The sequence below is a fragment of the Lithobates pipiens genome, unplaced genomic scaffold (assembly GCF_037356315.1).
Source record: "Lithobates pipiens isolate NorthernLeopardFrog02 unplaced genomic scaffold, aLitPip1_a1.2 Scaffold_8, whole genome shotgun sequence".
In the NCBI taxonomy this organism is placed as follows: Eukaryota; Metazoa; Chordata; class Amphibia; order Anura; family Ranidae; genus Lithobates; species Lithobates pipiens.
Genome location: NW_027507903.1, coordinates 298,651,694 through 298,795,872, shown reverse-complemented (window position 1 = coordinate 298,795,872; position 144,179 = coordinate 298,651,694). Strand labels below are relative to the sequence as shown.

Sequence of the window (144,179 nt, the reverse complement as noted above, 5' to 3'; positions counted from 1 at the left end):
AAGTCCCGGACCAATTTTCAGCCAAAGGACAAGGCCCCTTTTTGCAATTCGGCACTGCGTCACTTTAACTGACAATTGCACGGTGCGACGTGGCTCCCAAGCATCTGCAGGAGTTAGTGAGTGTTGTGTGCCTCCAGCAAAGCAGAGTATACATCTGTATCCCCCCTTTAATTGTTGGTGTTCTATAATAAAGGCATCTGCAGGAGTTAGTAGGTGTTGTGTGCCTCCAGCACAGCACAGTATACACCTGTATTTACCCTTTATTGCTGGTGTTCTATAATAAAGGCATCTGCAGGAGTTAGTGGGTGTTGTGTGCCTCCAGCAAAGCAGAGTATACACCTGTATCTCCCCTTTAATTGTTGGTGTTCTATAATAAAGGCATCTGCAGGAGTTAGTGGGTGTTGTGTGCCTCCAGCACATCAAAGTACACACCTGTATCTACCCTTTAATTGCTGGAGTTCTATAATAAAGGCATCTGCAGGAGTTAATGGGTGTTGTGTGCCTCCAGCACAGCACAGTGTACACCTGTGTCTACCCTTTATTGCTGGTGTTCTCTCATACAGGCATCTGCAGTAGTTAGTGGGTGTTGTGTGCCTCCAGCACAGTATACACCTGCATCTACCCTTTATTGCTGGTGTTCTATCATACTGGCATCTGCAGGAGGTAGTGGGTGTTGTGTGCCCCCAGCACAATATACACTACCCAATTGCTGGTTTTCCCATCTCCCTGCAGGCCATTACTAGGGATGAGCTTCGTGTTCGAGTCGAACATACGTTCGACTCGAACATTGGCTTTTCGTCCGTTCGGCGAAGTCCGAACATTTTGGTCCGTTCGCGCCAAATTCGTGTGGCGCTCACAGCCCACAATGCACTGCGATAGCGCAGTGCATTGCTGGCTCATGATTGGCCAAGCATGCACTGTGACCCCGCATGCTTGGCCAGTCGCAGCGCCAGCAGCGAGGAGAGCCATGATTGGCCACAGGCAGGATGCCTGTGGCCAATCATAGCTCAGGCTGTGTAGTGCATGCCCCACACTATATAAGGCCGCCAGCGCGGCGGCCTTGTGTAGTGTGTTGGCGTCTGAAGCAGTGGGTGTTCTGTGTACCTTCAACACAGTACACACCGATCGTTTTCGGCCGATTTTCGATCTTGCTGTTGTGTAGTGGTTGTTGTCTGCATGCCCTGACCGCAGTATACACCGCTATATTCACCTCACCTATATAGCTAGTGATCTATCTTTTATAATAGAGCTTGCAGTCAGTAGTGTTAGGAGATAGTGCGTGCTGTCTGCGTGCTCTGTACCCAGTACATACCGCTATATCCACCTACATAGCTGTTCTCTATTTGAGCCCACTTGCCATCTGCAGGAGTTATTGGAAGTTGTGTGTGCCTCCAGCACAGCACAGTATACATCTGTATATACCCCTTTATCTCTGGTGTTCTATAATAAAGGCATCTGCAGGAGTTAGTGGGTGTTCTGTGTACCTTCAACACAGTACACACCGATCGTTTTCAGACCATTTTCGATCTTGCTGTTGTGTAGTGGTTGTTGTCTGCGTGCCCTGACCGCAGTATACACCGCTATATTCACCTCACCTATATAGCTAGTGAACTATCTTTTATAATAGAGCTTGCAGTCAGTAGTGTTAGGAGCTAGTGCGTGCTGTCTGCATGCTCTGTACCCAGTACATACCGCTATATCCACCTACATAGCTCTTCTCTATTTGAGACCACTTGCCATCTGCAGGAGTTATTGGAAGTTGTGTGTGCCTCCAGCACAGCACAGTATACATCTGTATATACCCCTTTATCTCTGGTGTTCTATAATAAAGGCATCTGCAGGAGTTAGTGGGTGTTGTGTGCCTCTAGCACAATATACACTACCCAACTGCTTTTTTACCCAACTCCCTTCAGGCCATTACCATGTCTGGAAGGCCAGCAAGGAGAGGCAGACAGGCGCGAGCCGATAAAAGAGGGCAAGCAGGCTCTGTGTCTAGAGACAACAGTGCTGGTCGTGGACGCGGTGCATTGTCATCAGCACGTGGCCATGGGACACGCTTGTCCTTCTTTTCGGCAGCTGGACATGTTGAACCGCAACATGCCAACGACTTGGTAGAGTGGATGACCAAGCCCTCTTCATCCTCCTCATCCTCTCTCCCCCAGTCTCAGGGTACTAGCAAAGCAGCTGCCAACGCATCGTCTTCCCTCCTCTCAATGTCATCATCAGTGACTCCTTCCCTAGACCCACCACGTCCTCCTGAGGAGTCTCCTGAACTCTTTGAGCACAGTATTGGGTACATGCTCCAGGAGGATGCCCAGTGTTTTGTGGGCTCTGATGATGATGCTCAGCTAGAGGAAGGCAGTAGCGTGAGCGCAGAGAGAGGGGATGCTCAAGAAGGACAGCAATCTGGCAGTCATGTTCCACAAGCTGCAGCATACTGCCAGGTTTGCTACAGCGATGAAGAGGGAGGGGATGATGAGGGTGCCTGGAAGGAGAGAGGAGGAGGAGGAGGAGGAGGAGGAGGAGGCACATGTCCAACGAGGCAGGATACCCTCCGGGGGCCAGCTTAGGGGCAGCACACCGACTGAATCACACCGCAGAGCTCCGCCTGTGCAGAGCGCTGCCTCTGTGCGTTATTCTAAAAGTTCTTTGGTGTGGGCCTTTTTTTGAGACGAGTGCATCAGATCGCACCGCTGCTATTTACAACATATGTCTCAAGAGTATCTCACGTGGCCAAAACATCAGCCGCTTGGGCACCACATGCTTGACCAGACATATGTTGACCTGCCATGCAGCTCGTTGGCAAGCGTACCTCAAAGACCCACACCAAAGAACAAAGCGGACCTCTCCTTGCTCCTCATCAGCTGGCATCTCCAACCCCACTAGACCTTCAGTCCTCTCTGAAACCTGCTCTGAGAGGAATGAAGGTGTAGAATTAGGTGTGTCACAGCCAAGTGCTTCCGGGAACTCTGCTAGCGGTACACCCACGTCCGATTATAGCAGGCAAATGTCCCTGCCCCAGCTGCTGGACCGGCGAAAGAAGTTCACTCCCAGCCATCCACATGCCCAGCGGTTGAATGCTAGCTTGGCTAAATTGCTAGCACTTCAACTGCTGCCTTTTCAGTTGGTAGACTCGGCCCCCTTCCGTGAGTTTGTACAATGTGCGGTTCCTCAGTGGCAGGTCCCCAAACGCCACTTTTTCTCACGGAAGGCGATTCCGGCTCTCTACCGGCATGTGGAAGGCAATGTCCTTGCCTCGCTGGACAGGGCGGTCAGCGGTAAGGTGCATATTACCGCTGACTCATGGTCCAGCAGGCATGGACAGGGACGTTACCTGTCTTTCACGGCCCATTGGGTCACTCTTCTGGCAGCTGGGAAGGATGCAGGACAAGGTGCAGTAGTGTTGGAGGTTGTTCCGCCACCACGCCTCCAAAATGCTACTATTGGTTGTGACACACCTCTCTCCTCCACACCCTCCTCTTCTTCTTCCTCCATGGCCTCTTCCAGTGCTCTGTCCTCAGAACCAGCGGTGCTCCGTAGGCGTTCCAGGGGCTACGCAAGTACGCAGGCAAAACGATGCCATGCCGTGCTTGCGCTGGTTTGTTTGGGGGACAGGAGCCACACTGGGGCGGATGTTTTGTCAGCTCTGCAGGGGCAGGCCGAGAGGTGGTTGACGCCACGCCAGCTTAAGCCAGGGATGGTGGTTTGCGACAATGGCACCAACCTCCTCTCCGCCCTCCGACAGGGACAACTGACCCATGTGCCCTGTGTAGCTCACGTCCTTAACCTGGTGGTGCAGCGGTTCTTGGGCAGGTACCCCGGCTTACAGGATGTCCTGAAGCAGGCCAGGAAAGTCTGTGTGCATTTCCGCCGATCATTTAATGCCTGTGCTCGGCTGGCTGAGCTCCAAAAGGAGTGGAACCTGCCCAAGAACCGCCTTATATGTGACATGCCCACCAGATGGAACTCAACATTGGCCATGCTGCAGCGGCTGCACATGCAGCAGAGGGCCATCAATGAGTACCTGTGCGACTACGGCACCAGGACAGGGTCAGGGGAGCTCGGTTTTTTCTCACCACGCCAGTGGGGCATGATCAGGGATGCATGCACTGTCCTGTCACCGTTTGAGGAGGCCACAAGGATGGTGAGCAGTGACAGTGCATGCATCAGTGACACTGTACCTCTTGTCCACCTCTTGGAGCATACGCTGCGTGGAATAATGGACAGGGCACTTGAGGCAGAACAGAGGCAGGAAGAGGAGGACTTCCTTGCCTCTCAAGGCCCCCTTTATCCAGACAGTGTTCCTGCTGTGCCACCCATCACACAGGAAGAGGATGAGGAGGAGGAAGAGGAGGAGGAGGATGATTGTGTCAGCATGGAGGTGGAGGCTGGCACTCAGCATCAGCAGCAGCAGCAGCAGCAGTCTTGTAGGGATGATTTACAGTCCCAAGAAACACGTGGACTTGTACGTGGCTGGGAGGAGGTAGCTGCGGATCATGTTGTCCTTAGTGACCCAGAGGACTCCGGACCGAATGCCTCAGCTAACCTACGCTGCATGGCCTCCCTGATCTTGCAAAGCCTGCGGAAGGATCCTCGTATTCTTCGGATCAAGGAGAGGGACCATTACTGGCTGGCCACTCTCCTTGATCCACGGTACAAGGGTAAGGTTGCTGACCTTATCTTGCCATCGCAGAGGGAGCAGAGGATGAGACATCTCCGGGAGGCCTTGCAGAAAGGTCTGTGCAACGTGTTCCCAGAGACTGGGAGGTTACAAACTTCTGGTCCTGGACAACGTGTTGCTGAGGCATCGGTCAGAAGGAGCGGTGGAGAAGGTGGCCATCTGACCGATACTTTCAGACAATTTTTTAGTCCGCAGCCCCAAGGTATGATCGGTTCCAGCACCCATCGCCAGCGTCTGATTTACATGGTGCAGGAATACCTAGGGGCAAGGTCAGACTTGGACACCTTTCCCACCGAAAATCCTCTGGCTTACTGGGTCTTGAGGATGGATCACTGGCCAGAGCTTGCACAGTATGCAATTGAGCTACTGGCCTGTTCTGCATCCAGCGTTCTTTCGGAACGCACCTTCAGTGCTGCTGGTGGCTTTGTTACAGATCACAGGGTGCGCCTGTCCACCGAATCAGTTGATCGACTGACCTTCATCAAGATGAATCAGTCTTGGATCACCCACAGCTACCAAGCACCTGAAGCTAATGTAACAGAATAATTTTTTTTGGAAATATCACATCCCTTCAAGACTGCCTATGCTTGTGTTCTCTGCCCACTCTCTTTTGGGGCTCCTGTGGGTTGTTCCCGTGCCGCCGGGGGGGCAGCGGGTTGGGGATTGCCGAGCTCCTTTGCCGTTGGTCTCCAGTGAGGTGGAATGGGTCTCCTTAAGGTCACGTCCCTGAATGTGCGGGGCCTCAACACCCCGGAGAAGCGCTCGCAGCTGTTGACGAGCCTGCGCAAGGGTGGGTCGCAGGTAGCATTTTTGCAGGAGACGCACTTTTGCGCGGGTTGCACACCCAAATTTACCAATGGGGCCTTCCCCTGGGCCTACCACAGCGTTTCTCCGATCTCCAAATCAAAGGGGGTGAGTATCTTGATAGCCAGATCTGTTCCATGGTGTATCGAGGCGCAGCGGGCGGACACACAGGGCCGTTTTATCTTTCTGAAGGGGACGGTGTTTGGTAGGCAGGTTACCTTTGCCAACGTGTATTTTCCGAACACTGACCAGGTGCAGTTCATGCAGACTCTTATCTCTGAGTTGCTGGAGTTTGCAGACGGGCTGCTGGTTTTTGGCGGGGACCTTAACTTTGCCATGGACCCGGCACTTGATGTATCTAGATGGGCTTCCCACTTATCTTATGCGCGCTTAAAACGACTGAAAACGGAGCTCCAGGCGCTGCGCCTGGTCGACCCGTGGCGGTTGCTGCACGCACAAACCAGAGATTACACCTTTTTCTCGCAGGTCCACCATACGTACTCCCGGTTGGACTACCTATTGGTGTCGCATAGGGATCTGCCTGCGGTGGTATCCGCCTCCATTGACGTTATCTCGTTCTCTGATCATGCGCCCGTCCACTTAACCCTTCAGTTGGGGTTGGTATCACGTCCCCCGCCATCCTGGAAACTTAACGAGGCCTTGCTCCAGTCTGGGGATGTTTGTCTGGAGGTCCAGACATCGTTGCGGGAGTACTTCTCTATTAATAGGGCCTCGGTGGCTAACCCCCTTACTGTATGGGAGGCGCATAAGGTGGTGATTAGGGGCGTGCTGATGAAAATAGGGGCTCGTCTTAAGCGGGAGAGGATGAAGCGCACGGACGAACTCCTAGCCACGATCCGGAGGCTGGAGACCCAACATAAGGCGCACTTGGCACGGGCGGTTTTTCAGGATCTCCTTAAAGCTTGTGAAGAACTGCGCTCCCTTTTGTTCCAGAAGACTAAACAAAAGCTGGCTTGGGCCCGTCGGACTATGTTTGAGTACTCTAACAAACCGGGGTCCTTGCTGGCGAGGGCCTTGAGGGGCCCGCGAACCCAGACCTACATTCCCCATATTAAATCGGCATCCGGTCAGAAGCTGAGCAGGTCAGAGGACATAGTGGCCGAATTTCAGGCCTACTATGAAGGCCTCTACAATCTGAGGGGGCCCCCTGCGCCTGACCCCCTTGGGGCGGAGGGCACGAATCCTCGGTCGTATTTGGCTGCCTCGGGTATGCCCTCCCTCCCGGGGGAGGTACGAGCTGAGCTGGAGGGACCCATTTCGGTTGAGGAGCTGGGGGTGGCTCTGGCGGAGTCTAAGCCTAGAAAGGCTCCGGGCCCCGACGGTTTCACACCAGCGTATTACAAGACCTTCTTTGGGATACTGGGGACGCCCCTGGTCACTGCCCTCAACTCTCTTGCCGAGGGCACTTCCTTTCCGGTGGACTCCCTCAGAGCCCATATCTCCCTCATTCCGAAGGAGGGAAAGGATCTACTGTGCTGCGGCAACTACCGTCCAATCGCTCTGTTAAATTCGGACCTGAAGCTCTTTGCCAGAATTCTGGCGAACAGGCTGCTCCCGCACATCCCTAGCCTCATTCATAGGGACCAGGCCGTATTTGTCCCGGGGCGTGAACCCCGGGACAACACCATTAGAGTTCTCAACTTGGTCCACGCGGCCAGAACCTCCAAGCGAGCCCTCCTCCTGCTGTCCACTGACGCAGAGAAGGCTTTTGACCGCGTGGACTGGTCATTTATCGGAGCTACCCTGGAACATATAGGACTGCGCCACTCCATGCTCCATTGGGTTTTGTCCCTTTATTCGAGCCCTACTGCGGCGGTTAAGGTTAACGAAACGAGGTCTCCCTATTTTTCTATCAAGAACGGCACCCGACAGGGTTGTCCCCTGTCCCCGTTGATTTTTATTTTGGCTCTCGAACCCTTTCTGTGCCATATTCGGTCAAATACAGCCATTGCTGGTTATGCAAAGGCGTCGGGTACCCACAAGGTGGCCGCATTTGCTGATGACCTAATTTTCTTTTTAACAGATCCCCTTACGTCTTTGCCTATCCTGCTGTCCTCCTTGGCGGAGTACGGTTCTCACTCCCTTTTCCAAATTAATCTAGCTAAATCCTCCATCCTTAACATTACCGTTGGGGATGAGGTGGCACGGCACTTACGGGGGGCCTATCCGCTGAAGTGGGCTACCAGTCATATCCGTTATCTCGGTGTTGAGGTTACCCCTGACCCGGCGTCTCTCTATGCAGCCAATTTTGTACCTCTGGTGGACCGCCTGAAGGCTGATCTCTTGCACTGGCATTCACTAACGCTGACGTGGTTCGGTCGGTGCAGTGCGCTTAAGATGACTTTGTTGCCGAAAATTTTGTATCTGTTGCAGGCATTGCCAATTTACCTTCCTTCCACCTTTTTCAAGCGGATAGACTCCATGTTCCGTGCGTTTATCTGGTCGCACCGGAGACCACGTCTTAGATTGCAGCTTCTGCATCTGCCTAAGCACTGGGGTGGAGTTGGTCTTCCGGACGTGAAGACATACTACAGGGCAGTCCACTTGTCCAGGCTGGTGGACTGGCATTGTCATGAGGGGGCGAAGCTTTGGGTGGCCATGGAGAGGGAGGACTCGGGGGACACGATCGGGAGCAGGCCCTGGTCATCAGCGCCTTTGCCAAGGGCTATACTGGATCATCCCACATTGGGTGGCACCCTGCGGGTGACGAGGGAGGCCTTTCGGAACTCGTCGGTGTCCCCGGTCCCCTCCCCCATGGTGCCAGTTCTGGGAAACCCGGACTTTATACCGGGCTTTCAGAACCCCTGCTTTCATCGTCTGCAGATGGGTGATAGGCGGCGGCTGTGTGACTTTATCGGCCCGGATGGTCGACTCGCCCCGGAGGCAGGGCAGAGGGCAGTGGACCCCCCACTGGACTTTTGGAGCGGTCTGCAATTGAGGAATTTCTTACGTAATTGTTTGCGGACGCCGGGCATCTCTCGCCCCCTCACGGAGTTAGAGCGTATCTGTCACCGGGGGGAACCGGTGCGGCACTGCCTCTCGCTCCTTTACTCTGCCCTGATTCGTCCGGCTGAGGGGTATGTCCCCCCGTATGTGGCGAAGTGGGAGGCAGAGCTCGGCACCCACTTTACTCCAGATCAACAGCAGAAAATTCTCCATTTTGCACAGAAATCCTCTATGGCCACACGGGTTCAGGAGACGTGCTACAAGATCACAACTCGGTGGTATAGAGTCCCATCCGTTCTCCACCGCATCTTCCCCCAGGTGTCGGCATGTTGCTGGCGTTGTGGGGAGGCAGAGGGAACGATGCTGCACGTTTTCTGGGCCTGTCCCAAGCTGGTACCCTTCTGGCACGGGGTGACCGACACGATCAGTCGTCTGACTGGTGTTTCTCTGGAGGGGAACCCTGCGGCCTGCCTGCTGCACTTGTCGGACCGTTCCATTAAAAAGTACAGGAACTCGTTGACTATTCAGCTGCTTAACGCGGCGAAGGCCTGTATCCCTCTGTGCTGGAGATCGGAGAACCCACCGGCTATGGCTCTATGGTTCTCTAAAGTGAATGAATTAAGAGATATGGCAGACCTCACAGCGACGCTTCATAATAGGGAGGAGGCCTTTCGTGAGACTTGGAGGCCTTGGAATCATTTCACCTACACTGAGGCTTACCTTCGGGTGGTAGCTTTAAATGCCCGTTGAGAGAGGGTCTCTGTCGGCTGGCTTTGCTCCCCCCCCCCCCCCCCCCGCGGTCCGGTGGTACTCACGGTCCCTGTTTCGCTCTTTTCTGTTTGCCTTCCTCGCTTTCGCTCGCCTGGAGCCTTCTCTGTGTTTCTTCTACGTGGTCTGTCTCTCTGTTCTGATACCCCTTCCTTCTCCCTGGCTCCCCTTTCTCTCTGTTTCCCCCTGTAGTCTCTTCCTTCCGTACCCCCCTTTCCCCTTACCGTTTTGCTTTCTCAGCCTTTATTTTTCATGCTTAGATCCTGCCGGTTAGCCCTGGCGGACAGTAGTGGGTTGTGGGCTTCCCTGGGACTGACCGGTTTTCAACGAGTGTTTGTTCTGTCCGCCTGGGGCCCGGCTCATCGCCCATCTCCCTCCTTTTCCCTTTCTTTATAACACAAAAAATTTGTCCATCTCACTGTAATACATGGCCATGCGATGATTGCTGCTCACCTAGGTGGGATTGGTTTGCTAATTGATGTTGGAGGTCTGGAGAAGGACTCTAGCCCCCGGTCTGGGAATGTTTTTCTTGTTTCGTTTTAAGCCTGTGTTGGGGGTGGTCTCTATATATGTCCCACCTGAGTGATACTGTAAGCTCTATGTTTGAAATTCTGTATGTTTTATTATGATTGTCCATGTGCCTGTTATTTCTTCCGCATTAAATAAATAAAAGAATTACAAAAAGACTGCCTATGCTGATGCTGAGTGACTGTCCTGTTATGTTGATTGTCTATCCTCTTCCTCCTCCGCTGATATGTTGGAAGAACATTTCTGGTTCTGGTTGATGCCATCAGCCCAATTTTTCTGCCCCTGTTTAACAGGGGCGTTTAAGTACAATTTTTAAAGCAATGCTTTGCAGCAGGGCTAATTCCTGCAATCAAACAAGAGTATATGGGAGAGGTTGCAGTGTGGTGGCACCAGCACCAGTGCCTAAGGCCCAATTTTTCTGCCCCTGTTTAACAGGGGCGTTTAATTACAATTTTTGATGCAATGCTTTGCAGCAGGGCTAATTCCTGCAATAAAACTAGAGTATATGGCAGAGGTTGCAGTGTGGTGGCACCAGCACTAGTGATGGCCGAACGGTTCGCCCGGCGGTCGTTTCGCGGCGAATTTCCGACTTTCGCCGTCCGCGGGTTCGAACGCCTTTTTCCGTCGTTCGCCCCGGCGGACTTACGTGTTTAATGTATACAAGAACTTTAACCTTTCGTGACACGTTTATCATGTGTTACAGGACAACCAATTGAGACATGACAGCTCATGGACACTTGGACATTCCCCCTAACCTATAAATACACCCGATCCGGTGGCCATTTTACATTCTTTCTTCTGTCACTGTAGGGAAAGGATCCTGTGTGGAGTAGGGACAGAGAAAACGCTAGCTATTTGGTACACAAAAGTTCTTTTCAGGACTGGTATAGGTGTTAGGTCAGCAGCCTGAGTTTCTTTTGTCAGTTTAGATAAAGGGACAGAGCGCTGTATGCTGCTATTTTAGGGACAGCTCAGCCAGATTAGTCTTTCTTCATCATCATCATCATCATCATCATTAGCTGTTACTATCAGGTCCACAAAAGAGCTGTTCCAGCTAATCGTTCCAGCCTACTCTTTTTTGCCAATTTGTATAGGGACAGGCAGGAAGCAGTGTGTCAGGCAGTGAGGATAATTTTAAAGACTTGCTGTTACTATTAGTTCCACAAAGGTTCTTTTCAGGACTGGTATCAGTGGTACGGTAATAGGCTTGTACACGTATAATATTCTTTCTTCCAAATATAGAAAGAATATTATACTTGACTGCTGCCCTTCTGCTGCAGTCTGCTAATCATTCACAACTCACTTGTTCCACAAAAGTTCTTATAAGGACTGGTAACTTGGTCTGTCTAGGGTGCTACGGTACATAGGCTTGGGTGCGGTACAGTCTGCTGTTCTGTAAGGACCGCTATCGGTCCACAATAGATAGGGTTGCCGTGCACTACTGCTGACCGCTGCCCTATACTGCAGCAGTCCTTCAGCGGTATAGGGACTGACGCACAGTCTGCTAAACACTAATACACAACCTGCTTGGTCCACAAAAGTTCTTATAAGGACTGGTAACTTGGTATAGGGTGCTACGGTACATAGGCCTGAGTGCGTTACAGTCTGCTGTTCTGTAAGGACCGCTATCGGTCCACAATACATAGGGTTGACGTGCACTACTGCTGACCGCTGCCCTATACTGCAGCAGTCCTTCAGCGGTATAGGGACTGACGCACAGTCTGCTAAACACTAACACACAACCTGCTTGGTCCACAAAAGTTCTTATAAGGACTGGTAACTTGGTATAGGGTGCTACGGTACATAGGCCTGAGTGCAGTACAGTCTGCTGTTCTGTAAGGACTGCTATCGGTCCACAATACATAGGGTTGCCGTGCACTACTGCTGACCGCTGCCCTATACTGCAGCAGTCCTTCAGCGGTATAGGGACTGACGCACAGTCTGCTAAACACTAATACACAACCTGCTTGGTCCACAAAAGTTCTTATAAGGACTGGTAACTTGGTATAGGGTGCTACGGTACATAGGCCTGAGTGCGTTACAGTCTGCTGTTCTGTAAGGACCGCTATCGGTCCACAATACATAGGGTTGCCGTGCACTACTGCTGACCGCTGCCCTATACTGCAGCAGTCCTTCATTGGTATAGGGACTGACGTACAGTCTGCTAATCACTAACACACAACCTGCTTGGTCCACAAAAGTTCTTATAAGGACTGGTAACTTGGTATAGGGTGCTACGGTACATAGGCCTGAGTGCGTTACAGTCTGCTGTTCTGTAAGGACCGCTATCGGTCCACAATACATAGGGTTGCCGTGCACTACTGCTGACCGCTGCCCTATACTGCAGCAGTCCTTCATTGGTATAGGGACTGACGTACAGTCTGCTAATCACTAACACACAACCTGCTTGGTCCACAAAAGTTCTTATAAGGACTGGTAACTTGGTATAGGGTGCTACGGTACATAGGCCTGAGTGCGTTACAGTCTGCTGTTCTGTAAGGACCGCTATCGGTCCACAATACATAGGGTTGCCGTGCACTACTGCTGACCGCTGCCCTATACTGCAGCAGTCCTTCATTGGTATAGGGACTGACGTACAGTCTGCTAATCACTAACACACAACCTGCTTGGTCCACAAAAGTTCTTATAAGGACTGGTAACTTGGTATAGGGTGCTACGGTACATAGGCCTGAGTGCGTTACAGTCTGCTGTTCTGTAAGGACCGCTATCGGTCCACAATACATAGGGTTGCCGTGCACTACTGCTGACCGCTGCCCTATACTGCAGCAGTCCTTCAGCGGTATAGGGACTGACGCACAGTCTGCTAAACACTAACACACAACCTGCTTGGTCCACAAAAGTTCTTATAAGGACTGGTAACTTGGTATAGGGTGCTACGGTACATAGGCCTGAGTGCAGTACAGTCTGCTGTTCTGTAAGGACCGCTATCGGTCCACAATACATAGGGTTGCCGTGCACTACTGCTGACCGCTGCCCTATACTGCAGCAGTCCTTCATTGGTATAGGGACTGACGTACAGTCTGCTAATCACTAACACACAACCTGCTTGGTCCACAAAAGTTCTTATAAGGACTGGTAACTTGGTATAGGGTGCTACGGTACATAGGCCTGAGTGCGTTACAGTCTGCTGTTCTGTAAGGACCGCTATCGGTCCACAATACATAGGGTTGACGTGCACTACTGCTGACCGCTGCCCTATACTGCAGCAGTCCTTCATTGGTATAGGGACTGACGTACAGTCTGCTAATCACTAACACACAACCTGCTTGGTCCACAAAAGTTCTTATAAGGACTGGTAACTTGGTATAGGGTGCTACGGTACATAGGCCTGAGTGCAGTACAGTCTGCTGTTCTGTAAGGACCGCTATCGGTCCACAATACATAGGGTTGACGTGCACTACTGCTGACCGCTGCCCTATACTGCAGCAGTCCTTCAGCGGTATAGGGACTAAGAGTTTTGTCACAGGGTGATTTAAAAAATGACAGGCAGAGGAAGAGGCAGGCCCTTCCGCAGGGGTGGTAGGGGTAGGGCAGGAGCAACAGCCTTGAGCCAAAGTGGGAAGTTGCAGAAGGTGCGTTCAATTACTTTAAAGGACGCACCAGACTTGGTTGAGTGGCTCACTCAGCCTTATTCTTCTGCACCCTCCTCATCCTCTCGATCTGCACCCTCTTCTTCACTCTCTGCTATGTGCACCCCCAAAGACACTACCACCAACAACACCACCACCACCACATACCTTCCGCTTGAGTGCAAATGGGGGCCTTCATGCTCCAGTGTTTTAATAGGGACCCCCGTATAAAAAGCATGAGGGTCAAGGACCAGTACTGGGTGGCAACGTACTTAGATCCCCGGTACAAACACAAAATGGCGGAAATGTTACCGCCGTCGCAGAGGGCTGTCAGAATGCAGCACTTCCAGGCCTTGCTTCGAGAAATGCTGCATTCTGCTTTTGCGTGCGCTGGCAGAGGAGCAATTCCCACTCCCAGAGAAGGATTTGCGGGTACCAATCCAACAGCGCCTGCAAGAAGAGGCCGGTTTGAAGATGTGTTGGTGACTTCGGATATGAGGTCATTCTTTCAGCCGACCCATCGACAGGTGTCATCCGGATCCAGCATCAGGGAACGCCTAGACCGTCAGGTGTCCGACTACATTGGGTTAACGGCCGATGTGGACGCTCTGAGGAGTGATGAACCCCTAGACTACTGGGTGGGCAGGCTTGACCTCTGGCCAGAGCTTGCCCAATTTGCAATCGAACTGTTGGCTTGCCCCTCATCCAGTGTCCTGTCCGAAAGGACGTTCAGCGCAGCAGGGGGGATTGTGACCGATAAGCGTACTCGCCTAGCTCACGACAGTGTTAACTACCTCACATTTCTAAAAATGAATGAGGCATGGATCTCGGAGGAATTCAACACATGTGATCAGTAGACCATGTATATGTCTATAAACAATTTTTGGAATCAAGCACACAGACCTTCTTAATTCATTTGGCTCACTTCCCTGACCCAAAAAAGCACACCGTACTATATGCCCCTACCCTCCTCTTTGAAGAGGTTGAGCGGTGTCATATTTCTACTGGGGCTGCTTATTATGAGGGGTTCCCACCATCCCTGTGCTGTGCTGACTTCCTCCTGGGTGTTCTTATTATGAGGGGCTCCCACCATCCCTGTGCTGTGCTGACTTCCTCCTGGGGGTTCTTATTATGAGGGGCTCCCACCATCCCTGTGCTGTGCTGACTTCCTCCTGGGGGTTCTTATTATGAGGGGATCACACCATCCCTGTGCTGTGCTGACTTCCTCCTGGGGCTGCTTACGGTGCTGCTGTCAGCGCTGTATGTCACGGAGCTGCTGTCAGCGCTGTATGTCACGGAGCTGCTGTCAGCGCTGTATGTCACGGAGCTGCTGTCAGCGCTGTATGTCACGGAGCTGCTGTCAGCGCTGTATGTCACGGAGCTGCTGTCAGCGCTGTATGTCACGGAGCTGCTGTCAGCGCTGTATGTCACGGAGCTGCTGTCAGCGCTGTATGTCACGGTGCTGCTGTCAGCGCTGTATGTCACGGAGCTGCTGTCAGCGCTGTATGTCACGGAGCTGCTGTCAGCGCTGTATGTCACGGAGCTGCTGTCAGCGCTGTATGTCACGGAGCTGCTGTCAGCGCTGTATGTCACGGAGCTGCTGTCAGCGCTGTATGTCACGGTGCTGCTGTCAGCGCTGTATGTCACGGAGCTGCTGTCAGCGCTGTATGTCACGGAGCTGCTGTCAGTGCTGTATGTCACGGAGCTGCTGTCAGCGCTGTATGTCACGGAGCTGCTGTCAGCGCTGTATGTCACGGAGCTGCTGTCAGCGCTGTATGTCACGGTGCTGCTGTCAGCGCTGTATGTCACGGAGCTGCTGTCAGCGCTGTATGTCACGGAGCTGCTGTCAGCGCTGTATGTCACGGAGCTGCTGTCAGCGCTGTATGTCACGGAGCTGCTGTCAGCGCTGTATGTCACGGAGCTGCTGTCAGCACTGTATGTCACGGTGCTGATGTCAGTGCTCTGTATTACGGTGCTGCTGTCAGTGCTCTGTATCTCCTGCACCCTCTTGTTTGCCTACCCTGGTCCCTGACCTTCCCTCTCCTCCATTGCCTTCATTAGCTCCATAGTCCTGAATTGTCAGAACAATTTCCCAAATAAAAAAAAAATGCTTGTAGTTATCGATCCCAAATTCACCTCATACATGTATTATGCTATTGTCCAGGTGGTGGGACTACGTGCTACCCCCTAATAATTACCCCGTGGCCGCAAATTCGACCTAAAGGTTTGCGAAATTCGCCTCCCATTGAAGTCAATGGAGCCCGCGGCGAACGGTCGTTTTCGCGAACGTTTGTGCCCGTTCGCGTTTCGCGTTCGCGAAACGTCCCGTCGGAAGTTCGTCCATCACTAACCAGCACCAGTGCCTAAGGCCCAATTTTTCTTCCCCTGTTTAACAGGGGCGTTTAATTACAATTTTTGATGCAATGCTTTGCAGCAGGGCTAATTCCTGCAATAAAACTAGAGTATATGGCAGAGGTTGCAGTGTGGTGGCACCAGCACCAGTGCCTAAGGCCCAATTTTTCTGCCCCTGTTTAACAGGGGCGTTTAATTACAATTTTTGATGCAATGCTTTGCAGCAGGGCTAATTCCTGCAATAAAACTAGAGTATATGGCAGAGGTTGCAGTGTGGTGGCACCAGCACCAGTGCCTAAGGCCCAATTTTTCTGCCCCTGTTTAACAGGGGCGTTTAAGTACAATTTTTGATGCAATGCTTTGCAGCAGGGCTAATTCCTGCAATAAAACTAGAGTATATGGAAGAGGTTGCAGTGTGGTGGCACCAGCAGCAGTGCCTAAGGCCAAATTTTTCTGCCCCTGTTTAACAGGGACATGTAATTACAATTCTTGACATAATATTTCACAGGAGGGCCCTTTCCTGTCCCCACCCAGAGTAACGGTGAGGACTTATAGTGTTGTGGCACCAGCACCACAACCACCAAAGGTCAATTTTTCTACCACTGTTCAACAATGGCATGTAATTACAATTCTTGATATAATCGTTCACAGCAGGGCGCTCCAGCGCCCACCAAGAGTCACTTTGAGGGCTTACAATGTTGTGGCAAAACCAACACCTTGTTCCGCCATTTCTGCAGAGCATATAGGGCAGGCCCCTACTTTCAAACATCCAATTTACAAACATCTCCTACTTGCAAACGGAAGGAGACAACAGCAAGTGAGATGAAAAAAGATGGACGACAAAACAAATTATACAGGGGTGATAACCCTTCCCTATGTTTTCCCAAAAGCTTAAAAATCGTTTTTTTGACTGGAGCTACACTTTAAAAATGTACCAGTTGAAAATTACAAACAGATTCAACTTAACACAACAAACCTACACAGTCCCTGTCTTGTTTGCACCGCCTGTATACTGCTGTTCTGAGTATATAGGGCCTGGGGGCCACACGCATTTCCTTTTTTAAATATGGGTACAGGGTTCCCCTTAATATGCGTACAAGACCCAAATAGGCTGGTAATGGGCAGGGAGGGCTACCCATGCCATTTTTCTCAATGATTTTCAACCATATTGCAGGAACCAGATATAACATTTAAACCGCAAGCAGTTTTAAATGGTGTTATTTCCGTTTAATGTGATTTTGTGCAGGGACTGTTCTAAACACGGGAAACACGTGGCACTTCACAGGCATACTACAGACAACCCCCAGGCACCATATTTAAAGGAATATTTCACTTTTTTTTTTCACTTTAATCATCATTAAAATCAGTGCTCCCGCCAAAACGGCCATTTTTAAAAACATTTTAGGCATTGACCCATGTCCCCTGGGGCAGGAGCCAGGTCCCCAAACCCTTTTTAGGACAGTATCTTGCATATTAGCCGTTAAAATTAGCACTTTTCATTTCAAACGTTCGAGTCCCATAGACTTCAATGGGGTTCTAAAGTTCGTTCGAATTTGGGGTCCGTTCGAAAGTTCTGGTGCGAACCGAACCGGGGGGGTGTTCGGCTCATCCCTAGCCATTACCATGTCTGGAAGACCAACAAGGAGAGGCAGACAGGCACGAGCCAATACAAGAGGGCAAGCAGGCTCTGTGTTGAGAGACAACAGTGCTGGTCGTGGATGCAGTGCATCGTCATCAGCACATTGCCATGGGACACGCTTGTCCTTATTTTCGACAGCTGTTCTCTAATAGAGCCATCTGCAGGGCTTAGTGGGTGTTGTGTGCCTCCAGTACAGTATACCCCTTTATCTACCCTTTATTGCTGGTGTTCTACAATAAAGGCATCTGCAGGAGTTAGTGGGTGTTGTGTGCCTCCAGCACAATATACACCTGTATCTACCCTTTATTGCTGTTCTCTAATAGAGCCATCTGCAGGGCTTAGTGGGTGTTGTGTGCCTCCAGTACAGTATACCCCTTTATCTACCCTTTATTGCTGGTGTTCTATAATAAAGGCATCTGCAGGAGTTAGTGGGTGTTGTGTGCCTCCAGCACAATATACACTACCCAATTGCTGTTTTACCCAACTCCCTTCAGGCCATTACCATGTCTGGAAGGCCAGCAAGGAGAGGCAGACAGGCGCGAGCCGATAAAAGAGGGCAAGCAGGCTCTGTGTCTAGAGACAACAGTGCTGGTCGTGGACGCGGTGCATCGTCATCAGCACGTGGCCATGGGACACGCTTGTCCTTCTTTTCGGCAGCTGGACATGTTGAGGCGCAACATGCCAACGACTTGGTAGAGTGGATGACCAAGCCCTCTTCATCCTCCTCATCCTCTCTCACCCAGTCTCAGGGTACTAACAAAGCAGCTGCCAACGCATCGTCTTCCCTCGTCTCAATGTCATCATCAGTGACTCCTTCTCTAGACCCACCACGTCCTGAGGAGTCTCCTGAACTCTTTGAGCACAGTGTTGGGTACATGCTCCAGGAGGATGCCCAGTGTTTTGTAGGCTCTGATGATGACACTCAGCTAGAGGAAGGCAGTAGCGTGAGCGCAGAGAGAGGGGATGCTCAAGAAGGACAGCAATCTGGCAGTCATGTTCCACAAGCTGCAGCATACTGCCAGGTTTGCTACAGCGATGAAGAGGGAGGGGATAAGGAGGGCACTGACTCCACGTGGGTGCCTGGTAGGAGAGAGGAGGAGGAGGAGGAGGCACATGTCCAACGAGGCAGGATGCCCTCCGGGGGCCAGCTTAGGGGCAGCACACCGACTGAATCACACCGCAGAGCTCCGCCTGTGCAGGGCACTGCCTCTGCGCATTATTCTAAAAGTTCTTTGGTGTGGGCCTTTTTTGAGACGAGTGCATCAGATCGCACCGCTGCTATTTGCAACATATGTCTCAAGCGTATCTCACGTGGCCAAAACATCAGCCGCTTGGGCACCACATGCTTGACCAGACATATGTTGACCTGCCATGCAGCTCGTTGGCAAGCGTACCTCAAAGACCCACACCAAAGAACAAAGCGGACCTCTCCTTGCTCCTCATCAGCTGGCATCTCCAACCCCACTAGACCTTCAGTCCTCTCTGAAACCTGCTCTGAGAGGAATGAAGGTGTAGAATTAGGTGTGTCACAGCCAAGTGCTTCCGGGCACTCTGCTAGCAGTACACCCACGTCCGATTGTAGCAGGCAAATTTCCCTGCCCCAGCTGCTGGACTGTAGAAAGAAGTTCACTCCCAGCCATCCACATGCCCAGCGGTTGAATGCTAGCTTGGCTAAATTGCTAGCACTTCAACTGCTGCCTTTTCAGTTGGTAGACTCGGCCCCCTTCCATGAATTTGTGCAATGTGCGGTTCCTCAGTGGCAGGTCCCCAAACGCCACTTTTTCTCATGGAAGGCGATTCCGGCTCTCTACCGGCATGTGGAAGGCAATGTCCTTGCCTCACTGGACAGAGCGGTCAGTGGTAAGGTGCATATTACCGCTGACTCATGGTCCAGCAGGCATGGACAGGGACGTTACCTATCTTTCACGGCCCAGTGGGTCACTCTTCTGGCAGCTAGGAAGGATGCAGGACAAGGTGCAGTAGTGTTGGAGGTTGTTCCCCCACCACGCCTCCAAAATGCTACTACTGGTTGTGACACACCTCTCTCCTCCACCCCCTCCTCTTCTTCTTCCTCCACGGCCTCTTCCAGTGCTCTGTCCTCAGAACCAGTGGTGCTCTATAGGTGTTCAAGGGGCTACGCAAGTAGGAAGGCAAAAATATGCCATGCCGTGCTTGCGCTGGTTTGTTTGGGGGACAGGAGCCACACTGGGGCAGATATTTTGTCAGCTCTGCAGGGGCAGGCCGAGAGGTTGTTGACGCCATGCCAGCTTAAGCCAGGAATGGTGGTTTGCGACAATGGCACTAACCTCCTCTCTGCCCTCCGACAGGGGCAACTGACCCATGTGCCCTGTGTGGCTCACATCCTTAACCTGGTGGTGCAGCGGTTCTTGGGCAGGTACCCGGGCTTACAGGATGTCCTGAAGCAGGTCAGGAAAAACTGTGTGCATTTCCGCCGATCATTTAATGCCAGTGTTTGGCTGGCTGAGCTCCAAAAGGAGTTGAACCTGCCCAAGAACCGCCTTATATGTGACATGCCCACCAGTGGAACTCAACGTTGGCCTTGCTGCAGCGGCTGCACACTCAGCAGAGGGCCATCAATGAGTACCTGTGCGACTACGGCACCAGGAAAGGGTCAGGGGAGCTCGGTTTTTTCTCACCACGCCAGTAGGGCATGATCAGGGATGCATGCACTGTCCTGTCGCCGTTTGAGGAGGCCACAAGGATGGTGAGCAGTGACAGTGCAGGGCTGGGACAGTGATAATAATGGGGGATTTTAACTACCCAGTAATTGACTGGAGTAATGGCACTGCTGGGACAGTTAAAGGGCAAAAAATGATAAACCTATTACAGGACAATTTTATGGTCCAGTTTATTGAGGCCCCAACTAGGAATGAAGCTCTGTTGAACCTGGTAATCTCAAACCATGCAGAGCTTATTACTAATGTCCAGATAAAGGAACACCTGGGTAGCAGTGATCATAACATGATTTCCTTTGATGTTAGCGCTAAACAAGAAATACATACGGGTAAGATAAAAACACTTAACTTCAAGAGAGCAAATTTTCCAAGGATGAGGGCTGCTCTCCAGGACTTAGACTGGGAGAGAATATTTGCTTCAATGGGCACAGAACAGAAATGGGAATTCTTCAAAAAGACTGTTTGGGACCTCACTGCAAAGTATATTCCCATGGGCAATAAGTTTAAAAGGCTAAAAACAAAACCTATGTGGCTCACAGCCAAAGCAAAAAAAGCTATAAACTATAAGAGAAGAGCTTTTAAAAAATATAAAAATGAAGGATCACTAGTGTCATTTAAATGTTACAAAGAATTTAACAGAATATGTAAAAAGGAAATCAAGGATGCAAAAATTCAAAACGAACGACAGATTGCAAAAGATAGTAGGACAAACCCCAAAAAATTCTTCAAATATATTAATAGTAAAAAGGTCAAGTCTGAGCATGTAGGCCCTTTATGGGTGACTGGGGACAAAGAAAAGGCTAATTTATTAAATACTTTCTTCAGCTCTGTGTACACAAAAGAGCATGGGGGAGCACATGTCCATAAGGGGGTGATAGTGACACAGCCCCAAATGATCCACAATGGCTCAAAAGTGATATGGTCCAGAAATATTTGGACAGAATAAAGGTGGATAAAGCACCTGGCCCTGATGGCATCCACCCACGGATCCTAAATGAATTGAGCTCTGTAATTTCAGAGCCATTGTATCTAATTTTTAGGGACTCATTAATGACGGGAATAGTCCCACTGGATTGGCGCAGGGCGAACGTGGTGCCTATATTTAAAAAGGGATCAAAGTCTTTACCAAGTCTTTACCAAGTAACTATAGACCTGTTAGCTTAACTTCTATAGCTGGGAAGATACTGGAGCGTTTAATAAAAGACCACATCGACGAGTTCTTGCTGAACAAAAACACTTTAAGCAACAGACAACATGGATTCATGAAAGACAGAAGTTGTCAGACAAATCTGATTTCTTTCTATGAGGAGGTAAGTAAAACCTTGGACAGAGGCTGTGGACGTGGTATACTTGGATTTTGCAAAAGCGTTTGATACAGTTTCCCACACACGGCTCATGTGTAAGGTAAAGTCTACAGGTTTGGAAATATCAGTTTGTAAATGGATAGAAAATTGGCTAAAAGACAGAATTCAGAGAGTCGTGGTTAATGATTCTTACTCTGAATGGTCTAAGGTTATCAGTGGTGTACTCCAAGGTTCAGTGCTGGGACCCTTACTTTTTAACATCTTTATAAATGATATTGGGTCTGGGATCAAAAGTAACATTTCTGTCTTTGCAGATGACACCAAGATATGCAGTGGAATAACATCCTTACAGGATGTCTCCAATTTACAAGCCGACCTCAATAGTGATGGACGAACTTCCGACGGGACGTTTCGCGAACGCGAAACGCGAACGGGCACAAACGTTCGCGAAAACGACCGTTCGCCGCGGGCTCCATTGACTTCAATGGGAGGCGAATTTCGCAAACCTTTAGGTCGAATTTGCGGCCACGGGGTAATTATTAGGGGGTAGCACGTAGTCCCACCACCTGGACAATAGCATAATACATGTATGAGGTGAATTTGGGATCGATAACTACAAGCATTTTTTTTTTATTTGGGAAATTGTTCTGACAATTCAGGACTATGGAGCTAATGAAGGCAATGGAGGAGAGGGAAGGTCAGGGACCAGGGTAGGCAAACAAGAGGGTGCAGGAGATACAGAGCACTGACAGCAGCACCGTAATACAGAGCACTGACATCAGCACCGTGACATACAGCGCTGACAGCAGCTCCGTGACATACAGCGCTGACAGCAGCTCCGTGACATACAGCGCTGACAGCAGCTCCGTGACATACAGCGCTGACAGCAGCTCCGTGACATACAGCGCTGACAGCAGCTCCGTGACATACAGCGCTGACAGCAGCACCGTGACATACAGCGCTGACAGCAGCTCCGTGACATACAGCGCTGACAGCAGCTCCGTGACATACAGCGCTGACAGCAGCTCCGTGACATACAGCGCTGACAGCAGCTCCGTGACATACAGCGCTGACAGCAGCTCCGTGACATACAGCGCTGACAGCAGCACCGTGACATACAGCGCTGACAGCAGCTCCGTGACATACAGCGCTGACAGCAGCTCCGTGACATACAGCGCTGACAGCAGCTCCGTGACATACAGCGCTGACAGCAGCTCCGTGACATACAGCGCTGACAGCAGCTCCGTGACATACAGCGCTGACAGCAGCTCCGTGACATACAGCGCTGACAGCAGCTCCGTGACATACAGCGCTGACAGCAGCTCCGTGACATACAGCGCTGACAGCAGCTCCGTGACATACAGCGCTGACAGCAGCTCCGTGACATACAGCGCTGACAGCAGCTCCGTGACATACAGCGCTGACAGCAGCACCGTGACATACAGCGCTGACAGCAGCTCCGTGACATACAGCGCTGACAGCAGCTCCGTGACATACAGCGCTGACAGCAGCTCCGTGACATACAGCGCTGACAGCAGCTCCGTGACATACAGCGCTGACAGCAGCTCCGTGACATACAGCGCTGACAGCAGCTCCGTGACATACAGCGCTGACAGCAGCTCCGTGACATACAGCGCTGACAGCAGCTCCGTGACATACAGCGCTGACAGCAGCTCCGTGACATACAGCGCTGACAGCAGCTCCGTGACATACAGCGCTGACAGCAGCACCGTGACATACAGCGCTGACAGCAGCTCCGTGACATACAGCGCTGACAGCAGCTCCGTGACATACAGCGCTGACAGCAGCTCCGTGACATACAGCGCTGACAGCAGCTCCGTGACATACAGCGCTGACAGCAGCTCCGTGACATACAGCGCTGACAGCAGCTCCGTGACATACAGCGCTGACAGCAGCACCGTAAGCAGCCCCAGGAGGAAGTCAGCACAGCACAGGGATGGTGTGATCCCCTCATAATAAGAACCCCCAGGAGGAAGTCAGCACAGCACAGGGATGGTGGGAGCCCCTCATAATAAGAACACCCAGGAGGAAGTCAGCACAGCACAGGGATGGTGGGAACCCCTCATAATAAGCAGCCCCAGTAGAAATATGACACCGCTCAACCTCTTCAAAGAGGAGGGTAGGGGCATATAGTACGGTGTGCTTTTTTGGGTCAGGGAAGTGAGCCAAATGAATTAAGAAGGTCTGTGTGCTTGATTCCAAAAATTGTTTATAGACATATACATGGTCTACTGATCACATGTGTTGAATTCCTCCGAGATCCATGCCTCATTCATTTTTAGAAATGTGAGGTAGTTAACACTGTGGTGAGCTAGGCGAGTACGCTTATCGGTCACAATCCCCCTGCTGCGCTGAACGTCCTTTCGGACAGGACACTGGATGAGGGGCAAGCCAACAGTTCGATTGCAAATTGGGCAAGCTCTGGCCAGAGGTCAAGCCTGCCCACCCAGTAGTCTAGGGGTTCATCACTCCTCAGAGCGTCCACATCGGCCGTTAACCCAATGTAGTCGGACACCTGACGGTCTAGGCGTTCCCTGATGCTGGATCCGGATGACACCTGTCGATGGGTCGGCTGAAAGAATGACCTCATATCCGAAGTCACCAACACATCTTCAAACCGGCCTCTTCTTGCAGGCGCTGTTGGATTGGTACCCGCAAATCCTTCTCTGGGAGTGGGAATTGCTCCTCTGCCAGCGCACGCAAAAGCAGAATGCAGCATTTCTCGAAGCAAGGCCTGGAAGTGCTGCATTCTGACAGCCCTCTGCGACGGCGGTAACATTTCCGCCATTTTGTGTTTGTACCGGGGGTCTAAGTACGTTGCCACCCAGTACTGGTCCTTGACCCTCATGCTTTTTATACGGGGGTCCCTATTAAAACACTGGAGCATGAAGGCCCCCATTTGCACTAAAGTGGAAGCGGTGTGGTGGCCTGGCTCCTGCTCATCATCCAGGATAATGTCGTCCTCTTCATTCTCCTCTCCCCATCCTCGCACAACAGGGATCCCAGAAAGGTTTAAAGCATGCTCTTCTTGCTCCTGCTCATCCGCCCCGGCACCATCCTCCTCTGACTCCTCATCAGACTCCTGTTGTTGACTTGTCTCAGATAGAGTAGCCCCCCCTGGGAATTCATCCAGCATTGCGACTTCCTCATCTTCCCGCTCCTGCTCCTCCACAGCCTGATCAATGACACGACGCAATGCACGCTCCAGAAAGAAGGCATAAGGTACCATGTCACTGATGGCGCCATGGCTGCGACTGACCAGTTTGGTGATCTCCTCAAATGGCCGCAGAAGTCTGCATGTGTCGCGCATGAGCAGCCACTGGCGCGGTGAAAAAAAACCCAGCTCCCCAGAACCGTTTCTTTCGCAGAGTTCATACAGGTAGACGTTAACTGCACGTTTCTGCTGGAGCAGCCTATCAAGCATATAGAAGGTTGAGTTCCATCGCGTCGGGCAATCGCAAATAAGACGTCTGACCGGCAGATGGTGTCGCCGCTGAATGTCAGCAAGGCGAGCCATGGCCGTGTAAGATCTTCTGAAATGGGCCGAGATTTTCCTTGCCTGCCGCAAGATGTCCTGGACCCCAGGGTATTTGACAAGGAATCGCTGCACGACCAAGTTTAAGACGTGTGCCATGCACGGCACGTGCGTGATTTTGCCCTGTTTCAATGCGCTAAGCAGATTGGCACCGTTGTCACACACCACTTTACCAACTGTCAAATTGAGCGGTGTTAGCCACTCATCTGCCTGTGAACGCAAAGCTGAAAGGAGTGCCGGGCCAGTGTGGCTCTTTGCTTCCAGGCACAACAGACGCAGCACGGCATGGCAACGTCTCACCTGGCATGTGGAATAGGTTCTGGGGAGCTTGGGCGGTGCAGTGGAAGAGACGCTAGCAGCGGAAAAGGAGGAGGCAGCTGAGGAGGAGAGGGAGGAGGATGGAGTAGGAGGAGGAGAAGAAGAGTCAGGCCTGCATGCAATCCGTGGCGGTAAAACCAAATCTACACGGGTGCCACGGGTTACATGCTTGACGGCCGTCAGAAGGTTCACCCAGTGGGCAGTAAAACTGATATACCTTCCCTGCCCGTGTTTGCTAGACCACGTGTCTGTGGTCAGATGTATCTTGGCACCGACACTGTGTGCCAGAGATACATTCACTTGCCGCTGAACATGGCCATATAGCTCTGGGATGCCCTTCTCTGAGAAATACTTCCTTCCTGGGACCTTCCATTGTGGTGTTCCAATGGCCACAAATTTGCGAAAGGCCTCCGAGTCCACCAGTTTATATGGCAGTAGTTGGCGGGCTATGAGTTCTGACAAGCCAGCCGCCAACCGTTGGGCAAGAGGGTTATCCGGCGTCATCATTTTTTTACGCTCAAACATTAGGCCCACGGAAGCCTGCCTTTTTGCAGAAAAATGTGAGCTTGGCGTGATGGAAGGTGGAGTGGAGGACAATTGTGAGGAGAGAGGAGAAGGAGAAGTAGAAGACGAGGCTGGACGGTGAGAGCCTGCAGTGTGGCTTTGTGTGTTCCGTTGCTCCCACTGGGCTCGGTGATGGCTGCTCATGTGCCTTCTTAAGGCGGTCGTCCCTAGGTGAGTATTGGGCTTACCGCGACTAACGCGTTGACTGCAAAGATTGCAGATGGCAACGCTATTGTCAGCAGCGGACACGTTAAAAAAAGCCCACACTGCGGAGCCATGTGCCGGTGTCCTGGGAGCGCCAGATGTGACCGTACATGGTCGATGACTCGCTCCTGATACATTTGCAGTCTGCTTTGTCCCTGCTGTGCAATGTAAGTCATTGCTGCTTCTCCTCCCTATCTGCTGGTCCATATCTCCCTCTGAACTCCCCTCCTCTTCCTCTCTTGTGGGCACCCACGTGACATCACTAGACACGTCATCATCAACGTCACCTTCCCCACCGCTATAAGTAGAGTAGGCAGCAACACCGGGGACCAACCTCCTCCTTGGGCTGATCTGGGTACTGGCGTCAGACTGCTGAGTAGCGCTTGTTGCTACCTCCTCTTCCTGATCCAATACCAAGAGTGGCTGCGCATCAGAAATGTCCTCTTGATATGGATCGGAAAATAATTCCAGTGACTCAAGCGGAAGGTATGTGGTGGTGGTGGTGGTGGTCGTGTTGTTGGTGGTAGTGTCTTTGGGGGTGCACATAGCAGAGAGTGAAGAAGAGGGTGCAGATCGAGAGGATGAGGAGGGTGCAGAAGAGTAAGGCTGAGCGAGCCACTCAACCAAGTCTGGTGCATCCTTTAAAGTAATTGAACGCACCTTCTGCAACTTCCCACTTTGGCTCAAGCCTGTTGCTCCTGCCCTACCCCTACCACCCCTGCGGAAGGGCCTGCCTCTTCCTCTGCATGTCATTTTTTAAATGACCCTGTGACAAAACTCTTAGTCCCTATACCGCTGAAGGACTGCTGCAGTATAGGTGAGCGGTCAGCAGTGGTGCACGTCAACCCTATCTATTGTGGACCTATAGCGGTCCTTACAGAACAGCAGACTGTACCGCACTCAAGCCTATGTACCGTAGCACCCTATACCAAGTTACCAGTCCTTATAAGAACTTTTGTGGACCAAGCAGGTTGTGTATTAGTGTTTAGCAGACTGTACGTCAGTCCCTATACCGCTGAAGGACTGCTGCAGTATAGGGCAGCGGTCAGCAGTGGTGCACGTCAACCCTATCTATTGTGGACCTATAGCGGTCCTTACAGAACAGCAGACTGTACCGCACTCAAGCCTATGTACCGTAGCACCCTATACCAAGTTACCAGTCCTTATAAGAACTTTTGTGGACCAAGCAGGTTGTGTATTAGTGTTTAGCAGACTGTACGTCAGTCCCTATACCGCTGAAGGACTGCTGCAGTATAGGGCAGCGGTCAGCAGTGGTGCACGTCAACCCTATCTATTGTGGACCGATAGCGGTCCTTACAGAACAGCAGACTGTACCGCACTCAAGCCTATGTACCGTAGCACCCTATACCAAGTTACCAGTCCTTATAAGAACTTTTGTGGAACAAGCAGGTTGTGTGTTAGTGATTAGCAGACTGTACGTCAGTCCCTATACCAATGAAGGACTGCTGCAGTATAGGGCAGCGGTCAGCAGTAGTGCACGGCAACCCTATGTATTGTGGACCGATAGCGGTCCTTACAGAACAGCAGACTGTAACGCACTCAGGCCTATGTACCGTAGCACCCTATACCAAGTTACCAGTCCTTATAAGAACTTTTGTGGACCAAGCAGGTTGTGTGTTAGTGATTAGCAGACTGTACGTCAGTCCCTATACCAATGAAGGACTGCTGCAGTATAGGGCAGCGGTCAGCAGTAGTGCACGGCAACCCTATGTATTGTGGACCGATAGCGGTCCTTACAGAACAGCAGACTGTAACGCACTCAGGCCTATGTACCGTAGCACCCTATACCAAGTTACCAGTCCTTATAAGAACTTTTGTGGACCAAGCAGGTTGTGTGTTAGTGATTAGCAGACTGTACGTCAGTCCCTATACCAATGAAGGACTGCTGCAGTATAGGGCAGCGGTCAGCAGTAGTGCACGGCAACCCTATGTATTGTGGACCGATAGCGGTCCTTACAGAACAGCAGACTGTAACGCACTCAGGCCTATGTACCGTAGCACCCTATACCAAGTTACCAGTCCTTATAAGAACTTTTGTGGACCAAGCAGGTTGTGTGTTAGTGATTAGCAGACTGTACGTCAGTCCCTATACCAATGAAGGACTGCTGCAGTATAGGGCAGCGGTCAGCAGTAGTGCACGGCAACCCTATGTATTGTGGACCGATAGCGGTCCTTACAGAACAGCAGACTGTACTGCACTCAGGCCTATGTACCGTAGCACCCTATACCAAGTTACCAGTCCTTATAAAAACTTTTGTGGACCAAGCAGGTTGTGTGTTAGTGTTTAGCAGACTGTGCGTCAGTCCCTATACCGCTGAAGGACTGCTGCAGTATAGGGCAGCGGTCAGCAGTAGTGCACGGCAACCCTATGTATTGTGGACCGATAGCGGTCCTTACAGAACAGCAGACTGTAACGCACTCAGGCCTATGTACCGTAGCACCCTATACCAAGTTACCAGTCCTTATAAGAACTTTTGTGGACCAAGCAGGTTGTGTGTTAGTGATTAGCAGACTGTACGTCAGTCCCTATACCAATGAAGGACTGCTGCAGTATAGGGCAGCGGTCAGCAGTAGTGCACGGCAACCCTATGTATTGTGGACCGATAGCGGTCCTTACAGAACAGCAGACTGTAACGCACTCAGGCCTATGTACCGTAGCACCCTATACCAAGTTACCAGTCCTTATAAGAACTTTTGTGGACCAAGCAGGTTGTGTGTTAGTGATTAGCAGACTGTACGTCAGTCCCTATACCAATGAAGGACTGCTGCAGTATAGGGCAGCGGTCAGCAGTAGTGCACGGCAACCCTATGTATTGTGGACCGATAGCGGTCCTTACAGAACAGCAGACTGTAACGCACTCAGGCCTATGTACCGTAGCACCCTATACCAAGTTACCAGTCCTTATAAGAACTTTTGTGGACCAAGCAGGTTGTGTGTTAGTGATTAGCAGACTGTACGTCAGTCCCTATACCAATGAAGGACTGCTGCAGTATAGGGCAGCGGTCAGCAGTAGTGCACGGCAACCCTATGTATTGTGGACCGATAGCGGTCCTTACAGAACAGCAGACTGTACTGCACTCAGGCCTATGTACCGTAGCACCCTATACCAAGTTACCAGTCCTTATAAAAACTTTTGTGGACCAAGCAGGTTGTGTGTTAGTGTTTAGCAGACTGTGCGTCAGTCCCTATACCGCTGAAGGACTGCTGCAGTATAGGGCAGCGGTCAGCAGTAGTGCACGGCAACCCTATGTATTGTGGACCGATAGCGGTCCTTACAGAACAGCAGACTGTAACGCACTCAGGCCTATGTACCGTAGCACCCTATACCAAGTTACCAGTCCTTATAAGAACTTTTGTGGACCAAGCAGGTTGTGTGTTAGTGATTAGCAGACTGTACGTCAGTCCCTATACCAATGAAGGACTGCTGCAGTATAGGGCAGCGGTCAGCAGTAGTGCACGGCAACCCTATGTATTGTGGACCGATAGCGGTCCTTACAGAACAGCAGACTGTAACGCACTCAGGCCTATGTACCGTAGCACCCTATACCAAGTTACCAGTCCTTATAAGAACTTTTGTGGACCAAGCAGGTTGTGTGTTAGTGATTAGCAGACTGTACGTCAGTCCCTATACCAATGAAGGACTGCTGCAGTATAGGGCAGCGGTCAGCAGTAGTGCACGGCAACCCTATGTATTGTGGACCGATAGCGGTCCTTACAGAACAGCAGACTGTAACGCACTCAGGCCTATGTACCGTAGCACCCTATACCAAGTTACCAGTCCTTATAAGAACTTTTGTGGACCAAGCAGGTTGTGTGTTAGTGATTAGCAGACTGTACGTCAGTCCCTATACCAATGAAGGACTGCTGCAGTATAGGGCAGCGGTCAGCAGTAGTGCACGGCAACCCTATGTATTGTGGACCGATAGCGGTCCTTACAGAACAGCAGACTGTACTGCACTCAGGCCTATGTACCGTAGCACCCTATACCAAGTTACCAGTCCTTATAAAAACTTTTGTGGACCAAGCAGGTTGTGTGTTAGTGTTTAGCAGACTGTGCGTCAGTCCCTATACCGCTGAAGGACTGCTGCAGTATAGGGCAGCGGTCAGCAGTAGTGCACGGCAACCCTATGTATTGTGGACCGATAGCGGTCCTTACAGAACAGCAGACTGTAACGCACTCAGGCCTATGTACCGTAGCACCCTATACCAAGTTACCAGTCCTTATAAGAACTTTTGTGGACCAAGCAGGTTGTGTGTTAGTGATTAGCAGACTGTACGTCAGTCCCTATACCAATGAAGGACTGCTGCAGTATAGGGCAGCGGTCAGCAGTAGTGCACGGCAACCCTATGTATTGTGGACCGATAGCGGTCCTTACAGAACAGCAGACTGTAACGCACTCAGGCCTATGTACCGTAGCACCCTATACCAAGTTACCAGTCCTTATAAGAACTTTTGTGGACCAAGCAGGTTGTGTGTTAGTGATTAGCAGACTGTACGTCAGTCCCTATACCAATGAAGGACTGCTGCAGTATAGGGCAGCGGTCAGCAGTAGTGCACGGCAACCCTATGTATTGTGGACCGATAGCGGTCCTTACAGAACAGCAGACTGTACCGCACCCAAGCCTATGTACCGTAGCACCCTAGACAGACCAAGTTACCAGTCCTGATAAAGAGCTTTGTGGAACAAGTGAGTTGTGAATGATTAGCAGACTGCAGCAGAAGGGCAGCAGTCAAGTATAATATTCTTTCTATATTTGGAAGAAAGAATATTATACGTGTACAAGCCTATTACCGTACCACTGATACCAGTCCTGAAAAGAACCTTTGTGGAACTAATAGTAACAGCAAGTCTTTAAAATTATCCTCACTGCCTGACACACTGCTTCCTGCCTGTCCCTATACAAATTGGCAAAAAAGAGTAGGCTGGAACGATTAGCTGGAACAGCTCTTTTGTGGACCTGATAGTAACAGCTAATGATGATGATGATGATGATGATGAAGAAAGACTAATCTGGCTGAGCTGTCCCTAAAATAGCAGCATACAGCGCTCTGTCCCTTTATCTAAACTGACAAAAGAAACTCAGGCTGCTGACCTAACACCTATACCAGTCCTGAAAAGAACTTTTGTGTACCAAATAGCTAGCGTTTTCTCTGTCCCTACTCCACACAGGATCCTTTCCCTACAGTGACAGAAGAAAGAATGTAAAATGGCCACCGGATCGGGTGTATTTATAGGTTAGGGGGAATGTCCAAGTGTCCATGAGCTGTCATGTCTCAATTGGTTGTCCTGTAACACATGATAAACGTGTCACGAAAGGTTAAAGTTCTTGTATACATTAAACACGTAAGTCCGCCGGGGCGAACGACGGAAAAAGGCGTTCGAACCCGCGGACGGCGAAAGTCGGAAATTCGCCGCGAAACGACCGCCGGGCGAACCGTTCGGCCATCACTAGACCTCAATACACTGTCTAATTGGGCGACTATGTGGCAGATGAGGTTTAATGTTGATAAATGTAAAGTTATGCACTTGGGGGCTAAGAATATGCATGCATCATACATGCTAGGGGGAGTACAACTGGGGGGATCCATAGTGGAGAAGGATCTGGGGGTTTTGGTAGATCATAAGCTCAATAATAGCATGCAATGCCAAGCTGCTGTTTCCAAAGCGAGCAAAGTCTTGTCTTGTATTAAGAGAGGTATGGACTCCAGAGAGAGAGATATCATTTTGCCCCTGTTCAAATCATTAGTAAGACCTCACCTGGAATATGCAGTTCAGTTTTGGGCACCAGTTCTCAAAAAGGATATCGGGGAACTGGAGAAAGTGCAGAGAAGGGCAACCAAACTGATAAGAGGCATGAAGGAACTCAGCTATGAGGAAAGATTAGAGGAACTGAATTTATTCACTCTTGAGAAGAGGAGAATAAGGGGGGATATGATCAACATGTTCAAATATATTAGGGGTCCATATAGTGAACTTGGTGTTGAGTTGTTCTCTGTACGGTCAACCCAGAGGACAAGGGGGCACTCTTTACGTCTAGAGGAAAAGAGATTTCATCTTCAAGTACGGAAAGGTTTCTTCACAGTTAGAGCTGTGAAAATGTGGAATAGACTCCCGCCAGAGGTGGTTCTGGCCAGCTCAGTAGATTGCTTTAACCACTTGCTTACTGGGCACTTAAACCCCCCTCAGTCCCAGACCAATTTTCAGCTTTCAGTGCTGATGCACTTTGAATGACAATTGCGCAGCCATACAACACTGTACCCAAATGACATTTTTATCATTTTTTTCCCACAAATAGAGCTTTCTTTTGGTGGTATTTAATTACAGCTCAGAGTTTTATTTTTTGCTAAACAAACAAAAAAAGATGCAAAAAAAAATCATGTTTAATAGTTTGTTATAAAATTTTGCAAACAGGTCATTTTTCTCCTTCATTGAAGTGTGCTGATGAGGCAGCACTGATAGGCTGCACTGGTGGGCACTGATGGGCTGCACTGGTGGGCACTGATGGGCTGCACTGGTGGGCCCTGATGGGCTGCACTGGTGGGCACTGATGGGCTGCACTGGTGGGCACTGATGGGCTGCACTGGTGGGCACTGATGGGCTGCATTGGTGGGCACTGATGGGCTGCATTGGTGGGCACTGATAGGCTGCACTGGTGGGCACTGATAGGCATAGTTAAGGCGGCACTAATAGGCACAGATAAGGCGGCACTGATGGGCAAAGATGGGCACAGATAAGATGACACGGATGGGTGGCACAGATGGGTGGCACGGATGGGTGGCACGGATGGGCACTGATAGGTACCACTGATAGATGGGCACTGATAGGTGGCTCTGATAGGTGGCACTGCTGGGCAGCACTGCTGGGCACTGATGGGCACTGGTAGATGACACTGATGGGCACGGCTATGTGGCACTGGGGTGCAGCACCCTTGTTGAGGCAGATTGTGGGCACTGCTGGGTGGCACTGCTGGGTGGCACTGTGGGCACTGCTGGGTGGCACTGTGGGCACTGCTGGGTGGCACTGACAGGGGGCACTTATTTTTTTATTATGTTTAGTTATGAGGAGGCAGGTGGGCACTGGCAGGGGGCAGGTGGGCACTGGCAGGGCTGGCCGTGATCGGGACTGATGTCCTGATCACGGCCGCCAGTGATCAGCCTTTTTTTTTTCTTCTCGCGCTGTCAGCACGAGGAGGAATAATAGTCGATTACCGGCTCCGTTATATCACATGATCAGCTGTCATTGGCTGACAGCGGATCACATGATAAGGGGTCGGGATCGACCCCTTGCACGGATCGGTGATCAGGCGAGTCTCATAGACTCGCCGATCACAGAGCGTGCCGCGCGCGCCCCTCAGGGGGCGCGCAGGCCGCTCGTGCACGGGACGACGTCAATAGATGTAGTCCCGGCAAAGGAGATCCGCGCTGTAGCCGTCATTCGGCTATAGCGCGGGTCTCAAGTGGTTAAGAAAGGCCTGGATACTTTCCTGAATGTACATAATATAACTGGGTACTAACATAGGTAAAGTTGATCCAGGGAAAATCCGATTGCCTCTTGGGGGATCAGGAAGGAATTGTTTTCCCCTGCTGTAGCAAATTGGAGCATGCTCTGCTGGGTTTTTTTTCCGCCTTCCTCTGGATCAATTGTGGGCATAAAATTGGGTATTTGGATTGTACGATTATTTTTTATTTTATTTATTTGTTTTTAAGGTTGAACTGGATGGACTTGTGTCTTTTTTCAACCTGACTAACTATGTAACTATGTAACTATGTAACTGTACCCCTTGTCCACCTGTTGGAGCATATGCTGAATGGAATAATGGACAGGACACTTGAAGCAGAACAGAGGCAGGAAGAGGAGGACTTCCTTGCCTCTCAAGGCCCCCTTTATCCAGACAGTTTTCCTGCTGTCCCACCCATCACACAGGACGAGGAGGAGGAGGAGGAGGAAGATGATTGTGTCAGCATGGAGGTGGAGCCTGGCACTCAGCATCAGCAGCAGCAGTCTTGTAGGGATGATTTACAGTCCCAAGAAACCTGTGGACTTCTACGTGGCTGGGAGGAGGTGGCTGTGGATCATGTTGTCCTTAGTGACCCAGAAGACTCCGGACCGAATGCCTCAGCTAACCTACGCTGCATGGCCTCCCTGATCCTGCAAAGCCTGCAGAAGGATCCTCGTATTCTTCGGATCAAGGAGAGGGATGGCTGGCCACTCTCCTTGATCCACGGTACAAGGGTAAGGTTGTCGACCTTATCGTGCTGTCGCAGAGGGAGCAGAGGATGAGACATCTCTGGGAAGCCTTGCAGAAAGGTCTGTGCAACATGTTCCCAGAGACTGGGAGGTTACAATCTCCTGGTCCTGGACAATGTGTTGCTGAGGCTCGGTCAGAAGGAATGGTGGAGCAGGTGGCCATCTGACCGATGCGTTCAGACAGTTTTTTAGTCCGCAGCCCCAAGGTATGATTGGTTCCGGCAACCATCGCCAGCGTCTGATTTACATGGTGCAGGAATACCTAGGGGCAAGGTCAGACTTGGACACCTTTCCCACCGAAAATCCTCTGACTTACTGGGTCTTGAGCATGGATCACTGGCCAGAGCTTGCACAGTATGCAGTTGAGCTACTTTCTTTCGGAACGCACCTTCAGTGCTGCTGGTGGCTTTGTAACCGATCACAGGGTGTGCCTGTCCACCGACTCGGTTGATTGACTGACCTTCATAAAGATGAATCAGTCTTGGATCACTACCAGCTACCAAGCACCTGTAGCTGATGTAACAGAATATTTTCTTTTTGAAATATCACCTCCCTTCAAGACTTCCTATGCTGATGCTGAGTGACTGTCTTGTTATGTTGACTGTCTATCCTCTTCCTCCTCCGCTGATAAGTTGGAAGAACATTTTTGGTTCTGGGTGATGCCACCAGCCCAATTTTTCAGCCCCTGTTTAACAGGGGCGTGTAATTACAATTTTTGATGCCATGCTTTGCAGCAGGGCTCATTCCAGCACTCCAAATAGAGTATATGGGAGAGGTTGCAGTGTCGTGGCACCAGCACCAGTGCCTAAGGCCCAATTTTTAAGCCCCTGTATAACAGGGGCGTGTAATTACAATTTTTGATGCAATGCTTTGCAGTAGGGCTCATTCCTGCACTCCAAATAGAGTATATGGGAGAGGTTGCAGTGTCGTGGAACCAGCACCAGTGCCTAAGGCTCAATTTTTCAGCCCCTGTTTAACAGGGGCATGTAATTACAATTTTTGATGCAATGCTTTGCAGTAGGGCTCATTCCTGCACTCCAAATAGAGTATATGGGAGAGGTTGCAGTGTCGGGGCACCAGCACCAGTGCCTAAGGCCCAATTTTTCAGCCCCTGTTTAACAGGGGTGTGTAATTACAATTTTTGATGCAATGCTTTGCAGCAGGGCTCACTCCTGCACTCCAAATAGAGTATATGGGAGAGGTTGCAGTGTCGTGGCACCAGCACCAGTGCCTAAGGCTCGATTTTTCAGCCCCTGTTTAACAAGGGCATGTAATTACAATTTTTGATGCAATGCTTTGCAGTAGGGCTCATTCCTGCACTCCAAATAGAGTATATGGGAGAGGTTGCAGTGTCGGGGCACCAGTGCCTAAGGCCCAATTTTTCAGCCCCTGTTTAACAGGGGCATGTAATTAAATTTTTTGATGCAATGCTTTGCAGCAGGGCTCATTCCTGCACTCCAACTAGAGTATCTGGGAGAGGTTGCAGTGTTGTGTCACCAGCAGGCAGGACCTAGGGCCCAATTTTTCAGCCCCTGTTTAACAGGGGCATGTAATTACAATTCTTGATATAATATTTTACAGCAGGGCCCGTTCCTGTGCCCACCGAGAGTAACTGTGAGGACTGATAGTGTTGTGGCACCAGCACCACCACCACAACCACCAAAAGCCCATTTTTTCTACCACTGTTCAACAATGGCATGTAATTACAATTCTTGATATAATCGTTGACTGGAGTCATACTTTAAAAATGTACCAGTTCAAAATTACAAACAGATTCTACTTAACACAACAAACCTACACAGTCCCTGTCTTATTTGCACCGCCTGTATACTCCTGTTCTGAGTATATAGGGCCTGGGGGCCCCATGCCTTTCCTTTTTTAATATGGGTACGGGGTTCCCCTTAATATCCGTACAAGACCCAAAGGGGCTGGTAATGGGCAGGGGGGGCTACCTATGCCATTTTTCTCAATGATTTTCATCCGGAATCAGATATTATTTTGTGCAGGGACTGTTCTAAACACGGCAAACACGTGCCACTTCACAGGCATACTATAGACACCCCCCAGGCACAATATTTAAAGGCATATTTCACTTTTTTTCAATTTAATCATCATTAACCACTTGACAACTGGGCACTTAAACACCCCTCGTGACCAAACCAATTTTCAGCTTTCGGTGCTCTCACACTTTGAATGACAATTACTCATGTAACACTGTACCCAAATAAATTTTTTGTCATTTTTTCCCACAAATAGAGCTTTCTTTTGGTGGTATTTGATCACCTCTGGGTTTTTGATTTTTTGCACTATAAATTAAAAAAGACCGAATATTTTGAAAAAAACATAATTTTTCTTTTTTTCTGTGATAACATTTTGCAAATTATTCATTTTTTCATGAATTTTGGCCACAATTTATACTGCTACATATCTTTGGTAAAAATAACCCAAATTAGTGGATATTATTTGGTCTTTGTGAAAGTTAGAGAGTCTACAAGCTATGGTGCAAATCATACAAAATTGAACACATCTGATGTACTGGTGGCCTATCTCATTTCTTGCGACCCGAACAAGCCAGTAAAGTACAAATACCCCCCAAATGACCCATTTTTTTTAAAGTAGACATTCCAAGGTATTTAGTAAGAGGCACGGTGAGCTTTTTGGTGTTGTCATTTTTTTTCCACAATTCTTTGCAAAATGAAGATTTTTTTTTTCCACAAAATTGTCATTGTAATAGGCTATTTCTCTCACATGGCATTGTATACCACAGATGACACCCCAAAATAAATTCTGCTACTCCTCCTGAGTATTATGATACCACATGTGTGGGACTTTTCCACAGTCTGGCCACTTAGAGAGGGTCAACATGCAGGGAGCGCCATCACATGTTCTAGGAGCATAAATTACACATCTAACTTGTTGACTAACTATTACACTTTTGAAGGCCCTGGCGCACCAGGACAATGACACGTGACACTAACGTGGCACTGATGACACATGGCACTGATACGTGGCACTGATGACATGTGGCACTGATGTGGCACTGATGAGAAAGGCCACTAATACGTGGCACTGATGACACGTGACACTCATGACAGATGGCACTAATATGTGGCACTGATGACATGTGGCACTAATACGTGGCACTGACAGATTGCACTAATACGTGGCACTGATGACAGATGGCACTAATACGTGGCACTGACACATGACATTGATGACAGATGGCACTGATATGTGGCATTGATGACACCTGACACTGATAACAGATGGCACGTGACACTGACAGGTGGCACTGATGACAGATGGCACTGTGTGGTACTGATGACACGTGGCACTGATCACAGATGGCATTATATATGGCACTGATGACAGATGGCACTTATACGTGGCACTGGGGACAGATGGCACTGACAGGTGGCATTGGGGCAAACTGCACTGACAGGTGGCACTGGGGAAAATGGAACTGGGGACAGATGGCACTGGGGACAGATGGCACTGACAGGTGGCACACTGGGGACAGATGGCACACTGGGGACAGATTTATTAGCACACTGGGGACAGATGGCACACTGGGGACAGATGGCACACTATTACTTACAGCCGCTGCAGCCGCTAATTTCTCCCTCTTCACACACTGTCTGCGTGAGGAGGGAGAGCCAGCGATTGGCGTCTGCTCTGCAGCCGTCTTTTGGCTATAGAGCGGAAGCCTAGTGGTTAAAATCAGTGCTCCCGAAAAAACGGCTGTTTTTAAAAACAGTTTAAGCATTGACCCATGTCCCCTGGGGCAGGAGCCAGGTTCTCAAACCCTTTTTAGGACAATATCTTGCATATTAGCCATTAAAATTATCACTTTTTATTTCAAACATTCGAGTCCCATAGACGTCAATGGAGTTCTAAAGTTTGCACGAATTTTCGGTCCGTTCGAAAGTTCTGGTGCAAACCGAACCGGGGGGTGTTCGGCTCATCCCTACACAGGAGGTTATGATTAGGCATGCGCCGTAGACAGCTGTGACTGTCTTTTAGTAAATATCTCCTAAACCGTGTAGGTTTAGGAGATATTTCTTGGACCTACAGGTAAGCCTTAATCTAGGCTTACCTGTAGATCAAAGTGGTTTGTAAGGGTTTACAACCACTTTCAGTGTAGTGTAGTGTGGCTGTGTCAGTAATCTTTATATTAGTGTATAGCTAGAGTGGGGACAGTTCAGATAGCATCAGTGTAGTGACGGTTTAACACTGTTTACTTGATTGCGTTACTGCCAGTTTAACACCATTTACTTCTGTATGCATTACTGCCAATTTAAGGCCATTTACTTCTGTGTGTGTAAGGCCGCGTACACACGCGCGGACTGTTGGCCCAACTTTGTCCGTCCAACAGTTTGAGCGAACAGTCCACTCAAACTTAGCATGGACGGACATGGCCACACACGACGGACGAACAGTTTGCTGAAACCGTGCGCGATGAGGTGAACGGCACGTACGACGGGACGAAAAATACGACGTCCTATACACTGCAATGCAACCTTCCGACGTGGAAATCCTTTCTGAGCATGCGCGAGACTTAGTTGGCCGAACAAGCCTACACACGAGCGAACAGTCCGCTGAAACCTTGTTTCAGCGGACAGTTTTTCGGAATTTCCGTAAGACCTTGTTCGGCCAACTGTCCGCTGAAACTGTCCGCTGAAGCCCCACACACGAGCGGACTGTCCGCCCAAACACTGTTCAGCGGACAAGGTTGGGCGAACAGTCCGCGCGTGTGTACGCGGCCTTACTGCCAGTTTAATGCCATTTACTTCTGTGTGCGTTACTGCCAGTTTAACACCATATCATATTGTGTGTGTTACTGGCAGTTTAACGCCATATAGTTCTGTGTGCATTTCTGGCAGTTTAACGCCATTCACTTCTGTGCGTTACTGGCAGTTTAATGCCATATAGTTTTGTGTGTGTTATTGACAGTTTAACACCATATAGTTCTGTGTGCGTTACTGCCAGTTTAACGTCATTTACTTCTGTGTGCGTTACTGCCAGTTTAACGCCATATCGTATTGTGTGCACTACTGCCAGTTTAACACCATATCGTTCTGTGTGTTTTACTGGCAGTTTAACGCCATATAGTTCTGTGTGCGTTACTGCCAGTTTAACGCCATTTACTTCTGTGCATTACTATCAGTTTAAAGCCATATCGTTTTGTGTGCATTACTGACAGTTTAATGCCATATAGATCTCTGTGCGTTACTGCCAGTTTAATGCCCATATCACAAATCCATAGTGCATTAAATAAAGTCCAAAAAAATGAAGGATAATATGAGGAACATCCAAAAAAGGTGTATCCAAAAAATTCACCACTGTGCTGATACCATCACCATAAAGAGTACAGGCTTACCAGACATTAATGACCCGATTAAACATACGTTCAAGGGGTTACAAATCGCTTATTGCTCCAAGTTCTGGGGCACTGGTTTGGCGATCTCCGGTCTACTGGGTCTCGCTACAGAAGTAGCCCTTTCTCCAATGCTTGAGCATGTGTGGTTACAATATTTGAAGAGACATCAACCAAAATTAACATGTAATGGAAGTATAAAGCCAGAATAGCATAATACCGTTTTAAATAAAAATGTAATAAAAATAAAGTAATGGACTCACATTTAAGTAGTCATTAAGAAGGATATCAATAAAAGTAGGCAGTGGTAGGGTCTTCCCGACGCGTTTCGTCCGCTAGGACATCATCTGGGGTATACTGCTACCACTGCTGTACTGCCTTATATAGAATACATACCATGATACAATAAAAATCAATCAGAATCACCCCCTCTATGTCACAGGTGTTCACTTCCGGTTTGTAAAAGTTGGCCGCTGGGCGTGCGTTCCACGCCTCTATTCCACATAATGGTGATGCGTTCCACCCATTCTCCCCATTGATCTACTGCCCGTGCACTATACAACTGATTATAGGCCCATTATAAAAACCCATAGCCTCACATTATAGAGATTACGACAAATTGGTTGTGCTTTGTTGCCTCTTATATTCATCCTTCCTATTTGCGGATTATCCCATTGTTAGGTGTATTGGGAACCATTTCATTTTTATATATTATATATTTTCTATATATTTTTTATTATTAATGTTTTCCCCCCTTCCTTGGCCCCCTCTGCTCCACTTAAGGCATAAGGAAAAGGGAATTGCTTTCATTGTTGTTCCTTTTTGCTTTGTCCGGAATCTGTGAGGAGTGTGAGGTTGTTGTTGTTGTAAAGATGGGATACTCAGGCCTCATTCTCGTGCTTCCGGAAGTGATGTTTGTTTACTTCCGCTCACACAATTTTAATCCATGTCTAAATCGAGGCTTGGAGCGCATGCTTGGTTTGCATTTGTGCTCCCCTGCGTGTCCCCGGATGTGACGTTGTTTGTTTGGGGATGCGTCTCTGGAAATATCCGGAGACACGGCGGAGCTCCGGAGGTTGGTCTCGAGGATTGCGGCACCGCCCCTTTCAAGCAGTGTTATGTGCTGGTGCTATCTCGGAAGTGGTTTAGTCGCCGACATCTGACACTTTGCCTGGCAGTTAGAAATGTAATCATTTAAAATTCGCTCAATGTTCTATGATATCGCTATCATTTTGAGGCTATGGGTTTTTATAATGGGCCTATAATCAGTTGTAAAGTGCACGGGCGGTAGATCAATGGGGAGAATGGGTGGAACGCATCACCATTATATGGAATAGAGGCGTGGAACGCACGCCCAGCGGCCATCTTTTACAAACTGGAAGTGAACACCTGTGACACAGAGGGGTTGATTCTGATTGATTCTGATTGCATCATGGTATGTATTCTATATAAGGCAGTGCAGCAGTGGTAGCAGTATACCCCAGATGATGTCCTAGCGGACGAAATGCATCGGGAAGACCCTACCACTGCCTACTTTTATTGATATGCTTCTTAATGACTACTTAAATGTGAGTCCATTACTTTATTTTTATTACATTTTTATTTTAAACGGTATTATGCTATTCTGGCTTTATCCTTCCATTACATGTTAATTTTGGTTGATGTCGGAGCTGTCTCTTCAAATATTGTAACCACACATGCTCAAGCATTGCAGAAAGGGCTACTTCTGTAGTGAGACCCAGTAGACCGGAGATCGCCAAACCAGTGCCCCAGAACTTGGAGCAATAAGCGATTTGTAACCCCTTGAACGTATGTTTAATTGGGTCATTAATGTCTGGTAAGCCTGCACTCTTTATGGTGATGGTATCAGCACAGCGGTGAATTTTTTGGATACACCTTTTTTGGATGTTCCTCATATTATCCTTCATTTTTTTGGACTTTATTTCATGCACTACGGATTTGTGATATGGACTATATCTAATCACTCTATGGATTTTTTGTATTAATGCTTGGGTGCATTTAACATTATAGAGGGTTTCCCACACACTCTCTCACATATATATACATTTCTCTTTATTTTTCACTTTGTATATGATAACTTGTCACATTTTTATCAATACATATTTAGCGCCTACACTTTATATTTTACACGAGCCTGTACATCTGCCCTACCTAATCCCTGGCATCCCCTGCTTCAGATCCAGTGACTATTTCTGTGCCCAGCCAGCCGGCCATGCTGCAGTAATCCGGCCAAGGCTGGCTCCATATACTTGCGGCTCTGATCATCCTACTGGAATCCTTCGCCATCCTTGTTGCTGAACAGCCTGGTGAGCCTGTACATCTGCCCTACCTAATCCCTGACATCCCCTGCTTCAGATCCAGTCATTATTTCTGTGTCTGGCTCGCCGGCCCTGCAGCAGTAATCCGGCCGAGGCTGGCTCCTTATACTGGAGGCCCACCGCCATCTTGAGGCCTACACAGTGCTTCTCAGATCCTACCTAATCTGCTATGGCAGCACTCTCTGAGAGGCCTGAGCTTGTGCTGAGCTGCTTGCCCTGGTGAGTACCCCAGTGGTGTCCACTAACATAAGGTGACCAGATTTTTAAAATTAAATCCAGGGACTTTTTTTTTATACTGGTAATTCCGGCAATCAGTGACTTATAATGGGATTGCGATATTGCGGTGGGAAAATCAGATACCAAGTGATATTTTTGACACTTTTTGGGGTCCAGTGAAATTAAAGCAGTGATCAGAGCTAAAAATATGCACTGTCACTGTACTAATGACACTAGCTGGTTAACAGCAGGGGCAATCAAGAAGTTAAATGTGTGCCTAACCAGTGTTTTCTCACTGTGGGGAGGTGCTTTTACTAAGGGAAGGCATACATCCCTGTCCCTGCTTTGCAGGAATACAGGATCAATGTCTTTCATACTGAAAGAAGGGTGATCTGCCTAGTTTACATCGGGAGACGATGTTCTGCCTGTGTACAGAACGATTGGCTCCGATACCCATAAATGCAGGATCACGTATATATATATATATATATATATATATATATATATATATATATATATACATACATATGATCCTGCGCAGAGCGCCTGCCCTGTAGCAGTAAATGTGATATTGGGCGGTCAGCAACTGGTTAAGATCATCAGCATTATAATAACACACAGGCAGCAAGCACTCTATCATGGCTCTGGCTGGCAGTGCTCTGTCATTGTGTGTCGCATGACATGGCTGCTGGGTGCTGATACTTATGACTAATAAGTTAACAAGCTGGGCAAGGCAAGAAGATTGAGCCAAGGCAGAAGAATATGGGAGAGGGAGCAGAATGGGCACAAAACTGAAGAAATTTTTCCTCCGCTCCGACCAGCACATGATTATAAGAGAGGGGCACAGATAATGGATAAAAATACACCCCCCTAAGCTAGTAGGAACGTTTTTTTATTCTGCACTGACTGTCTTTGAAATTGCCCAGGCCCCTGTTCAAATTCAATCCGGGGACAAAACCAGGGACAGATTTGGTCCGGGGATAGTGTCCTCAATCCGGGGACTGTCCCCGGGAACCGGGGATGTCTGGTCACCCTACACTAACACCCTGAGACTGTCTGACTGCTGTGTGGCCCCTCTGCCAGATCATCATCACAACATCACAACATCTGCCTGCTCCGGTGTGACACGCTGTTTACTGCCTAGAGAAACTGTACCAGTTGGAGAAGGAGAGACTCGTGGATATCAGCGTACGGCCGACGCTTTCCACTCGTTCATGCCTAATCTCACTACTGTATTGTAAGTGTGCCTTTTTAGTTTGAGTTTTATAATAAAAAAAGCAATTTTACACTATTGGAGCGCTTTTTTCTCCCTTCTATGGTGAATTTGGTAATATGTTCATATGGGGAGCCTCTCTATACCATGATCTTGGAAGAGGGTGGAGTTCTGCAGGACTGAGGAGCATGTATAGCGGGATCTAATCCTTTTGATGTGCGAATATTTGTTTGACATCTGGTAAGGAGCCAATTTTGATGTTTGGTGGTGGTGCACTACGCTTTGTTCCACGATCTACGAAGCAAGAACTCAGAATATTTTGGACACTATTATTGACACGTGGTGTTTTTTCTGCTTATAATTAAGTTCACAAGTTTTTTTGAGGACTATCACATAAGGACATATTTAGTAATTAAGGATGACTTTTCCTTTTCACTTTTTTATGCATTTTTATTTTTGTGACTATTAATATGCAAGCTTAAAATGTAATTCATATTAGTATGGTTTGGTGAATGATAATTTTGCTCACTACGATTATTTAATTATATTTTGTGCACTTTATTTTCATATATATTTTTTACTTTTATCCAATACGGTTCATTGGTTTGAACATTGGGATCACATGGGAAGTTTGAGTAGCATAAGAGCGCGGTTCTTTTTCTGTTTTCAAAAATTCTTTTTTATATAATTTTTTGGGTTATATAATAGAACTGCAGCATTTTTCACAGGATTTAAAATGTTCCTGCATTTATAGGTTGTAGCGCGATTTTTTCTTTGTTTTTCCATCTGCCTGCTCCACCCTACCAGACCCCAGGGCCGTACCATGCTGTTAGCGAGACCGGCGCCTGGGGGCGCAGGCTGAGGGGGGGGGGTGCTGTCTCAGTCACTGAAGTCTTCGGTTCAGGGCCAGGCTTCGGCACACAGCTGACGGCACCGCCGCCGAGCACTGCTGCTTGCTGCTGCCACTGTGCAGAGCCGCTGATAGGGGGCGGGGCACGGGGGAGTCTCGGTCTCCCTCTCCCTCCTGTGTCAGCTTCAGGTGCTGGAGGGAGAGATATATTTGTGGCACAGCGCTGCAAGCGGCGGCGGCGCACTGACCCTCCTCCTGTTCAGGCCACATAGGTCAGCTGGTCAGTCAGGTCACGTGCCAGACCAGTGGTCTCCCCCCAGCGCTGCCTGCTGTTTTTTCCTCTAATGCAGAGCAGAGGGCATTGCACAGACAGGCACTTGTGCGAACTGCCCAGGGAGTCCTAGGTCAAGTGCAGTGGGGCACGTGCAAGCACATCATCCTAGAGCAACGGAAATCACTACCGGGCTCACTCAAAATAAAGGGATAAAAAAGCCTGCTGCCTGAACAAAAATGAATGATAGTGACACTGTCACTTCAAAGGACTGGTAAGCTCAAGCTGCAATATGTAAAATATTTCTTCTTGGATTTAAATACGAATAACTATACAAATACTGCATTTATTTAAGCAACCCAATACATAGATAGATCCACTATTTTAGCATCTAATAGAGGCTTATGATGAGACTATGATAAAGTTTTCCTTGAAAAACGTCATCATGGGGGGGAGAAGGCGGAGCCTAGCCGAGAGGTAATGCTGGCTTAGAGCTCCATTCTCAGCAGGACAACGGAGCCATATAACGGCGGAGGTAACTTGACCCTCCGCACATACAGTGGTGTGAAAAAGTGTTTGCCTCCTTCCTCATTTCCTGTTCCTTTGCATGTTTGTCACACTTAAGTGTTTCAGAACATCAAACCAATTTAAACAATAGTCAAGGACAACACAAGTAAACACAAAATGCAATTTGTAAATGAAGGTGTTTATTATTAAAGGTGAAAAAAAATCCAAACCATCATGGCCCTGTTTGAAAAAGTGATTGCCCCCCTTGTTAAAACATACTATAACTGTGGTTGTCCACACCTGAGTTCAATTTCTCTAGCCACACCCAGGCCTGATTATTGCCACACCTGTTCACAATCAAGGCATCACTTAAATAGGAGCTGCTTGACATAGTAAGGTCCACCAGAAGATCCTTAAAAGCTACACATCATGCCGAGACCCAAAGAAATTCAGGAACAATTGAGAAAGAAAGTAATTGAGATCTATCAGTCTGGAAAGGGTTATAAAGCCATTTCCAAAGCTTTGGGAATCCAGCGAACCACAGTGAGAGCCATTATCCACAAATGGCGAAGACATGGAACAGTGGTGAACCTTCCCAGGAGTGGCCGGCCGCCCAAAATTACCCCAAGAGCGCAGCGACGACTCATCCAAGAGGTCACAAAAGACCCCACAACAACGTCCAAGGAACTGCAGGCCTCACTTGCCTCAGTTAAGGTCAGCGTTCATGCCTCCACCATCAGGAAAAGACTGGGCAAAAATGGCCTGCATGGCAGAGTTCCAAGGAGAAAACCACTGCTGAGCAAAAAGAACATCAAAGCTCGTCTCAATTTCTCCAAAACACATCTTGATGATCCCCAAGACTTTTGGGACAACATTCTGTGGACCGATGAGACAAAAGTGGAACACTTTGGAAGGTGTGTGTCCAAGTATATCTGGCGTAGAAGGAACACTGCATTTCATAAAAAGAACATTATACCAACAGTAAAATATGGTGGTGGTAGTGTGATGGTCTGGGGCTGTTTTGCTGCTTCAGGACCTGGAAGACTTGCCGTGATAAAAGGAACTATGAATTCTGCTGTCTACCAAGAGATCCTGAAGGAGAATGTCCGACCATCTGTTCGTGTACTCAAGCTGAAACGAACTTGGGTTCTGCAGCAGGACAATGATCCTAAACACACCAGCAAGTCCACCACCGAATGGCTGAAGAAAAACAAAATGAAGACTTTGGAGTGGCCTAGCCAAAGTCCCGACCTGAATCCTATTGAGATGTTGTGGTATGACCTTAAAAAGGCCGTTCATGCTCGAAAACCCTCTAATGTAACTGAATTAGGACAATTCTGCAAAGATGATTGGGCCAAAATTCCTCCAGGACGCTGTAAAAGCCTCATTGCACGTTATCGCAAACGCTTGGTTGCAGTTGTTGCTGCTAAGGGTGGCCCAACCAGTTATTAGGTTTAGGGGGCAATCACTTTTTCACACAGGGCCATGATGGTTTGGATTTTTTTTCACCTTTAATAATAAACACCTTCATTTACAAATTGCATTTTGTGTTTACTTGTGTTGTCCTTGACTATTGTTTAAATTGGTTTTATGTTCCGAAACACTTAAGTGTGACAAACATGCAAAGGAACAGGAAATGAGGAAGGGGGCAAACACTTTTTCACACCATTGTATATCATACCAAACGGTAGATAAATATCACTACCTTACATTGGTGACATTTGGGGGGGGTCAGAGGAGACTCATGAGGCAGAAAATTAACAAGAAAGCGCCGCCTCACACACACAGCAGTATGGCACTGAAACCCTCCCCCTCTGAGGGGAGACACAGTGAGGAGAACAAACAGACAGCCCCTTCTGCTGCTTTACATAAAGATGTTCTCTCATTAAAGGCACATAGTCTCTCTAACCAAATACCTGAGAAAAATATGTCAGTTCTGGAGAATTTAGAACTTTCCACACAAAAAGACTTATCCCCTCCTGTAACGCTGAAACAAATAGAAAATCTGCTTCAAAAATCACTAAAAACCACTGCAGATATCATCACCACAAACCTTACTAAAGAAATTAGAATACTTGGTCAGCGTACATCAGCACTGGAAATTAGAGCAGACGATCTGGAAAATTATACATCTAACATTGCCTCAGAAATTGATTTTCTTAAAGAGGAAAATTACATATTACAATCCAAATTGGAGGGTTTCGAAAATCGTGCAAGACGCTCCAATATACGTATTAGAGGAATACCCAAATCTGTGACTGATTTAAACGGTGCTATTACTGCACTTTTTCAAGAATTACAACCAGCTATCCCACTAGAGCGTCTTGAAATGGACCGGGTTCATAGAGCCCTAGCACCAAAGAAAATAGATGGTCCTCCCCGTGACATTATCGCAAAATTGCATTTCTACCGCACTAAGGAACTACTGCTAAATACAGCTAGAAATAAAGATCCCCTAATTTTCCAGGGTCCTTAATATCAATTATTCACAGACCTCTCACAGATTACAGTCAACAAAAGAAGAACCCTGAAACCACTACTGCAAATATTACAGCGAAATGACATAATCTACCAATGGGGCTTTCTTTTCTCAGTGCGTTTTACTTTCCAAAGTCGCAAATATATGTGCCGAACAGCTAAGGACCTGCAAACTACTTTACAGAAACTAGGGATGATAAACACATCAAGAGATGCTGCGGACACTCGCCAAAAATCATCCTCATATGTTGATAATCCCTCCTCTGCTTCCAGAAGAGAAGAAGACTACAATCCACAGAAAAGAAGTCCCATACAATCTCCACCTCCAGATCTGGCTGACACTATGGACTGATAAACACTTGTACTGAGGCTACTATCTTGCCTTTTCAACAGAATGGCTACTGCCGAGTTTTTTCTCTGACTTCCAATCAATATTTTTTATCATAATCTTATTTAAGAAATGTTCCTAATAATTTAGGCACCTTATTATAACTTTTTTTGCTCTCTCTTCTCTTCTTTGTCTCTGAGGTTGCCTTAATCTTAAATTTTTATTTTTTGCTTGAAAAATGAAATTATATGATTGGCTCTTGGTGTCCTGCAGGGAAGTTCCTTGCACCCTCTCTTGCTACCCTCAGCAGCTCGGTGTACACCGGGCAGTTGACAGTGGCTCATGTACCCTTGGAGGGAGAGATTTTCTCCTCCCAATGGACACATTAACCAGTTGCCGACCGCCGCACGCCGATGTACGTCGGTAGAATGGCACGGGCAGGCATAAGGACATACATGTACGTCCCTTGCCTCCCGCGGGTCGGGGGCCCGATCGGGCCCCCGCCCGGTGCCTGCGGCGGTCGGTTTTCGTCCGGGAGCGATCCGGGACGAGGGGGCGGCCATTCATTCATGGCCACCCCCTCGCGATCGCTCCCGACGAATAGAAATCCCCGGTGACATCACTTCCTCTCCTGTAATGTAAACACAGGAGAGGAAGTGATGTATTCTCTCCTCCGTGTCGGTATTTTTCGTTCCGACACGGAGGAGAGCGGATCAGTGAGTTGCACCAACACTCTACACACACAGTAGAACATGCCAGGCACACTCACACCCCCCCTTTACCCCCCGATCACCCCCCCAATTACCCCTGCCCCCCAGTCACAGTGACACCAATGTCATTTTTTTTTTTTTTTTTTTGCATTGGTGTCATTTGTGACTGTAATAACTATTAGGGCAGTTAGGGTTAGCCCCCTTTAGTTCTAAGGTACCCCCCTAACCCCCCCAATAAAGGTTTAACCCCATGATCACCCCCCGTCGCCAGTGTCACTAAGGCTGGGTTCACATTGCAGCGGTTTATGAGAACGGATGTGATTCGCACCGCACTGCAGTGCAAATCACATCCGATCTCTGTGCGATTTGAGTTCAGCCATTCGCCGCACCCGCCGCACCCGCCACACCCGCCGCAAATTCGCACGGGACCCTTTTTTTGGCCCGCAGCAGAATCGGATCGCATGGGTGTTCACACCATGCGATCCGAGTTTGCAGATCGCACTGCGATATGCGAACTGATCTGGGGGTGTCAGTAACATTTCACTGACACTCCCAGCAGTTCGCATAGGGCAGTGTGAACTGCCGCCGGGAGGCATGCGATGCGGGAACCCGCCGCGCATTCGTGGCGTTCCCGCATCGCTCCAGTGTGAACCCAGCCTAATAAGCGATCGTTTTTCTGATCGCTGTATTAGTGTCACAGGTGACGCTAGTTAGGCAGGTAGGTATTTAGGTTCGCTGCAGCTTTTTATAGCGCCAGGGACCCCCATATACTACCGCATAAAGCCCCCTAATTGCCCCCTAGTTAACCCTTTCACCAGTGATCACCATATAACTGTTACAGGTGACGCTGGTTGGTTAGTTATTTTTTTATAGTTTCAGGGCACCCGCCATTTATTACCTAGTCTCACTAGTGTACCCCTAAATTTAGGGGTGTCTACTTTCCAAAATGGGGTCATTTGGGGGGGGGTTTGTGCCATCTTGGCATTTTATGGCCTTCAAAACTGTAACGCCCTTAGAAAGCCTGAAGGCGGTGCTTGGTTTTCGGGGCCCCGTACGCGGCTAGGCTCCCAAAAAGTCCCACATATGTGGTATCCCCGTACTCAGGAGAAGCAGCAGAATTTATTTTGGGGTGTCATTTCACATATGCCCATGGCATGCGTGAGCAATATATCATTTAGTGACAACTTTGTGAAAAAAAAAAAAAAGTTTGTCATTTTCCCGCAACTTGTGGCAAAATATAAAATATTCCATGGACTCAACATGCCTCTCAGCAAATAGCTTGGGGTGTCTACTTTCTAAAATGGGGTCATTTGTGGGGGTTTTGTGCCATCTTGGCATTTTATGGCCTTCAAAACTGTAATAGGTAGTGAGAAGTGAACTCAAAAATTTACGCCCTTAGAAAGCCTGAAGGCGGTGCTTGGTTTTCGGGGCCCCGTACGCGGCTAGGCTCCCAAAAAGTCCCACATATGTGGTATCCCCGTACTCAGGAGAAGCAGCAGAATTTATTTTGGGGTGTCATTTCACATATGCCCATGGCATGCATGAGCAATATATCATTTAGTGACAACTTTGTTAAAAAAAAAAAAAAAAAGTTTGTCATTTTCCCGCAACTTGTGGCAAAATATAAAATATTCCATGAACTCAACATGCCTCTCAGCAAATAGCTTGGGGTGTCTACTTTCTAAAATGGGGTCATTTGTGGGGGTTTTGTGCCATCTTGGCATTTTATGGCCTTCAAAACTGTAATAGGTAGTGAGAAGTGAACTCAAAAATTTACGCCCTTAGAAAGCCTGAAGGCGGTGCTTGGTTTTCGGGGCCCCGTACGCGGCTAGGCTCCCAAAAAGTCCCACATATGTGGTATCCCCGTACTCAGGAGAAGCAGCAGAATTTATTTTGGGGTGTCATTTCACATACGCCCATAGCATGTGTGAGCAATATATCATTTAGTGACAACTTTGTGTAAAAAAAAATAAAAAATTTTTTTTTTGTCATTATTCAATCGCTTGAGGCAAAAAAATAAAATATTCAATGGGCTCAACATGCCTCTTATCAGTTTCCTTAGGGGGTCTACTTTCCAAAATGGGGTCATTTGGGGGGGTTTTGTACTGCCCTGCCATTTTAGCACCTCAAGAAATGAGATAGGCAGTCGTAAACTAAAAGCTGCGTAAATTCCAGAAAACGTACCTTAGTTTGTAGATGTGACAACTTTTGCGCAAACCAATAAATATACAATTATTGACTTTTTTTTTACCAAAGACATGTGGCTGAATACATTTTGGCCTAAATGTATGACTAAAATTGAGTTTATTGGATTTTTCTAATAACAAAAAGTAGAAAATATCATTTTTTTTCAAAATTTGCGGTCTTTTTACGTTTATATCGCAAAAAATAAAAATCGCAGAGGCAATCAAATACCATCAAAAGAAAGCTCTATTTGTGGGAAGAAAAGGACGCAAATTTTGTTTGGGTACAACATTGCATGACCGCGCAATTACCAGTTAAAGCAGCGCAGTGCCAAAGTGTAAAAAGACCTCTGGTCATTTACCAGCAAAATGGTCCGGTCTGAAAGTGGTTAAGAACATAGATATGTTAAGATATATTTCAATATTGTATATTAATTGTACTTTCAGTCATTATCTCCTTTCCCTCCACCCCTATACTCTGGAGACAAATAATTTCTTATATGACACACGTTCTAACATAAACACCAACACATATTTACTTTTCCCAACTCCATGGCCCCATTAAACATCATATCATTAAATACTCAGGGACTAAACGTTCCACACAAACACACTAAAGCCTTCCACACATTTTCATCCAAGAAAGCACATATAGTTTGCCTCCAAGAGACTCATTTTGCATCACAATCCACTCCCAAATTTTTCAGTAAAGACTACCCCCAAGTATACACAGCTTCGGCCTCCTCTAAAAAACAAGGCGTGCTTATAGCTTTCCATCGCAATACACCATTTTCACGAATGAAGGAAATCAAGGATCCAGAAGGTCGTTACTTGATTCTTAAAGGACACCTACTTGATACCGCTATCACCATTACATCATACTACGCTCCTAACAAAAATCCTATTTCTTTTCTTTCTCATTTATTTCAAACTATAGAACACCACAAAATAGGTACTACAATTCTATGTGGAGATTCTAATCAGACCATATTCCCATTTTTGGATAAATCACCAATCCCACAGTCACATACAGCAGACAAACAACTCTTATCAAAACTAATTACAAAACATAACCTAGTAGATACTTGGAGAGAATTGAATCCAACCAAGAGACAATACACACATTACTCGTTCCCTCATCGCTCATTCTCTAGGATAGACCATATATTTATGTCCATAGGGCTAATTCCAGAAATAATATCTACAAAAATTATTCCCATCCCATGGTCCGATCATAGTGCAGGCTACATTACTGTTGCCTCTATAATTCCAAAAAAAAAAAAGATCCAACATGGATATTAAGAGATTTCCTACTCAAAAATCCAGCTCATAAAAATAATATTGAAATTGCGCTCAAAGATTATATAAAATATAACTCCACACCTAACGTCTCTCCGACTACATTATGGGAAGCACACAAACCTGTTCTCCGTGGCATATGTCTACAGCAAGCAAACATATTCAACAGAGAGCAGAAAATCCTTTGTCAGACTTTAGAAACAAATTTCAATAAATGTCACACAGCATTCCAAAATAACCCTTCTTCTTTATCTAAAATAAATCTTGACAAAGCTAATTTGGAATTTGATCTATTCCTTACCGAAGCAGTGGATAAAACCATCCAGAGATCACAACACAATTTCTGTATCAGTGCGAATAAACCTCACACACTATTAGCCAGGGCATTAAAATCCTGCCAGAACCCAAGGAAACCGATACGTCTGAAAATCTCTAGGGGGGTATACACAAATAATCCTTTAAAAATATTACAAAAATTCAAAACACAATTAAAAAATGTATACTCTTCTAATAATGAGTTGGACCCTTCTAGAGCAAATTATTTTTTCTCTCATATATCTCTACCGACACTATCTAAAACACAAATGGAAATGATGGAGGAACCAGTGTCAATTATAGAGGTATCTGAAGTTATCAAAAATCTGAAACTAAATAAAAGGCCAGGTCCTGATGGTTTTTCTGCGCTGTATTACAAAACGTTTGTAGACACCCTATCTCCAGTCTTGACAAACACTTTTAATTCCCTTTTGGAAGGTCATTCTTTTAGAAGAGAAACCATAACTGCAATTATCTGTATGTTCCCTAAACCTCACACAGACGATTCAATATTTTTTCAATATGGTTTAATTATCGCCCTATTTCGTTATTAAATTTGGACATAAAAATTTTAGCCAAAATTCTAGCTAACAGATTAAATACTATTATAGGCAATTTAATACATCGTGATCAAGTGGGCTTCATTCCATTACGTCAGGCAGGAGATAATATTAGACGTGCAACACTCCTGTCACATGCCGCTAAAAAAAGGCGTATTCCCACTTGTTTTCTTTCTTTAGATATTATGAAAGCTTTTGACACTATACCCTTTCCAAATGGGGATTCGGCCCTCATTTTTTACGATGGATCTCTAGTTTGTATCAAGATCCCAAAGCTTATATCAGATATGCAGGGTACAAATCGGACGAGTTTAATATACTGAGGGGGACTCGTCAAGGATGTCCACTTTCACCATTATTATTTGCTTTACTCATTGAACCTTTAGCACAAAGAATTAGGATGGAACCCACTATAACAGGTATTGAAATGGGTGGCTTTCATCATAAGCTCTGTTTATTCGCAGACGATATTCTCCTTTTTCTATCTTCTCCACATGTTTCGGCCCCAAATCTTATGGTTGTACTACAAGAATTCTCATTTATTTCGGGCCTTAAGGTCAATATTCAAAAATCTTCAGCATTAAACATTTCACTTGTCGAAAAAGATAAACAATCTTTACAAAATTCACTACCCTTTAAGTGGGTAGATCATAGCCTCCCATATCTGGGTGTGCAGTTTACTCCTAACCCCTCCGATTTATTTGCAGCTAATTACCCAGCTCTATTAAAAAATATTACAAGGTCGTTATCTAATTGGTCATCAATGCCGATATCATGGTTTGGGAAAATCAATATCATAAAAATGTCTGTTCTTCCGAAATTTTTATATTTATTCAGAACTCTCCCGATTCATATTCCTGCATATTTTCTTAGGCTGATTCAACAAAAAGTAACGAAATTTACTTGGGGGAAAATAAAACCCAGACTTCACAAAAAAACACTTGTTCTCCCCAAAGCTTTGGGTGGTTCGGGATTCCCAGACTTTAACATATATTATAAGGCAGCTCAATTATCTCAATTAACAAAATATCACTCTTCTACAGAGATTCCTTTATGGGTCCCCTGAAGCTGTAGACTGTGATCCTCTTCCTATAAACAATATATTATGGTTACAACCTGCGGATCGTAAGTCTATAAATAACCCCATTTCTAAGCACTCTCTATCTATATGGGATATGTATAGAAATTCACATGGTCTGCAATCTCCACAAAATCCGCTATTATCTTTCCACAAGAATCCAACTTTTTACCCAGCCTGGAAATATCCCAAAACCTTTAAAGCTTGGTCTAAGGCTGGTATCACTTGTCTATATAATTTAACTTCAACTACATCAATAAAATCTTTTACAGATCTATGTGAATTATATAAGCTTCCACAATCAGAAATATTCAGATATCTCCAAATCAAAGATTTTTATACTCCCCTTCTCAATTTAAATGTAAACTTACATAATATTTCTCAATTTGAAAGATTTTGTCTCAAGGAACCACATGCTAAAGGTCATATTACATCATTGTATACACAATTGATATCTAATTCTAATACTGTTATACCTAAATATGTGGCCAAGTGGGAAAAAGATTTGGATTGTACGATCGATTCTAGGTCTTGGTTCAACATATGGTCTTTCACAAAATCTTCCTCTATAAATATATTGGCGTCTGAATCATCATATAAAGTTCTCACACGCTGGTATTTGGTTCCTGCGAGAATCGCCAAATTCTCAACAGACAACACTGGCCTCTGCTTTCGTGGCTGTCCAGAAAAAGGTACCTATATACATACCTGATGGCATTGCTCAATTGTACAATCATTTTGGAAAAAGATCTTTCTGATAATTACAAAATTTTGTGATCGTCCAATTTTTCCAGACCCAATTATAGCTCTCCTTAATTTAAAACCAACCTTTCTGAATCAGAAACAATTCAAATTAGTTCTTACACTCCTGATAGCCACAAAGCAGACTATAGCCAATGCGTGGAAAACAGATGTGGTGAATATTGCAGAAACCAAACGTAGAATGAATCAATCTTTCATCCATGCTAAAATGGACGCTATAGATAAAAACCAGATGACAACGTTTGATATCATATGGAAACCCTAGATTAAATATTATACGTCAGATAATATTGACAACCGAGTTTTATTGTTATGGTGATTAAGATTTTCTATAGAATTACAACATTAGATGATATGTAAAACCTCCTCCGGAGAATTATTCCCTCCCCGTCCCCTCCTATATACCTTTTATGTTCTTCCCTTACTATATAATACTTACTATAAACATACTTTAGAAGTTATGGTCAAAACTTTAAAATCATATATTTTCTTTTAGACATATTTATATTTTCTTGGGATCAAAATGTTTAAAACTCAGCTATAAGAATGTTTTCAAATTCTAAAATATATAAGGCCATTTATTGTCCTTCCCACAAGAATATGTTGAAATTCTTCTTTGCTTTGTATCATCCGTACTTCAATATGTCTACTTTTTATTTCTGGTATCACATAATTTGTCTTATATTCTGTACATGTAATTTATTTTAACATAAAATAAAATAAAAACTTCATCATTTTTAGTGTGGGGCATGCAAGTGACCAGCTGCATTTCTGTGCTCAGTGACAATACATTGAAGCTATAACGTGTTACATTGATTCTGGGATACAATAGATTGGTATAATTAGAAAGAATTTACTTGAAGCTAAACATTATCTTTAATGGATATGCAGACAATTTAAAATGAAAGGAAATTGATGTAAAAAAACAAACAACTGAAATTATAACTCTTTAATGAAGGAGAGGGGGAGTGCGGGGGGGGGGGGGGGGGCGCCTATACAGATTCTTGCCAAGGGCGCTGGAGACCCTAGGTACGCCTCTGCCAGACCCTTACCCTCAGATTGATGGGCCCTAAAAACTGGGCCAAAAACTCATCCACCTCAAGCCGCCCGCCCCCTGTCAGGGCTTCTAGGATGGATCCTTGTCTTGTAGGGAGGTTGCAGGCCCTGCTGGCTAAACTAGCTATGGGGTCTGAGACTTCCCCAGGTCTTGCTCTTCCTGCCCCCTCCTCCCAGGATAGCACAGCAGTGATCCTGGCCGCCATTGAACTGAGCAAAACCTCCATGCTGGTGAGAATAGATCGCAGAAGAATGTAATCTCATTAGAAACTACCTAGATATGATCATAGGTAGACTGACTGAATCGGAATCCAGACTTTCTGCCACTGGAGACCTTACGGGTACTCACACTAACACCATAGCGTACTTGCAACGCACGGTACAACTACGTGTCACCAAATCCGATGACGCAAAAAACAGGACAAGATGGAACAATGTCCGAGTCCTGGGTCTCCCGGAGGGAGAGGAGGTCGATCGCCCAGCTGAGTTCACGGAAGAGTTCTTCAGGAAACTGCTAGGTCTCACGGATATCTCCCCGACCTATGTCGTTGAGCGCGCCCACCGTGTACCCACGGGACACACTATCCCTGGTGCAAATCCCCGACCCTTCCTTCCGATTCCTTAACATCAGGGACCGTGACAGGATCCTTTCCGAAGCCCGCAAACACCCCTCACTTCCATACGGCAACTTCTTGGTCCTACTGTTCCTGGATTTCTCGGCTGAACTGCAGTGTAAGAGGAATTACTTTAATGAGGTCCATAGGCACCTACGTGAAAAGGACATTAAATACAGCATGTTGTACCCCAGCCCTCTCCGGGTCCCTCACAATGGCTCGGTCAGGTTCTTCGACTCCTCGGCTGGACACCCTGCTGTAGGCGCGGTAAGCTGTTCCTCACTACAAGTTGCTTTGAGAAAGTTGCCTTAAAGATGCTATTTTCCCTCAGGACCCACGCATTAAGGAGTTGTTTATTCAGTCATCAGTCTTTTGTTGTCTAGCCCTCTGGTCTCACCACCTACTTTGCTGCAGGCTGACTCCTAAGTCTCTCACGCAAGCCATACCTGCCATTTCAGATGGGCTACAGTTCTACTTCCTGAGGCTGAGGTGTATGACTTACCCCTGCTTTTGGTTCCTCTCTCAATAGAGCCATTGAAAGCTGGAGTTCCTCCTGGTCCTGGACTAGATGTATGTTTTCTTCTAGATCCTTCTACTTCGGAGTTACCTTGTTGGACACAACTCACTGAAGTATCTAACCCCTCAGTTTTTTCAGCCTATTGAAGAACTCTTCAAAGAAGTCTGAAGATCTAACTGTTAAGGGTTTTAAACTGACTGGCATTGTTGTTGGGGTTGCTGGTCAGTAGGGAGTTCAACAGGTTTCTTCCCTGGAACTTTGAGCCTCACGTAAGCGACTTTTGGTACATTCACACGGACGGATAGAATGGTGCTTTTAGCTGAAGTTTTCTACCGCAGCTAAAAGCACACAATGCTTTCCTATGGCCCCATTCACACACAGCGTTTAGCTGCGATTTTGTTACATGCGTTGAATGCATCCTGGTGCAATGTAGCGCAGATATATGCACATAACCACAGGTAATCGCTGTCTTGTGTCAACTGCAGATAGCAGCATGAGAAGGGATTCAAGGGACCAAAAAAATTAATAAAAAAAAAGGGTTGCTATGGGAATGACTATATTAGATAACTGCAGCTGAACGCAACTGCACAGAAACGCACATAAATGCAGTTAATTGCACTGTAAAAATGCAGCTGATCGTTGTGCCTGGAGTCTTGAATTTCACAGAAAAAAATAAACACGCTAAACTGCGGCAGGACAGCCATCCGTGTGAAAGGGGCCTAGAGGTTTAGGGATTAAACTACTAGCCCAGTTATGTTGGGTTATTGGGTTTTTGTCATGGAACGTCAGGGGGCTTAAATCCAAATATAGAAGAGCACTGTTTTTCCAATATTTAAAACTGCATAACCCCCACATAGTGCTGCTGCAGGAGACGCACTTAACTTGTAGCAAAGTTCTGGCTCTGAAAAAGCCCTGGGTGCAAAGGGTGCTTCATGGGACCTATTCCTCGTATTCTCTAGGGTGTCTATACTGATCAGCAAAAGTGTACCATGTTTAGTTCATGATGTTCATTTAGATCCCATGGGGAAATTTATTATGGTAGTGTTGAGCATTTATAATAAGAAATATGTCATTATGAATGTCTATCTGCCTCCTTCGAGCCAGATACAGATTCTGTACGTGCTTTATGGGAGGGTGGCTCTGCATTGCCCAGCACATGTTCTGTTCATGGGAGACTTCAATGCTACACTGTCCCGTGACCTGGATAGGCCTTCCCCTCAATCCACTTTTAATTCTGATCTCGGAACATGGGCCCAGGCAACAGAGTTCCAAGAGGCATGGCGGTGGCTTCACCCCCATTCTTGCTTCTCGACCACATTTAAAACCTCCTCCCGAATTGATCTGGCTTTTGCCAATGCTGGCCAGCATTCAGGAGGCAAGTTACCTTCCCTCTGGCCTCTCTGACCACCACCCACTTAAATTGACCGCCAGGTTGTGGAGCAAAGCCCTTTGGAGGTTACAACCCTATTGGATTAATAACGAGGCAGTCCATGACAGAGTTTCTCCTTCCTTGCAGGACTATTAAGCGCATAATGCGGGATCAGCCTCCCTGGAGATGACATGGGACGCTTCCAAAGCTCACAGCAAGGGTCAGTATATCTCAGCTGTGGTGGCGGTGAAGGTGGAGCTTGAGGACAGAGTCTCTGACCTGCAGCACAAGGTTGACGAGGCTCTGAATCAATATTCGGCCTCGGCAACAGTCCTCAACTTTGAGCACCTTTCATCGTTTAGGCGAGAAATGCATCTCCGTGTTTCAGACACCATCAGTTTGGGTATAAAACATAGCAGACAGGAATTCTTTGAGCATGGAGACAAGAATCGCAAACTGTTAGCGATGCTAGCACAGCAGGATCGGCCCTTAGCGGTTATATCGGAAATCCTTACGGCAGATGGCATATTAGTCACCTTTCAGGAGGATATCCTGTCTGCATTTACCACATTTTATACCTCTCTGTATGTTTCCTCACTCCCTGACGGGTTTGACCATACACCTATGATCTCTGTGTTGGACACGCTAGCACTGGGATGGCTTTCTGACGCAGAAAGGCAACTCCTTGTCTCAGAGATCACTCCAGAAGAAGTCATGATGGCCATTAAGTCTATACCGGCAGGTAAAACCCCAGGGCTGGATGGCCTGCCCATAGAGTATTATAGAACCCACACAGAACTACTTGCCCCCAAACTAGCTCAGATGTTTCAAGCCTGTTTGCAATAGGGCTCCTTGCCATCCTCTATGAGGGAAGCCCATGTTGTTCTCATTCCAAAGCCTAATAAAGACCCTAAGCTGTGCGCCTCCTATAGACCAATCGCACTTCTCAATTGTGACCTAAAAATACTAACCAAGTTACTGGCCACTAGACTTAATAAAGTAATAAAATCCCTGATTGACTCTGATCAAATGGGCTTTATGCCCGGTAGGTCCACAGACATTAATATACGTAGACTATTTTCTAATATACATGCCCCCCATACTAACCAGGGCACTAGGACCATTGCCACCCTTGATAAAGAAAAAGCATTTGACACATTGTGGAGTGGGTATATCTGTGGAAGGTTTCCCACTGAAATTTATTGCTTGGATACGCAAACTGTATACCAGTCCCATGGCATGCATTAAACTGAATAGCTCCCAGGCTCCTCCGTTCCCCCTGCAGAGGGGCACCAGACAGGGATGCTCTTTCTCCCCGCCTCTGTTTGCCCTGGCCATGGAGCCTATTGCTGAGGCCCTCAAGAGCTCGGTCGAGGTTTGTGGTCTTAGGGTGGGCTGGCTGGAGGAGAGAGTGGCTCTGGATGATCTGCTGCTTTTTTTGAATGACGCTGGTTACTCTCTGTGGGGCACACTCGGTATCATGGATGCCTTCTCTGCCTTCACAGACTTAAGAGTGAACTGGCCCAAGTTTAAACTGTTCCCAGTGGATGAGGTGGCCAGGTCCTCCTCACCCTCCTCTCTCCCACTCCAGTGGGTTGACCAGTTTACCTATTTAGGTATTATCATCCCAGAAGAGAGTAGGGACTTTGTGCGGCTCAATCTTGACCCTGTCTTGGTAGCAATTAAAACCAAACTGAAGGCGTGGAGCAATCTTCCCCTTTCCCTCATTGGGCGCCTTAATCTTCTCAAAATGAAAGTCCTCCCTAAATTTACGTCAATTTTTCAGAACTCCCCACAATGGCTGACCAAAACTTTCTTTAATTCTCTTAAACTCTTCCTCTCATTTATGTGGGAGCCTAAACCACCTAGATTCAAATACACCACTCTGACCAGGCTTGTGGACAGTGGGGGCTTGGTTCTCCCTGATTGACACAAGTAGTTCTTGGCCATTCAGCTTGTGACCACCCATTGGTGGTTGCAGCCAGACCTGACCAACTCTGCGGTGGTGCTGGAGGCAGCTATAGTGGGGTCTCTGGAGGCCTTGAAGGGGTTGCTATTCAGGGGACCTAAAATGCCTCAACATATCACCCCTTCTATGCGTACGTACGTATATGTGGGCATGGAAGGTGGGTGAGGTGCTGAGGGCACCCCAGCCGAACTCTTGGTCTCCTCACACCCCCATGTGGCTGAACCCTAACCTATCACAGTTCAATACCATCCTGGATCCACAGGCCTGGGCCATACAAAATACTGACCCTTGAGCATGTTATCACCAACAGAGAGCTTTCATATTTTACACTCCACATTTAATGTGTCTGCACGGGCCCATTTTAGGTATCTTCAAATCGCTCATGCCTACAGGTGTCAGTTCTTAGGCTAACCAGTTGAATTGGCATACTCAGAGCTCAAATCCACTCTTCGGGTGAAAGACTTGGAGAAACCCACCTGCTGGTTGCTGCCGTCCCCGAGTTGACCTACCGCAGGAAATGGGTGGGGGGCATACCGGAGCTGGACGAGGACGACTGAAGGGACAGTTGGGACTTTCCCTTCTCCCCTCTGGTCTCAACTAGGGACAAACTGGTCCAATATAAAATTGTGCATAGAGCTCACTACACGTCTCACAGGCTGCTACAGATGTCGCCGGCGCATTCTCTGGCCTGCTGGCGTTGCTTCTACCAACTGGGTGACTTTTTCCAAATTTTTTGGGTTTGCCCAGCAATCGAACATTATTGGAAGGAAGTACTCCAGGTGATTGCTAAGGTCACTAAGACTTGTGTTCCTTATGTTCCTAAATATTGTCTGTTAGGGCTGGTGGAACAACTGTCAATGCTCAGAGCCAGGAAAATACTCATATCCCTGCTATTGTACTATGCTCATAAGGCCATTACGATGAACTGGAAACAATCGTCTCCCCCCAGATCCTGAAAAAGCCTAGGGAATGCCAGTTTACCCCTGTATAAAGCCACCTACTCGGGCAAGGGTTGTCCACAAACATTTGAAAAAGTATTGACCTGTTGGCTAGATGATAATACCACGGCAACTGATGCAGTAACCAATTCTTAGGTTAACACTATATCTCTAGTCTGTTAGTATATTGACCCAACTACTCTCATGTTGCATTATCCTGTTGCTACCAATTTGAGCACAGATTCTCCTAAACTGAACCTCTCCCCACATTGGGGTTATAGTAAAAGTAAGTTTGTTTATGTTGTATGTTGTGCCCTGTTGCGGTATGTTGCTGCATCAGAAGAACTGCCCCTGCATGGGCAAAGGTTTGGCCCCTGTGTGGGCTAATTTTGTATGCTAATGAAAAATTTAATAAAAAAGATTTAGCAAAAAAAAAGTGCATCTATGTACAGATTTCCACTTCTTCTTTACATTTGCTTATAAGCATTGCCCCCTTCCTCCCAATAATGTCTAGGAGGACAACAAGGAGAGGCAGACGTTCCCTTGGCACTGTAAGTGGGCCAGCAACAAATGTGTCGACAAGCAAAGGTGGACATGGAGGTCAGTCCTCAGGCAGGGCATCATTTCCTCTGTTTAGTGAGTTTGCCCATGCTATCCAGCCACAGCATGCAGAGGAGGTGGTGGACTGGCTTACTAAACCTTCCTCATCCTCCTCATCCTCTGTCACGCAAGCAAGACAATTACTGGCCATTACTGGATTCAGATGTTGGTTCTGAGGTTGAGGATGACAGGAACATGAGCCTAGAGAGAGGGAGGAACACTGGTAGACAAATTTGCATTCATGTTCCCCAAGCCGCAGCATATTGCCAAGTTGTCTCCAGTGGTAATGATGGAGATGGAGATGATGATGATGATGAGGTCACTGATGCAACTTGGGTGCCAGATAGAGCAGAGGAGGAAACTGAAGGTGAGGCAGCACAACCCCGTGGAGGTCAACATCAAGAAAGGATAGAGAGCAGCCACCCTATTCCATCACATTCTGCAGCTGTTATCTCCTGGCCCACTCCCCAAAGCTCAGTTATCTGGGCCTTTTTCAGCACATGTGCAGCAGATCGCACTGTTGCTATCTGAAAACTGTGCCTCAGGCACATCAAACGTGGCAAAAACACCAACCATTTGGGTACCACATGCTTAACAAGGCATTTAGCGTCCAACCACTCAGCCCATTGGCAGGAGCACCTAAAAGTCACACAAAAGGGGCGCAAATCTGTCCCTCCTCCTCCTTACCCACTTCAGTCTGCCCCTGCGATACAGAGCCATTGCCTCTCAGCAGCCTCCACTGAAACGGATGATGGTATAGCACAGGGTGTCCCAGGTCCTAGCAGCACACCACTAGCTGTAGACTGTAGCTGGCAAATTTCTCTGCCCCATCTGCTGGAGCAGAACAAAAATACAGTCCCTGCCACCCACAGGCCTAGCGTCTGAATGCAAGCTTGTCAAAGCTGTTGGCTCTCCAACTTCTGCCATTCAGCCTGGTGGATTCTGCCCCTTTCCGTGAATTCGCATAATGTGCTGTACCACAATGGAACAATGGCAGATTCCCAGTCACTACTACTTTTCACGTAAGGCCATTCCATCTCTATACCATCACGTGGAAGGGAATCGTTGGGCAAGGCAGTCAGCCATAAAATCCACCTTACTGCTGACACGTAGTCCAGCAAGCATGAGCAGGGACAATATATTTAGTTCACAGCACACAGGGTAACGCTGCTTGCAACAAGAGAGGATGCAGGACAGGGCTCAGTGCTGCAGCTTGTTGTGCCCCCACGTCTCCATACAGTTGGTGGTGATGATGCCAGACCTGTGAGCTCTACCTCCTCCTCCTCCACCACCTCCATGCCCTCCTCTGTAGAATTGTCCTATGAACATCAGGTACCCCCTAAGCATTCAAAGGGCTATTTCCAGAGTCAAGCTAAAAGATGCCATGCAGTGCTTCAGCTGGTGTGTTTAGGGGGCAGGAAACACACTGGAGCAGAGATTCTTGCAGCTCTGCAGGGACAGGCCCAGAGGTGGTTCACACCATGCCAGATGGAGCCAGGAATGGTGGTGTCCGATGACTCAATGACTCAATGACTCAAGCCTCCTGTCTGCCCTGAGACAAGGAAAGTTGACATATGTGCCATGCCTGGCACATGTCCTCAATTTGGTGATGCAGCATTTCCTAAGTACGCACCCAGGGTTGCAAGATGTACTAAAGCAGGCCAGAAGAGTCTGTAGCCATGTCAGGTGGTCATACACAGCCAGTGCTCGGTTGGCTGAAATTCAGCGAGAATTCAAACCTGCCTGTAAACCGCCTGATTTGTGACATTCCCACCAGGTGGAACTCAACTTTCGGAATGCTGCAGCGGCTATACATGCAGCAGAGGGCCGTCAACAAGTACCTGTGCCAGTACGGCACAATGACAGGCTCAGGCCACCTCAGCTTTTTTTCCCCACGCCAATGGCTGATCATTAAGGATGCATGCACTGTATTGTCGTCATTTGAGGAGGCCACAAGGATGGTGAGCAGTGACAGTGCATGCATCAGTGACCCAATCCCTGTTGTGTTCCTGCTGGAGCAGACTCCGCATGGCATTATGGACAGGGCACTGGAGGCACAGCAGCAGGAGGAAGGGGAGGACTTTCTTTCCTCTCAAGGCCATATTATCCAGATGCCATCATTCCTATGTCACATAACACACAGGAGGAGAGAGGGGAGGAGGATGAGGAGGAGCATTCTGGCACTTTCATAGGCTTCGAAGAAGAGGAAGACATGCGTCAATCTGTAAGTGATGGCTTTCCAAACCCAGGACCCTTGGGAGTAGTACATGGCTGGGTGGAGGAAGTTCCAGATGCTGTCATCCTGAGAGACCCCGAGGAGTCTGCTTCTCATGCCTAAGCAAATTTGAGGCACATGCGCAACCTCATACTTTAAAGCCTGCGAAAGGACCCAAGAATATGGCATAAAGGAGAAGGATGATTACTGGTTGGCAATCCTCCTTGACCACCGTTATAAGGAGCAGGTCTCAGAACTCATCCCGTCCCCACGTGCAGAAGATAAAATTTCTTGAGGACAAGTTAAAGAGATTTTATTGAGCAATTTTCCTCCAGTAGACTCCAGTAGTTTACAGTTTCATGGAAAACATCGCTTTGAGTCTTATGTTGGTCAACTGAGGAGCATTGGAAATGAATTTTTGAATTTTTTTAGTCCTCGCCGCCCAGGGCTGTCAGCTTCCACATCCCATCGGCAGCGTCTGCATCACATGGTGGATGATTACCTCGGGGCCAAAACAAAGGTGGAAAGCTTTCCAGCTGACGATCTACTGATCCACAACGTGCTTTCAAAATGGGCATTTAGTGCTGTAGGAGGTTTCGTTACTGATTATAGAACAGACTCCGCGGACTGTTTGACTTTTATTAAAATGAATCAGTCCTGGATTACCAGCTATGAAGCCGCTGATGTAAGGCCGCGTACACACGCGGGGACTGTTCGCCCAACTTTGTCCGTCAAACAGTTTCGGCAAACAGTCCGCTCAAAATTAGCATGGACGGACATGGCCACACACGACGAACGAACAGTTTGCTGAAACCGTGCGCGATGACGTGAACGGCACGTACGACGGGACGAAAAATACGACGTCCTATACACTGCATTATAACTTTCACCGTGTAAATCCTTTCTGAGCATGCGCGGAACTTAGTTTGACGAACAAGCCTACACACGGGCGGACTGTTCGCTCAAACAAGGTTTCAGCGGACAGTTTTACGGAATTTCCGAAAAACCTTGTTCGTCAAACTGTCCGCTGAAACTGTCCGCTGAAAGCCCACACACGAGCGGACTGTCCGCCCAAACACTGTTCAGCGGACAAAGTTGGGCGAACAGTCCGCCCGTGTGTACGCGGCCTAAGTCTTTTGGGGATGTGGAATCTCTGCAGGACTTGCAGGCTGCTTAGCTTTGAGGGTGTTCAATCATTTAAACTGGAAGAATGCTTTTGGTATATGTTTCATGGGCACAATTTTTCAGCACTCGTTTGACAGGTGCATATCATTGCAATTTTTTACAGCAAGGCCAATTCTTGCTTTCATCAAGAGTACCTCTATAGGGTTATGGTGGGAAGGTGCCACTGACACCCAAAGACCAGTTCTTCTGCACCTGTTTGACAGGTGCCTATCATTGCAATGGTGCCCCCGACACCCAAAGAGTAATTTTTCTGCAGCTGTTTGACAGGTGCTTATCATTGCAATTTTTTACAGCAAGGTCAATTCATGGTTTCATCAAGATTATCTCTATAGGGTTACGGTGGGAAGGTGCCACCAACACCCAAAGACCAATTTTTACGCACCTGTTACTTCTATCCAACACAAAATGACACCAGAATGTATCCAAAACACTCTAATCTTGTTGCCAGTGCACTACGATGTGGCCAAAATAAAGGCAGCTTACAAGGAATTTTTTATTTATTTTTTCGCTTTATAAATGCAATTATTGCTGCAGCAGATTCTAGACAGGGTACAGATCTGCCACATTACAGGTAGACTAAGGTGACCCCCCAAGCATTATATTGGAAGGAATTTTAAATTTTTATGCTTTCACTTTAAAAATCAAGAAATCACTGCTCATTTAAAAATTTTGTTTTTCACAAACTTTTTTTTTTATAAATACATGTGCTCCAGGGCAGGACCCAGACACCTATAACCATTGTATTCCCATTTGCTTGCATATAAGCCTTAAAATGGGCACTTTTGATTTTTGATGTTCGGGTCCCATTGACTTTAATGGGGTTTCGCTATCTGGGTCCGAACATTCATGGTGTTCGAAAGTTCTTGTGCGAACCGAACAGGGGTCCGTTCAGCCCATCCTCAGTCTTTAGGTGTCTGGTCATGTAAGTGGCCCTCTCTTTTAGGACAATGAGTTAGAGGGGGTACCCCACCTGTACATAGGATCTGCATTACATAAGAGCCCAGCACTTGAGTATGTTCCTTTAAACATCCAGCACAATTGTTGTTGTGTATCATAAAAGCTGATTTGCTACTGCTGCCAGCCCTTTGAAATGGTCTCTTTTATTACTGTGAAATAACTGGACCCAACGCAGTACATCATAGGGTCTGTTGTCATAAGTTTATTGCTCGATGGACCCTAACTTGCTTGATGTCAGAATGACTAGTGTTATCTAATAAATGGTTAAGTATGCCCTAGACAGTGGCCTACTATGCTGCAAGGCTGGAGTACCTTCTGGAAAACCCTTTATTCTCAGATTTTTTTTTTATGACTTCTGTCCTAAAGATGCCCCAACTGCGACTGAATCTGTGTGAGGTGGGCTGCGATAGGAGTATTACCCCGTTCCTGGTGATCTGCCTGCTATTGTTGTTTGGATCTGTGCAATCTTCTGAATTTGTGTGGTTAGGTCACTGACAATTTGTCAGAGCAAGCATGTGTAATTTTCCAGTGCAGTCTCAATTATGGTGATTAGTGACTCATTTTACGCTTGAAAAAAGAGAATGTCAATTTGGTAAAAATTCTACGTAAACGATTTAAATCATACACATAATCTAACCCTTTGCAAAGCCTGCAGAGTTGAGCAACTTTATGCACAATAATACTCACAAAGTATGGTGTTCAGTAGGGTAAATGTCAAAGCAGGATCCTATTGACAGACTCATTGGGGAACATACAAAGCTCAGCTGGATTAACTTTGCTTAAAAATATACCAATTATAGATAGGATGTCATGTAAGCTTGGGGTAGGTGTGGGAGGTCACTGTCTTCTTTATCTTGTTAAGCATAGATATTATGTGCTGTAAGAAACAGGATAATGGTCTCTAGAGAACTTTCTTATTTGGCTTTGCATGCATTTCCTTTCAGTTAAAGGGTTTAGGTAATATTTCCTTAACAACCATAGCAAGAAAACATTTATTTGACATTGTCTTGTTAAAGCATACCAGAATTTCTAGGACTATATCCTATATGTTTTAAAAAAAATAAACACTATTACTAAGGCTGGGTTCACGCTGGTGCGAGGTTAGACATTGCATGTGTAATTAGCACTGCACTGCTGTACAGATCACGTGCGATGTCTATACAGGTGACCTGACGGAGCCGGAAAGTTGGTAGCCAGATTGAGAAGGTCCAAAAACACTCGGCGGAGAATCGGAGAACCAGATCGATTCAGCTGAGCAATACAGAGCATCTGGCCCAGCTGACGGAAAGACAAGCTGCAGTCACCGGACCAAAGTGATCACGGGGAACTCTGATCCAGTTGGTGAGTGGGTTACAGCCCACCGTTTGTTAACTTTTGCACGCAGTTAGACTCACTTACAGACCTCGCTTGAATCTGAAATTCTACGGAGGCATAGCAGAGCCACTGACACTGAGCAGGCTCAGTTTACTTTGGCCTATTTACTTTGGCACCTCAGCGCATGTAAATAAGTTACTGGAATTACATCAGGAGCATTTCAACTTAATCTTCCACATTACTTTGGATTACAAATACAAAGGAGTGACTTTAGCTAGCGAAGAAAATAAAACCCTGGATCAAAGTACTTTAAGTAAGGCCTCACGTATAGCTTTTAAAGCAAGGGGAGCTCCCAGGTTCATATAAATATATCTAAATACATATGTTAAATTCTGTTATATTGAAATATATTGTGCTGTCATCCTATGTTGGGATGACAGCACAATTACTGTAGCCATCTGTCTTAATATTTTATAGTAAACAATATTTCTGGTTAAGTATCCAGTTGTGTAGCGTATTGTTTTTCCCCACCAGGTGGAGCCAGTGAATCCTGAGGGTACAATACAGGTACTTTGCATTGTTTCATATTGTACTGTTTTACATTGAACCACAGCTGTACCAAGGGGATCGAGTCAACTTAGTGGGGTTTCTAAGTAGAGTGCAGGCCCAATCAAAACCAACAGCTCCTTTGGGGGTTAGTGCTACATATATATTTATTTGTTTTTGATAAATAGTTTTTATATTCGTTTTAATGCATTACTAATTTAATGAACTAACATAAATACTTACAAATGTTTTTATTTGGTTAAAATGTTGTTAAATGATCACACCTGTCACGATATCCAGGTATTAGATGATTGGTGGGGAATAGATGTGTTGTCCCGCCTTGTGAATATAAAATCCTTGTTCATTGCTGGATTTTGTTATCTGAGGTCGGGGTTAAACCCCAAAAAATGTAATCGAATACCGCTCAAGCTCTGTCACTTGCTTTGACTTTCTTCACATCTCCTGCTCTGATCTGTATGTTTCATCTGCTTTTGCCAACATCTGTCTGTGGTCAGAGTGCAGGACGCGGCCGGGGAGGAGTCCTGTGGTGTCCGGACACTCTGAAGCCCAGCCTCGTTCCTGCTGTTCCATCAGAATCCATCTTTGGTTCCACCGGTAACTGCAGCAGCTCTGTCTTTCTCCGTTCTGGTCACACAGGGATCGTGCATCCCGGATCGGTGCAGAGCCTTTCTTCCCCTTGATGCTGCCCGCCGTTCTGGCTTTGTTTACCGCTCCCAGTTATTGGAGGTTTTTGATATCAGCAACTTCCTTCTATAGCCCTTATACCTGCGGGACAGCCATTTCTTCGCCACCTTTTGGCCCCAGTACCGGCATCATCATAGCGAGTTTGGCCCTTTCGATTGTTATCTCCAATTCTACTATGTATTGGTCATATGATTTGTCAGCAATAAACAGTTTTTAATTTTGTGTGGATTTTCATCTTCATTTGATCTGTTGTCACATCCTGAATCTGCGCCCCCCAATTTTGTTTTTATTACACTTGTGAATGAGGCCTGATGCTCCATAGATCTATTGCGTCCTACAGTGATGTAGGTTTGGACAAGAGGCCAATACTATTTCACTCCCATGTCTACTTACCTGCCACGTGATGTTTAAGTAATTTCGCACTGAAGCCCTTGGTTTAAAACCAAATTACAAAAAAAAAATAATATACTGCAGATGTGGTGGCTGCATTTGTTTTATTTTTTAGACTAGGAACCTCTTTTAGCAAGAGCAGAAAATGGCTGTTGATCTTGTAAGAAATGCAGTGTTCTTGTAACTTCCTTCTTATCTGCTTTCCAAGCTGCACGTAATGGAGATGAATAGAGAAAACCTTTTTTATACACAAAATCAGGAGAGCAGCGTAGTGTTAAATCCATAGATGGAGGAGTGAGTGTAGCCACACAAGGAAAGGAAATGTGTTATTCCCAACAATAACAACTGAATAATAAGGGGAGAAAAAGGCCTGAAAAAAGGAAAACGAATGTATGCGCAACATCTAAGGTTTGGTTCAAGCGTTTTTTTTTATTACTTTTTGCAGAAACTCACTACAGTCCATTTAACATGGTTTAGTATGGGACAAGTTCACATCTATGCTTTTTTCATGCGTTTTTGGAAAAGGTCAGGGACTTTTTTAACAGCAAAACTGAGCTTTTTTAAGTTTAATAGACTTCAATGGAGAATCTGCAGAATCGCATGTAGTGTATTTCGTGCAGAGATTGTGCCACAATTTGATTTTTTTTTTTAATCTGCCCAATGACAAATTGACCAAAAAAAAAAAAAAGCATAAAAAAATGCAAAACACATCAAAAAATTTGTGAAAAACGCATTTGCAAAAACGCACAGCAGAAATGAATCAAAAGCAAACTGCATAGGTGTGAACTAAGCCTGACAGATGATTTGTTTTTTATTTAGAATAGGCTTTAATGTGTGACCGTTTGTGACAATATGACTTTATTAAAGTGGCTGTAAACCGCATTCATGAAATTTGACCTAAGCAAATATATCTGTAGTGTTTACTTATCTCTTTCCAAAGCTCTGAGTGCCGTTTCTCTCTGCTGTTCCGATCCTCTGTTATCAGCATGTGTTACTTCTGACAAGTTCTTCGACATGATATAACAGTAGCTGAAAATTTGTGTGGGAGAGGGTGCTTAGAGAGATTAGCAGGGAGCTTGTCTATTCAGACTACAGCTCTGCATGTTCCTTCGTTCCCCTGCCTATGTGGGTTGGGAGTGTCCCTTTCCTCCAATCAATCCTCACACAGTGTAAGTACAGACTCCTCACCCACTGCTGAAAGAGGAAGAAAGATTTCTAACACAAGCTGCACTTTCCAAAGAGTGTAGAAAGGAGAAGACAGCAAATATACTTGTGAAACTTATGTATGGAGATTTGTTTCATCTCTGTGTATCATCTGAGGCTGTTCACTTCACTGGATACATGTGAGGGTTTACATCCACTTTAAGGAACAATGTGAATGATTTCATATTCTTTGTAAGGCAGAAACTACAATATATGGAGAAAATACAATAACCAGTTTTGCATATATACTGTATTTTTTGGCGTATAACACTCACTTTTTCACCATGAAAATTGGGTGCAAATAGCGTGTGTGTTTTATACGCCAATACTACAATTTTAGCTGCATCGGAGGGGACAGGGAGGGGGTCGGGACGAGCGCGGTCAGATTACATACAGTGAGACTCTCCTGTTTACTTGGCGACCTCTGTAGTAGGAAGTCCCATCTCCTGGGTCACCATTGGACCACTGTTCTGCCTATCATAGGAGATTCACATTGTATGCAATCTGTCGGCACTCGTCCCGCCCCCCTCCCTGTCCCCTCTGGGCTGCAGATGGGCATTGATCAGGCTGCACTGATGGCAATGGTGAGGCTGCTGCACTGATGGCAATGGTGAGGCTGCTGTATTGATGGCAATGGTGAGGCTGCTGCATTGATGGCAATGGTGAGGCTGCTGCATTGATGGCAATGGTGAGGCTGCATTGATGGCAATGATGAGGCTGCAGATGGGCACTGACCTTTATTTTGCTTCAAAGTTCCTTATTTAAAATTAAATTATTTTTTTCCTGAAACGTCCCTCTTAAAATGAATGCGCGTGTTAGACGCCTGTGTGTGTTATATGCCGATAAATACGGTAATCCTATTTTATTTTAATTTTTTTACTATGTACGGACTACTCTTGAAATGAGGCACATCTGCTTCTGTTTACCAACCCATATTAGTTGTGCCCTTTTCTTTCATACTTCAGTTTTTTTTATTTACCGTATTTACAAAGTCACTAAGAGCACTCATTAATCATAATTGTTTGTTACGGTTATTTCATTCTCCTGAAATTATGACATTAAAACATCATTGTTATCTCTTTCTGAAGCAAGTAAATAGATTGGTACTCCCCGTACTGGGACTGCTGCAAGATTATTTAAAGCCGCTTTCTCTTTCTTTTAATTACCTGACCTCTAATTAACAGCAAGGTAGGATCTCCAGGGATGGATCGCTTTGCTAATTGGGTTATTTAAACCATAGACTTCCTGACTTCACTGACCAGTAAGCTCTCGGTACTGGCAACTGAGTTTCTAAATCCGAATCAAGCGGTGATGATAATTTAGAGCAATCGCCAACTTTACCTATGCCATTTCATCTATAGGCTTATGATTTAATGCACTGGGCATCTATAACTGCTTACACATGACCTGGCAGAAGGGCACCTCTTTACGGTCAATTTGCAGCCGTACCCTACGTCATACCAGCGCTCATGGAGTGCCCAATATCATACATTCCCAGGATCGGTGGAGAAGTTGCTGTTGGACGACATTTGTGTTGCTGGTGCTAGGCTGTATGCTGTGGCAGTGCAGTCAGTTAACGGCTACCTATCTGCAATACCCAACACAAGAAAAGGTCACGCTTGTGAACAGCGCCAGGCTTCCTTTTCCAGCTGTAACATTTTGCAATCTTAATCGCGCCAGAATGTCACAACTTAACTTGTCAAAGTATCATTTTCTACAGGACTATTTGACAGATCCATCGCCAGATAACTATGAGGAGGGGGTGCACGGTCACGAACATGAAAGAAACTTTGCTTTTGCTTTGTCTCAGCTAAGTACCCAGGATCAGATGGAACTGGGACACCAACTAAAGGACATGCTGATTTCCTGCGTTTTTCACAATGAGGTTTGTAATGAAAGGTCAGTGAAGCATCTACTGAATATTTATAGATACCATTGTATATTTATTATTATTATTATTGGATCCCTAAATACAGTATAAATTACTCAGTGGTGAATGTAAAAAAGTTATTAACCCCTTCATGACCAAGGTCAAAACAAACTTTAACTCCCAAGCCCAATTTTGCAGCTTTGGCATGTGTTAGAAAAACTTTACATATCATCGCAACTACTTAGGGCTGGTTCACACTGCGGCGCCTTAGTGTATCCAAGCGGACTGCATCCTTGTTGTTTTTTTGTTTTGTTTTTTCCCAGGAGAAATTTGGGTTTTATTTGGTGGGAAAAAGTAATATATACCTCCTTATTTTTTTATCAAAGGAGAACTGGCCCAAATTTAATTTTTTTAAGTAAGCTGTATATTTGTATGCCATTGTGTGTTGGGCTGATGTTCATCTTTAACCACTTGCCGACCGCCGCACGACGATGTACGTCGACAGAATGGCACGGGCAGGCATATGGGCGTACCTGTACGTCCCTGCCTTCCCTGCCTTCCCCCCCGGTGCCAGCGGCGGTCGGTATCCGTTCAGGAGCGATCCGGGATGAGGGGGCGGCCATTCATTCATGGCCACCCCCTCGCGATCGCTCCTGACGAATGGAAATGCAGTGTGACATCACTTCCTCTCCTGTAATGTAAACACAGGCAGAGGAAGTGATGTAATCTCTCCTCGTGTCGGTCTTTTTCGTTCCGGCACCGAGGAGAGAGGATCGGTGAGTTGCACCGAACACTACACTAACAGTAGAACACGCCAGGCACACTTTTCACCCCCCTTCACCCCCCAATCACCCCCCCAATCACCCCTGCACCCCCAGTCACAGTGACACCAATTGAATTTTTTTTTCTTTTTTTATTATTGCATTGGTGTCATTTGTGACTGTAATAACTGTTAGGGCAGTTAGGGTTAGCCCCCTTTAGCTCTAGGGTACCCCCCTAACCCCCCCAATAAAGGTTTAACCCCGTGATCACCCCCCGTCGCCAGTGTCACTAATAAGCGATCGTTTTTCTGATCGCTGTATTAGTGTCACAGGTGACGCTAGCTAGGCAGGTAAGTATTTAGGTTCGCCGCAGCTTTTTATAGCGTCAGGGACCCCCATATACTACCTCATAAAGCCCCCTGATTGCCCCCTAGTTAACCCTTTCACCAGTGATCACCATATAACTGTTACAGGTGACGCTGGTTGGTTAGTTATTTTTTTTTTGTTTCAGGGCACCCGCCATTTATTACCTAATAAAGGTTTAACCCCCTGATCACCCGGCGGGTGATATAAGTTTGAGGGTCAGATAGGGTCTGCGTCGCCCCAGGCAGCGTCAGGTTAGTGCCAGTACCGCTAACACCCACGCGCAAAGCATACACCTCCCTTAGTAATATAGTATGTGATCAGATCTATATTAGCGTTGCCAGCATTTTAGGTTTCCCAAAACGCATTGTTAGCGGGATCAGCCCAGATACCTGCTAGCACCTGCGTTTAGCCCTTCCGCCAAGCCCAGCCCACCCAAGTGCAGTATCGATCGATCACTGTCACTTACAAAACACAACACACATAACTGCAGCGTTCGCAGAGTCAGGCTTGATCCCTGCGATCGCTAACAGTTTTTTTTGTAGCGTTTTGAAACAGTCGCTGACAGGCTAGGTGCTTTTTTACCTGTGAGTCTCACTAGTGTACCCCTAAATTTAGAGCCCAAAATGGCAAAGCGAAGGTACACTAGTGAAGAGGCCTACACGTTTCTGAGCATGACAGATAGTGAAGAGGACGTCACTCATCTGTCAGATTCAGGCTCAGAATACGATCCTGTAAAGGACAGCGGCTCCATGACAGATAGCTCTGACGACGGAGATGAGGTCCCTGTTAAGGACAGGTGTGCCCGATCCTGAATGTATTCTGTTGTTCAGGTGCAGGAACCGCAGGTCACTCGTATGGAGCAGAGACGTACTAGAGCCGCTCATCCTTCTGGTGAACTGACAAGCACCAGCGGCCTAGTACACCCTGGACGTACATCCAGCACTGCAGTAACACGTGGTGACGTGGCGAGTCCTATAAGTGCAGTTCAAGCTGGCAAGCACAAGTAGTGTCCCGCTGCCACCAAGACAAAGACAAAGACAGGCCCGTCGTACCCATAGTGCCCTTCCTGCAGAATTCGCCAATCCTAATTGGGTGCCCACCACTTCTGCAGAACCCGTACTTCCCCCATTCACTGGCCAACCTGGCATTAACGTGGAAACAGTTGATTTTACGACACTTGACTTTTACTCACTGTTTTTCACCGAAGATCTCTATAGATCTATTGTGGACCAAACCAATTTGTACGCTGGTCAACACATCGCCACTATTCCCTAGTCCGCCCTTGCCAGACAATGGAAACCAGTTACGGTTTCCGAATTTAAAATCTTTCTGGGCCTCTCCCTCAACATGGGCATAACCAAAAAGAGTGAGTTGCGGTCATATTGGTTCACTGACCCAATTCACCATATGCGCGTGTTCTCTGCTTCCATGTCCAGGGCACGATACGAGCAGATTTTGCGGTTCATGCACTTCAGCGACAATGAACTCTGTCATCCTCGTGGAGACCCTGAATACGATCGGCTCTACAAAATTTGGCCCCTCATAAACCACTTCAACCAACGTTTTGCAGACTTGTTTACTCCCCATCAAGTTGTCTGCGTTGATGAGTCCCTGATTAAGTTTTCTGGTCGCTTGTCATTCAAACAATACGTCCCCAACAAGCGTTCCAGATACAGGGTCAAGATGTATAAGCTCTGTGACAGGGCCACAGGCTATACACGTAGTTTTATGGTTTATGAGGGTAAAGATAGTCACGTAGAGCCGGAGAACTGCCCTGACTACATAGGAAGCGCTGGCAAGATAGTGTGGGACATGGTGTCACCCTTATTCGGAAAGGGGTACCACTTGTACGTGGACAATTATTACACAAGCGTGCCACTGTTTAGTCACTTGTTTGATCAGCAGATTGGAGCATGTGGCACCGTGCGACCTAATCGCCGGGGCTTTCCCCAGCGGCTTGTAGAGTCCCATCTTAGGCTGGGGGAGAGAGCCTGCTTGCGCAGTAATAATTTGCTCGCTATGAAGTGGAGGGATAATAAGAATGTTTTCGTTCTTACCTCCCTTCATGCAGACACGACGGTCCAAATTCCTACGGCGACTGGTATTGTGGAGAAACCCCTCTGTGTCCACAAATATAACCTTAATATGGGAGGGGTGGACCTCAATGACCAGTTGTTGGCGCCGTATCTAGTTGCCCGTAAGGCCAGACGCTGGTACAAAAAAGTGTCTGTTTATTTATTCCAATTGGCTATACTGAATGCCTATGTACTACACAAAGCTTCAGGACGGACTGGATCCTTCCTTAAATTCCAGGAGGATATCGTCAGAGCCCTTCTGTATCCAGGCGGTGCTCCACCTCACGTTCCCCAACCAGATGCAGTAAGCCGGCTGCATGAGAGGCATTATCCTTATGTCCTCCCGAGTACCCCTACCCAACGGGCCCCCCAAAGAACATGTCGTGTCTGCAGAAAGCGCGGATATAGGCGTGACTCCCGTCATTATTGTCCCCGCTGTCCTGACAATCCTGGTCTTTGCATTGGTGAATGTTTTGAACGCTACCATGAACTAGTTGAGTTTTAGAGTAGGGTACAGCATTGCACAGGCTAGGCACACGTTCACAGGGTCTCCCAAGATGCCATCGCATTTTGAGAGACCCAAACCGCTGGAACCGTTACAACGGAAGTGTGAGGCCGCGTACACACGGGCGGACTGTTCGCCCAACTTTGTTCGTCAAACAATCCGACAAACAGTCCGCTCAAAATTTGCATGAACGGACTTGACCACACACGATGAACGAACAGTCCGCTGAAAGCGTGCGCGATGACGTGAACGGCGCGTACGACGGGACTAGAAAAACAACGTCCTATACACTGCAATGCAACCTTCGGCCGTGTAAACCCTTTCTGAGTATGCGCAATACTTAGTCTGTCCAACTTGCCTACACACGAGCGGACTGTCCGCTGAAACCAAGTTTGGACGGACAAAACCAAGTTTCAGCGGACTGTCTTACGGAAATTCGGAAAAACTTTGTTCGTCAGACTGTCCGCTGAAACTGTCCGCTGAAGCCCACACACGAGCGGACTGTCCGCTGAAACACTGTTCAGCGGACAAAGTTGGGCGAACAGTCCGCCCGTGTGTACGCGGCCTTAAAGTTACATAAAAAAGTGTTTAAAAAAAAATAAAAAAGTAAAAAAACAAAAAAAACAAAAAAAACTAAAAAAATATAAAATCAAAAAACAAAAAATAGTTGTCGTTTTATTGTTCTCTCTCTCTCTATTCTCTCTCTATTGTTCTGCTCCTTTGTACTGTATTCTATTCTGCAATGTTTTATTGTTAACCATTTTTTGTTTTCAGGTACGCCATTCAGCTGTAGCGTGGATTTATTTATCTTGACAGCAACAGCGTTTGCTCCCACGATACGTAAAGCCGCGACTCCAGCGCTGTCGGAGGTGATTTCACCACCACAGTTAAAAAAGAGCATATATGCCGAAGCATGGGGGCATACGGGGTGGAGGAGCGATCTGCTCCTACCTTTTGCGGGAGGATGCCCCCATGCTTCGGCATATATATATATTTTAGGCACAGATTGTGTTAAATGTGTTATTTTTTGCTATTTTTTTTTGTATTTGCTTTGCAGGTATGGTAAGTCCTACTGTTATACTGTAATGTTACTTTGTTTTATTGTTAACCATCATTTGCTTAGCAGGTACGCCATTCAGTTGCAGCGTGGATTTATTTATCTTGACAGCAACAGCGTTTGCTCCCACGATACATAAAGCCGCGACTCCAGCACTGTCGGGGGTGATTTCACCACCACAGTTAAAAAAGAGCATATATGCCGAAGCATGGGGGCATAAGGGGTGGAGGAGCGATCTGCTCCTACCTTTTGCGGGAGGATGCCCCCATGCTTCGGCATATATAAATGGTGCATGTATGCCCACCATTAGAAGTGGGTGGATGAAGGGAGGTATCTAATGGTGGGCATACCCACCGATCAATATTTTTTTTTCGTTCAGCCCACAGGCTGCATGAAAAAAAAATTACAATATATGCCCAACCAGTTCCAGCAACATACTGGTATGTTGCTGGACTTTGAGTGCTTATACCAGAATGATGCCTGCAGGTTTAGGTATCATCTTGGTATCATTCTTTTCAGCCAGCGGTCGGCTTTTATGTAAAAGCAATCCTAGCGGCTAATTAGCCTCTAGACTACTTTTACAAGCAGTAGGAGGGAATGCCCCCCCCCGCACCATCTTCCATGGTTTTCTCAGGCTCTCCTGTCCCAACAGGGAACCTGAGAATGCAGCCGGTGGTTCCGCCAGCTGACCATAGAGCTGATCAGAGACCAGAATGGCTCCAATCATCTCTATGGCCTAAGACACCGGAAGCTATGAGCATTTCATGACTTAGATTTTGCGGGATGTAAACAGCGCCATTGGGAAATTGGGAAAGCATTTTATCACACCGATCTTGGTGTGGTCAGATGCTTTGAGGACAGAGGAGAGATCTAGGGTCTGATAGACCCTCATTTTTTCAAAAAAGAGTACCTGTCACTACCTATTGCAATCATAGGGGATATTTACATTCCCTGAGATAACAATAAAAATCATAAAAAAATATATATAAATGAAAGGAACAGTTTAAAAATAAAATAAAAAAGCAAAATAAATAATAAAAAAACAAAAAAAAACACCCCTGTCCCCCCCTGCTAAGGCGCAACGTCGAACGCAAGCGTTGGTCTGGTGTCATATGTAAACAGCAATTGCACCATGCATGTGAGGTATCACCACGAAGGTCAGATCGAGGGTACTAATTTTAGCAGTAGACCTCCTCCGTAAATCTAAAGTGGTCACCTGTAAAGGCATTTAAAGGCTTTTAAAAATGTACGTAGTTTGTCGCCGCTGCACGTTTCTGCGCAATTTTAAAGCATGTCGTGTTTGGTATCCATGTACTCGGCCTAAGATCATATTTTTTATTTCATCAAACATTTGGGCAATATAGTGATTTTTAGTGCATTAAAATAAAAAAAAGTGTGTTTTTTCCCCAAAAAAATGCGTTTGAAAAATCGCTGCGCAAATACCGTGTGAAAAAAAAAATGAAACACCCACCATTTTAATCGGTAGGGCTTTTGCTTTAAAAAAAACACTTCATGTTTGGGGATTCAAAGTAATTTTCTTGCAAAAAAAAATATTTTTTCATGTAAACAAAAAGTGTCAGAAAGGGCTTTTTCTTCAAGTGGTTAGAAGAGTGGGTGATGTGTGACATAAGCTTCTAAATGTTGTGTATAAAATGCCAGGACAGTTCAAAACCTCCCCAAATGACCCCATTTTAGAAAGTAGACACCCCAAGCTATTTGCTGAGAGGCATGTCGAGTCCATGGAATATTTTATATTTTGACAAAAGTTGTGGAAAAAAGACATTATTATTATTTTTTTTATTTTAGGCAGTGAGGAATGAAATCAAAAATGTACACCCTTAGAAATCCTGAAGGTGGTGCTTGGATTTTGGGGTACCGTACGCGGTTAGGCTCCCAAAAGGTCTCACACTTGTGGTATCCCCGTACTCAGGAGAAGCAACAGAATGTATTTTGGGGTGTAATTTTACATATAACCATGGCATGTTTGAGCAATATATCATTTAATGACAACTTTGTGCAAAAAAAATAAAGTTTGTAATTTTCCCGCAACTTGTGGCAAAATATAAAATATTCCATGGACTCAACATGCCTCTCAGCAAATAGCTTGGGGTGTCTACTTTCTAAAATGGGGTCATTTGTGGGGGTTTTGTGCCATCTTGGCATTTTATGGCCTTCAAAACTGTGAGGCCGCGTACACACGCGCGGACTGTTCGCCCAACCTTGTTCGGCAAACAGTTTCGGCAAACAGTCCGCTCAAAATTTGCATGAGCGGACTTGCCCACACACGAGCGGACTGTTTCAACGAACTGTTTGCCAAACAGTCCGCTCAACTTTTGAAATGAACGGACTCGCCCACGTAAGGAGGAGGCAAATCCGCCCATTTCGAGCGCGTGTACAGGTAGGCGGGGCCCGCGAAGGAGACGTCGCGGGCTCCGCCGCCTGGAATGGGCTTAAAGGGGAACCCCAACGCCGAAAAAAAATCGGCGTGGGGGTTCCCCCAAAGTCCACACCAGACCCTTGTCCGAGCACGCTACCCGGCCGGCCAGGAAAGGGGGGCGAGCGAGCGCGCCCCCCCTCCTGAGCCGTACCAGGCCGTGTGCCCTCAACATGGGGGGTGCCTTGGGGAAGGGGGGGCCGCGCGGCCCCCCCACCCCAAAGCACCTTGTCCCCATGTTGATGAGGACAAGGGCCTCTTCCCGACAACCCTGGCCGTTGGTTGTCGGGGTCTGCGGGCGGGGGGCTTATCGGAATCCGGGAGCCCCCTTTAAGAAGGGGGCCCCCGGATACCGGCCCCCCACCCTATGTGAATGAGTATGGGGTACAATGTACCCCTACCCATTCACCTGTGAAATAAAGTACAAAAAAAAACACAACACAGGGAAAAAATATTTTATTGCACAGCTCCGGGGGTCTTCCGTCTTCGGGGGTCTTCTCGCCGGACTCCTCCGCTATCTGTGTGTAGCTCTTTTACTAGCGGAGGAGTCCGGCTTTCTTCCTCCCCGCCGCCGGCCTCTTCTCCTGACTTCGGGGGTCTTGTCCCCCTCTTCGGTTCTTCTGCCGGGCCACCGCGCCTTCTTATAGCTCTTTTGCAGGCGGTGGCCCGGTCTTCTGTCGCCGCTGCCTTCCGTTCTTCTGTCGCCGCCTTCGGTTCTTCTGCCGGGCCACCGCGCCTTCTTGTAGCTCTTTTACAGGCGGTGGCCCGGTCTTCTGTCGCCGCTGTCGCCGCTGTCGTCGCCGCCGCCTTCCGTTCTTGCTCTTGTTCTTCTTCTTTTTCTTCTTCTTCTTCTCCTGGAGATGTTGACTCGACGAGCTCTCCGGCCGGAATGCCAGAGCCGCGCTGTGCGGTCACTTATATAGTGACAATGGGGCGGTGTCACATGGTATATGTCACATGGGTTGGTCACATGGTGACCCCGCCCCCTTACGATGTCATAGTCCCCATGTGACATCAACCCATGTGACATATACCATGTGACACCGCCCCATTGTCACTATATAAGTGACCGCACAGCGCGGCTCTGGCATTCCGGCCGGAGAGCTCGTCGAGTCAACATCTCCAGGAGAAGAAGAAGAAGAACAAGAAGAAGAACAAGAACAAGAACGGAAGGCGGCGGCGGCGGCGACGACAGCGGCGACAGCGGCGACAGAAGACCGGGCCACCGCCTGTAAAAGAGCTACAAGAAGGCGCGGTGGCCCGGCAGAAGAACCGAAGAGGGGGACAAGACCCCCGAAGTCGGGAGAAGAGGCCGGCGGCGGGGAGGAAGAAAGCCGGGCTCCTCCGCTAGTAAAAGAGCTACACACAGATAGCGGAGGAGTCCGGCGAGAAGACCCCCGAAGACGGAAGACCCCCGGAGCTGTGCAATAAAATATTTTTTCCCTGTGTTGTGTTTTTTTTTGTACTTTATTTCACAGGTGAATGGGTAGGGGTACATTGTACCCCATACTCATTCACATAGGGTGGGGGGCCGGTATCCGGGGGCCCCCTTCTTAAAGGGGGCTCCCGGATTCCGATAAGCCCCCCGCCCGCAGACCCCGACAACCAACGGCCAGGGTTGTCGGGAAGAGGCCCTTGTCCTCATCAACATGGGGACAAGGTGCTTTGGGGTGGGGGGGCCGCGCGGCCCCCCCTTCCCCAAGGCACCCCCCCATGTTGAGGGCACGCGGCCTGGTACGGCTCAGGAGGGGGGGCGCACTCGCTCGCCCCCCTTTCCTGGCCGGCCGGGTAGCGTGCTCGGACAAGGGTCTGGTGTGGACTTTGGGGGAACCCCCACGCCGATTTTTTTCGGCGTTGGGGTTCCCCTTTAAGCCCATTCCAGGCGGCGGAGCCCGCGACGTCTCCTTCGCGGGCCCCGCCTACCTGTACACGCGCTCGAAATGGGCGGACTTTCCGAGCGGGAACAGTTTGCTCATTTCGAAAGTAGCCTACACACGGGCGGACTGTTCGCTCAAACACAGTTTCAGCGGACAGTTTTTCGGAATTTCCGAAAGACTTTGTCCGTCCAACTGTCCGCTGAAACTGTCCGCTGAAAGCCCACACACGGGCGGACTGTCCGCCCAAACACTGTTCAGCGGACAAGGTTGGGCGAACAGTCCGCCCGTGTGTACGCGGCCTGATAGGTAGTAAGGAGTAAAATGACATATGTATGCCCTTAGAAATCCTGAAGGCGGTGCTTGGCTTTCGGGGCCCCGTACGCGGCTAGGCTTCCAAAAAATCGACCACATGTGGTATCCCCGTACTCAGGAGAAGCAGCAGAATGTATTTTGGGGTACAATTCCACATATAACCATGGCATGTGTGAGCAATATATCATTTAGTGACAACTTTGTGTAAAAAAAAAAAAATTTTTTTTTTTTTGTCATTATTCAATCGCTTGAGGTAAAAAAATAAAATATTCAATGGGCTCAACATGCCTCTTATCAATTTCCTTAGGGTGTCTACTTTCCAAAATGGGGTCATTTGGGGGGGGTTTGTACTGCCCTGCCATTTTAGCACCTCAAGAAATGAGATAGGCAGTCATAAACTAAAAGCTGCGTAAATTCCAGAAAATGTACCTTAGTTTGTAGATGTGACAACTTTTGCGCAAACCAATAAATATACAGTTATTGACTTTTTTTTTACCAAAGATATGTGGCTGAATACATTTTGGCCTAAATGTATGACTAAAATTGAGTTTATTGGATTTTTCTAATAACAAAAAGTAGAAAATATCATTTTTTTTCAAAATTTGCGGTCTTTTTACGTTTATATCGCAAAAAATAAAAATCGCAGAGTCAGTCAAATACCTTTAAAAGAAATCTCTATTTGTGGGAAAAAAAGGACGCAAATTTCGTTTGGGTACAACATTGCATGACTGCGCAATTACCAGTTAAAGCAGCGCAGTGCCAAATTGTAAAAAGACCTCTGGTCATTAGCAAAATGGTCCGGTCTGAAAGTGGTTAACCAGTTCCTGACCGGCGCACGACGATGTACGTCGGCAGAATGGCACGTGCAGGCAAACTGGCGTACAGGTACGTCCAGTTGAAATTGTCGCCCTGCGATTGCGTGCACGTCGCCGGCGTGCGCGTGTGTCGGTCGGGACCCCCGTGAGTCCGGTCGTGGGTCCCGCGGGGATACCCGCGATCGTCTCACGGGGAGGCTGAATGGGGAGATGCCGATGTAAACAGCATCTCCCCATTCTGCCTAGCAACAAGTGATACTGATCTCTGCTCCCTGTGATTGGAGCAGAGATCAGTGTTCACTAACACACAGCCCAGCCCCCCACAGTTAGTAACACGCCCCTAGGACACACTTAACCCCTACACTGCCACCCCCTGGGTAACCCCTTCACTGCCAGTGTCATTTACACAGGAATTAGTGCATTTGTATAGCACTGATTGCTATATAAATGACAATGGTCCCCAAAATGTGTCAAAAATGTCCGGTCACAATAAAAATCGCTGATCGCCGCCATTACTCGTAAAAAAAATTATTAATAAAAATGCCAAAAAACTATTCCCTATTTTGTAAACGTTATACATTTTGCGCAAACCAATAAATAATCGCTTACTGCGATATTTTTTACCAAAAATATGTAGAAGAATACGTATCGGCCTAAACTGAGGCAAAAAAAAGTTTTTTTATATATTTTTGGGGGATATTTATTATAGCAAAAAGTAAAAAATAATGTGCTTTTTTTCAAAATTGTTGCTTTTTTTGTTTATAGTGCAAAAAATAAAACCCGCAGAGGTGATCAAATACCACCAAAAGAAAGCTCTATTTGTGGGAAAAAAAGGACATCAATTTTGTTTGGGAGCCACGTCACACTACCGCGTAATTGTCAGTTAAAGCGACGCAGTGCCTAATCACAAAAAGTGGTCTGGTCTTAAGCCAGCAAAATGGTCCGGTCTGAAAGTGGTTAAAAAGATCAGAAATGATCACCTTGCAAAACAACCCATTTGGTTTAAAATAAGAATGCAAGGCAAAACATTTTTTTTATAGATATAGAAAATAAATTATAAATACCCTTTTCCCCCTTTTATAAGTGATCTGATCACATTCCCTCTGTTCTCAGCTCCATACGAGCTAGGAGAGGAGAGGAGAACCAGCAGCACACTGAGCGTGCCAGAGAATGGCTGTGCAGGGGAGGTGTTTCAGGACAAGTCTGATCCTTTTAGAAGAGCAGGCAGAGTTTTCAGCATAGCTATAGAACTGACCACGCTGTGTTCTCCTGCTTAGTGTTGTTAGTTTTTGAATGCCAGGGATTTCCCACAAAGGAAGCAATTCAAAGAGAACAGGATACTTTCTCATACAAGTACATGGTACAGCAGGCACATATCAGGTATATGAATTGTTGAGGTAACAAATGCTATAACTGGCCATTGTGTGATCATTCAACACTGTAAGCAATTTAAATTTATATAATTTTTGTTTCACATAAATAAAGCTTTCTTTTGACAGTCTTTCATTACCACTGTTTTTATTTTTTGCTTTGAACAAAAACGGAAAGTTTTGAAAAAAAAACGACATTTTCCACTTTTTGATATAAAATATATCCAATAAAATAAAATTTCTTGATAAATTTATGCCAAAGGTTATTCTGCTACATGTCCTTGGTAAAGAAAAATCCCAATATTGAAAAAATTTACTGATTCTGATGTACCGACTGCCTATGTCATTTCTTGAGGTCCTTAACCACTTTCAGACCGGACCAATTTGCTGGTCAAAGACCAGACCACTTTTTGCGATTCGGCACTGCGTCGCTTTAACTGACAATTGCGCGGTCGTGCGACGTGGCTCCCAAACAAAATTGACGTCCTTTTTTCCCCACAAATAGAGCTTTCTTTTGGTGGTATTTGATCACCCCTGCGGTTTTTATTTTTTGCAGTGATTCCTGTGTAAATGACACTGGCAGTGAAGGGGTTAACCAGTGGGTGGCAGTGTAGGGGTTAAGTGTTCCTAGGGGTGTGTTACTAACTGTGGGGGGGTTGGGCTTTCATTTAGTGAACACTGATCTCTGCTCCAATCACATGGAGCAGAGATCAGCGTCACTAGTTGCTAAGCAGAATGGAGAAATGCTGTTTACAACGGCATTTCTTCATTTGGCCGCTCCGTGAGACGATCGCGGGGATGCCCGCGGCGATCGAGTCCGCGGGTCCCACGACCGGACTCACGGGGGTCCCGACCAGCGCGGGAGCGCGCCGGCGGCAGCGCGCTCCCGATGGCAGGGCGGCAAATTTAAAGGGACGTACATGTACGCCCATTTGCCTGCCCGTGCCATTCTGTCGACGTACATCGACGTGCGCTGGTTGGCAAGTGGTTAATGTGCCAGGACACTACAAATACTCTCCCCCCACCAAAATTACTTTTTCTGGAAAGTAGACAGTCTGAGCTATTTACTAAGAAGTGTGGTAAGTTTTTTGAGGTTGCAAATTTTTCTTCAACATTTTTTGAAGAATTAAGAAATTAAATAAAATCTTTTTTTTTTCAATTTTTTTTTTACATACTGTCGCTAGTGCAGTACTGCATCATCATATGACTGATGTGTGGTGGTGATACTGACTGGTGACAGTATGTCATTTTTTTTCGGTGTAGTCATCGGTGTACCATAGTGACACTGTAAAAGGGGGAAAATCAGGGGTTTTTTTTTTTTGTTTTTTTTTACACTTTGATAGTTGTTACAGTGATGATCACTGTAACAGCAATTTTTTGATTAGTCATAAATGTTTTACATTCATAACAGCTGTGATTTACTTTTGTATGCTGTGATTGGCCCACAGCTATCACATAATACAGGGTGTTGTGATTGGCCCAGTTACCATGTGATAGTTATGGGCTTATCACAGCATCACTATAGGAGACACAGCTGTTATTAATAATTCATTCATAACAGCTTAGCGATCACATGATCCTCTGGTTTCTCAAAGCAGCCAAGTACCACAAGCCACTTTGTCCAGTCCACCAGCCCCTAAACAGGAAGAGGCAGGATCACATACATGTGTGTCATCCTGCCTGCTTGTGCTGCCCTGCCGCAGTAAATGTGCTGTCCAGACAGAGAGTCAGGGGTCTTGCAGTCTCATAGGGCAATCAAAAAACTCCCCCTACAAGCTTTACCAGTGCTTGGCTTGACACTGCTAAAAGTGATAAGACTGCTCTAACTGCTGATGCAAAAAGGTATTAAACAGTTTATATTTACTAAAATAATTGCATTTCAATGTTCTGTGTACTGTGGGAGACCAGATAAAGTGATTGCAGGGGCCTGGGTTTAGTAACACTTTTTTCGTTTATATCGCAAAACATAAAAAAATGGTGATCAAATACCACCACAAAAGAAGCTCTATTTGTTTGAATTTTTTTATTTTTTTTTAATAAAAAGGTAATTTGCATACAGGGTTGCATGACAGTGCAATTTCCAGTTAAAGTAGCACAGTGCTGAGTAGCAACACATGCTTTGGTCATGAAAGATGTGAAACCTTCCAGAGCTCAAGTGATTAATACAATGCCGTTTCCTATGTTTCCAAAGGCTTCCGTTATCCCCTTTTGCGTTATGCTGCTCCGAGGAGACTACAGCGTTAAGTTATTACATCATTAGGGGAGGTGCTCTTGCATTCCATGGAAAGCCCTGGCATGTCAATCAAAATAGTAGTCACGTCTAGGCTTTGCCCACACCTCCATGTGATCAGGAGATAATGCTTCGTCTATTCCAACCCACTGCTGGACTCATGTCCAGACAGTCTGTTTCCCATCTGCTAGCCTTCTCATTTTCACAGAAGTAAACAGACTGACGGTAGCATACAATGAAATTGAAAAATCAGTGAACAAAGGTATCTGCAGGTAATAAATGCAATATTAGATCTTTTATTCGAATAAAAAAATACTTTCTGTAATTATTTTTTTTTTTTTTAATATAACAAAATTAACCACTTCAGCCCCGGAAGGATTTACCCCCTTCCTGACCAGGCCCCTTTTTGCGTTATGCGAAGGAGGGAAGGGGGCTCTCAGTGGATCAAAAGATTCTAGTGTGGTGGTCTCATCCCTGATACATTTTGAACAAAAAAAATCCCCCTATATAAATGGGATTATAAGTGACCACCAACACCACACACAAATCAAAAACATAAATATTTTATTAACAAATACAGAACAAAAGATACACATAAATACATTAAAACCAGAGGGACCACTAAGCAAACAGTGTCCCAATGGTGTAGCAAAATGTTATAAACACATAATTACATAAAAAAAAAAAAAACAACCAATAAATATTAATAATACTCTAAGCTGATGGCCCCACACCCGACCCGTTTCTAGTTGCTGAAAACTTTCCTCAGGGATGAAGAGCAAAAAGTTGGGTGGTAAGTTGATAATTCTGAGATATTAAATCAAAGATAGATGTATTGGAACCATTCCATACAAATGCCTGTCATTGGTTTGTGTGGCTTTGTCCCAGACTGGTATTTGGCCATGACTACTTTCCTTTTGGTCCACCCCAATCTTCTGTGTAAAGAAAAAATGGGTTGCACAAATCTGTAGGTGCCTTAATTCTCATATACAAAAGGTTTTACTCAAAATAAGCAAAAAGCCTCAATAGGCTCAAAATTTACAAAGAGAATGTGCCCGCAGGAGAGGCTGAAGCCAGGGGCTTGGCAATGCGGCCCATAGATTAATTGACAAGTCACAGAGTGTTTCCATGTATGTGGCAAAGGGATGTAGCCTTTTTGCGTTATGGCACTGCATTGCTTTAACTGACAATTGCACGGTCGTGCAATGTTGTACCCAAACAAAATTGATGTCCTTTTTTTCCCCACAATTAGAGCTTTTTTAAAAACTAATTTCAGTTTAGGCCGATATGTATTCTTCTTCATATTTTTGGTAAAAAAAATTGCAATAAGTGTATATTGATAGGTTTGCACAAAAGTTATCGTGTCTACAACATAAGGGATAGATTTACGTCATTTTTATTATTCATTTTTTTTATTAGTAATGGTGACGATCTGTGATTTTTATCATGACTGCGACATTGCAGTGGACAGATCAGACACTTTTGATACTATTTTGGGACCATTGACATTTATACAGCGATCAGTGCTATAAAAATGCATTCATTACTGTGTAAATGTCACTGGCAGGGAAGGAGTTAAACACTATGGGGCAATAAAGGGGTTAAGTGCATTCCCTCAGCGTGTTCTAACTGTAGGGGGGATGGGCTCACTGGAACATGACAGAGATCACTGCTCCGACCGCTAGGAGCAGTAGATCCCTGTCATTTTGCTAGGCAGAACAGGGAAATGCCTTGTTTACATAGGCATCTCCCCATTCTGCCTCTCCCTGCCATGATCGCAGGCCTCCGGCAGACATCGAGTCCACGGGACCAACGCGCCCGCTAGCCGCAGATGACGGAGTGACGTACGGGTACGTCGTTTTGCACACCCGTGCCACCTTGCCAATATATATCAGCGTGAGCCGGTGGGCAAGTGGTTAAAGACATATTTACCAATAAATGACTATGTATACGTTTTAATAGTTTGATTGACAGATGGGTGTGTGTTATATAAAATAGACTCAGCATGATAGGAGGCATGGGACCTGTAGTTATATATTTTTTTTTCCTTTTGGGATAAAGGTTTTACATAATACATAAATAAAAGCACCCCTCTCAGTGGCAAATGGTTTGTGTTAACCTTCTAAATGTTACATCTGCTGAACAACTTGTTCTGTTGAAAAACAACAGACTTACTGGCCGGATCACCAGGTGAAAATAAAGAAAAGGAAATCTAAAAAAATAAACCTACCACCATTTGCTAAGCTGCAACATATAAAATGTGTGCTTTTGGGTTTCATACCACTTTAAGGCTAAAGTTTAGCACAAAATAAAAAAAATGCCTACAGCTTTAGTCACATCACTTACCTGGGCTTTTTTTCAGGGGGAACTTGGTGAAACTCAGTTCTGCCACCTCTGGCTCAGACCCTTTGGTGCCTGCTCACCACAATCACTTGTAAACACAGAAGTCTGGTTTCTGTGTTTACAAGTGACAGCTCTGCACTCTGTATATAATGCAATCCTGGTATTTAATGCCCCTTCAAGACCCTCCTACTTTTTTCGTGAAATTTGATTGAACACACCCACTATTTGATGTGATTTGGAGGGTGTGTATGGGGGGAGGGGTTTTGTGGGGCCGTGGTTAAGTTCCAGCACCTATTGTTTGAGAAAAAAAGCCCTGCCTATAATGAAGTACTGTATGTCCCACGGTTGTGCAGGGCAGTTCCTCTTCCTGTCTCTAAACAATGGACACTGCAATGGTAACAGCTTCAGGTCTTCAGGTAGAACAGCAGTACCGATGGTCTGATGGGGACATGCCCCCGTCTCATTCCTCCTCCCTTAAATAAGGTTCTTTCATTAAATATGCTGCTTGTAAGTTGTAACACAACCTGTGAATGGGGGAGGGTGTAATCAATCACAGGATTCTCTCCTGCATGCGCAGATCACGTCAGATGTCAACAATAAAGTAATGCAGATTTGCAAAGTTACTAAAGGTCAGATTTAAACAGTAGGACAAGGCAATTCAAGAGACGGCTTCCCTCGGCCGCCCCCGACCCTCGCAGGGAGAAGACAATGGCTGATTCCCCTGTCAGCACTGTCTGTGTTTATGGGGGAACCGTGCAAATTTCTCTCCTGCAACCACAGGTTGCAGGAAATAAATTTACACCATGTATGACCGGCCTCAGTAAGAAATGTGGGGGGGGGGGGGCAATCTTTCTATTATACCAGAAGAGATCCAAAACAGATCAGAAATGTCCATCTATCCTGAAAAACCTCTTTAGTACAAGTCTGAAATGTATACATTCCTGCATATGAACATTGTAAATTTGTTACATATTTCCTTTTGTGCTTTAGCTATTTCACCACTTTCTTGAACCCGAAGCTTGGAAACTGTTACACCTTCAATGGACCGAATTACCCATCATCAAGAATTCAAGAAACAGATGTTTTAAATGCCACCAAAGCCGGCTTCAGTTATGGTGATTACAACATCAGTGTTCAATGCCTAACCCATATGTGACCTGTGTTATAACAGGTGCACTTTTGCTGAAAAGATTACTGTGCAGATTATATACAGACTGGATATATTATGTTGTATGACAGCTTTTTTTTCTTATTAGTGGGAAGGGCCCTGGGTGCAATGTTAATATGTGGAGTGGTCATGGTGCATTAGGAGTTTCAGCTACTTCACTCTCCTGCAGTGGCACTCCTGTCAGAAGGAGCAGATGCCTCTATAGTCCCTGGAGGGAGGATTGTTCTCTATCCTCCCTCCAATAGCAGCTTACTGTGGGAGGAAGAGGGTAGGTGCCCACTGAGGACACTCCTCCATCTCAGTGAGGCTCCACTGGGGAGTGAGGGTGGACTGGCCTTCTTCCTGTCTCCCTTTGTCATGTGACATATCACATGACCCTAGATAGGAAGCTTTCCCAGCTGCATTTTTTCCTTTCAGTGACACCCCTGACTCAGGGACATTTTTTTTCCTTTAAGTGACACCCCTGATACAGGGACTTTTTTTCTTCCATTGAAACCACCAATGCAGTGGCATTTTTTCCTTTTAGTGTTATCACTGACTCTTGGACTTTTTTTTTCTTTTCAGTGACACCACTGGCTCAGGGATGGTTTTTCCTGCCAGTGGCACCACCAATGCAGCGGCATTTTTTCTTCCAGTGACACTACTGATGTAGGAGCATTTTTTCTTCCAGTGACACCACCAATGCAGTAGCATTTTTCATTTTGGTGACATCACCAATGCAAGTGCATTTTTTTCCAGTAATGCAGGAACATGTTTCTTTCCAGTGTCACTACTACCAGACATTTTTTCCTTTCAGTGATACCCCTGATGCAGGGACTTTATTTTTTAATTTGCAACTGTGTAGCACAGTTTGCCATCTTTGCCTTGGGCACTGGGTGACCCTGTCCCGTAACTGAGTATATGTTAACCCAGTCAATAAAATATTAAACAAAAACTTTAACATTTATTCATTATTAAAGGGGTTGTAAAGGTTCGTTTTTTATTTTCTAAATAGGTTCCTTTAAGCTAGTGCATTGTTGGTTCACTTACCTTTTCCTTAGATTTCCCTTCTAAATGTTTTTTTTTCTTTGTTTTCTTTGTCTGAATTTCTCACTTCCTGTTCCTCCTCAGTAAGCTATTCTGGCTTACTAATAACCACTCGGATGATGGTGTGAAGTTTACTGAGGAGAAACAGGAAGAGGGAAATTCAGACAAAGTAAAGAAAACATTTAGAAGGGAAATCAATGGAAAATGTAAGTGAACCAACAATGCACTAGCTTAAAGGAACCTATTTAGAAAATAAAAAACAAAGCTTTACAACCCTTTTAAGAAGTCCTTCTTGTTCTCCATATGTTTTTTCCCCTCTTGACATACACATTAAATCTGCACTTTTACTTAAAATAATACCTGCCAGTTCTGCTAAGAAGGTCTTTGTACAATCACCTCCTCCAACAGTGCACAACACTAGGACCCTGTTTTGTCACATGTTGCATACACTTCTAATTGAGTGCATGTATGTAGGCAGGAAGTGGCTGCAACAGAACTGCAGGAGATCTGCATAGCTGATATGCAACAAAGAGTAAAAAAGTTGGGGTTTGCATCTATTTAATGCCCCCCTTTACCCTCCAGATTATATGTTTATAGACAGAAGAACTGTGTTTCCAGTCACTGGAAACAATTCTGTATTGCAGTTATTTTAGGTCAGAAGCTCCATATGACCATTCTTGTGAATATACTGGTAAATAAATACCTATGCTGCCAATACAATAATATGTACATTGCTTATGTCACTGACAGGTCTGACTATGGAGCTTTATATTGAGCAGAATGAATATATGAGTAATGTGAGCACAGCGGCAGGACTGCGAGTAGTTCTGCATGGACAAGGGAAGATGCCATTCCCTGAAGATGAGGGAGTCAACATTCCTCCTGGGCAGGAGTCAGACATTGGAGTTGTGAAGGTATGAAATGACTCTTTGTAAACTGCTCCAAGACGAAGAATGTTCCAAAGCTGATTGTACTAACTGAGTTTAAAGCTGAACTCCAGGCAGATATAAAATGCACAAGTAATGCAAATCTGTAATCCTTGAGGATACATGCACACGGACAGTGAGAGGTGAAAGTACGTTTTTCCCAGTCTTTTCCAATGCCTGGACAACAGCAGGTGGCACATACAGCTTGGTTAAAGAATTGACTAGTTATACACACTTGTTCTTGTGTAAACACTGATACTCCTTTGATTTGGCATTTACCCATACATGCACATATGACATATTTCCCAATTGTGAAACTTCCACATTTGGGAAATATGTCATTCATACATCTGCAGGCAGATGACAATACAAAAAGCGTATTTGCATTTACATGAGTACAAGTGCATATGGGTATGCATAGAAGTGCATAGCTGTATGCATAGAAGTGCATACAGCTATACACTTCTATGGCCAGCTGAATGCATCTTAAGACACAGCAGAACTCAGAGAGCTGGAGGGAGATGCAACAAAAGGAGTAATTAAATGTACTGTAGTGCAAAGAGCACACCGATAGGAGGAAGAGCAATGTGATAAATGGAAGTGAATAAATGAAATGTAATATGGCAAATGCTATCAAACAAGGCATAAATCAATGAGCAGGCAATTACACAGTATTAGGGGCACTAACATGAATGAATGCTCAATGACTCACTAGCTGGCACTCAAAAGACTTTAGCACATTAAACTGAACTGTAACGGGTGCAGCCAGATTTTCTAGAATGGTATAAATGAACTCAGAAGTATAATAGGGCTCTTGCGTGTTTGCTGTACATACATTCCCAATAGCTGGTGGGCGTATGCATTTCTAGTGTAAGGGTACCCCAGAAGGTGGCAGTAAATACCTAGCACCTAATGGTTAATGTTGGCTGGCTTTCGGTGGGGCCCTTCTTTACGTGGTGCAGTGTCCCATTAAGAGTGTTAATGGTGAATATAGCTGAGTGGCTGCGCAAAAGCAGTTTCTAAGGCATTCACTGTGTGTGGTAACCATGTGAATAGGTTCAGCATTGTGTGGTGGGCAGTGAACACACAGAGTGTAGAAAACTTCAGCAAATACAACAGGCCCAATGGGGAGCACACCCAACCAGAGCCACTTACAACAGAGAAAGCAGGGGATTAGTGATATGCAGACTGGAAGATGCACCTAACACAAGGAGCAGAATGCGGCCTAGCCATTCCTCATCCAATAGGGAAGGCTTCCTGAGAGATAGACATAGGCCCTGCACTGTCCCTACTCCTTGGGAACCTTTCCCTATCTCTAAATATTGTCCCTGACAGATGATCCTTTCTCTACTCTAGCTACTCACAAAAAGCACACCAAGCCTGGGTGCCAGGGTCTTAAATAGACAGTGCCATACTCAAGATGGCCACCAGAAACACATGGGGTGCCAACATCCAATTGAATAGCTGCCTCCGAGGAAATCATAGAGGAACCAAGTTCCTATCGCCCAGCATAGACAGGTTGATGAAGAAACAGACCGGTTTTGAAATGTGTCCCGTGTCTACAGCACATGTGCCTACAGAGACGTTGGGGATTCCAGTTCCGGGTTGAACACTATTTGCAGTTGCAGTGTCAACAGCTTCTTCCATCTTCAGCACGTTTCATCCACAACCGGGTGGTTCTCTGGGGCTGCCCCTCAGGCATTTCTGGCTCCCAAGTCACCTTTATGCCATGCACTACACATGCATACTTTTGTGAGCGCATTTCCATTGTTCAATAAATTTCCATTTAATTTTTAATGCTATACTATGAGGTTGCACTGTTGTTGGAATGAAGTGAAAATCAATGTAGAATGTTTAGGCAGTTTGATTAGCCACGCTATCTGTAAACGTGCTGATTTTAAAAGCAGTCAGTTCTTGATTCTGCCTTGGTCAGTGGTCAATGTGCTTTTAAGCTGTAGCCCCATTTTGTACAGGTAATGTAAGCTCCTTACAGACATATGTCTTCTATTTTATAGCTTAAAATGTAGCTTACCCAACAGCAGGACTATGGCCATTTACTGAAAATATGGCACGGTAACCCCTGCTTTCTCATTATAATGGCCATTGCAGTCCTTCTCATTCTCAACTGCTTTTGAACCCAGCAATAAATGTAGTCCAATGAATACAAATAATGCATCAAAAAGATTTCTACCTTTTTTACTTGAGATGACATTCAGCAGCTAGCACATTTTGCCTTTCAGCATCCCAGCATCCCAACTTCCCTCTACATTACCAATTTTAGAGCCTTACATAGTTACATAGTAGGTAAGGTTGAAAAAAGACATTAAGTCAACCTATGTGTGTGATTATATGTCAGTATTACCTTGTATATCCCTGTATGTTGTTCAGGTGCTTATATACTAGTTTTTTTGAAACTATCGATCCCCCCAGCTGAGACCACCACCTGTGGAAGGTAATTCCACATCCTTGCTGCTCTTAAAGTAAAGAAGCTTCTACGTAGTTTAAGGTTAAATCTCTCTTTTCTTCTAATTTTAATGAGCGGCCACGTGTCTTGTTAAACTACCTTCCCTCCCTTACCATTTGTGCATTCACAACAAATGTTTAGTTAATGTCTCAAAACAATTCAATGATTTGAAAAAAATGCAAATGAAACTCTGTCCCCAACAAGCCACACCAAAAATGGTGCACTGTTTCACCTTTAGTACAAAGGAGGACAAAGAGGGGAGGTGTAATATCCTCATTGGTTCGTCATGGCACAGTGAGCAGGATAATGCTATTTATTACACTGATGGGCAATATGCTGCATGTAAATGCACTGCCATTGAGATATGAGCGGCATGTAACAGCTAAAACTGTTGCTTCCACTCCATGTCAACTGGTGGTCTTGTGAGAAAATGGAAGTGGATCCCTACAGGTCCTCAGGAATAAAGGTCTAGTCCCAGTTGGGGCCCAGTTCCTATGCCAGTGATGGCGAACCTTGGCACCCCAGATGCTTTGAACTACATTTCCCATGATGCTCATGCACTATACAGTGTATTTGAGCATCATGGGAAATGTAGTTCTAAAACATCTGGGGTGCCAAGGTTTGCCATCACTGGCATAGGAACTGGGCCCCAACTGGGACTAGACCTCTCTATGCCATTGTAGGGGCAGTAAATCACTGCCAGAACAACTTTTTGGAAAAAGTTTGTTGATGTCTAGTAATAAAGGACATCGTACATATTTAAAAATATGTTTTCACTTATTTATGTGTGTTATTCTTTATACCTGGAAATTTGCACAGGTTCCCATATGCCATATATAATCAAGGTGATCCGGTCCAGTATACTCATACCTCCTTGTATTAGATGTACAGTATATGTGTGAAAATTTAGCAATGAATATGTCATAGCAACAATGTCTATAAATCGATATAATCGATAATTTTCCAGCATACTTATACTCAATTGTTAAATTAACATTATTCTAAGTCTTTTATTACCCTTTTATTATTCTTTACTTGCCTATCCCAGTAAAAGACATGTGCAAGCATTTTTTGTAGCAAAAAGTAAAAGAATCTCTTTGTGGCAGGTCCATGTGAAACGTTTGCAAGAACCATACAACAGTCGATGTAGTAGTGGTCATGGTATAAGAAATTATTATGCGGATGTTTATGGAACTGACTACAGCCGAGAGGTAAGCCTTTGACTGTGACAATCATCTGAATACATGGAAATGCTTTGTTCAGTTTCTCCAACATTTATACAATCTGCTTACTGAGCCTCTCACTACTTATCTGATTACAGTCACCTGATAGTTAAGCAGATCCTCTAGAAAAATTACTATAACCCATTATGATTATATTCAGAAAATAGATTTTTTTTATGGTAGATCAAATTGGAGGGCCTAGCCTGGCCAGAATGCATAAAAATACAAATTTACTTTTCTGTGATTCATTCTTCTATAACATGGTACAATGGGATAATATTACCCAACATTACAACAATTTAGCAGATTTTATATTACTGTTCACAAATTCATAATTGATTTCTATATGTAATTATTGTTCACATATCTTGTTTACTAGAGCTGTAGCCCAGGAATCTAGAGGATCAGAATCTTACCACCCACCCAGAATTTCCTGTACTCTAAGGGCTCTTTTAGACTTGTGGTTGGGGGGTCGTTAAAAACGTGCAGTTGAGCCACGTATTTAGCATTCCTTCAATCGCCCCCCCCCCCCCCCCCTTAAGCTATAAAGGCAGCAGATGGGGGTATTTACATGCCATGGTTGCCATGCTTTGCACCCATGGCAAATTATTTCCCCCCAAAACATTCAGCGAATGCAACCCATTCAAGTGAATGGGGACACACCACAAATTTCCTGCAACCTCATGCAATGCACATGATTGCTGCCTGTTGGTGTGGCATTAAAGGGGTCAAAACGAGTGAAGGGGAGGCGTCATAACACCTCTTCACTGTCAGTCAAAATGGCAATCAATTCGAACATGGAATGCTTTTAAGAGGTCCAGGAATCTTGCTGCATATCTAAACTCAGCCTAAGGGGCTCATGGCCACATGCATTAATCCGAAGAAAGTCCAATAATCACTTGTCTTCAAAGCCAATTCTGACACTTCTCGCCTACATGTAAAAATCATAATTTATTTGCTAGAAAATTACTCAGGACCCACAAACCTTTTTTTAGACCCTAGGGAATAAAATGGCAGTAATTTTTCAAACCAGATTTTTTGGGAAAAAAAAAACACTTTCATGAATAAAAAAAAAAAAAAAACACTAAAGTTAGTCCGATTTTTTTTTGTTTGTTTTATTTTTTTGTTTTTTTGTATAATGTGTAAAATGATGCTGTGCTGAGTAAAATAGATACCTAACATGTCACGCTTTAAAATTGTGCACACCTGTGCAATGGGGCCAGACCTCTGTACTTAAAAATCCCCCATGCTTCAATAGTTTAGAGTTACTAGAAATATTGCTCCCATTCTAACGTTCATGGCGATACCTCACATGTGTGGTTTGAATTTTGTTTACATATACTGGTAGGATCTACATGTCCATTGCTTCTGTGTGTGCGAGCACACAGGGATGGGGGGTGCTTTTAAACTTTTTTATCATCGTTTTTTTATCATCGTTTTTTTATCATCGTTTATTTTGTTAAAAAAAAAATCATTTTACACTTTCCCCTTAATTTTTTACTTTTTGATCACTTTTATTCCTATTTAGGGATGAGCCCGATGTCCGAGTCGAAGTTCAACTGGAACATCGGGTGTTTGCCGAATAGTGAACAATTTTGGGTGTTTGTGGCGAATTCGAAAGCCACGGAACACCCTTTAAAAAGACTATGGGAGAAATCAAAAGTGCAATTTTAAAGGTTTATATGCATGGTATTGTCATAAAATCTGTTTTAAGAGTTCATTTTGTGCAGGGGCTGTTGTAAACATGGGAAACATGCGCCCCTTTACAGGCATACTATAGACACCCCCCAGGTACGAAATTTAAAGGAATACTTGACTTTTATTGTTTCACTTTAAAACGGGAGTCCGCGCTTTTTTTTTTTTTAAAAGCCAGCAGCTACAAATACTGCAGCTGCTGACTTTTAAAATAGTGACACTTACCTGTCCAGCGCGCCCGCGATGTCGGCACCCGAAGCCGATCTCTCAATCGTCTCTCGGGTGCTGCCGCCGCCATCTTGGGTATGGGAATCAGGAAGTGGTGCCTTTCGGCTTAATTTCCCGGTTCCCTACTGTGCATGCGCGAGTCGCGCTGCGCAATAAGGATGGACCCGCTGCCTCTGGGATCTGTGTGTTTCCCAGCAGGCAGCGGGGGACTTTCGGAAAGGGGCGTAATCTACGCCCCTTTCCGCAGAGAGCTATCCCAGAAGTGGGTGCAGATACCTGTACTCAGGGCCGGTGCTAGACTATTTTGCACCCTAGGCGAGACCAGCTACTTGCGCCCCCCCCCCCCCCCCAAAAAAAATGTATTCAATAACTTTAGCACCAGAACTGGTCCAGGTGGACAGGAGAGGGGGTGCAGCCAGGTGGGGGGAGGGATATAGCCAGGTGGACAGGAAAGGGGGGGTGCAGCCAGGTGGAGGGATGGAGTGAGGTGGACAGGAGAGGGGAGGTGCAACCAGGTGGGATGAAGGATGAAGCCAGGTGGACAGTAGATAGGGTGCAGCCAGGAGGAAAGGAGAGGGGTGCAGCCAGGTGGACAGGAGAGGGGAGGTGCAGACAGGTGGAGGGAGGATATAGCCAGATGGACAGCTAGTGCAGCTAGGTGGAGGGATGGAGCCAGGTGGACAGGAGGGGGTAGCCAGGTGGAGGGATCGAGCGAGGTGGAGGGATGGAGCCAGGTGGACAGGAGATGGGGTGCAGCCAGGTGGAGGGAGGATATAGCAAAGTGGACAGGAGATGGGGGTAGCCAGGTGGAGGGATGGAGCCAGGCGATGGGATGGAGCCAGGCGATGGGATGGAGCCAGGCAGAGGGATGGGGCCAGGCAGAGGGATGGGGCCAGGCAGAGGGATGGAGCCAGGCGGGGAGGGATGGAGCCAGGCGGGGAGGGATGGAGCCAGGCGGGGAGGGATGGAGCCAGGCGGGGAGGGATGGAGCCAGGCGGGGAGGGATGGAGCCAGGTGGGGAGGGATGGAGCCAGGTGGGGAGAGATGGAGCCAGGCGGAGGGAGGGAGCCAGGCGGAGGGATGGGGCCAGGGGATGGGATGGAGCCAGGCGGAGGGATGGAGCCAGGCGATGGGATGGAGCCAGGTGATGGGATGGAGCCAGGCGATGGGATGGAGCCAGGCGATGGGATGGAGCCAGGTGGAGGGATAGAGCCAGGGGATGGGATGGAGCCAGGGGATGGGATGGAGCCAGGTGGAGGGAGGGAGCCAGGCGAAGGGATGGAGCCAGGGGATAGGATGGAGGCAGGGGATGGGATGGAGCCAGGTGGAGGGATAGAGCCAGGCGGAGGGATAGAGCCAGGCGGAGGGATGGAGCCAGGTGGAGGGAGGGAGCCATGCGGAGGGATGGAGCCAGGGGATTGGATGGAGCCAGGCGGAGGGATGGAGCCAGGCAGAGGGAGGGAGCCAGGCGGAGGGATGGAGCCAGGCAGATGGAGGGAGCCAGGCGGAGGGATGGGGCGAGGTGGAGGGATGGTACCAGGGGATGGGATGGAGCCAGGCGGAGGGAGGGAGCCAGGCGAAGGGAGGGAGCCAGGCGGAGGGATGGGGCCAGGGGATGGGATGGGATCACACACCAAAGATAAGCTCTGACTGGAAGCCTTCATCCCCAGCGCTTCCCCCCACCACCTGACAAGTTCTTACCTTGGTGCACTTCTTTCTCGCTTCCTCCACATGTCAGGCAGCGGGCGGCAGTCCGTGTCACGTCCAGGAGACCTCCTTCAGCTCCACCCCCGTTCAGCTGATCCACCCCCCCCCCGCTCCCCCGCTCCCCCGCTCCGGCGGCGGCCGCGGAGAGGCTGGATGAGCTGCAGGAAAAGCTTTGCTTTTTGGTCCTCGCTTCTCCAAGACAAGTGGCCCGGCAGCCTCGGCCCTGCGTTTTCCTATAGCTAGTCCGGGCCTGGGTGGATCCATGCCACCCGCCCTGCTCCTCCAATGGCTGCACATCACCCAGGGAGGGAGGTGGGGCGGCCAGAGAGCTGACACCCATGGCTGCTGGACATCCGCATGGTCATCCCTGGCTTAGTCCGAAGGGTGAGATCTGCCTGCTCCCCCGCCAAGCAACTCTTCAGCCAGCCATATGGAGCCACCTCCTGCTACAGTCTGCACCACTCGCCAAGGGGGAACTGATCCTCTGGAGTGGACCAAGGCTGTGGCTGCGCCCCTAGGCGGCAGTGCGCCCTAGGCAACTGCCTAGTTCGCCTAGTGGGAGCGCCGGCCCTGCCTGTACTGTACAGGTACCTGCACCCCCCTCCCCTCTGAAAGGTGCCAATTGTGGCGCCGGAGGGGGGGAGGATTCCAATGAGCGGAAGGTCCACTTTAGGGTGGACCTCCGCTTTAAGCATTATTAAAATCACTGCTCCGAAAAAAACGTCTGTTTTTAAAACTTTTTTTGCATTGATAAATGTCCCCTGTGGCAGGACCCAGGTCCCCAAAAAACTTTTTATGACAATAACTTGCATATAAGCCTTTAAAATGAGCACTTTTGATTATTCATGTTCGTGTCCCATAGACTTTAGCGGTGTTCGAGTGTTCGAACTGATTTTTTGTCTGTTCGCATGTTCTGCTGCGAACCGAACTGGGGGGTGTTCAGGTCGTCCCTATTCCATTTACAAGGAATTTAAACATCCCTTGTAATGGGAATAGGGCATCACAGATCCTCTTTACGGAGAGATGTGTGGTCTATAAGATTCCACCTCTCTCTTCTAGGCTGGAAAGCCTGAGATCAAAAAATAAATCGATCTCAGACCACACCCACCACAACCCAGCGCTCCAGTGAGTGCTGGAGGGCAGAACAGAGAGCCAGTGACTGTCACATTCTCACTGAAGACTGAGCACAGGGCAATTAATGGTCTTGATGCCTCATACACACATTCGGATTTTACAAAAACAAATGTTGGATGGGAGCTTGTTGGCGGAAAGTTAGACCGTGTGTATGCTCCATCGAACATTTGTTGTCTGACTTTCCGCCAACAAATGTTGGCTAGCAGGTTCTCAAATTTTCCACCAACAAATGTTTGTTGTCGGACTTTCCGATCATGTGTACACATGTCCATCGGACAAAAGTCCACGCATGCTCGGGATCAAGTAACTAGCATTCATAATGGAGATATCACGTACGTCTTGTACGTCACTACGTTTGTAATTGTTGGCCAACATTTGTATGTATGCAAGACAAGTTGGAACCAACATCCTTCGAACCAAAATCCACGGTTTTGTTGTCCGAAAGTCTGATCGTGTGTACGGGGCATTAGTGATGGCAGGTGACAGAGGCAGCATTGGATTGATGCTGCATCCACATAGGTGAGTATGTGTGTTTTTTTTTTTTTTTTAACCGGGGACTTTTCTTTTAAGACAGAAATAGAAAGTTAGTGTATAAGTGAGACAGAAATAGAAAGTTTGTGTTTGCAGTAGTAAGACAGAATAAGTACATTTTTGCAAGTAAATAAAAGTTAGAAAAGTTAGAAAGAAATAAAAATGTTGTGTACTTAAAAGATATAGGTGGGTTTAAAAAAAGTTTTTAAAGTATTTAAATTTGTAATAAACCCTTTTTTGGCATTTTTATCTTTAGGTAAGCTTATAATAAAGCTTACCTGTAGGTAGAATGAATATCTCCTAAACATGTACTGTTTAGGAGATATTCCAGTGAGCAGCAGCCGGTTACATCACCTGTGCATGCGCTCTGAAGGAATGGCATACCAGGAGTGACGGCATCACGGCTCCGGCCAATCAGATGGCTGGGGGAGGGGGCGTGAACCCGGAAGAAGACCGGGTGAATATGAATCCCCTGCCTGCAGTGACAGGGTGCCGCTGGAGGGATCTGTTGTAAAGGTAAGTCTAACATAATGTGTTAGCATGTGGTTCATTTCAGACTGTAAATACCTAAGCCCTTGTACACACGGTGGGACATTCCGACAACAAAATCCTTCGGATTTTGTCTGACGGATTTTGTCCGAAACTTGTGTTGCATACACACGGTCGGACAAAATTGTCGAAAAATCCGATCGTTCAGAACGTGATGACGTTATTTAGATACGACGGGACTACGTTCAGGCTAGTAACCAATAGCTTTGGTCTAGGAATTTGATCTGAGCACGCGTGGCACTTTGTTCAATCGGAATTCTCTACACATGATCAGACAAAGTCCGATCGGATATTCCGACGGAAACAGTCCGATGGAGCCCACACGCGGTCGGATTATCCGACAATACGGTCCGATCAAACATTTTCCATCTGAATGTCCGACCGTGTGTACAAGGGCTAAGAGGTAAAATTGCCACCTCAATGGACAAAATATTCATACTGAACTTTCCACACTTTCTTGTAACAATTCAGAAAAACTAGAAAAGGGACAGCTTTTCATGTTTTGGGAGAAATAGATTTTTTAAAAGTGAGTGTGCTTTTTGTGCCTTCTTTATTTACTAGAGACCCTCCGAATCAAAATTCTGAGTTCTTTTCTCAAACTAATTCAGTCAGAGTTTCAATAAGTCCTCTGGGCCAATAAACAACATAGTGTAATTGCTAGTAACCTCACCAAACATAAATTACAGGGAAGCATTGGCTTTCCCAATCCTGTCCTGTCCCCTCTTGTAATGCCCTCCCCCCCATACCAATTTTTTATTTACTATTTTTTATTTGTTCGGGGAATGATATCCTTCTTAAAGTGGTATTAAACCACAAACCACAAAAATTATATACCGTATATACTCGAGTATAGGCCGACCCGAATATAAGCCGAGGCCCCCAATTTACCCCCAAAAAAACTGGCAAACTTATTGACTCGTGTATAAGCCGAGGGTGAGACATGCCTGTCCATCCCTGTGTGTGTGTCCGTCCATCCCTGTGTGTCCGTCCATCCCTGTGTGTCCGTCCATCCCTGTGTGTCCGTCCATCCATCCCTGTGTGTGTGTGTGTCCATCCATCCATCCATCCCTGTGTGTGTGTGTCTCCATCCATCCATCCATCCATCCCTGTGTGTGTGTGTCTCCATCCATCCATCCATCCATCCCTGTGTGTGTGTGTCTCCATCCATCCATCCATCCCTGTGTGTGTGTGTATCCATCCATCCATCCATCCCTGTGTGTGTGTGTGTATCCATCCATCCATCCATCCGTGTGTGTGTGTCTCCATCCGTGTGTGTGTGTGTGTGTGTGTGTGTGTGTGTGTCCAGCCTACCTGTGTCCCGAGCCTTTGTCCCGAGCCTCCGTCCCGTGTCGTGCCTTGCCTTCGTCCCGTCCCGTCCCGTCCTGTCCCGTGCCGTGCGTTGCCTTGCCTCCGTCCCGTGCCCTCTTCGTCGGCGGCCATTGTAAAATTCAAAAGCCGCGCCTCCTCCTTCGCCTGTGATAGGCGGAACACTGAATTTCCCAGCAGCCTGTGTTCCGCCTATCACGGACGTCGTATCATCCTCGTCCGTAGTACGAGGATGAGCGGATGCCCGTGATAGGCGGAACACAGGCTGCTGGGAAATTCAGTGTTCCGCCTATCACAGGCGAAGGCGGAGCCGGAGGCGCGGCTTTTGAATCAGAATGGCCGCTGTCTGTCTGCTCGACACGCTGATCGAGCGGGCAGACAGCGATGACTCGAGTATAAGCCGAGGGGGGCACTTTCAGCCTCAAAAAAGAGGCTGAAAATCTCGGCTTATACTCGAGTATATACGGTATTGCAGCTTACAAATCATTACATGTGGTGACTTCCTCCGTTTTCTTTTTTAGGCTTTTGTCCCTCTACTTTTACCAGGTGGTCTTGCCAGGATCATGCCTCCTTGTATTTGAGTGCCCCTACCCTGGATGAAGAATCACAGGGGGCAGAGCAGACAGCAGCAATGTCAGTCTGGGGGGAAGAAAATGTTGGATGTACTAATAGATTTAGATAAACGAATAGATTGAAGCCAAACTCCAGCTCACACTTTATAATTAGGAACAGCAAACTGTTTTTTTTTTTTCCTTTTGGGATGAAGGTTTTACTTAAATTAAAGCCTGATCATTATAGGCACCCCTGCTAGTATTAAATTTGTCTCATCGCTGTAACTTATACATTCTGTTGGAGAACTTTTAATCAATCTTACAATATTTATTTTACAAATTTGTGATCTACCATTAAACAGACACCATCACCTTGTCCATGTACAAGAAAAGCGACATTGTGTCTTAGGCAGGTGCAGTTCACTTTCTCCACTGCAGGTGATGCTCAACTGCAGCAGCATTGTAGAGGAAGTGGAAGTCAAGAGATGCACGGTTCCTCCATGGTTTCCTCGGTCACTGGCAGAGCTATCCGATTGGATGCTGGTGACCCATATGACTCTGGTGGGCATCTTGGGTCAAGCAGAGTCTATTTAGGACCTTAGCTCTTAGGCTTGGCGTACATTTCGTGTGTGGGTAGTGTAGCGATAGGTCACTTCTCTATCAGAGACAGTGATTAGCAACAGGGAGAAGTTCCAGATGAGTAGGGAAAGAGAAATCCTTCATGGACGCCTCCTTGTTTGGGCATGTACTGGCCAGGCTGCATTCCGCCCATCAAGACAGATGCTGTCAGTGCACCCGATACCTACTGTTATACTCTTACAACCTACAGTTGTCTTCCCACTAGGTAGTTGTGCTTTAGTAAACCTTAAATTCAATACAGTTCTGTTACTACAACTGGACTCTAAGTATTTACTGCCGCTGCACCTCCCCCATAGTTGCCAACATTGTAAAAAAAAAATTCTGGACACTTTTTTGGCAGTAGGCAGAGTTGTGTTATAATTAGGGGGCGGGGTATGCGATTATAGATGTGGCATAGGAAAAGGATAAAATGCGGCGTGCGACATGGGGCGTATCTCAAAGGGGTGTGGTTAGTGTCTGAGATGAATGCGGGATGGAGAGGGAAAGGGAAAGGGGGAGGGTGGAGGGATGGAGGGACAGCAGCCCCCCGATTCCACACCGCAAAAGCAATGTGTTTTCCAGAGTTTGACAATCGGAAGATAAAGATACTCCAAATACCTGGTGTTAGCGATTCAATCATCCCGGCGCCATGATTGTTATGGTGTCAGGATGATTGAAGCGCATTATTTCTATTATTGCATTGTAATATGAAATTAAATCATTCAACTCACCATAATGCAGAATCAGTGGGAGCCATGAGCGCGTCACTAGCCACCAGATGCCATCAGGTGCCCCATCAGAGCAGCCTTCCTCACATCTGGTGTCCATCAGCGGAGCCCCTCCTAACATCTGGTGCCCCTCTGACATCCAGACTCTGACTGCGCCCCTCTGACATCCAGACTCTGACTGCGCCTCTCTGACATCCAGACTCTGACTGCACCCCTCTGACATTCAGACTCCGACTGCGCCCCTCTGACATCCAGACTTTGACTGCGCCCCTCTGACATCCAGACTCTGACTGCGCCCCTCTGACATCCAGACTTTGACTGCACCCCTCTGACATCCAGACTCACTGGCGCCCCCCTGACATTCAGACTCACTGGCGCCCCCTCTGACATCCAGACTCACTGGCGCCCCCTCTGACATCCAGACTCACTGGCGCCCCCTCTGACATCCAGACTCACTGGCGCCCCCTCTGACATCCAGACTGGCCCACTCTGACGTCCACAGACTGGCCCCCTCTGACATCCACAGACAGACTGGCCCCCTCTGACATCCACAGACTGGCCCCCTCTGACATCCACAGACTGGCCCCCTCTGACATCCCATCCACAGACTGGCCCCCTCTGACATCCCATCCACAGACTGGCCCCCTCTGACATCCCATCCACAGACTGGCCCCCTCTGACATCCACAGACTGGCCCCCTCTGACATCCCATCCACAGACTGGCCCCATCTGACACCCATCCATAGACTGGCCCCCTATGACATCCCATCCACAGACTGGCCCCCGACATACCACTGGCCTCTGACATTCCGTTGTTGCCACGCGGAGACTTTGAACTGTGGCACCGCCCACTGCACTTTACACACACACACTGGCAGCGGGGGTGGGTGGCGCCACAGGTTCTCTATTGAAGACCAGCTTCTGGTCTTTTTAAAAATGAGGAGGGTAAAGAAAAGTCTGACATCCCTGGCCAGTTTTGCTTGATGGCAAAAAAAAATCTGTGCAACCTCTGCCAGCCAGTTAAATCAATTTCCTGGACCAAAATGCTACCACAGGTTCTAGAAATGATCACTGGATACCTTTTATTATCTCATGCATTAATTCCCTTTAAAAATGCGTTCTAAACTTGTTGTAAAATTGTCTGTTCTCCATATGCATCTGATAATAACCCATGCCCTTTGTATAGTCTTTGGGATAAATTTGTATGTTAAATCATTAGATTAACTTCAAGCAATTTAAAAATTAAACGCAATTTCTGATAGGTGCACTCTGATAGAGCAAAAACGTTCCTGCGAGTTTGAGTACTTCTACTGTATTCCTGGTTGCTACTCTAATTATTACCCTAACTAAGGGGTCTCAAACTGGCAGCCCTCCACCTACAAGTCCCATGAGGCATTTCAACACTGACAGTTACAAGCATGACTCCCACAGGCAGAGGCATGATGGGACTTGTAGTTTCGCAACAGCTGGGGGACCGCCAGTTTGAGACCCCTGCCCTAACTTTTTCTCTAATCCCTGCTATTTACCTTTCATTTCAACACTGACAGTTACCAGCATGACTCCCACAGGCAGAGGCATGATGGGACTTGTAGTTTCGCAACAGCGGGAGGACCGCCAGTTTGAGACCCCTGCCCTAACTTTTTCTCTAATTCCTGCTGTTTACCTTTCTGCTGCCAGCGTTTTGTGAGATTATGTGACCCGTCAGAATTTGTAACGGAAGTGACGTTCTGTTGCCGCCATCTTGCTATAACCAGTAATCGTCCACAGTAAGGATATAGTGAGAAGGTAGCTAGCAGACATCTTGTAACACCCAATGGAGTCAAGCATTTCACACTTATTTTTAACAGTGAACCAAGCTTCTATAGTGAAATACAGTATTTAAAAATCCGTCTCACTGTTTAGATGTTGAATTATAAAAGCAGTGGCAAGCCTGCTGATCTCACGGGTTTACTAATCTGACAGAACACCGCTCCTTTGAAAAATCAACATCAAAACAGTCTGAGGGATTTTAAAATACTATTTTTCACTATATATAAGCTCAGTTTACTGGTAAAAATAAGTGTGAAATGCAAAACTCCAGTGGATGTAACAAGATGTCTGCTTGCTGCCTTCTCACTGTATCATTAATATCGAGGAGTGCTGGGTGTAGAAAGATGGTGGCGATGGAACGTCACTTCTGTTACAAATTCTGCCTAACCTGAAGAAACACCTACCTTTTCTGGGGTTTATTTCGCCTTCCTCTGGATCAACTGTGGGTATAGGATTGGGTATATGGGATTGTATGATTTTTTATTTATTTAATTATTATTATTATTTTTTTTAATGGTTGAACTAGATGGATTGTGTATTTTTTCAACCTGACTATGTAAGTAAACATTCTGTGGGGTATACAACTGTCTGAATGTCATCTGCTTGTTCCTGTTTATGAATTGTGTGCTTACCTGACAGTTTACTACCTCATATTCCTTTCACTTATCACTAGTGTATAAAGCTAAGAATCTAGACAGGATATACACAGGGACCCTTGGTAAAACCTGGGAAATTCTGAGACCCTGTATGTTAAGGAAACATATGGCCATAAAAATCTTTTGGTGACATAAGGATTCCACAAAAAACCCAAAACATTCCCAAGCCCTACTATGTTCTGACTGAAGGCAGATGCCTAATTGCCTTAAAATGGTGATAAACAAAATCACGTTCTAAAATGGGCCTACAGTATATAAATGAAACCATGAAATCTGTAACAATACCTTACAGTAAGATTAAATAACTCTCTAAGCACATTTAACAAAGTCTTTTTTCCGTTTATGACTCTCTTCTGAATCTCCTATCATATTACCAAGGTCCTATTTCCATTTTAAATTACCATCAAATGTAATGCCTAAACTGTCCGATGGGAGGGAATGCTGATACCCCTTCCCTTCTCACCACCTCCTACATTTTAACACTCCTCTCCTTTCTGTCCTTTAATCCTCAGAGGCTATTCTTATTATCACAAAATTTTCTCTATATCCTTCTATCTAAATACAGGCATTCTTTGGGTTATGAACAAGATTGGTTCTGTTGGTTTGTTCTTAAGTTGAATTTGTATGTAAGTTGAAACAGGTACATATTTTAAGTGTAACTTCAGCCCAAAAACATCTTTTTTAATGCTTTTTGGATAACATAGGGAAAGGTTAACACCCCAGTAACATTTGTTTTGCTGTCTGTCTCTGTTCAGAAGATTTCACCTCACTTTCTATCCCTGGGATAATTGGATTTTGAAAAATTTGGGTTGTTGTGGAAACAAGGATTGGTGATAAAGCTTCAGTGGAGACCCCTTTTTCGCATAATAACTCTTAAAGGAGTGAATTTACATTCCTCGGATTAGACTTTCTTTCACTTCCTGTTGTCTCCCTCCATTTGTAAATATGAGTCGTATGTAAGTCGGATGTATGTAACTCTGGGACTGCCTGTAACAATTTTTACGTGCATTATTGTGAGATACTGCTGCATATATGACTTAGGCTGATCTTATCGCAGCATAATTAAAACAAAACAGCCCTTTGTGGAGAAACATCATCTTATATACCAGTGGTCTTCAATCTGTGGCCTTTGGGCCGAATGCGGCCCTTTGGTTCCCTTTATCCGGCCCTTGTGGCATTATTCCTGCCACTGACGCCAACAATGGGGCACTATTCCTTCCACTGATGCCAACGATAGAGCAGTATTCCTCACCCTAATACCAAAGATCTGGCATTATTTGCTCCCACTGGGCACAGTATGGCCCCCTAAAGCCTGAAGCATGGTAAACTGGCCCTTTCTTTAGAAAGTTTGGAGACCCCTGTTATATACTATGCAATAGCTCTGTACTATTTTCCATTCACAATGCAGTTTCTGTATTGTATCATACACAAATGTTCTTCCGTGTTGCAATTTGTAGTTTCCATATTTCCTACATACAAAAATCTAATTAAAAAAAAGATTCTAAAAAAATTCCCAAGTTTTTCTGATACAATTCTGGATACTCAGTTGCTGGGGGTGCAGAAAGTCAATAGATTTAGTAAATTACTGCCTGCTGGATGTATAAAACATGTATTTTGTTATAAAGTGTAGAAAAATGTGGCCATAGATACAGCAAGCAATAAGTGAACTAGCTGGAAGTTGTTGTTAGGATTTATTTAGAAAGAATTTTAGTATTTAAGATTTCATTAGGCTGATGCTGATTGAACATTTCATTAGATCATGCTCTGTGTGAAGCAGAAGGAAATCATAAATTCAAGTAGCACCTTATCTTTGTTTGCATCTACAAACAATATACATATGTATAAAATATACAGTATGTGTAAATGCATTTTTCTCTATAGGCATGCAAGAAAACCTGTGCTCAGATCAAAATGATCAAAAATTGTGGGTGCAGAATGTGGGAGTTCCCAGCACCCCTTGGGACTGATATACCTATATGTAATATCAGTGAACCACCTGTCAGTAAGTACACATTCCCGAAATCTATGGGCAGCAAATGATACTTACTAAATGATTTTGTTTTAATGTGAAATGTTGGTGTATAAAGTTTTATACGAGTAGACAGAAGCTACACTTGATTGCATCCAATTAAGTTAATTGAGTTTGCTGATATTTAGTTGACTTGTTATGACTAAGTGCAATCTGCATAAAATGCGTTAACATTTTGTATTGTCGTCTCATTTCATGGGCTTGTGGTGTACATCTTATCTGGATTTTACCCAATAAAGCTTGTGTTTATCTGAGGACTAGAGTGCAGTCAACCCCTTCTTTACATGTATTAGCACATGACAATTAAAGTGGTTGTAAAGTCATAAAGAGAGTATTGCCAGTCACTCTGTTCTACAAATCTTTACAACTAATGTGTACGTGTTTGTTTAAAATTATACCTCTAAATACCTTCTTTTAGATTGGTTCTCTTTGGTCATGTGCCCGCTTCCTCCATTTCAAGGGCTACAGCAGGAAGGGCGGAGATCCCCCTCTGATGTCAGATGGGAGGTCATGTGACTGAAGAGAACAGATTTTAAATAAGTTCATTAGAGGCATAATTTTAAACAAACAAGTACACAGTGTTGTATAGCTTTGTAGACTAGAGGGGCTGGCGATAATCCTTCTTTGATTTTATTGCCAGCTACTAATAGTGGCAGGAGGGGAGGGGGGGATATGTTTATTGGCTCAGATACAGGAGCTGACAGGGAGGGAGGGAGAGTGGGGGGGGGGGGGGCATGTAAACTGACCACGGTATCATGGATCAGTGTCAGAAACCATGAAATCAAACCGAGACAGAAGTACAGTTAAATCACACTTGTTTAATAATAAAAGTAAATTGAAGCAACGTAGTCAAAACATAGCCAGAGTTCAGGAACCGGAACGGATAGTCAGACAAGCTAAACGTCAGGGAGCCAGAGATGAGCGTAGTAAAACAGCAAGCAGGATCTGGAGCCAGAAGGAATGTCAGCCAAGCAAATCTTTTAAGAGGAATGCAGGAGAACGTCTCTGTGATGTTGAGTAAGATGAAGGCAGAGATCCTCTGGACTGGATGGCTTAAGTAGAAGGATATCATCAACAGCTGAGTAACTGTGGAGAGATAGGAGCTGGCAATTAGCCGACACCTGAGCAGCCAGCTCAGAGAAGGAAGGGCTGAGCCCAGCCCTGACAATCAACAGCCATTATTACCATGGTCAGTTTACATAGGGGGGCACAGGAACAGGTAGAATCAACCAGGTTTTTTTAGAACATAGAGAGGGACAAATGACACAGTACAAGCACTTTGCTGTGTGTCCTGCTTTAAAGGAACAGGATCTCTGTTTTTTGACCGCTATAACTCACTCTCCAATAATCTGTTTTCTCTTATTAGATGACTGTGTGGAAATGTATGAATATAAACTTTCCCACGATCAGCTGAAATGCCACTGTCCTCTTCAATGTCAGTGAGTATCAACAAAGCACCCATAATGATATAATTTACAGGCATTGAGGATTATTTAAAAATTCATTATGTGAGGGTATTTTTAGCAAGTGCTCATGTTCAGATATTATGGTAATGCTTAGATGAAAGTCATTTTGAGTTGACAGATTTGTAAATGCTACTTTTAATGGCTAGTCATAGCCCCTGCTGAGATGAAAGGTGAACACCAAACAAACAGCTAAATACACAGAAGAACTACATATAAGCAGTGGCGTAGCTACAGGGGTCACAGGGGTTGCAACGGCGACCCCACCTCTGCTCTGGGGGGCCTGTGCAGCTGGTAGAGAGAGGCTGTCAGACCAAACCCCATCATGTATCGGCACTGGGAGCTCCATCAGACAGTGAAGACACTCAGCAAAGTGAAAGCGAAGGGGGAAAGGTGTCTTCCTGAGTGCCTCCTCCCCCTACAGTGAAGTACCCGGCTGTGTGATTGAAGATACTGCACTGCTGATTTTTTAAAGGCCGTAAATTGTTTTTATATATATATATATATATATATATATATATATATATATATATATACATATTATCTCACAAAAGTGAGTACACCTCTCACATTTTTGTGAATATTTTATTATATCTTTTCATGTGACAACACTGAAGAAATGAAACATAGGGGGTTATTTACGAAAGGCAAATCCACTTTGCACTGCAAGTGCACTTGAAAGTGCACTTGCAGTGAACTTGGAAGTGCAGTCGCTCCAAATCTAAGGGGTAGATCTGAAATGAGGGGAAGCTCTACTGATTTTATCATCCAATTATGTGCAAGCTAAAATGCTGTTTTTTATTTTCCTTGCATGTCACCCTCGGATCTACAGCGACTTTACTTCCAAGTCCACTTTCAGTGCACTTTCAAGTGCACTTGCAGTGCAAAGTGTAGTTTCTTTTAGTAAATAACCCCCTTTGCTACAATGTAAAGTAGTGAATGTACATCTTGTATAACAGCGTAAATTTGCTGTTCCCTCAAAATAACTCAACACACGGCCATGTCTAAACCGCTGGCAACAAAAGTGAGTACACCTCTAAGTGAAAATCTCCAAATTGGGCCCAATTAGTCATTTCCCCTCCCTGGTGTCATGTGACTCGTTAGTGTTACAAGGTCTCAGGTGTGAATGGGGACCAGGAGTGTTAAATTTGGTGTTATCGCTCTCACTCTGTCATACTGGTCACTGGAAGTTCAACATGGCACTTCGTTGCAAAGAACTCTCTGAGGATCGGAAAGAATCATTGCTCTACATAAAGATGGCCTAGGCTAAAGGAAGATTGGCAAGACCCTGAAACTGAGCTGCAGCATGGTGGCCAGGAGCATACAGTGGTTTAACAGAACAGGTTCCACTCAGAACAGACCTCGCCATGGTCGGCCAAAGAAGTTGAGTGCACGTACTCAGCGTCATATCCAGAGATTGTCTTTGGAAAATAGACGTATGAGTGCGGCCAGCATTGCTGCAGAGGCTGAAGGGGTGGGGGGGGTCAGCCTGTCAGTGCTCAGACCATACGCCACACACTGCATCAAATTGGTCTGCATGGCTGCCATCCCAGAAGGAAACCTCTTATGAAGATGATGCACAAGAAAGCCTGCAGTTTGCTGAACACAAGCAGACTAAGGGCATGGTTTACTGGAAACATGTCTTGTGGTCTGATGTGACCAAGATAAACTTATTTGGTTCAAATGGTGTCAAGCGTGTGTGGCAGGAACCAGGTGAGGAGTACAAAGACAACTGTGTCTTGCCTACAGTCAAGCATGGTGGTGGGAGTGTCATGGTCTGGGGTTGCATGAGTGCTGCCGGCACTGGGGAGCTACAGTTCATTGAGGGAACAATGAATGCCAACATGTACTGTGACATACTGAAGCAGAGCATGATCATCTCTCTTCAAAGACTGGGGCCGCAGGGCAGTATTCCAACATAACGACCGCAAACACACCTCCAAGATGACCACTGCCTTGCTAAAGAGGGTAAAGGTGATGGACTGGTCAATTATGTCTCCAGACCTAACTAAATAAGTTTATCTTGGTCTCATCAGACCACAGGACATGGTTCCAGTAATCCATGTCCTTAGTCTGCTTTTCTTCAGCAAACTGTTTGTGGGCTTTCCTGTGCATCATCTTTAGAAGAGGCTTCCTTCTGGGAGGAAACTTTCAACCTCTGCAGAAATCACTCATACATCTATTTCCCAAAGACAACCTCTAGATATGACGTTAAGCATGTGCACTCAACTTCTTTGGTCGACCATGGAGAGGGCTGTTCTGAGTGGAACCTGTCCTGTTAAACCAGTGTATGGTCCTGGCCACCATGCTGCAGCTCAGTTTCAGGGTCTTGGCAATCTTCTTATAGCCTAGGCCAGGGAAATGCAATTAGCGGACCTCCAGCTGTTGCAAAACCCGACATCTCCCCTTTGAGACAGGGAAAGGGACTGAGGACACATGTATCCCAGTCCCCTTTTCAGCAGCCTCAGCTGCACTGAAAATGAATGGAGAGGAGACAGAGGCTCCCTCTCCATTCATAAACTGAAGCATCGTAAACTCAGGTTACGATGTTTCAGTTATGTGAATGGACAGAGTCAGTTATCACTGACTGTTCATTCGGAAAAGGAAGGAGCCAGATTTACTGGCTCCTACCTCCGCTCTCCATCCTGAAAGATCGAGGGGGCAGAGGGGGAGAACGGAGAGGGACAGTAGAATGGGGGGAGACCGAATGGAGGGGGAAACAGAGGAGAATGGAGGGGGACAGCAGCACGGAGGGGGACAGCAACAGAACAGAGGAGGACTGGAGGAGAATACAGGGATAGTCAGCGGTGATCGGTGCGGCTTTGGGGGCAGTTACAAGCACTGATCACCACTGTGTAGATTTCACTAAAGTAGCTGAAAGGGGATGGGGGGAGAGAGAAGCGGAGAAATGGCTGTCAGGCTTTATTGAAATCTATACAGGGAGATCGTTGCTTGTAACTCCCCCTCCGCACCGATCACCCTGACTGTCCAGGTATCGGGAAAATGCTCGGTATCGGTACCGATACTAGTATCGGTATCGGTACCGATACTAGTATCGGTATCGGAACAACCCTAGTTTTGGGGCAAGTACCAACATTTGTTGCATGTTTTTTCACATTAAAACAGGAGGTTATAACAGGGGTCAAAGTACCTGTGTAGTGTGAGTTTGTACCTGTGTTTTGTAAGTACATGAGTGCTGCGAGTGCACATGGGCTGTATTAGTTATTAGTGTCAGGTAGTACCTGTGTATTATGAGTACCTGAGTGTTGTCTGAGTTTTGTGTGTGGATCGTTAGTACTTGTGTATTGTGTGTACCTGTGTATTGTATGTGCACGTTAGTTTGCGAGTGCATGTTGGTATGTGAGTGCACATGGGTCTGCGAGTGCACATTGGTTTGTGAGTACACGTGGGTCTGTGAGTGCACATGGATCTGCAAGTGCATGTTGGTCTGGGAGTGCACGTGGGTCTGGGAATGTATGTGAGTCTGTGAGTGCATGTTGGTCTGCGAGTGCACGTGGGTCTGCGAGGGCACATAGGTTTGGGAGTACCTGTGTATTGTCTTGCTGAGTATTAGTATCAGGAAGCTAGTTGTTAGGTAATTTGGACAAGGTATAATCCTCAATCCTCATTAAATTAGTAGGTATGATGCCCAGTCGGTGTGGAGAGGCGACTCGTTGTACAACGACTCGTTGTAAATCTTGCTCATCCGAACAAGGGTGAATACCGCTGTGCAAAATGTAAGCACATTGTTTCCCTGGAAGCCCAGGTTCTGAATCTAGGGAAGCAACTGTCAGCACTGATAAGACCCTCCATACTAGAAGGAAGGTACCTGGCAGATGCTGGCAGGGGCCATCACAGAGGCAGGTGGAGACAAAGAGGTGCAGGAACTAGAAACTAGTAGATGGGTGACAGTTAGGAAGGGTAGAGGTGAAAGTGGCAGGGAGGCCAATCCCCTGGCTGGAGCATCCCAGTAAGTACGCTCCATTGAGTGACATTGGTGAAACCAGTCAGGGACCAGCACGACTAGAACTGAGAGACTCTCCTTGCTGCCAAGGGAAATGCTCTTCCAGTTAGGTAGGGGGGAAGCAAAGGGAAAGGAAAGACAGATTCTGGTGGTAGGGGACTCAGTTCTTAGAAAGACAGAGAGGGCAATCTATAACAAAGACCTGAAGCGCTGAACTATATGTCATCTACCGGGCGCTCGAGTTCAGCACATCATGGATCTGGTTGACAGATTACTGGGAGGGGTTGGGGAAGACATGGCTATCATGGTGCACGTTGGCACTGATGACAAAGTCAGAGGCAGGTGGAGTGTCCTAAAGGACGATTTTATGGACTTGGGAGCTAAATTGAGGAAAAGGACCTCCAAGGTAGTGTTCTCAGGAATACTACCGGTACCTTGAGCCACACCAGAAAGGCAGAGGGAGATTAGGGAAGTTAACAAGTGGCTGAAAAGCTGGTGTAGTAAGGAGGGGTTTGGTTTCCTGATGGACTGGGCCGATTTCTCAGTCGGTCACCAGTACTACAGAAGGGACGGACTGCACCTAAATGAGCAAGGTGCAGATCTGCTGGGAGTGAAGATGGCCAAAATGTTAGAGGGGTTTTTAAACTAGGCAATGGGGGGGAGGGTTCATAGGTAGAGATAGCCAGCACGGAACATATTCCAGAGGGTGTTATTGGGGGCATTAGTGGTAGCTTGACTAAAACCCATAAACCCAAGGTAAGTATCGTAACAAGTCCTAGCAATCTCGGAACACCCAATAAGAGGATAGTATGCGACCGATCTAAACTACGTGGCATGTTCTCCAATGCCAGGAGCCTGGTGGACAAGATGGGTGAACTAGAGATACTGTTATACAAGGAGTATTTGGATTTTGTGGGAATTTCAGAGACCTGGTTCAACGGCTCTCATAATTGGCTGGCAACCATTCAAGGGTATACCCGTTATCGCAGGGATATAGAGGGTAAAAAGGGGGAGGGGTATGCCTATATATCAAGAATAATGTACAAGTGAATGTGAGCGATGACATCACTAAGGGAGCTAGGGAGGAAGTGGAATCCTTATGGGTAGAACTCCAAAGGTATGAAGCTAAGGGGAAAATAATACTGGGAGTATGCTATAGGCCCCCTAACCTGGGGGAGGAGGGGGAGACAGATCTCCTATCACAATTTGGATTATCAGCAAGGATGGGAAGTGTTATCATAATGGGGGATTTTAATTTTCCAGACATAGACTGGGTGTCTGCAGGACAATTTCATGAGCCAGATGGTATACGTACCAACTAGAAATAAAGCGTTACTGGATCTACTGATTACAAACAATACAGACCTGATCACAGATGTGGAAATACGGGGCAACTTAGGAAACGTCGATCATAGGTCAATTGGCTTCAGTATAAATCACACAAATAGGAAACTTAAGGCGAATACAAAGACACTAAATTTCAAAAGAGCCAACTTCCCTAAACTATGACCCTTGCTAGAAGGCATGAATTGGGATAAAATCTTAGGAACAAAGAACACGGAGGAGAGATGGGTTTGCTTTAAGAGCATATTAAATAAGGATATTAGCCAATGAATCCCATTGGGTAATACATTTAAAAGAGCCAACAAAAGTCCTGGATGGCTTAACTCCAATTTAAAAATGCATATAAAAGCAAAAAAATACGAGGTTGAGGGATCATCATCAGCATTCAGACTTTATAAAGAATAAGGTATAAGGAAATGTAAGGGTGCAATTGGGGCAGCTAAGATGGAACACGAAAGACACATAGCGGAGGAGAGCAAAAAAAATACCAAGACATTCTTTAAGTGTATACTGTAAACAGTAAAAATGGGAGAACAATAATCCTACAAAATAGAATATAGATATACAAATGTATAACTAATAGAAAATACATAAACACCTGTTAATGCAGTTTTGATAGCTGTAGTAATCACCAGAATGCTTACTCTGGATATCAGATGCACTGCAGATGGGAAAACCCCATAAACTGGAGGTCACAAGGTTCCCCCAGGGTGAGTGTGGGATCAGGCAAAGAAGCCACCACTTTTATACTTGTACATCTTCTGGGTGAAAAAAATTATTTAAGTTTTGTTTGGGTATAGCATTGCATGACCGTGCAATTACCAGTTAAATTATCACAGTGTTAAAGAGGAAGTGAACCCTCTGGCAAAAAATAAATAAATAAACACCCTGCAAGACAAAGGCATAATAAGCTAGTATGCATAGCATACTAGCTCATTATAAATTATTACCTGATATCGAAGCACCTGAAGCGGTCCTCATTCCCCTCCTCCATCGCTGCCATATCTCCTGGAGTGACTTCCGGATATCGCGGCTCTGTGACTGGCCTGTGCCGCAATGACGTCACTCCCGTTCATGAACACGGGAGCCGCCAATAATGGCATGATCGCCGTTAGAAACAGCACACTCAGTGCATCTGCTCGCCGTTGTCTACGGCGCATGCACCATAGACATCGGTGCCTGTCTTTTGCAAATATCTCCTAAACCGTGTAGGTTTAGGAGATATTTCTTGCACTTACAGGTAAGCCTTAATCTAGGCTTACCTGTAGGTAAAAGTGGTCTGTAAGGGTTTACAATCACTTTAAATAGAAAAGTGTTAAACAGCCTGGTTATAAAGGAGGTAAAACCTTCCAGAAATGAAGTGGTTAAAAGGCCAAGCCGAGGAAATTATATTCTAGACCTAGTACTAACAAATGGGGATCAATTGTTTGATGCTGAGGTTGGAGAGAATGTGGGTTCTATTGATCACCAAGGTCTTTGGTTTGATATTAAAACAAGAGCTGCAAAATCATGTACAAAAATGTTTTGGATTTCAAAAGGACACATTTTGCTGAAATTGGTGAATTTCTAAAAAAACTAATTAGAAGGGTGGAGTAAAACAAGAGTCAATAATCAGTCGGCACTATAGGTGTCTAACATCCTGGAATTAATTAATAAGAGTAAATGGAGATTAAAAAAAACTATTTGGTTCATTAAAGAGATAAGTAGAATAGTAAAGGAGAAAAAAAATCAGCAAATATGAGATTCAAGGGAACAGGAAGCGTAGCTAATAGAGAAGTGTAAAAAATGGACAAAAGGAGGCCAAACAGCAGTGCTGCCAAAGGACCCAAAGAGGAGGAAATTTATAAATCTATTAAGAAAGAAGAAAACATATTTTTGTCGGTGCATCAGTACCTCAGGGAGGCCTCGATATAGCAAACCATTTAAACAATTACTTCTGTTCAGTCTTCTCATAAATAAATTGTACAAACAATAACAAGTTGGGGAATCATATTGGTTTTAGTAACGACGGTTCATTATCAGGATTTCTGCAGACAGAGGTAGCAGAGGAACTTGATGGAAGCCTAATAAAGCAATGGGTCCTGATGGTATTCACCCCAGAGAACTTCAATGTATAGTTGCTGGACCAATACTGTATCTATATACTGTATCTGTACTGACGCTATAACTTTTGTGCAAACCAATCAATAAATGCTTATTGTGATTTTTTTGTTTTTTTACCAAAAATATGTAGAAGAATACCTATCGGCCTAAACTGAGGGAAAAAATGTTTTTTTATATATATTTTTGGGGGATATTTATTATAGCAAAAAGTAAAAAATTTTACCGGCAAGTTGGAAAAGTTGGTCCGTCGAATATTCCAACGGAAACAGTCCGATGGAGACCACACACAGTCGGAATATCCGACAAAACGGTCCGATAGGACACATTCCGTCGGAATCTCTGACCGTGTGTACAAGGGCTAAGAGTACTTATCTCAGATGATTGCGAAAGGAGAAAACAGTGTGACCAGGCAATAGGAAAAGCAAATGGAATTCTTGAAAGCCTCACTAGAGGGGTCACCAGCGGGGGGAAAGGAAGTTCTGATTCCCCTATATACTGTAGATGTTCAGTTCCTCATTTAGAATACTGTATCCAATTCTGGATGCCTTTCTTACAAAAAATGTGCTGATAAGATACGAGTCCAAAGAAGGGCAGCAAAATGCTGCAAGGTCTGAGGGATGAAGCATGCCAAGGGAGACTTCAAGAACTTAATATGTACAGTCTGAAGGAAAGAAAGGGAAGGGCGAGACATAGATGAAATATTCAAATACATCAAGTTCAAGAGGGCAGGACTTCCAATATGAAGCAAAGATCAAGTACATGACCTCAGATTAGCAGGAGGAAAGTTTAAAACTAATCTTAGAAAGTATTATTTTACTGACAGAGTAGTTGATTCTTGGAAGAGTCTTCCAGCAGAGGTAGTGAATCAGTCAACAATAAGTGAATTCAAACATGCTTGGGACAAACATAGATCTATACTAAAAATAAATAAATAAAAAATAAAACGAGGCTGACTCGATGGACCATTTGGCCATCCTCTCTTCTACTGAACCACTTGTCGTAACTCTTCTACTGTATCCTTAAAAAAAAACACAGAATATAACAGATTAATAATATATCTTGTAATGGTATTTGATATGACAATATATTCAAAGTAAATATTTATTTATTGCTAGGGAAGAGAATTTTCAACTCACGCTGTCTTCATCGCAATGGCCAAGCAGTAAATATTTGGTAAGTTTAGCTATCTAAAACATATAATTTATTAATTAGTTTAATAAAAAAAAATTATGGTTAGCATTGGTAAATAAGGTGAAGCTGGGTTTCCTTTGACTTCCCATTCATGTGCGGGGGAAATTCAAAAAAAGGATTTTTTTTCTAGAACATAACTGGGTATTCAAAGTGATCATGTTTGCCTTGTTTAGTAACATTCACTTTAAAAAAAATGGACATCCATCTTGCTAAGTGAACAGGCTCAATCCTTTAATGAATTAACTCTTAAAGCTGTGGCTCCTAGAATATTAAATGAAATGATAGGTTGACCTACTCTGCATCATTGTGAGTGAAGAAATTAGTTTGTGAGTTAAAAGCCAAAAAATTGTTATGCATGCAGATAGGGGCTTCTGACTTTACTCTGACTTAACTGATCTACATACTTGTTCCAAGTCAGAGACTCAGAAAGTAATGAAGTGCGTCAAAGTACAGGGAGTCCCCGAGTTAAGAATCTCTGACTTGCGAACAACTCCTACTTACGAACGGCAGGTGGCGCCAACGGGCACATCGGAAAACAGCAAAAAACAACGTCAGAAAACAGGGAAAACATCGGAAAACGCTGTTCTGCGCATGCACGTCCGACTTAAGAACAAACAGGCAGTCCCTAACCTGTTCGTAACTCAGGGACTGCCTGTAATAGCTAGGCAACCAACATCTGCAGAACAAAATCAGCAATTGTGGTCTTGGCCATTCTCTCAGTAAGGCTTTGCTTTAAAGGAAACCTGTATTGAGAATAATGTGCAGATTGTCATTACTGACCTCTCATTTTGAAAATACTGGTTTCCTGGCTCTCACAGTGGCTTTGGTCATTTCTGAGTCACCCTAGGTTCACATCTGTGTGGGTGATTCCCAATGCGGGTCCACACCTGTTCCTGCAGCCGCAACCTCCCACGCAGAAAAACGTGCTGGATGCATGCAAGTGCCGCTCTCACTGGAAATTGCAACCACGCTGCTCTTGCATTTCCAGTGTGGACTGGGATTTCTTAAATGCTGCAGGGACCTTTTTCCTGTGCTTCAGGAGGCACGGAAGCTCACAGAGCTGAATATGTGTGAACCTAGGGTTACTGATCTGGAAAAGAGTATGTAGGTCAGATGGTCTGACTTCACTTACTGATCTTACTTGCTGCATGCTTTTTTTTTCGTCGGTGATTTACCACAAAATAAATTCAAATACACTTGGACATCAAGGTTTGTAAAAAGTATGTCGTCAATGACAGCCAATACACTGCTGCCAGTATAAATTTCTTTTAAAAGGACAACATGAAAATATCTGTTGAACCCTTGAAGTATCACTGGGATCCGTGCAAATAGCAGTGCAAAGCTGAGTTTGTCTACTGCATTGACCTAAGACAACAAAAAGATTATACACAGATAGGCACGTAGACACTGTTTAGTGCTCCTTTATCGCACACACCTTAACATTAATCATGTTGAGGTAGCCCATTCCAAATGTCAATGCAGAAAAATAGACATAAAACTATTTTTTATTGAACAGGATTGCAACACATGGTATGCAGGTTGTGGTGTACTGCAAAATAACCCTGTTAGTATCTACTGTGCTTGTGTATTGGGCGTCATTCACATACAGTGGGCCCAATTGACAAAGCTTGAACAGCAGCTTAAAGTAAAACTAAGCCCTCCTATTTTTACAGCTAAGGAAACTGCCATCATAGCCTCTGTTTAATCTGCATTTGCCATGGTGCTCCACATGTGATCAGTTATAATACCAGCCATTAGATGGCTTGACAGTTCAGTTGAAAGTACAGGCAACTGTGACAGTTATCATGCATGGCATGCCTTGGAAGTAACTATTTTGGGAAATAGTTAAATTGATTGGTTTAGTTCATTGTATTTTCCCCAATAAAGAGCCTGAGAGTGATCATCGTTTATTTTTATTATTACACTTTAGTTCTACTTTAAGGCAGTGTGTTTGAAGCCATATGACAATTTTCATTAAAGTGAATGTAAACCCCCAATTATTTTTTTTTAATTAGACTCATATCTGTTACAGCAGAGGATGTCATTTTAGCTGTGCCAAATCTTGCCACGAAGAGTTAATCCAGCTCTGAGGAATCCTCTTATCTTTTTTCAGTAAGATAAAAATGGACAGAGAAATAGGTGTCCATTCCTCTCCATTGCTGTGAATGACAGGTGATTTCCTTATCTCATGCAGGAGTGTGAGAGAGGCATTCTGTGTAGTTCACACCCCCCCTCCTTTCTTCTCCAGCTCTCCCAGGATTGGCTGCTCCACAGCTCAGCATGATTGAGCATGCTGAAGTCATGTGGTGACTTTCCTGGGTTTTGACTGGATGTCAATCATGGGGCATAATCCACAAGACCAGCAGAAGTTCAGTATAAAGCCTCATACACATGATTGGACTTTCCCATGGACTTTTGTACAAATGGCGCTGGCCCTGGACTTGTTAAGCATACACACGATCAGACTTTTTCAGCCAACTTTCACCAAATCATGTGATTTTTCTGCTCTTTACCGCCACCTTTGGTCAACTTCTGTATTGTTGTCTGATCTTTTGCATTGGTTCTGAGCATGCGTGTTTGTAAAGTCCGAAGGTTTTCTGTACACACGATCGGACTTTGCGCCATCGGACTTATGTTGTCAAAAAGTTTGTCTGTTCACACAGCCAACAAAAGTCAGAAAACCGAAAAAGTTTGTCCAATGGAGCGTACACACGGTCGGATAGGTGCAGCTATGCATAGTAACCAATCGGCCTCTAGGTTGTACTGTCAAAGCTTAATTGGACAAGCTGAAGTTAGAAGCTGATTGGTTACTATGCACAGCTGCACCAGATTCTGTGTGCTTCAGTTTTAGTTAATCTCTCTCTTAGTTTCCTTCTTTAAGCATGGTTTCATAAAATTTATTGAAAACTAATAATTATATATACATAGATTGCTAAAACATGTACATAAATCAAAGCTATAGATAATATATATGCTTTTTTTTCATTTATCAGGACTACTTTTCACAGCACATTCAAATCAGACATGGCTATGAAGATGTGGAAAATTTAAGGTGAGCCTGAATGCCCTTATTTACAGTATTTCTATATGCATATGTATATCACCACATATATATTTTGAGAATACAGCTCTTTAACGAGATAATTTGTAGGTGTGTTACATTGAATGTGTTTTAACTGCAGCTCTGCAGAAGAAGCTTTGTATTTATTCAGAGAATGCAAAGCTGCCTATGAATGGCCAAGTGCTGCTCAGCCCAACTTTATTTTGTTCCAAGTGTGAGATGGGAAGTTCCCCTTTCATGCCTGAACACAAGTCTGTATACTGTACGTAGCTGAGGCTACTTACAGTTTATACAGTATACCCATTGGGAATATCTGTTAGTGTTGGAAATCGTTTTTTTGGGCCAACGTGGCCCAAACGGCCTAATTAAAGAACCAGTAAATAATTAATTCTGACCCCTGAAATGTGCTTTTACAATTTCTTGACTTACAGCAGTGTAGGCTTGAGTGTTAGTTAACCAAACTCCTTCAAGCTCCACCCACAAGCTACCACAGGTAGACTATACCCGAAATTCGCATGTAGTTTGTCACATCATTCTCATTGTTATGGCGCCCTTCAATGCCTGCCTCTTGTGCCAAAAGTCTGTGGTCAGTTATAGCAAGGCTTGTAAAAAATGGGGCCTGACTTTGTGGATATGGCTACAAATGACCCAAACTATATTTTTAAAATTTTTCTAACATAAATAAAGCTTCCTTTTGGCAGTATTTACCTACTTGCCGACCACCTACTGCAGATATACTGCAGCAAGGAGGCACGGCTGCGTGAAACGACGTATCACTCATGCCGATTGGCCAGCGCGGGAGCCATGTAGCGGGCCCGGCGAACGAGATGTCTTCTGGCCACCTGCAATCGTTCCCCAGAGAGACAGGACAACGGTCTGCCAATGTAAACAAGGCAGATCCTCATCCTGCCAGGTATGAACAGAGAGATCTTGTGTTCCTGCTAAGCAGGAACATGGATCTCTCTGTTCATACAGTCAGTCCATCCCCCACACAGTAAGAAAGCATCCCCTAGGGACACACTTAACCCTGTGATCTCCCATGGCGTTAACCCCTTCCCTGCCAGTGTCATTAGTACAGTAACCGTGCAAATTTTTACCACTGATCACTGTAATAATGTCATTGGATTCCAAAAAAGTGTCAGTTAGGTGTCCGATTTGTCCGACGCAATGCCGCAGTCCTGTTAAAAATCGCTGATTACTGCCATTACTAGTAAAAAAAAAAATACAAAATTCCATAAGAACATCCCATAGTTTGTAGACGCCATAACTTTTGCGTAAACCAATCAATATACACTTACAGGCGGTCCCCGGGTTACAAACAAGATGGGGTATGTAGGTTTGTTCTTAAGTTGAATCTGTTTGTAAGTCAGAACGAGTAAATTCTTTAAGTGTAGCTCCCCTGTAACATTTGTTTTGCTGTCTGTGCCCCTGTTAAGAAGATTTCACCTCACTTTCTGTCCCAATGCCAAATGGATTTTGCAAATTTTGGGTTGTTGTGGAAACAAGGATTGGTGATAAAGAATCAGTGGAGACACATTTTTCCTATAATAACTCTTACAGGAGTGAATTTCCCTTCCTAGAGGTAGATTTCCTCTCACTTCCTATTGTCTCCCTCTGTAAGTAGGAGTTGTTTGTAAGTTGGATGTCTGTAACTAGGGGATAGCCTGTACTGGGATTTTTTTTTACTAAAAAACAGGTAGCAGAATGCATATTGGCTTAAATTGATGAAGAAATTTGATTTTTTTATTTTTTTTATTCGATATGTATTATACCATAAAGTAAAAATTATTGGGGTTTTTTATTTTATTTTATTTTTTAAAAACTGCAGAGGTGATCAAATACCATCAAAAGAAAGCTCTATTTGTACGGAAAAAAAGGACATTCATTTTATTTAGGTACAGCGTCGCACAAGGGGGTAAATCCTTCCTGTCCACCATTGATTTTTATTTTTTTTTGCTCATTTTTTTGAAAAAAACTTTTTGCTTAGTTTCTGTTATAAAATTTTGCAAATGTATAATCTTTTATCATAAATTTAGAGCAAAATGTATTCTGCTACAATTCAGTGTAGCAAATCAGTGTTTATTATTTAGTCTGTAGGAAAGTTATAGAGTCTACAAACAATGGCATGATATTAGTTTACATAACCTGGCAGAATTTATGATTTCTTGGCCATTTTTCAGAGAATATGAATAACACAAAAACTTTTCTTTCACTGATGGTTAGTGTTTGGCTGAAGCCATTTATTATTAATGAATGGTGTTTACTCTTTTTAAATCATAATGGCAACAGAAACTACCCAAATGACCCTGATCAAAAGTTTACATACCCCAGTTCTTAATACTTTGTCTTCTTTGGTATTTGTGGATGAAGCTCTTTATCTTCTCAGATGGTAAAGCTGCCCATTCCTCTTGGTAAAAAGCCTCCAGTTCCTGTAAATTCTTGGGCTGTCTTGCATGAACTGCACGTTTGAGATCTCCCCAGAGTGGCTCAATGATATTGAGGATATAAATGACCTGGAGGATGGGGTAAACAGTTCAATCTCTGTATTTGCAGAGGATACTAAGCTAAGCAGGGCAATAACTTCTCTGCAGGATGTGGAAACCTTGCAAAAAGATCTGAACAAACTAATGGGGTGGGCAACTACATGGCAAATGAGGTTCAATGTAGAAAAATGTAAAAAAATGCATTTGGGTGGCAAAATATGAATGCAATCTATACGCTGGGGGGAGAACCTCTGGGGGAATCTAGGATGGAAAAGGACCTGGGGGTCCTAGTAGATGATATGCTCAGCAATGGCATGTAATGCCAAGCTGCTGCTAACAAAACAAACAGAATATTGGCATGCATTAAAAAGGGGATCAACTCCAGAGATAAAATGATAATCCTCCCGCTCTACAAGACTCTGGTCCAGCCACACCTGGAGTATGCTGTCCAGTTCTGGGCACCAGTTCTCAGGAAGGATGTACTGGAATTTGAACGAGTACAAAGAAGGGCAACAAAGCTAATAAATGGTCTGGAGGATATTAGTTATGAAGAAAGGCTGCGAGTACTGAACTTATTCTCTCTGGGCAAGAGACGCTTGAGAGGGGATATGATTTCAATATACAAATACCATACTGGTGACCCCACAATAGGGATAAAACTTTTTCGCAAAAGGGAGTTTAACAAGACTCGTGGCCACTCCTTAAAATTGGAAGAAAAGAGGTTTAACCTTAAACTACGTAGCGGGTTTTTTACTGTAAGAGTGGCAAGGATGTGGAATTCCCTTCCACAGGCAGTGGTCTCAGTGGGGGGCATTGATAGTTTCAAGAAACTATTACATAAGCACCTGAACGACCACAACATACCACAACATACAGGGATATACAATGTGTTACTGACATATAATCACACACATAGGTTGGACTTGATGAACTTGCATCTTTTTTCAACCTCAACTACTATGTAACTATGTAGGTCAGGAGACTGAGATGGCCACTCCAGAACCTTCACTTTATTCTGCTGTAGCAAATGACAGGTCGAATTGGCCTTGTGTTTTGCATCATTGTCATGTTGGAATATCCAAGTATGTCCCATGGGCAGCTTCCTGGCTGATGAATGCAAATGTTCCTCCAGTATTTTTTGATAACATACTGCATTTATCTTGCCATCAATTTTGACCAAATTTCCTGTCCCATGCCCAAATCACCAGCGATGCACCTCCGTGTTTCACAGTAGGAATGGTGTACCTTTCATCATAGGCCTTGTCGACTCCTCTCCAAATGTAGCGTTTATGGTTGTGGCCAAAAAGCTAAATTTTGGTCTCATCACTCCAAATGACTTTGTGCCAGAAGGTTTGAGGCTTGTCTCTGTGCTATTTGGCATCTTGTAAGCTGGAAACTTTGTGGCATTTACATAGTAATGGCTTTCTCCTGGCGACTCGACCATGCAGCCCATCTTTCTTCAAGTGCCTCCTTATTGTGCATCTTGAAACAGCCACACCACATGTTTTCAGAGTCCTGTATTTCACCTGAAGTTATTTGTGGGTTTTTCTTTGCATCTTGAACAATTTTCCTGGCAATTGTGGCTGAAATTTTAGTTGTTCTACCTGACCATGGTTTGGTTTCAACAGAACCCCTAATTTTCCACTTCGTGATTAGAGTTTGAACACTGCTGATTGGCATGCTCAATTCCTTGGGTATCTTTTTATATCACTTTCATGTTTTATACAGTTCAACTACCTTTTCCAGCAGATCCTTTGACAATTATTTTGCTTTCTCCATGATTCAGAATTCAGAAACGTCAGTGCAGCACTGAATGAAAGATGTAAGGGTCTGTCAGTAGTCCAGAAACTCAATGACCTTTTATAAACACACACACTAATTACAAGCAAACAGATCACAGGTGAGACATGAAGTAGGGGAAGAGGGATAACAAACCCCAGGACTTTGACGGTGTTAGAAGTAAAAAGAGTAGGAAACACAGTTACAAAATCAATAAAACATTATTTTTTTCTTAAAGAAGTCAAAAACATGAGGAAATTAGACCACCCATATCAATAATTGTATGTTCCATTAAAGAGCACATAAGCACATATACAGGCACTACCACTCAATATGTTTCTTCTTCAGGAGTTATATATATATATATATATATATATATATACTGTATATATATATTGTACATATTGGCATACCTTTAGGCATGCAGATACAAATACAATATAGTAAAATTGAAACAATTGTACATAAAAGTATATTAATGTGGAAGGAAATTAATTCTACCTAGACTGCAGAAAATCATAAATAAAACTTGATTGGAATGAAGAAATTGCACGTCCCATATGGATTCAGAGTGCCCCGCCTTGAGGTTTATTTTCATGTAATCGCAGGAGGAAATTAATTAAAGGTTTTAAAACACAGATTTCCTGAAGAAAAAAAAAGGAAAGTATGTAATAAAAAAAATTGGATATCAAATGAAAATATTGAACAAGCAAACTGCAAATAGTAGTTAGAGATAATTACATGATAATTACCTCAGATCCACTGTTGAAAGAATTGAATCAATATTGTAATCCTGTATTTAATGGTTAAATACAGCATGTCTAGAAAGTCCAGCTGGAGTATGGAGCAGACACATGCCACTGGACCCACTTGAATCTGGATAGCACTATTAGATAACTAGAGAGATCTAAAAAAATCAAGAACAAAAATGTACTTAGTATCAAAATAGATCAGCTAACTCTAATGTTTGGGAAACAAATGCTCAACAATGACTTACTTAAGTTCATAGGCTCAAAGAATATATAGAGAAATGGGAGAACTGTTAGCTATCCGCCGCAACAATCTGTCAGAGGAACCGTGGTACTGGGAGAGCCTATCATCTAAAGGGCCCTTTTCCATCCTAGATTCCCCCAGAGGTTCTCCCCCCGTGTATAGATTGCATTCATATTTTGCCACCAATATGCATCATTTTACATTTTTCTACATTGAACCTCATTTGACATGTAGTTGCCCACCCCATTAATTTGTTCAGATCTTTTTGCAAGGTTTCCACATCCTGCGGAGAAGTTATTGCCTTGCTTAGCTTATTGTCCGCAAATACAGAGGTTGAACTGTTTACCCCATCCTCCAGATCATTTATATCCTCAATCTCATTGAGCCACTCTGGGGAGATCTCAAACGTGCAGTTCATGCAAGACAGCCCAAGAATTTACAGGAACTTGAGGCTTTTTGCCAAGAGGAATGGGCAACTTTACCATCTGAGAAGATAAAGAGCCTCATCCACAAATACCACAGAAGACACGGTATTAAGAACTGGGGTATGTAAACTTTTGATCAGGGTCATTTGGATAGTTTCTGTTGCCATTATGATTTAAAAAGAGTAAACACTGTTGATTAATAATAAATGGCTTCAGCCAAACACTAACCATCAGTGAAAGAAAAGTTTTTGTGTTATTCATATTCTCTAAAAAATGGCCAAAAAAATCATAAATTCTGCCAGGGTGTGTAAACTTATATCATACCATCATGTTTGTAGACTCTATAACTTTCCTACAGATTAAATAATAAACACTGATTTGCTACACTGAATTGTAGCAGAATACATTTTGGCCTACATTTTGGATGAAAGATTATTTGTTTGCAAAATTTTATAATGGAAACGAACCAAGCCGGGTTTTTTTTTCCAAATTTTTTGCAAAAAATAAAAAAAACAGTGGTGGACAGGAAGGATTTACCCCATTAATGACCAGGCCATCTTTTGTGAATACGGCACTGCATTAATTTAACTGACAATTGTGCAGTTGAGCAACACTGTACCTAAATAAAATGGACGTCCTTTTTCTCCCCACAAATAGAGCTATCTTTTGATGCTATTTGATCACCTCTGCGGTTTTTGAAAAAAAAAAGCATAAAAAAACTCCAATAATTTTTACTTTATGTTATAATACATATCGAATAAAAAAAAAGTACCGTATTTATCGGCGTATAACACGCACTCTTTTCCCCTTAAAATCAGGGAAAAATCGCGGGTGCGTGTTATATGCCGATCCGCAGCTATTCCCTTGCAATTTTTGGGCTCTGGGCGGCGTTAAGCCGCCTTCGGGCATTCTCGGTGGTTTTTGAGAGGCGGCCGAAAGGCTCAGAGTACGACCGAGGCAGCGGAAAGGCTCTGAGTATGGCCGAGGCGGCCGAAAGGCTCAGAGTACGGCCGAGGCGGCCGAAAACCGCCGAGAAGCGGCGAGAGCAGCCGAAAGCCTCCGAGTACGGCCGAGGCGGCCGAAAGCCGCCGAGAACTTCCAGGCGCCGCCGAGATACGAAGGACATCTCGGCGGCGCCATTTTTAAAAACAAAAGCTGAGGGGACAGCGATGCACAAGGCTGCAATGACGGACAAACTACATGATGGACAGGCTGCAATGACAAGGCTGCAATGATGGACAAGGCTGCAATGATAAGGCTGCAATGGCAAGGCTGCAATGGCAAGGCTGCAATGATGGACAATGCTGCAATGACAAAGCTGCAATGTCAAGGCTGCAATGTCAAGGCTGCAATGACAAGGCTGCAATGACGGACAGGCTGCAGGCTGCAATGACAAGGCTGCAATGATGGACAGGCTGCATGACAAGGCTGCAAATGACACTGACAAGGCTTCAGATGGACACTGACAAGGCTGCATTGATGGGCATTTAAATGTAAGTTTTTTTTCCTTAAATTTCCCTCCTAAAAGTTTTTTTCCTTAAAATTCCCTCCTAAACTTAGGGTTCATGTTATACGCCAGCGCGTGTTATACGCCGATAAATACGGTAAGTAAGAAATCTAATTTCTTCATCAATTTAAGCCAATATGCACTCTGCTACCTGTTTTTTAGTAAAAAAATCCCAATACAGGCGATCCCCTAGTTACAAACATCCGACTTACAAACAACTCCTACTTACAAACGGAGGGAGACAACAAGAAGTGAGAGGAAATCTACCTCTAGGAAGGGAAATTCACTCCTGTAATGCCCCATACACACAATCGGAAATTCAGCCAGCAAAAGACCGATGAGAGCTGTTGGTCGGAAAATGCGACCGTGTGTATGCTCCATCAGACTTTAGCTACCCAAATTCCTGCCAGCAAAATTTTGAGAGCAGGTTCTCAATTTTTTGGGCCGGAAAAAGTTTTGATCAAAAATTCAGATTGTCTGTACCAATTCCGACGCGCAAAATTCCTACGCATGCTCAGAAACAATTTGACGCATGCTCGGAAGCATTGAACTTCATTTTGCGGCTTGACGTAGTGTTGTATGTCACCGCATTCTTGACGGTCGAAAGTTCAGAAAACTTTTGTGTGACCGTGTGTATGCAAGCCAAGTTTGAGCAGAATTACGCCAGAAAGACCATCCAAGATTTTTCAGACGGAAAATCTGCTTGTGTGTTATTATAGGAAAAAGGTGTCTCCACTGATTCTTTATCATGAATCCTTGTTTCCACAACAACCCAAATTTGCAAAATCACATTGGGACAGAAAGTGAGGTGAAATCTTTTTAACAGGGCACAGACAGCAAAACAAATGTTACAGGGGTGATAACCCTTCCCTATGTTATCCAAAAAGCTTGAAAATATATTTTTTTTGTCTGGAGCAACACTTAAAGAATTTACTTGTTCTGACTTACAAACAGATTTAACTTAAGAACAAACCTACATACCCTATCTTGTTTGTAGCCCGGGGACCGCCTGTAAAGCCCCGTACACACGATCGGACTATCCGGCGGAGTTAGTCTGGCGGACAATCCACCGGACTTTTGGCTGAGGTCCACCGGACTTTCCAAATGAATGGACTTGCCCACACATGGACTAAAGTCCATTCATTTTGAACGTGACTTCAGGTACGATGGGACTAGAGAAGGAAGTCAATGTCGCCGCTTTCATTGGCGAGATTGACACCTTGCGAGCCCCGTCGCCTGGTATGGGTTTTAAGGGTAACCCCCTATGCCAAAGAAATGGTGTGGGGTTCCCCCCCACAGTCCATACCAGACCCTTATAAGAGCATGCAGCACGGCCGGTCAGGAAAAGGGGTGGGGACGAGCGAGCACCCCCTTCCTCCTGAGCCGTACCAGGCCGCATGCCCTCAACATGGGGGGTGGGTGCTTTGGGGAAGGGGGACCCCCACCCCAAAGCACCTTGTCCACATGTTGATGAGGACAAGGGCATCTTCCCGACAACCCTGGCCGTTGGTTGTCGGGGTCTACGGGCAGGGGGCTTATCAGAATCTGGGAGCCCCCTTTAATAAGGGGGCCCCAGATCCCGGCCCCACACCCTATGTGAATGAGTATGAGGTATACATGCCTATATATGTCGCCACGCACCATGTCCATGGCATTACAGCAGGAGAGAGCATCGTGTCAACATCGGAAGAACAAAAGAAGGAAGAAGAAGAAAAAGAAGACAGCAACGGCGATGACGAGGAGAAGCCCGGTGAGAAGAACTGGAAAGTGTGGAGAAGTCGGAAGAAGACCCCCGAAGCTTGAAGAAGACCCCGCCGGAGCTGCCTAATAAACTACTTTAAAAACCTGTGTAGTATGTTTTTTTATTGACACTTTTTCCCTCAGGTGAATGGGTAGGGGTACGATGTACCCCATACTCATTTGCATAGGGTGGGGGGCAGAGATCTGGGGCCCCCTTATTAAAGGAGGCTCCCGGATTCCGATAACCACCCGCAGACCCCGACAACCAACGGTCAGGGTTGTCGAGAAGAGGCCCTTATCCTCATCAACATGGGGACAAGGTGCATTGGGGTGGGGGGCCCTTCTTCCCCAAAGCACCCACCCCCCCATGTTGAGGGCATCCGGCCTGGTACAGTTAAGGAGGGGGGGCCCTCGCTCATCCCCACCCCCTTTCCTGACTGGCCAGGCTACGTGCTCAGGTAAGGGTCTGGTATGGACTTTGGGGGTTCCCCACGGCATTTTTTTGGCATAGAGGTTTACCCTTAAAACCCATACCAGGCAACGGGGCTTGCAAGGTGTCAATCTCGCCAATGAAAGCGGCGACATTGACTTCCTTCTCTAGTCCCGTCGTACCTGAAGTCACGTTCAAAATGAACGGACGTTAGTCCGTATGTGGGCAAGTCCATTCATTTGGAAAGACTAGCACACAGACAAGCAGATAGTCCGCTAGAAAGCCCAGTCCGGCGGACAATTTTGAAGCAAGTATTCTTTCTAAGTACGCCAGACTTTTGGGAAGAAAAAGTCTGCTTGAGCTCACACACCAATCACGTGTCATTCACATAGGGTGTGGGGCCGGGATCTGGGGGCCCCCTTATTAAAGGGGGCTCCCAGATTCTGATAAGCCCCCTGCCACACGTTATTAATTTATAGGCTGTCTGCGGCATAAGTGTATATTGATTGGTTTGCGGCTAAGTTATAGTGTCTACAAACTATGGGATGTTCTTATGGAATTTTGTATTTATTTATTTTTTTACTAGTAATGGCAGTGATCAGCGAGTTTTAGCAAGACTACGCCATTGCGGCAGACAAATCGGACACTTAACTGACACTTTTTTGGAAACCAGTAACATATTACATGAATTATTTAATTATTTAATTTATTTCCCACCAGCAAAGAAGAAACCAAGCCAGACACCCAGGGCTGGTGCAAGGATCGTTGACACCCTAGGCGAAAACCTAATTTTGCCGCCCCCCCCCCCCGGCTGCGCCCATGACTCCACCTTACCTTGCCATTGCTACACATGACCTATCTGACCCCTACACTGACCCCCTGACACATAAACTAATCCACCTGACTCCTACTTCCTGCACTACTCACATCACACTAAACCCCTACACTGACCCCCCTGATAATTACACCGACCCACCTGGCACCTACACCAACCCACCTGGCACCTACACTGCCAATTAAACTGACCATCACGCTGACACCTACACTGACCATCACGCTGACACCTACACTGACCATCACGCTGACACCTACACTGACCATCACGCTGACACCTACACTGACCATCACACTGACACCTACACTGACCATCACGCTGACACCTACACTGACCATCACGCTGACACCTACACCTACACTGACCATCACACTGACACCTACACTGACCATCACACTGACACATACACTGACCATCACACTGACACCTACACTGACCATCACACTGACACCTACACTGACCATCACGCTGACACCTACACTGACCATCACGCTGACACCTACACTGACCATCACGCTGACACCTACACTGACCATCACGCTGACACCTACACTGACCATCACGCTGACACCTACACTGACCATCACGCTGACACCTACACTGACCATCACGCTGACACCTACACTGATCATCACGCTGACACCTACACTGACCATCACGCTGAAACTTACACTGACCATCACCCTGACACCTACACTGACCATCACGCTGACACCTACACTGACCATCACGCTGACACCTACACTGACCATCACGCTGACACCTACACTGACCATCACGCTGACACCTACACTGACCATCACGCTGACACCTACACTGACCATCACGCTGAAACCTACACTGACCATCACGCTGACACATACCCTGAAAACACATACCCTGAAAACACATACACTGACACATACACTGACACATACACTGGCACTGACAATGGCACTGACACATACACTGACCATCACACTGACCATCACACTGACACATACACTGACCATCACACTGACACCTACACTGACCATCACACTGACGCATACACTGACCATCACACTGACGCATACACTGACCATCACACTGACGCATACACTGACGCATCACACTGACCATCACACTGACGCATACACTGACGCATACACTGAAGCATACACTGACGCATACACTGAAGCATACACTGACGCATCACACTGACGCATCACACTGACGCATCACACTGACCATCACACTGACCATCACACTGACCATCACACTGACGCATCACACTGACCATCACACTGGTGCATTACACTGACACGACACATACACTGACACATTACACTGACACGACACATACACTGACACATTACACTGACACGACACATACACTGACACATTACACTGACACGACACATACACTGACACATTACACTGACATGACACATACACTGACACATTACACTGACACCTACACTGACCATCACACTGACACATACACTGACCATCACACTGACACCTACACTGACCATCACACTGACACCTACACTGACCATCACGCTGACACCTACACTGACCATCACACTGACACCTACACTGACCATCACACTGACACATACACTGACCATCACGCTGACACCTACACTGACCATCACGCTGACACCTACACTGACTATCACGCTGACACCTACACTGACCATCACGCTGACACCTACACTGACCATCACGCTGACACCTACACTGACCATCACGCTGACACCTACACTGACCATCACGCTGACACCTACACTGACCATCACGCTGACACCTACACTGACCATCACGCTGACACCTACACTGACCATCACGCTGACACCTACACTGACCATCACGCTGAAACCTACACTGACCATCACGCTGACACATACCCTGAAAACACATACCCTGAAAACACATACACTGACCATCACACTGACACATACACTGACCATCACACTGACACATACACTGACCATCACACTGACACCTACACTGACCATCACACTGACGCATACACTGACGCATACACTGACGCATCACACTGAGGCATCACACTGACCATCACACTGACCATCACACTGACGCATACACTGACGCATCACACTGACCATCACACTGACCATCACACTGACGCATACACTGACGCATACACTGACGTATACACTGACACATCACACTGACGCATCACACTGACGTATCACACTGACCATCACACTGACGCATTACACTGACACGACACATACACTGACACATTACACTGACACGACACATACACTGACACATTACACTGACACGACACATACACTGACACATTACACTGACATGACACATACACTGACACATTACACTGACACATGACACTGACACATTACACTGACATGACACATACACTGACACATTACACTGACATGACACATACACTGACACATTACACTGACACGACACATACACTGACACATTACACTGACACGACACATACACTGACACATTACACTGACACATGACACTGACACATTACACTGACATGACACATACACTGACACATTACACTGACACATGACACTGACACATTACACTGACATGACACAAACACTGACACATTACACTGACATGACACATACACTGACACATTACACTGACACCTACACTGACCATCACACTGACACATACACTGACCATCACACTGACACCTACACTGACCATCACACTGACACCTACACTGACCATCACGCTGACACCTACACTGACCATCACGCTGACACCTACACTGACCATCACACTGACACATACACTGACCATCACACTGACACCTACACTGACCATCACGCTGACACCTACACTGACCATCACGCTGACACCTACACTGACCATCACGCTGACACCTACACCTACACTGACCATCACACTGACACCTACACTGACCATCACGCTGACACCTACACTGACCATCACGCTGACACCTACACTGACCATCACGCTGAAACCTACGCTGACCATCACGCTGAAACCTACACTGACCATCACGCTGACACCTACACTGACCATCACGCTGACACATACCCTGAAAACACATACCCTGAAAACACATACCCTGAAAACACATACCCTGAAAACACATACACTGACACATACACTGACACATACACTGGCACTGACACATACACTGACCATCACACTGACACATACACTGACCATCACACTGACACCTACACTGACCATCACACTGACGCATACACTGACCATCACACTGACGCATACACTGACGCATCACACTGACGCATCACACTGACCATCACACTGACGCATACACTGACGTATACACTGACGCATACACTGACGCATACACTGATGTATACACTGACACATCACACTGACACATCACACTGACGCATCACACTGACGCATCACACTGACCATCACACTGACGCATTACACTGACACGACACATACACTGACACATTACACTGACACATGACACTGACACATTACACTGACATGACACATACACTGACACGACACATACACTGACACATTACACTGACATGACACATACACTGACACATTACACTGACACGACACATACACTGACACGACACATACACTGACACATTACACTGACATGACACATACACTGACACATTACACTGACACATGACACTGACACATGACACTGACACATTACACTGACACATGACACTGACACATACACTGACACATTACACTGACATGACACATACACTGACACATTACACTGACATGACACATACACTGACACATTACACTGACACATACACTGACACATTACACTGACATGACACATACACTGACATATTACACTGACATGACACATACACTGACACATTACACTGACACGACACATACACTGACATATTACACTGACACGACACATACACTGACACATCACACTGGCATGACACATACACAGACACATCACACTGGCATGACACATACACAGACACATCACACTGGCATGACACATACACAGACACATCACACTGGCATGACACATACACAGACACATCACACTGACATGACACTGACACACATCACACTGACACACATCACACTGACACACATCACACTGACCTACCTGACTCCTACTTCCTGCATTACTCACACACAAACCCCCTCCATACAGCTCAATGGATCCATCCTCCTCCTTACCTCTGCTCTTTGATGTTGCCTTCAGTGACCATCATCCGGGCCTCTCCGACTCCTCCGCACTGGGTGTGCAGAATTGTTCAGGAGTCCACGCCAGCGCCGTCCACCCGCTCCGCCGGGGCCACACCAGCGCCGTCCACCTGCTCCGCCGGGGCCACGCCAGCGCCGTCCACCCGCTCCGCCACGTCAGCGCCATCCATCCTCTCCGCCTCCATAATATCCCCGCCGGGACCAGGCCAACGCTGTCAACCCCGCTCAATGATGTCCCCGCCGGGCAGGAGGTCAGCTGACCGACCTCTCAATGCTCCCATCTCCGCCGAGCCCCGCCCCTCCGCTGCACTCACACAGAGCCGCTCCAGAGGGACAGGCTGGAGCAAAGGAGTCCCGGAGCGGTGCTGTGAGATGAGCACGGTGGGGCGCTCAGCGGGAAACATGGGGGATTGGTGGCGCCGGTGGAACACCACAGGGGGGGCGAGAGAGCAGAAGAGGAGCTCACACTGGGCAGAGGCCGTAGTTGCGCCCTAGGTGGTAGTGCGCCCTAGGCGGCTGCCTACTTCGCCTAGTGGTAGCGCCGGCCCTGCAGACACCTGCGGATTTCAATAAAATATGTAAATCAAGTCAGATTCAAGTTCACTTTGAACTTTAAATCCACCAAGGATATTAAGATATTTTAAAAAAAAGAAGATTTAATAAAAAATAAGAATAAGAAGGTTTAATAAGAAATAAGAAAATATTGAATCAAAAGGCATAGTGTAATCATACTAGAGATATACAAAATAACATTATTTATTAATTTATAGGCTGTCTGCCAATAAGGATTTTGGATAAAAAGCATTTATTTTTAATGTCATGTGCCTAGGACACAGAAAGAAATGGCTAAGAAACAAATGAGTTGTAAAACAGATGTTTGATTACTGTTTGTATTATAACCACCATATACCTTATAACAGCCATTAACCTTATCTATACTAGAGTCATATAACAAGGAAGACACATTATCCTGCGCTTTGTGGATTTTGCATTGCTAAATGACAATATTGTTAAACAAGCAAAAGAAGCACTAAAGTGACAAAAACACAATTTGCTGATGAAAAAGGAAAATGCAGCTATTCCAAATGAATCAGGTGTTCCTAAAGACTCTACTAGTGTTCTCCTGTTTGGTATTTTAAATTGGCATTGTTTCTGAATATATGTTTAATGCAGGCCTATGACAAGAATGGTTGTACTGCCTTCCCCTATAGCTCCTCCCAAAAAAACATTTGTAATATATTGTGTTTTTGAATCATTAAGATTAATCCCATTCTAGTGATTTGACTTGGTCTATCTAAAAATGTGTTAAGTGGAACATGAATACAACAAACACTATTTTTAGTACATAAATGCAGAATGTGTAGTGTAAACCAATATAAAAATAATGTTTCACTTCAATGCTTTGTCTTTTACTGAAAATTAGGAGATGACTATAATGAAGAGCAGATCTTGCTACCTGCTCTCCGCTATGTATCACAATGTTAGTCCACACAGCCCATTCCTAAAATGTAGGCCACAGTGTGGAGCCTGTGGTGTCCCACAGAGTTTTCTCTACTAGATTTTACATAGGAAGATTTAAAAGTTATTTATTATTAACTCTGTTTGATGGCCTAAAATGCATTCTTTTCTTCCATCAGGGACAATATAGTAAAGCTTGTGGTTTATTACCAGCAGCTAAATTATGAACTGATAGAAGAAGTGCCCTCAATGCAGGTAAGATATGAAACAAGCTACCTGACACAGGTGAAGAAGAGTGTTCATTTTGACATGCAATTTTGATTTTGTTTTAGACATACTCTTCTGACCAAAATGCCAAAATCATTTTCACGAGGCGGATCCACTTGCACAGATTCCGCCTCTGCCCGCCAGCTCAGCGTGAGATCTCTCCGTTGATCTCCGCTGAGCCGGTGGATGACAGGTTTGTTGAGCATCACTGGTTTCTATGGAGAGATCGCATGAAAACGGACAGCATGTCCGTTTTCATCCGATCTCACCCGATCCGATCCGCTAGCGACGGATCCGAACATAGGGCCAACCATCCATAGACTAGCATGGAGAGCCCGTTCAGGTCTGCCGTCAAAACTGACAGTTGGACCTGAACGGTCCAACAGTGTGAAAGGGGCCTTAATGTTAGTCATATTTTAATCATCTGTATTGTTTTAGTTTTAGTCGCATTTTAGTAGACTAAAATCGAATGGGTTTAGTTAAATTGTAATGCATTATTTAAGTATTTCTCTTGAATTTCCAAACTCGTTCTATACTCCTGGAATAAAGAATCTAATAAGATGTCAATATTTATAGCATTAAGATTTGAACATGCATGAGAGCCCTTTCACACTGAATTGCTGCAAAAACAGCCACTGAAGCACTGTTCATTTTAACAGTGCTTTAGCAGCATTTTAGCTGCGCTTTTGCGGCCTTTTGGGCACTAGCGGCTTGCTTTTTTTAAGGCCACGTGACAAACAGGGAAGGAGGAAAAAATCTTGGTACCCTGAACAGTTTGCACATAGTGTAAAATACAACATTTTATTCAAACAAAATGGATAAAAACAGGACATTCAGATACATATTGAGACATTAAAAGTTTCATAAACAAAAATATTGCTTTTTGACAAACAGAAGTGCAAAACCTCAAAAAACTGTAAACTCTATTGGCTGTAATGCCATTGCACACATTTCCTGAATATATTACCAACATTAAATGATATAAATAAATATAAGTATTTTTCTCATATATTTTTTTCTTTCAGCAGCTTAGTAGATGTACCCTATTTATTCTTATGTGGTAATGCAGTGTTCATTTTGATGTCAATTTTAGTTTTAGTCCTTTGACTAAAATACTATTTTTGTTTTAGTCGTATTTTAGTCTTTTGGCTAAAATGTCATTTTAGTTTTAGTCACATTTTTTTAAGTCATCTGAATTGTTTTAGTTTTAATCGTATTTTAGTCAACTAAAATATTGTTAATTTAGTCCATAAAAATATGTTAGTCGATAAAATTAACACTGATGAGGAACAGTGAAGCCATCTTGATTATACACTACATTACCAAACGTATTGGGACCCCTCCCTTAACATGAACTTTAATGGCATCACAGTCTTAGCCCTTGTACACACGGTCGGACATTCTGACAACCAAATCTGTTGGCTTTTGTCCGACGGATTTTGTCCGACGGATTTTGTCCGAAACTGTTGCATACACACGGTCGGACAAAGTTGTTGGAAAATCCGATTGTACATAACGTGATGACGTTATTTCATTACGACAGGACTACGTTCAGGCTAGTAGCCAATAGCTTTGATCTAGGAATTTGATCTGAGCATGCGTGGCACTTTGTCCATCGGAGTAGGCTACACATGATCGGAGTATGTCTGATCGGACCAGTTTGTCGGAAAATATTTCCAGCAAGTTGGAAAACTTGGTCCGACGGAATCAGTCCGATACATACCACAAACAGTCGGATTATCCGACAACACGGTCCGATAGGACACATTCCGACAGATTCTCCGACCGTGTGTACAAGGGCTTAGTCTGCAGGTTTCAATATTGAGTTGGCCCACCCTTTGCAAGTATAACAGCTTTAACTCTTCTGGGAAGGCTGTCCACAAGGTTTAAATGTAGTGTAAAAAATACCCTACGCTGCCTAAACAGATAATAGCAGCTGACACAACAAACAGATAATTTTGTTTAAAATAGAAAGCGGTGCATAAAGTGTAGCGCTTAAGTGTTTGAATTAATGGCATAGCCAAACTAATGCCAGAAATTCTGTATACAATAATTCCAGGTGAATAGACTTGTAACATATACTATATATCACACCAATATCAAGGGAGTAGTGACAAGACTTATAACATAAACTATATCACACCAATTATCACATATAAATAGTGCCATATGAATAATTACAGAAATAAATCCAAAGTTTATATAGATATGTCCATGAGAAATGTTATACAGTCCCCAGTGTTTAACCAGAGCCTTGAAGATCATTTAAACCACCATGTTGACAATAAAGATGGAACTTGAAACCACCAGTGTAACAGCACCACCACCGAAACAGATGCAGGTTTACCAGATGATTTTAACTCAACCTAAGGGACCTAAGGGGTCATATAAGAATTAATTCAACTCTATGGATAAGTTACATAAAATGCCAAAGCCTCACTCTGAACCCACTAAAAACCCACTGATTAAAATTAATAATGAAAAAGGGAAAAAAGAGAAACAAATCCCGTGTAATTCTGTGACCAATTCCATGATGTTTGTAATATAAATAACATCTCAGATGGCAAGGAACAGCTCAAATTAAACCAAAAGGAGACAGAATACAGTAAATAGTAAGACACATATTCAAGGTGAATTCTATTAAAGGGGCCTTACATCAATAGCAGCAATCTTAAATATTAAATTAAACACAGCCCAAAATTCTGAATCTTTTAATCTTTTAACTATATATATATATATATATATATATATATATATATATATATATATATACCCACAAAAATTGTAGAGAAGTATGATTAAAAAACATATAAAAAAATAACAAATTATATAAGAAAATATATGGAAAAAAGATCTAACAACCAAAACCCGATTAGGATTCATTAATGTAAGCATTAATGTCCCACTCCACGTTCATTCCAAACAGAGAGTGGGGCTGAAGCTCATAAATCCAAAAGGTCTCTATATGGGAGACTCCTCTGGTCATGGCAAAAAGGGGGTGCCATGACCAGAGGGGTTTCCGGTCTAGAGACCTTCTGGATTTATGAGCTTCAGTCTCATATCAATATTGAACCCTACGGACGAAGACTGGGATGCCATTAACATTCATATGCGTGTAAAGGCAGGCGTCCTAATGCTTTTGGTAATTTAGTATACATAGGAGTTGTCTGCATTCAGTTTAAGCTGAACTCCAATCAGGTACAGAAAGACTATTTAATACAGTCAATGCAATATCGTTTTATATACAACTTTCAAAAGTATCCAGGCCTGCCTCTATTACAGCCTCCTGTAATGTCCTAATTTGTAATCTGTAATAAGGGTTTTGCACAGAGTGGCCCTGATCCTCCTTTTCTGGGGTCCCCGGATGGTGCTCCTGGCCCCTCCTCTTTATCGATTTCCCTCACAGAGAGCTGCTGCATTTACAAAAAAAAAAAATGAATGGTTTATTAAAGGATACAGAGCTGCATAAATCTGTGCTTTCTAGTTAGATTTTAATGTATATGGTTTTTCTCTGTCTTGTAGTTGGTGGACCTGTTTTCTAGTATAGGAGGTCTGGTGGGCCTTTGGATTGGAGTGTCTGTTTGCACAGTGGCTGAGTTCCTAGAGCTAATACTGAATTTAGTGACATTTGTCATTGGTCGGATACCAAAAAGAGAAGATGCACCAGAAAACCCATATTCAATACCAAAGTCTCAAACAGAAGAATGTTCTCCAATGAATTCTGGTGACCGCTATCTTCTGTGGAGTCCGCTAAATGATGTCTCCAGTCTTCTCAAGAACAACTCAGAGGACACTCAAAGTCTACACAACCCCTATCAGAGTTATGAGACTTTAAATGAGTATATATTTAATGTATGAGGGAAAATTGGCTATATAGATTGTGTTCAATTATGGTTGCATCAGAGTGTAAAGAACATCACAGTGTGTGGTTAGTTTTTGAAAGTGAAGAAAGTGCATTTATTATTTATTTAATAAAGTAATAAACTTTATGAACAAAGTAATTATCGAAGAAGAAACAATATGAACAATGGCTCAGTTGATTTTTGTGTATTTAAATACACATGCATTCTTTTACAATAAAAAGGAAGCTTTGGTTCATAAACCCATCATCTTTATATACTTCAGTTAGCACATAACAACTGCAAATATAAAAATGGTTCCCTGTTAGTGATGGACGAACTTCCGACGGGACGTTTCGCGAAAGCGAAATGCGAACGGACCCAAACGTTCGCGAAACCGAACGTTCGCCGCGGGCCCCATTGACTTCAATGGGAGGCGAACTTTGCAAACCTTCATGTCGAATTTGCGGCCACGTGGTAATTATTAGGGGGTAAAACGTAGTCCCACCATCTGGACAATGACATAATACATGTATGAGGTGAATTTGGGATCGATAACTACAAGCATTTTTATTTTATTTGGGAAATTGTTCTAACAATTCAGGACTATGGAGCTAATGAAGGCAATGGAGGAGAGGGAAGGTCAGGGACCAGGGTAGGCAAAGAAGAGGGTGCAGGAGATGATCACCAGCAGCGTGACATACCGGAATGACACATGCACCGTGATAGAGGCATCTGACAGCAGCACCGTAATACAGAGCACTGACAGCAGCACCGTGACATACAGCGCTGACAGCAGCACCGTGACATACAGCGCTGACAGCAGCACCGTGACATACAGCGCTGACAGCAGCACCGTGACATACAGCGCTGACAGCAGCACCGTGACATACAGCGCTGACAGCAGCACCGTGACATACAGCGCTGACAGCAGCACCGTGACATACAGCGCTGACAGCAGCACCGTGACATACAGCGCTGACAGCAGCACCGTGACATACAGCGCTGACAGCAGCACCGTGACATACAGCGCTGACAGCAGCACCGTGACATACAGCGCTGACAGCAGCACCGTGACATACAGCACTGACAGCAGCACCGTAAGCAGCCCCAGGAGGAAGTCAGCACAGCACAGGGATGGTGTGATCCCCTCATAATAAGAACCCCCAGGAGGAAGTCAGCACAGCACAGGGATAGTGTGATCCCTTCATAATAAGAACCCCCAGGAGGAAGTCAGCACAGCACAGGGATATCATAAGCAGCCCCAGTAGAAATATGACACCGCTCAACCTCTTCAAAGAGGAGGGTAGGGGCATATAGTACGGTGTGCTTTTTTGGGTCAAGGAAGTGAGCCAAATGAATTAAGAAGGTCTGTGTGCTTGATTAAAAAAATAGTTTATAGACATATACATGGTCTACTGGTCACATGTGTTGAATTCCTCCGAGATCCATGCCTCATTCATTTTTAGAAATGTGAGGTAGTTAACACTGTGGTGAGCTAGGCGAGTACGCTTATCGGTCACAATCCCCCCTGCTGCGCTGAACGTCCTTTCGGACAGGACACTGGATGAGGGGCAAGCCAACAGTTCGATTGCAAATTGGGCAAGCTCTGGCCAGAGGTCAAGCCTGCCCACCCAGTAGTCTAGGGGTTCATCACTCCTCAGAGCGTCCACATCGGCCGTTAACCCAATGTAGTCGGACACCTGACGGTCTAGGCGTTCCCTGATGCTGGATCCGGATGACACCTGTCGATGGGTCGGCTGAAAGAATGACCTCATATCCGAAGTCACCAACACATCTTCAAACCGGCCTCTTCTTGCAGGCGCTGTTGGATTGGTACCCGCAAATCCTTCTCTGGGAGTGGGAATTGCTCCTCTGCCAGCGCACGCAAAAGCAGAATGCAGCATTTCTCGAAGCAAGGCCTGGAAGTGCTGCATTCTGACAGCCCTCTGCGACGGCGGTAACATTTCCGCCATTTTGTGTTTGTACCGGGGGTCTAAGTACGTTGCCACCCAGTACTGGTCCTTGACCCTCATGCTTTTTATACGGGGGTCCCTATTAAAACACTGGAGCATGAAGGCCCCCATTTGCACTAAAGTGGAAGCGGTGTGGTGGCCTGGCTCCTGCTCATCATCCAGGATAATGTCGTCCTCTTCATTCTCCTCTCCCCATCCTCGCACAACAGGGATCCCAGAAAGGTTTAAAGCATGCTCTTCTTGCTCCTGCTCATCCGCCCCGGCACCATCCTCCTCTGACTCCTCATCAGACTCCTGTTGTTGACTTGTCTCAGATAGAGTAGCCCCCCCTGGGAATTCATCCAGCATTGCGACTTCCTCATCTTCCCGCTCCTGCTCCTCCACAGCCTGATCAATGACACGACGCAATGCACGCTCCAGAAAGAAGGCATAAGGTAC

At 45.6% G+C, this 144,179-nt stretch overlaps 1 protein-coding gene across 1 annotated transcript; it reads left to right on the top strand.

The window, feature by feature from the left end:
• The first annotated feature begins 71,594 nt into the window (after positions 1-71,594).
• LOC143960672 (epithelial sodium channel subunit alpha-like) lies at positions 71,595-141,784 on the top strand. The gene is made up of 10 exons (XM_077469471.1): positions 71,595-72,205; positions 89,312-89,436; positions 91,266-91,429; positions 95,012-95,116; positions 108,542-108,662; positions 110,056-110,128; positions 118,679-118,736; positions 121,748-121,806; positions 137,839-137,914; positions 141,449-141,784. Exons 1-10 carry the CDS (start codon positions 71,709-71,711, stop codon positions 141,782-141,784), a joined length of 1,614 nt encoding a protein of 537 aa, XP_077325597.1. The 5' UTR covers positions 71,595-71,708.
• The last annotated feature ends 2,395 nt before the right edge of the window (positions 141,785-144,179 follow it).

Excerpts from the sequence above, each read along its gene's own strand:
- LOC143960672 (XM_077469471.1), top strand. The coding sequence starts at position 71,709 with ATGACCTGGCAGAAGGGCACCTCTTTACGGTCAATTTGCAGCCGTACC. Across the intron at positions 89,437-91,265 it reads CAAAGCCGGCTTCAGTTATG|GTCTGACTATGGAGCTTTAT; the intron begins GTGATTACAACA and ends TGTCACTGACAG. Across the intron at positions 121,807-137,838 it reads GAAGATGTGGAAAATTTAAG|GGACAATATAGTAAAGCTTG; the intron begins GTGAGCCTGAAT and ends TTCTTCCATCAG.